At 43.7% G+C, this 142291-nt stretch overlaps 7 protein-coding genes, 2 long non-coding RNA genes and 7 other non-coding genes across 18 annotated transcripts; 11 read left to right on the forward strand and 5 right to left on the reverse strand.

Annotated features, from left to right (window-relative positions):
* Positions 1-5831: 5831 nt before the first annotated feature.
* TRNAY-GUA (transfer RNA tyrosine (anticodon GUA)) lies at positions 5832-5921 on the reverse strand. Its single transcript is given in 2 exon segments — positions 5832-5867; positions 5885-5921. It is a non-coding gene; the product is annotated as a tRNA-Tyr (tRNA).
* A 3128-nt stretch (positions 5922-9049) lies between these two features.
* TRNAY-GUA (transfer RNA tyrosine (anticodon GUA)) lies at positions 9050-9139 on the reverse strand. Its single transcript is given in 2 exon segments — positions 9050-9085; positions 9103-9139. It is a non-coding gene; the product is annotated as a tRNA-Tyr (tRNA).
* Positions 9140-10722: 1583 nt separating this feature from the next.
* TRNAL-AAG (transfer RNA leucine (anticodon AAG)) lies at positions 10723-10804 on the forward strand. The gene has a single exon. It is a non-coding gene; the product is annotated as a tRNA-Leu (tRNA).
* A 5139-nt stretch (positions 10805-15943) lies between these two features.
* Positions 15944-16025, reverse strand: TRNAL-UAG (transfer RNA leucine (anticodon UAG)). Its single transcript has one exon. It is a non-coding gene; the product is annotated as a tRNA-Leu (tRNA).
* Positions 16026-19534: 3509 nt separating this feature from the next.
* On the reverse strand, positions 19535-29689 carry LOC123861404 (uncharacterized). Its single transcript, XR_008508079.2, has 4 exons — positions 26690-29689; positions 23811-24037; positions 23586-23691; positions 19535-20563 (listed from the first exon to the last, which is right to left on the reverse strand). It is a non-coding gene; the product is annotated as an uncharacterized LOC123861404 (long non-coding RNA).
* On the forward strand, positions 27576-27648 carry TRNAT-UGU (transfer RNA threonine (anticodon UGU)). Its single transcript has one exon. It is a non-coding gene; the product is annotated as a tRNA-Thr (tRNA).
* Positions 28823-28913, forward strand: TRNAY-GUA (transfer RNA tyrosine (anticodon GUA)). Its single transcript is given in 2 exon segments — positions 28823-28859; positions 28878-28913. It is a non-coding gene; the product is annotated as a tRNA-Tyr (tRNA).
* A 406-nt stretch (positions 29690-30095) lies between the features above and the next one.
* On the forward strand, positions 30096-30167 carry TRNAP-UGG (transfer RNA proline (anticodon UGG)). The gene has a single exon. It is a non-coding gene; the product is annotated as a tRNA-Pro (tRNA).
* Positions 30168-30219: 52 nt separating this feature from the next.
* Positions 30220-49476, forward strand: RNASE4 (ribonuclease A family member 4). Of its 2 annotated transcripts, none has more exons than XM_045900451.3 (2): positions 30220-30780; positions 48220-49476. In XM_045900451.3, exon 2 carries the CDS (start codon positions 48237-48239, stop codon positions 48678-48680), a length of 444 nt encoding a protein of 147 aa, XP_045756407.1. In that variant the 5' UTR covers positions 30220-30780; positions 48220-48236; the 3' UTR covers positions 48681-49476. The 2 variants fall into 2 exon arrangements, with proteins under 2 accessions (XP_045756407.1, XP_045756408.1); XM_045900452.3 differs by lacking the exon at positions 30220-30780 and adding an exon at positions 30791-30929.
* ANG (angiogenin) lies at positions 42465-44832 on the forward strand (the record flags this gene model as incomplete). The annotated part of the gene is made up of 1 exon (XM_045901763.3): positions 42465-44832. A coding segment is annotated over one exon (462 nt), but the record flags the coding sequence as incomplete, so codon positions are not given.
* Positions 49477-55891: 6415 nt separating the features above from the next.
* On the forward strand, positions 55892-64994 carry EDDM3B (epididymal protein 3B). The gene is made up of 5 exons (XM_064570750.1): positions 55892-56077; positions 57373-57450; positions 59418-59824; positions 64346-64476; positions 64855-64994. Exons 3-4 carry the CDS (start codon positions 59436-59438, stop codon positions 64419-64421), a joined length of 465 nt encoding a protein of 154 aa, XP_064426820.1. The 5' UTR covers positions 55892-56077; positions 57373-57450; positions 59418-59435; the 3' UTR covers positions 64422-64476; positions 64855-64994.
* Positions 64763-65820, forward strand: LOC135361596 (ribonuclease K6-like). Its single transcript, XM_064570748.1, is given in 2 exon segments — positions 64763-64858; positions 64860-65820. Coding segments are annotated over 2 exon segments (537 nt in total). The 5' UTR covers positions 64763-64777; the 3' UTR covers positions 65316-65820.
* Positions 65821-70347: 4527 nt separating this feature from the next.
* Positions 70348-71651, forward strand: LOC123841758 (ribonuclease K3-like). The gene is made up of 2 exons (XM_045871273.3): positions 70348-70477; positions 70856-71651. The coding sequence occupies exon 2, from the start codon at positions 70861-70863 to the stop codon at positions 71311-71313; it is 453 nt and encodes a 150-aa protein (XP_045727229.1). The 5' UTR covers positions 70348-70477; positions 70856-70860; the 3' UTR covers positions 71314-71651.
* A 25450-nt stretch (positions 71652-97101) lies between these two features.
* On the forward strand, positions 97102-101645 carry LOC135361597 (uncharacterized). The gene is made up of 3 exons (XR_010405107.1): positions 97102-97186; positions 97271-97401; positions 101519-101645. It is a non-coding gene; the product is annotated as an uncharacterized LOC135361597 (long non-coding RNA).
* Positions 101646-101693: 48 nt separating this feature from the next.
* LOC135361595 (ribonuclease K3-like) lies at positions 101694-102992 on the forward strand. The gene is given in 2 exon segments (XM_064570747.1): positions 101694-102030; positions 102032-102992. Coding segments are annotated over 2 exon segments (537 nt in total). The 5' UTR covers positions 101694-101949; the 3' UTR covers positions 102488-102992.
* Positions 102993-116873: 13881 nt separating this feature from the next.
* Positions 116874-120114, reverse strand: RNASE1 (ribonuclease A family member 1, pancreatic). Of its 2 annotated transcripts, none has more exons than XM_064569690.1 (2): positions 118948-120114; positions 116874-117651 (listed from the first exon to the last, which is right to left on the reverse strand). In XM_064569690.1, the coding sequence occupies exon 2, from the start codon at positions 117624-117626 to the stop codon at positions 117171-117173; it is 456 nt and encodes a 151-aa protein (XP_064425760.1). In that variant the 5' UTR covers positions 117627-117651; positions 118948-120114; the 3' UTR covers positions 116874-117170. The 2 variants fall into 2 exon arrangements, with proteins under 2 accessions (XP_064425760.1, XP_045757897.1); XM_045901941.2 differs by lacking the exon at positions 118948-120114 and adding an exon at positions 117873-118066.
* Positions 120115-142291: the final 22177 nt, after the last annotated feature.

Raw genomic sequence — 142291 nt, forward strand, 5'->3', positions numbered from 1 at the left:
GGCACAGTGAACACTTACATCACTTGTGCTCACACATCTCTGGCCAAGACTTCTCACCTGATCAGCTTAACTGCAAGGTATGGGGTGGGGGGAAGGTGTATGTGAGCCCTCACACCTCACAACCTCACCAGGGAGACTAGAAGGAAGAAAGAGGGGAGAAGAGAAGGTGCTTGAGACTAACTATTGTCATCAAAAGCCATCCTACCCACCAAGAGGGAGAAACACCTAGGAGGGAATTCATTCATCAGTTGGTGCATCTTAAATCCTACAAATGGTGTCAACAGTATTGTTACTTTGTAGATTTCTTGAAATTTTGTTTTTACACAATCGTTTCTTCATTTTCATTTCTTCTACTGAAAACTTTCAGTATAATGTTGAATAGGAGATTAGTGGACATCCTAATTTTTTTTTTTTTTTGGACATCCTAATCTTGTTTCAGTCTCAAACAGAAATCTAACACCATTTCACCATTAAATATGTTGTTGGATACAAGATATAATGAAATTTTTTTTTTGGAGATACACTTCATCAAACTAAGTAAATTGTCTTCTATTCCTAGTTTACTTATCATTTTTATCATGACAGATATTGAATTTTATTAAATGAATTTTCTGCATCTATTAAAAATAGTCATTATTTTTCTCCTTTGGTCTGTTAGTGTGGTGAAGTACATTAATTCTTCTAATGTTCAATCATTCCTACTTTTATCTAATTGCTCCAGTTCTCTTTATATATATCTCTATTTAGTGTGCTAGCTTTTTGTTTAGAATTTTTATATCCATGTTTATGAATGAAATTGGCCTATAGTAATTCTCTTATGTTCTTGTCTGCTTTTGATATACAATTCACACTGGCTTCATAATATGAGTTATTTCCTTAAATGTGGGGATTTTCTAGTTATTTCCACTCTGAATTTTTACCTCTCCCATATTTTGGCTGAGTAACGATTCTCATCTTTGTTATTTCTCCAGTGCCATCAAGTAGATGTTTTCAACTTTCAGGTTTCCTCAGCAGTAGGGTTAATTTGAATATCTTTTTAATAGAATTTTTTTTTATTTATTTATTTGAGACAGAGAGATACAGAGAGAGAGAGAGAGAGTAGGAGCAGTGGGGAGAGGCAGAGGGAGAGGGAGAAGCAGACTCCCCGCTGAGCAGGGAGCCTGATGCGGGGCTCGATCCCAGGACCTGGAGATCATGACCTGAGCCGAAGGCAGATGCTTAACAACTGAGCCACCCAGGCGCCCCTAATTTGAATATCTTACTGTGTAATTCCCAGACACTTCCTCATTTGCTTTTTACCACAGAAAACCCTGGGCTCTTTACATGGGATATGTGTCATCTCTGGTTGTTATCTTTGAAGAAATTTGGGCTTTTTTTTGTCTTCCAATAAAGCAGGTCTCTTTACTCCAAGATGTAATGATTCACTCAGACCCCTAATCTTTCTTGAGCTGATGTTAAAATGCCTTAGGCCAGTTAATAATTTCACATTAGCTGGGTGTCTGTCCTGTGCAAGGCACTGTGCAAGGTACTGATGATACTAGAAAGAATAGAGCATTGCCCCAGATTTCAAGGCGCTCACTCCTAAAGAGGATGTGGAAGTATACTATCAGTATAGTGTGATAGGTGGAAAGGCGAAAGTAATCTAAGAGTACCAAAGAGACAAAGAGGAGGAGAACCTGAGACTTGGGGAGCTAAGAAAAGATTCTGGTAAAAGATGATCCTGAAACAAGTAAGAGAGAATAGGAAAGAATTTGATGAAAGACAGGCAGAGGGATGAAAGCAGAGTGAGAACCTTGTCCTCACCTGGTGTTTACTTTTTTTTTTAAAGATTTTATTTATTTATTTGAGAGAGAGAGCACGAGCAGGGTGAGGGGCAGAGCGAGAAGCAGACTCCCTGCTGAGGAAGGAGCCTAACTCGGGGCTTGATCCCAGCACCCTGAGATCTTGATCAGAGCGCAAGGCAGACGCTTAATCCGACTGAGCCACCAGGCACCTCCACCTGGTGTTTATAAGCCAGGAAATATGGCACATTTTGACTGAGTCACAGAGTTTGGGTGCAGGTGGGAGTGGGGGGAATGGAATTAAGTTAGTTACTTCAGGGGCGCTTGGGTGGCTCTGTCAGTTAAGTGTCTGCCCTTGGTTCAGGTCATGATCCCAGGGTCCTGGAATTGAGCTCTGAGTTGGGCTCCCTGCTCAGGGGGAGCCTGCTTCTCCCTCTCCCTCCGCTGCTCCCCTTGCTTCTGTGCTCTCTTTCTCTCTCTCTCTCAAATAAGTAAATAAAACCTTTTTTAAAAAAGTTAGTTACTTCAGATGTAGCCCTTTTGGGGCCTCCAATATTTTCAGTAAAATATTAAGATGAGAGGAAGAAACACCCACCTGTAAAAAGAGCAATACTTCCCGTCTTCTGAGGCAGCATTGGCCTGCCGCTGAGGGTGGGTCATGCTACAGGACAGAGAGGCAGGAACTTGGTCGCCCTTTTTGTGACTCAGATTCTTGCCCCATTATCTGACATACTGAGGGGGACAGTGAGGCTGCAGGGATGAGAAAAGCCCTGGGAAACCAAGCTTAGGAAGAAACTGCTTGTTTTTTAGGCGTTCATTTCAGGTGTGGCGTCTCAGACCCTGTTCTTCTGCCTGGTCAAAAAAGAGATGCCTTCTGATCCTGAGTCACCATAATATTTTTCATGGCTACCAGCCTCCAGGACCGTACCTTCCCCTATCTTAGAAAGTTTTATTTATTGGAAAGTGCTCAGTGATTTTAGGTGGAGCAGGCTCTGATTTTATCTGATAGCTGACTTTTTTTTTTTTAAGTAGGCTCCTTGCCCAGGTTGGGGCTTGAACTCACAACCATGAGATCGAGTCTGACACTCTAGGACATTCTACCAATGCAGCCAGTCAGGCACCCCTCTGATATCTGATACTTAATTAAGGGAACTGTGCCACAAAATGCCCCAAGATATTTCAGTCTGTGTACAATATGGGACTTAGCAGGCAAAAGTGCACCTGAGAGGAAGATAGCCTTCATCCTCCATCATGGACAGATGCTGACGTTTTTCCACTCTCCCTTCCACCGTTACTGATTGAAAATATATCCCACTTGAGGCTGGGTCTTATGTTTCCTCATTTATGGATTTTACATGCCAATAGTCACTCTTTTACCAGTCTTGGACTACAGCCTTTTATTTATTTATTTATTTTTATTTTAATGTAGGCTCCATGCCCAACGCGGGGCTTGAACTCATAGATCAAGAGTCATACACTCTATCAGCTGAGCCAGCCAGGCACCTCAGGCTATATCCTTCTTGATTGCTGGTATTAGCCTAGTGCAGACAAAAGCTTTGGTTTCTAATTAATTCCATTATTGAAAGGTAAACATTTTTATTTGTATCCTGTTTAGAGCCATTTAGTTGACACTGGGATGGCTTGCGTTAGAGGATTATATTGATCCAGGCATCAGGAACCCAGCTAGAGGCAGTACTTGCTGAGAAAGGCTCCCCAGGTGGTAAACAGATGGTGAGGTTTGAGGAGAAAAGACAATTTCAAGAGATCTTTTTTTGGGGGAAAGGCGGGGAGTACCTGTGTGGTTCAATCAGTTAAGCATCCAACTCTTGATCTCAGGGTCCTAAGTTCAAGCCCTGCGTCCTACTTAACAAAAAAAAGGTTTTTTTTTTTTAAAGATATTAGTTTTAAGCAATCTCTATACCCAAACCAACATGAGGCTTGAATTCACAACCCTGAGATCAAGAGTGGCATTCTCAACTGACTGAGCCAGCCAGGAGCCCCTCTAGAGATCTTGAATGGAAATTTCTCAATTCCCTATTCTTGTCAAATCTAAAAAGAAGCAAACCCTTATTTTGACATAAGATTTTTCTCTCTTGCTGTCGGCAATATTTCTGCCTTTATCTGTCAGCTGACCCAAGCCAGGCAGTGACAAAAAAAAGTATGTGCAGAGAAAATGATAATGAATGGAGGTGAATGTTGAAGTACATGGGACATTATCCCTTTTTCTTCTGCTGACCATTCTGGTAGAATAATATTCAGATCAAGTGATAAAGCCATGGTATCTTCTTTATGAAGACTCAAAAGAGAAATCTTCCCCTTGCTTCTGGGGTGGGCAGCAATTAGAACTGTAGGGATATGATGAGACTGGATAAAATTTCATGCATAATTATTGATATCTTCATTTCTTGCTAGTCCTGGGGTTGTATGTATGCTCTAGTGATACCATATATGGTAACACACAAGATCAACCCTCTTCAAGTGTCTGTTTATTTTTCCTAAAACTGTTCTGCGTCCAGTGAACTCACCTGATCACAGATCTACTCTCATTTTCTAAAACTCAACTGAGTTCAGTGCACTGGCGATACCAGGAGACGTCCCACATTTTCTACTCTGACTTCCACCCCAGCCTGAATTAAAACTTCCCAAGGTTGACTTTAGTTTTAGATTTGCATGGAATGTTCTATTTACCTCTATTGCAGTTTTCAGGACATTATATTGTAATTATCTGCTTCCATCCATCTGCCCCCTACAGACACTAAACAGTTTTAGGGCAATGCCTATATTTTAATCTCTATTTCCCTGGCACAATTACAGTACCTGAGGCAGATTAGGTGTTTATAAAAAAGCCTGTGAATAAAACATACCCGAACACCAGTCCTAAGGAGTGACAGCTCTTTTGAACCAATATGACATAGGTTCTTGAGCTAAGAGGATGCAGGACTTACTATATACCCTTATTGAAGGATACCTGTCTCAGTTCATAATTCTCAGGGCACATTTCTTAGTAGACAAGGAAAAAAAAATCTAAATGTAATGGTGGAAGCATTAGCTCAGTGCATGAAGAGGTAGAATTCTAGAATGTTGAAGAGAGGCCAAAGATTCCATCCTTGATTGCAAGACCCTAATTTTTGCATATGGTGACACTCAAACCTCAGGTCTCTTTGTGGAGGAAGAGCTATACAATCCTCATGTAGATCACCTGTGTGTGCCAAATGGTGTGAACAGAGTAGGAAAGATTATTGCTCTTACAACAAGAGCCACAAGCCTCCAGAGGCAAAAAGTATGATACAAATAAAACATGTGTCTCCCAGGAGCAACAGTTGAGACACGAGACCAGCCACCTAAATAGGCCACTGACAGTTATAATCAGCCCTCTCAAACTGCATTCACAAAACTGCATTTGCATCCTATCAATGTCAGCTAAAGTGCAGTAGAGAATTGGCAATTACTTGAAAGTTCTCCAATGGCAATTCTGTACAAATACTAGGTTAAGCAGGAAAATGAGCAATTTTTGTCTCTCTAGGTCAAATATGTATACAGCATCAGAGTCAGGAAACAAAACACACAGAGACAAAGAGAACAGAGTACAACTGGAGGACGGATACAGAGTGAAAGAGTAAAGTCTTCAAGAAGGATGCCATGGTTGCCGGTGACCCCTGTGATGGCCTATATGCTTGTCTGCCTCCAGGGCTTGCCCTGGGCAGAGCCTGTTTGGCCACCTCTTTGGCAGGTATCTGTCCATTTGGGCAAACTGGTGCTGGTGGCAGAGTCCAGAGCACAAGTGGTGGGTGCATAAGACTGTAAAGTGCCCGGGATGATGCTGGAAGTGGTCTGGACGGCTCCAAAAAGCAGCAGCAAGGTGGACTGTATTGTGCAACAGGCCATGGGTCTGGTGACTGCGGGACGATGGTGCAGGTGCGTTCCCTGGGGAGCGCATACGCGTAGCTGTAGGGGTTCCGGAAAGTGTTTTCCTGGCTTCGGCCTGTGTTGCTGGCCTTTGGCACTAGCCGGCCGAGGTCTTCATGATGGCCAGCAAAAGCATCAGGCACCTCCTTCGAGCCGGAGTCGAACCAGCGACCTAAGGATGTCCACATGTGTCTAGTCTACAGTCCTCCGCTCTACCAGCTGAGCTATCGAAGGGCGCACGACGCAGGGGCTGAGTCATTGCTCTTTCTGGAAATGACGGGGCCAAGACACCCGCCCGTCCCAGGTGCACGTTGCCTCGGATTGGTCGGGAGCTCCCTTTGAAGAGAGCCAAACACACGCTGCGACCGGACGGTAGCCAGGCACCCCGGGGCGGCGATTTTCAAGACCGCTGGGCCGGGCTCTCACCTGTTGCCTCATTTCTCCTCCCCGAGGTCTTTTCTTCAGTGGGGAGGGGAGTACGGCCGACCGTCGCGGGGCCAGAAATCCGATAAGAGAGGGCGGGGAAGGGGGCGTTGGCGAAAGGGATGCGTGAGTTCGGGTGGGGCAGGGCTTGCGGAGGAAAGGAAAGGGGAACCCACCCCAGTGGGCCCCGCGTAGGTGGCCGCGAACCGCTGGACCTCAGGCTCAGGTGGAGGCCCCTCGGGGAACTCCCCCTCTCAGCGCCCTCGCCCCTGCCCCACCCTGGGTTCCGACGTGCCCGCACCCACCCCATCCCCACCCCACCACGCACCCGGCCCGGCTGCCCCCCAGGACCTCGGCTCACTTTCGGCGCGGGGACCCTTACTGGGAAGCGGTGGGAAAAGGCTCTGGGGCTGGGCGGGGAGACCACGCCCACAGCCCCGGGAGTCGCCGCCAGCCTGGCTCCCCTCCTCTCGGAGCTCCCCTCCTTGGCTCCCCTCTCTGCCCACCGACCCGGATTCCTTTGGCAGAGGCGGCTGCTCCCTGAAGTAGCTCACCGTTCTGTGGGCTTCCCGGAGGCTCACCGAAGACAAGAGGGGCAGAGATCACCGGTGAGATCCCGGGTGGACTCCTTTGCCCTGGCTCCGCGTCTTTCACAGACATTTCAGATCCCACCTGGTGTGAGCTCGCCTTTCCCAGAACACCTACCTCACCCATCCAGCGAAGGTGCCCCAGAGGCACGGCAACCCTACCCAGTGCCCTTGCCTGGAGCGAGTGTGTGGTCACTGCCTGAATGGGCGAGTCTGTGTGCGCCTGTGAGGACAGGGGGAGGGGCAGCTCCTCCTGTGAGGTACCAGGCAGGAAGGGTCAGCCTGGAAGAGGGGGGCTCACCCTCCAGTGTGCTACTCACCAGAGACCACTGCCCCCCTGGCCACACTCTCCGACTAGCTATTTATTTCCCCAAAGCTAGGTTCCCAAGGATTGAGCACCTCCACATGGCATCCAGGGGTATCCAAGAAGGCCTAAATTTCTATCTTTGTTCCCCTTCCACTGGTCTCTGCAGACGGCGACATTCAAGGCTGGCGATTCTCCGTGGCTGCAGAACAATGGGCTCCTCCTGAAGTCACTTGTGGGCCCCCAATGACACGGCCTCCTGGACCAGTGCAGACTCCACCGACTCAGGCTTAATTGGAGTTAGCAGTGGGACAGTGGGATTGCATGCTGAGACTGCAGGGGGATGGAGGGATGGGGAGCAGCTTGTCAAGAAAGGAAGACGTGTGGGGATACACACAGTCCACAGTTTGAGAGTCAGAGCCAGAACTGAAAAAGGCACTCGTGGACTCAGGGGTCAGGGGAGGGCAGGGCTTCAGAGAGCCACACTCCAATCACAGTTCCGCTGCAAGTCCTCTCTGTGATGCATCCCAACTGCCCATCAAGCCTCTGCACTGTCCTTCCACATGAGGGAAGAGTGCAAGGGCCACTGCCTGGTACTCTTCTCTGCGCCCAAACTCCCCATCCCACCGTCACTAGCCCCACACCCCCGTCACCTGGCTCTACCCCTTGGTAAAGCCCTGATCTTTTCTACTTCATGGAAGCTTAACCCATTTCTTCCCAGGTGCTTTCTGACTGGACCACCCCCATCTGCTTCTTGGGGGTGGATAAGGTGGCAAGGGGAGGTGCTGCCCATTTCGCCTTAGGTGGTCAGTGCCCAATTTAGCAAGCTGGTTGGAATCCGCAGACCAGTGGCCTGTATGAGGAGGTAAATGTGTGACAGAGGCTACCTACGCTATCAGCCCCATCCCCCACTCCCTCTACAATTCTGCTCCCTGCCTTCAGCCCCTAGGGCCCTCATTCTCAGGGCTCTCTCTGAGTTCGGTCTATGTCTGCCCTTTTGCTTTCAAACTCCCCTTCTCTCACCCTGTTTCTCTCTCTCTCTCTTTCTATCTCTCTCCATCAGAAGTAGCAGGGGAATCTGTGCAAGGTGTGTTTACCACCATGGTACCGAGGGTGAGCAGTCACTGCTCTTTTGAAGGAACTAAAACCCACCTGCAGCAAGAACTGATGTGAAGGCATGTGCAAGTTAAGTTTACGAGGGGCCACAGCCCTGTCCTCACACTGACAGCAAACCTGAGCGGGTCACTGAAGTTCTCATGGTGACCCTCAAGGTCGACTGAGTGCCCCGCTGTCTTTTGCTCCTGCCAATGTCAGCCTCCCTCAGTAGAGGAGTACAGCTGGCATTGGCTTGGAAAAGGTCAGGGTAGCAGGTCTGTCCCACAGCTGGATAAAGTAGAGTGGGAAGACAGTTTCCCGTTTCTGTAGGTCTCTCTATTTATAAGCCACTTGAGTGACTAGGAAGGAGACAGAGAGTGGGAAAGAGAGACCCGCAAGTAAGGGCACACAGACAGGCAGAGAGATAGAGACAGAGTCTGAGGTTGGGCTAGACAGAAGTGAGACAGTAACCATCCTAGGAGGAAGCTGAGAAGGGGACTGAGACAGAGATTGAGGGGGTGGGTTTTCTAGAAGGATGCCATGGTTGTCCAAGACCGCTGTGATGGTCTGTGTGCTTATCAGTCTCCAGGGCTTGCCCTGGGCAGGGCCTGTTTGGCCACCTGTTTGTTTGGGAGGGATTTGTCTGTTTAGCAAAAACGGTTGGCGGATCCCAGAGCTGGAGCACGGGGTGCACAAAAGGGGAAAGGGCATGAGATGAGGGGGCTGGCCAGGGCTGCTTGATAAGGCACGAGTAACAAGCAGGCCATGGTTTTTGTGCTGTAGGCCATGGGTCTGGTGACTGCGGGAAGATGGTGCAGGTGCGTTCCCTGGGGAGCGCATACGCGTAGCTGTAGGGGTTCCGGAAAGTGTTTTCCTGGCTTCGGCCTGTGTTGCTGGCCTTTGGCACTAGCCGGCCGAGGTCTTCATGATGGCCAGCAAAAGCATGAGGCACCTCCTTCGAGCCGGAGTCGAACCAGCGACCTAAGGATGTCCACATGTGTCTAGTCTACAGTCCTCCGCTCTACCAGCTGAGCTATCGAAGGGCGCACGACGCAGGGGCTGAGTCATTGCTCTTTCTGGAAATGACGGGGCCAAGACACCCGCCCGTCCCAGGTGCACGTTGCCTCGGATTGGTCGGGAGCTCCCTTTGAAGAGAGCCAAACACACGCTGCGACCGGACGGTAGCCAGGCACCCCGGGGCGGCGATTTTCAAGACCGCTGGGCCGGGCTCTCACCTGTTGCCTCATTTCTCCTCCCCGAGGTCTTTTCTTCAGTGGGGAGGGGAGTACGGCCGACCGTCGCGGGGCCAGAAATCCGATAAGAGAGGGCGGGGAAGGGGGCGTTGGCGAAAGGGATGCGTGAGTTCGGGTGGGGCAGGGCTTGCGGAGGAAAGGAAAGGGGAACCCACCCCAGTGGGCCCCGCGTAAGTGGCCGCGAACCGCTGGACCTCAGGCTCAGGTGGAGGCCCCTCGGGGAACGCCCCCTCTCAGCGCCCTCGCCCCTGCCCCACCCTGGGTTCCGACGTGCCCGCACCCACCCCATCCCCACCCCACCCACCCACGCACCACGCACCCGGCCCGGCTGCCCCGCAGGACCTCGGCTCACTTTCGGCGCGGGGACCCTTACTGGGAAGCGGTGGGGAAAGGCTCTGGGGCTGGGCGGGGAGACCACGCCCACAGCCCCGGGAGTCGCCGCCAGCCTGGCTCCCCTCCTCTCGGAGCTCCCCTCCTTGGCTCCATACTCAAAGTCCTAGATCGAGAAGCCCCCAGAAAACTTGAAGTTTCTTTTCATCATTCTTTTAAGGACACGGGCTACCTCCGTTTCTTCACCCCCTCCCTGAAATGAAGTTTCTCGAGCAGCAAGAGCAGTCTCAGGGGGTCGCTACTGCAACGCTGAGATGCCAACATGGAGATCTGGACGACCCCTAAAGTCCTAAAACCGTCAAATTCGAAAGGAATGAGCATCTGCTCTCTCTCTCTCGCTCTCGCTCTCGCTCTCTCTCTGAGAGCAGAAAGGAGACATCTCCAAGTGTTTTAGGAATAGAGTGTAAAACCATATAAAGGCTTCACCTTCTCTGAAGAAATAATGTAGCAAGCTGCAAGTGTGAATGAACTCTTTGATATCTCATCTGGTAAAAGGAAGGACTGTAGAGTTCCACTGGCCTCTTTAGGTTTTTGGTCAGATTCCAGTTCTAAGTAGGTGTTCACTCATTTGCAAATGCCCTAAATCTCCATTGATAAGTCATGCTCCCTCGTGGGTAGGATTTTGTGGCCTTAATGAGCTTGAATCTTCCTTTATCTTCCTAAGAAATTTGTAGCAAGACTGAGAGGAAGCCAACAGGAATAAAACATAGTCGGCACCTGCAAAAGGCCCACAGCCTTCTACTGTGCTACAAATTTCATTCACTCGGTAAAATACTTCCCTTGTAAGCCCTGGGTGGGGGATGAGCAATCCACAGCCTATAGGGGAAAAGTAAGCTTTCTCGATGAGCCCTGCTCTCTCCAAACCCTTCCTCCACTTGCTCTTAAGGTTAGGACTTCAGAACACAAATCTAAGCAATAGGGCTGAGATGTAAAGAAAGGTAGTTACTATCAGAAAAAAAAAGGCAGAGTAGCCCTCCACCCGTGGTAGCGTGGCCGAGCGGTCTAAGGCGCTGGATTAAGGCTCCAGTCTCTTCGGGGGCGTGGGTTCGAATCCCACCGCTGCCAAGCGGAACTTTTGCCAGTTGAGGAACTGAGGTCAAAAGATGACGAATAACCACTCCAATGCCTTGATAGGGTAGCGCTGGATTGGGTGTCGGGTGAGTGGATGAGTACACGAGGATGGAGGCTGAGCTTTTCAGATCAAACCGTTCAAGTGCAGAGGGCACCTGTTTTCTGGCCAGGTAGCACTCCGGAAAGCCTTGCCATTTGGCAGTGTTCTGATATAAATCTTCAAAGACCAAGTTCACCAGGAGGTTAGGGGCGAACAGAGCAGCACTCAAGTTCCCTGCTGACAAATTCTGCCTGTCTCAATGCACCCCTCAAAGCCATGGCCAGGGCCCCGGAAGGAACATCCTCTCGAGGCCTTCCTCCAAGCCCAGTGACACAACGTGCTCATTTTTCCGAGAAAGACGTCTTAGTGAGAAGTGACAGAGAAAGTCCCCCAGCTGCGCAGACGCCAGACTGGGGCTTCCAATCCCTGCAGCTACCCTCTCTCATCAGGCAGATTTCATAGTCACAGAATATTCTGCCCCTGTTTACAAGTCGCCTTTATTTGCTAGCTGACGCCATTTTTCAAGAGCATTCAGGTTCCGTCCAGTTTTTAGACCCGGCACGTCATGTCCAAAAGAATCACTATATCCCTAGAGCGGTAGTTCTTAACTCTGTCTGTTCATGAGAAGCACGTGTGGAATTTTAAAAAATTCTCACATGGAGGCTGAGCTCTAGACCAATGACACCATAATCTCCAGGGGTGGAATCCAAGCCTCGGTATTTTATAGTTTCCCAAGTGCAGCCAGCAGAGAAAATCAGTGCCTCAGGAGATTTCAACAGGCCGTTCTATTCCTTTTAAGGACATCTCACTTGTCCTGCCGGTCACGTCAGACCGGCTGGAGCCAGCGACTGTTTCTGGGGACACCTGCTGTGACACAGCCAAGAAAGGTCCTCCCCGGGTTCAATGCCTGGGTGGCAGTTGCCAAATGCCGCTTGGCTACCATTACCAGACCACAAACCACAGCACGTGGATTGCAAAGGACCACAGATTACAATGAGAAGCCACGGATAAGAATGGCTCTTCCCTGGTCCCTCTAGCTTCCTCTATTTGTCCTTCAGTCTTGTATTTTTATGCATCTCAAGATGAACGAGGGCTTCTCACTCCCTCATCTCCTCCCGCACACCTGGGGTGAGCTCTGGATTGAACGCCTTAGTTCTAGGAGCAAATACATCTCTAAATGACAGCTGAGAATGGGCTTTCCAGTACATGATTGCATGGATCTTAAATGGCTCATTTAATCCTCGGAGGCTAACTATCAATATATTCTAAAGTATTCACTTTTCCATGGCCTTTTACACAGTTTGTAGAAGAGGTGGGACAGAGAAGCCTCTCCCAATGTCACTGCGCTCTTCCCAAAGCTTCAGCCCAGGAATCTCGGAGACCGTCGGAGGCCGGGAAGCTTGGGGGAGAGGCTGGAGCCACTCTCAGAGGGATCTGCACCGACACTTGAGAGATTTTCTAGGTTAGGAGAGACTAGAGGTCATAGTGGGTATTGTGCAGGATAAATCCAAGGTGGGGGGGTGGGGGGTGGAGAGGGGCGTTGTAGCTGGGGCTGCCTCCAGACTCAGACGCGAAGGCTGCATTTTCACAGATTCTGTTCCTCTCTGGTGGGGGGAGGGGGTGCGGCGGGCGGAGCCCCGGGGCTTTATCTTAGAGTGTGATTGCCTGGGGAGGGTGAGTTGCAATTTTAGGGACAAGTATCTGTTACTTCTTCCTTCTGCCAGTTTTGTTGATTGCGGATCAACAAATGAAGGTCTCTCTTAGAAGAATACAATAAGAAGCTGTAACTCAGGAGTTAGTGCACCAGGCAGGGGCTAAAAGGTGAAATCCAGTCTCCTCCCCACCTAGTTGAACACTTCAACAAGTTGAATCCACAATATATAAAATAACAATATATCTGAATCCAGTGGTATTTATCCCAGAAAAGCAAAGCTGGTTAATATTCAAAATCAATCAATGTAATTTATTATTTCAACAGACTAAAAAGAAAAATCATATGATCTTACTAAAAAATGCAGACAAAGCATTTGACAAAGTCCACTTTCATTCCTGACACAAACTCTCAGCAAATTAGGAAAAGAAGGAAACTTCCTCAACCTGATAAACGGAAACTATGAAGAACTTCACACTTAAATGATACAAGACTGAATGTTTTCCCTGTAAGATGGGGAGGAAATGTAGACATCTGCTTTCATCACTTTGTTCAACATTGTAGTGGGGGTTCTTGCCCAATCAATAATGGAAAAAAATTGAAATAGAAGGCATCCAGGTTTAAACAAACAAGTAAATCTATTTTTTATTCCAAGAAAATGTGAATGGCTATGTAAAAATCCGACAGAATCTACAGAAAGCTATAATAAGTGAATCTAGCAAAGTTGTTGGATACAAGGTAAATATTAAAATTAATTGCATATATTACTGTTTATACTCTATCTACATATGTATAATTGTACCTAGCAATGAACAATCAGAAATTGAAAATTTAAAAAACAATTCAATTTACAACAGAATCATTAAATATGAAATACTTAGGGATAAAATAGGTCCAAGATTTGTACACACAAACACACACACACACACAAATGCTGAGATGGATGAAAGAAAACCTAAATACAAGGAAAATCATGTCACATTTGTGAATGAGAAGACTCAATATTGTTAAGATATAAATTATCCCTAAATTGATTTATAGATTCAGTGTAATTCTAATCAAAATAACAGTAAGATTTGGTTTTTATTTATTTTTTAAGACAAGTTTTTTATTTTAAAGCATATTTATTTTTAGTAATCTCTACACCTAATGTGGGGCTTGAACTCACAACCCCAATATCAAGAGTCACTTGCCTTCCAACTGAGCCAGCCAGGCACCCCTGGCTTTGTTTTGTTTTGGTTTTAGAAATTGACCAGCTGATTCCAAAAATTCACATGGAAATTCAAAGACATAGCATGCCCAAAACAACTTTTAAAAGAACAATAAAGTTGGAGGAAAGTAACTCTGCCATCAAGATGTATACAAACTACTATAATCAAGACTATAGCATTGGTGGGACACCTGGGTGGCTCAGTCACTAAGTGTCTGCCTTCGGCTCAGGTCATGATCCCAGGGTCCTGGGATCAAGCCCCGCGTCAGGCTCCCTGCTTGTCGGGAAACCCCGCTTCTCCCTGTCCTACTCCCCCTGCTTGTTTTCCCTCTCTCACTGTCAAATAAAAAAATCTTAAAAAAAAAAAAAAAACTATAGTATGGCATTAAAATATGAAAAATAGATTTATGGAACAGGAGTACAGAGATAGAACCACACATAATATTATCAATTGATGGCTGACAAAGTTTCAAAGGCAATTCAGTAGAGAAAGGTAGCCATTTTTAATTTATTTTTTATTAAGTTTTTAATTTTAATTCCAGTATAGTTAACATACAGCATTATATTAGTTTCAGGTGTACAATATAGTGATTTAACAATGCTATACATCACTGAGTGTTCATGATAAATGTACTCTTTAGAAAGGTAGTCTTTTCAACAAATAATGTTAAAAAAATAATTTTGATCCTTACTTCACACCACATAAAAAATTAACTCAAAATGGATCATAAACCCAAACCACAAAATATTTAGAATGAAATCTTTGTCACCTTGTATCAGGGAAAGATTTTTTTAGATGCAACACCACAAGCATGATCCATAAAAGAACAATGTGATTAATTGTACTTCATCAAAATTAGAAAACTTGGCCCTTCAAAAGGCACTGTTGAGGTATTGAGAAGACAAGCCACACAGTGGGACATAATAGTTGCACCCTCTGTCTTTAAGGATGATTTTGCCTCTGAGAGGACATTGATAATGTCTGGAAACATTTTTAATTGTCATAACTGGGACAATGTTACTGGTATCCTGTGGGTAAAGACCAATGATGCTACTAAATATCCTACAATACACACGATCCCCAACCCCCACAGTAAAGATTTATCCAGTCCCAAATGTCACTATTATTGAGGTTGACTAGAGTAAGAAGCCACATGGACAATCTTTAACTCTTGCCTCCTTTAGGGCACAGGCCAGTCAGGTTCCAACACCATTTACTAGAATGAGCCCGTAACTCCTTCTTGAAGTCTTGAGGAGGGGACAGTGCCTGGATTCAAATCTGTATGCAGTATGTATTCAAATCTGTATATATGTATCATAATCATGTCCAACGCACCCTTTGGGTACCAAAGACTGTACACATACATGGGGCAGGAAAGGCATTGCCCTCAAAGGCCAGAAAGTGAGAATGTTTCTTAAAGAGCCCTAATTCTGACTTCAAACCCATCCTAGGACTCTTTTTGAGCTAGGTGGGAGTCAGGGTGGTCTTCCTTGCCTGGCTAAGCCTGGTTGTTGAATCACTTCCCTGAGCTGGTGAGCAGCCACCTCCCTCAATGATTAGCTCCCTGATTAACACATCCTTGCTGTCCTGTTGGTGGACCTGGAAGGAGAGACAGAAAGGGGGGGTGGGGGTGGCGTAGTAGTGCGGTCCCCAGAGGCAAGTGGAAGGAGAAATAAGACAGAACACCCTATAGGTGACTCATTAGGGGTCCGAGAGGCAGCACCAGGGACCACAGGGACACTTTGGGCGCTGTGTGCAACTGAATTTTTTACTTCAGCTCTGAGTGGGACTGCCAAATTTTTTCAAGTTAACTCTTAGGAGCAAATGATGAGACAAAGGCTCACTTCACTCCCTGCTCCCTTCTATGCACACCCTTACCGTTTACTGCACTTTCAAAGTTATGTCAAGATTCCAAAACTCTCTCTCCTCTTTAGAGTGCCCCAGGTTAAATGCCATCCCTTTGGCAAGCAAGGCCTTATTCTCTCCCTTCCGAACAGAAGGGGGATCGAGGATCCGGAGGAGTGTGTCTTTTACGGATCTGCTTGACTTACGAGGGGCCTGTCGGTAAACTGAGTCATTCATTCACTAGTCACATTCCGTCTGTCTAGAGCCGCGTACTCAGAAAATTCAGATAATTGGATTTTGAGATTTGGTCAAAACCCGCAGGAACCTACACTTTTATTTGAAGTGAAGATGAAGGCTGTGACTACTTATGAATAGAAACAAAACCCTGGCAGCGGTGGGATTCGAACCCACGCCCCCGAAGAGACTGGAGCCTAAATCCAGCGCCTTAGACCGCTCGGCCACGCTACCAAACCCGCGGGGGAGTTTTGTCTACACTTCCTAGTTAAATCTTTCTGCTCTTTTTTTTCAGCGTTGTTTTCTGAACCTCCAACTGAGACCAAGACTGTAGATATTGCCAAAGGACCCTAAGGAAGAAATTCTTCCTCCCCCTCCCACCCCCCACCCCGGGTCTCCAACCTGCATCCGCCCAGCCGGAACAGCTCTTCTCACTCCAGAAGCTGAAGGGAAAGATCTTTAAAAACAAACTATCCGCTCCGGAAGCGAAGCTCTTGGGATCTAGAACGTAGGAGCACTCCGAAGACAGGGGGTCGCGTCAGCTTCCTCCTGGCGCCCAGTAAGCGCTCAAAAAGTATTTATTGAATGGAGGAATGAATTCCTTTGGACTCCAGATCGCTTTGGGGTGTGTGTGTGGGGGGGGGAGTGCTGGTGGTGTAAAGAAGACCAAAGCTGCAGTCTGCTCAATTTTGAGTTTGATGCTTTTCAGTTCTGAAGCCAGAGAAGAAGTCCTGGAGCCTCCAGGAAGCGTAGGACGTGAGTTAAAAGGACCGAGAAAAAAGCTTGACTCCTAGTCCCCTTTTGCTCCTTGAGACCCACCTGCAGATAGGCGGTGCCAGTCTATGCCCGCTCGCTAGTCTTGGCGGAGCAGAGTCTACAGAGGCTTCCTCCCCCAATTCTGCTTGCCGGAAGAGAAGAAGCCTGTCTCAGGGTGGGTGGATTCCTGCGGCTGGGAAGCTTTTCAGTACCTTTCTTTAGAACCTATAACTCTTCGTTTCCCAGAGAGGTCCCCTTTCCCCTGCGCAGCTGTAGCCCCGTGGCGGCTGTTATTACTGGCGACTGGGGAAGGAGTTGGCTGGAGACACCCTTACCTAGGGACAGAGCCCAGATTCTGAGCCCACACTGGGGCTCCTAGCACACAGGATTCCTGAGAACTCAGCGTGCTCCAGCTCCTCACCCTCCCCAGAAGCCCAAGCCTGCAGGCCCCGGGTGAGGAGCATACGAACAAGGCCAGAATGGAGGAGAAAAATAGATTCTCACCTCCTCTCCTCTTGATACAGGGGAGAGTAGCCACACCTCAGTTCTCCATACTTTAGCGTTTCTGTCTTAGGGCCCACCAAACTTGGGATTTCCATGCACCTTGTATGAAAAGAATTCTTGCTCTTTTTGATTGCAACCAAGTGGAGATTACAGAACGCCAATATACTGATGTGTCTCTTTTGCTAGTGTGAGACAGTAGCAGAGAAATTAATTCACAGTTACTGCCTAGACTTCAGAGAAAAACAGGTGCCTTTCTCAGCCAAAGGCTGGGGGATGTGGTTGGAGGATGTTTCAGCCAATCTGAAGGCAGAAATTGTGGCTCCCTGATGACATCCAATCACATTTGGATAAAATTATTTATTTGATAAAATTAAAGATATTTGGGGACAAATTTACACAAAGAGCTTTAAACAGGGAGGTTGTATATGTTTATGCTTTATATTTCCCTCTCTCTTACAAATATCCAGTCTCGGGCAGAGAAGAAGCACCCAGACCTGGCTTACTTTCTTAAAAATAGACAATAGTCATTGTCTATCTTAATCAATTATGCTTCCCAAGAGAAGGGAAAAATAATCCCATGATGGTGTTGGGAGGTTCTCAGGACACATGAAAGGGATTTTCCCCCAGATCTTCCTGTGTCCCTCCCTCCCTCCTCAAATATACAGAAGTCCTAATACCTCAAAATGTGAACTTATTTGCAAATAGGGTCTTTACAGAGGTAACCAAGTTCAAATGAGGTCTTTAGTGTGGGCTCTAATCCAATATGACTTGTGTCCTTAAAAAAGGATAATTTGGGGCATAGAGACAGAGATCTCTTTCTCAAACCCCATAAATTTCAACATAAAAGTGAAGGGAGAGGGATGGGAGAGCAGTGCTAACTCTGAGATGTTCTGTGGACTCTCAGAAAAAGAACTGCGATGCATTTTGAAGGGTATAGGTGTAGGCATATTGGGACCGAGGTTCCCTACTGGTGTGGAGACAAATAACTAAAGAGAGGTGGGCAGGGTTTAAAGCATAGAGCAGTGGTTCTCAAACTTTAGTGTGCACCCCAATCACCTGAGGGCTTGTTAAAGATGTTGCTGGACTCAACCTCTGGAATCTCTGATTTAGTAAATCAGGGGCCTGAGAACTTGCATTTCTAATAGGTTGTTAGGTGATGCTGATGTTACTGAACCAGGGACCATGCTTCGAGAATCACTGCCATAAAGATCATTTTTGTATTTTAGACTTCTGATAGAAGTGAGGAGAAAGAATTGAGGAAGTCAAAAGATCTGCAGACCTCTTGGGAGCAGTGCCTAGGGAAGATGTGTGCTCGATGTGACAGCAGTGGGAATAAATGAGAAGTCTTGTTTATAAGTGAGGGAGAAAAGCCTGGCAAAATAGGACATTCTCCCAATACTGAAGAATGGTAGTGGCCAGTTTACCATTCTTGGGATGCCAATAGAACTTTGACCTATGGATGCCCACCTCTAGAGATACTAGAGGTCTCAAATGAGCCACACAAAATGGATTCAAGTGGCGCTATCTTCTGAGGTCTCTGGCTATGTTTATTTGTCCTGCTGGACATGACATAATGACGCAAGTGTGCAGGAGAAACTAGGAGAAATGCTTGCAGCCTTACCCTCTCCTGGACCATTTGGAAAGCTCTGTACATGTCCAAAATAATCGCCCGAGGCCCCCCCCAGGAAACTTGCTGCTAAGAATCTTTCTCATCTGTGAAAGAAATTCAGAGACTTGAAGCCTGGGAAGCCTGAGGTCCCAGAACAATGAAAATTGCAAGATCTCAGCCCAAGAATACAGAATCTCATCCATCACTATGTGGTTTCTTTCTTGTTTGACTTTCAAGAGTAGAATATTTTGTCTTCCAATTTCAAAGACTTGACACAGACCTCTGTATGACTATTGGGGCAGAGATCCTACAACTGTGCTCAGTATTCAAAGAAAACAACCAAATTATAAATACAGTTTATATTTACAATCTATTTCACTTGATTTTCTAAGTCCAAGTATATATATATTTTTAATCATATCCACTGTATGGGCTTAGACAAGGTGGGGTCCACATCCTTGACAGTAGTATGCTGTACTTGCACTCTCCTTTGATCCTTGGACAGAGACCTAAGGGTGTCTACCAGGATGTACATCCTATCGTCCTCCACTCTATCAACTGAGCTACCAAAAGATGCATAGTAAAATTTATGGAAAATATTTTTAGGAATCTATCCAGTTTTTTTCTCACAATCACGTATTGGTTACTTACTGTGTTGATTAAATCTTTTAGGTCCTTACTGATTTTTTGGTCTACTTGTTTAACACCTACTGAGAGAGGACTGTTAAAATACCCAATGATGGGGCGCCTGGGTGGCTCAGTCGTTAAGCGTCTGCCTTCGGCTCAGGTCATGATTCCAGAGACCTGGGATCGAGCCCCGCATCGGGCTCCCTGCTCGGCCAGGAGCCTGCTTCTCCCTCTCCCACTCCCCCTGCTTGTGTTCCCTCTCTAGCTGTCTCTCTCTGTCAAATAAATAAAATAAAATCTTTAAAAAAAAAAATACCCAATGATGACTGCGAAAAAAATACAAATAAATATCCAGTGATGATTGTGTATTTTTCTATTTCTCCTCTTAGTTCTGTCAACTTCTGTTTCTTATATATCTTATTCTTACAATGCTTTTTATATTTGCTTCTTATATTTTGTGTTTATCTTATAAAACATATCTTTTTATCTTTATATCTTACAACAACCTGTGTTATTAGATACAGAGAAATTCAGGAATATTGTGGGGTTTTTAAATGGAATTTATTTGTTAGGGCAGTTTCAGGTTCATAGCAAAACTGAGTAGAAAGTACAAAGAATTCCTGTATACCTCCTGCCCCCACACATGCACAGCTTCCTCCGCTATTAACATCCCACACCAGAGTGGTGTATTTGTTACAAGAGATGAACCAACATTGACACATCATTCTTACACAAAACCATAGTTTACATTAGGGACTCTTGTGGTTTCATGTGAATTTTAGGATTGTTCATTTCTATCTCTGTAAAGAATGACATTGGGATTTTGATAGGGATTGCCTTGAATCTATAGATCACTTTGGGTAGTTTGGATATTTTAACAATTTTAATTCTTCCAATCCATGGACACCAGATGTCTATTTATCTGTGTCTTCTTTAGTTTCCTTCATTAATGTTTTATAATTTTCAGTGTATAAGTCTTTCACATCTTTACCTAAGTATATGTGTATCTATATCTATAAATAACAATTTTCCTGTAACTTAAGAGTTGGTTCTCTTTTATCACAAAGACTACTTCTATTTCCTCTTTCCTCATGGCAGTATATCAAGTATTTGAGCATGGTGATGATGTCCCTCAAGTTTTCTCTTTGGCATATCTAAGATCTTCAGTTCCATTAAACATTCTTCCTTTAATGTGCTAGCCAGCCAGCCAATCAGTCCTCTGCATTCCTGGTGGTTCACCTGGCATATGCCTGAGAGCAGTGCTTACAAAATCATCCTGATAGAAAGAAAGGTGGACAGTCGTGAGCTGTGTAAGGAGGAAGATATCAAAGTCAAAAGGACAACAGTGGGAAGTCTGAACAGAGGTGGCCAGAGAAAGCTTTTACAGAGACCAGAGTAATCTTCAGGTGACATTTAAAGGAGCTATGGAAGGCAGAATAAGTCAGCAAGAATTCCTGGGCACTGTGCAAGGGTTTATAGGGTAGGGCTTGACTTTTCAATCCTTAAAAGGTTTCCTTTAGAACACAAGCCATCAATTTTGTAGAGAGTCAGCTGAAACCCTTCCTTAGCCTATTGATGGAAACAGTGGCTCAAGGATAGCTATACAAGAAGCACTACTGTGCCCCTCCTCTGGCTGAGCTGTCTATGGATCTATGCCACATTTCCTCACTTTGTGTTTAGGATACTGCCAGGTTTGAGTCTCTTAAGAGATGGGACAGAACAGTCCTGCAAGTTTGTTGGGTCCAAAAGGGGGGCAGGGGGCACTAATGAAATGCAGAAATGAAGTCTTGGGGAGTCACTATTGTTTTTAGTGTCACAAGGTTGGATCTTACAGGTTTGAACCCTGGCCCTCTGGTGCCCAAAGTGAGAATCACGTGTAATGAGAATCCTATCATGAGCCAAAGGCCTAAACAGCCACATCCTTTGAAGGACATGCATTTTCATTGAGACCCATCCCAGGCAGTTTCTGGTAAGTCTTGTGATGTCCTTTATACACTTTAATTACTCTGATCCCCTTATTACCCAGTCTTAGTTTCCTCACACTCTGTTAAAAACATGAAATCTCTTGCTCAAATCCTGCAATTAAGCTCACCCTGTTTGGGATTGAAGGCCATTCCATCCCGGCCTAAGAAAAGCAGAGTCTTATAGAAGCTGTGAGTCCAAAAACCTCCTTTTAGCATCCCCGTAGCCTGTCCTACTTGCCAAGACCTGAGAGCATCCAGATGCAGCTCAGATCACACCCAGTGCCGCTAAGTCTAAAGAAAAGCCAAAAGATGAGTGGCACTGGTCATCCACTTAGCAGGACAGAATGAGACTTCTTTTATTTTATTTTATTTTTTTAATTTAATTTAATTTTTTTTTCAGAATGAGACTTCTTTTAGTGGAAAGTGTGTTTCCTTGGGAGTCTGAAACCATGCACTGGCTGGAGAAAGGAGGTTAGAAAGTTTTCAGAGGAAACCTGCCCTAGCAGGGCTGAATGCATATGCCATGTTAAACTGATTCTACCTAGTGTTTGGCTGAGGACATTGCCTTAGAGATTCTCACTCTCAATAGGTAACCTTATGTTTATGTTTAGGTAACTCCTCCCCTTTTCTGAATAGATACTCTGTGTGCTGGTATCTGGCACACCATTTAGTGACCACATACATATGAGAATTGACGCCTGAATTCAGATTGGTTTCCTAGAATTTACACTTACACTGGATGAGAGCTGGAAGGCCCTTGAAGATTTTTAGTGCTTGTTTACCAAGAATTCCAGGAAGAGGAAAATAAAAGATTCCATGGTATTCCAGATTTCTGTGGGTTGAAATCTCCTTTTTTTCTCTACACATGCCTCTGCATTTGTTTGCTCTCCATTTCAAATACTTATTAATGCCCTGATATGTGCTGATCACTTTGTTAGGTATGGAGACTCAGAAGTATGAATCATACAACTTTCCCCTCAAGGAGCTGAGGAATAAACTAATGCATGTGATTCTTAAAACAAAATGAACTTAGTAGTCTATAGCTAAGTGCACTAGAATCTCCTTCCCTTTTTCTTTGCTTTCTCATTTGTTCTTTCTTTGTGTCTTTTGTAGCATTTTCAAAAAGATGGACATAGGTGGGGTGCCTGGCTGGCTAGGTTGGTGGAACATGTGACTCTTGATCTCGGGGTTGGGAGTTCAAGCCCCACATCTCTGGTGTAGAGATTACTTAAAAATAAAATCTTAAAAAAAAAAAAAAAAAAAGATGGGCAAAGGAATAGATAGGAAACCACAATTTAGAAGTAGCTCTGGAAAATTAAAAAATAAAATTAAAATGTGTGCTATCTTTTGACAATCTTTCATATAAGATGAAGAAATATGGGAAGGAGAACAGAAAAATTTGACAATTTCATAAACAATTGAATATATGTTGAAGGGGTAATGTCAATCTGGATGCTTACTTCTAGGTGCCATGGGTCACCTCCATTATATCTGTCTTATTCGGTATCTTGAGAGTGGGAGTGAAGAGGAAGGAATGGTAAGGATTAAAAAAAAAAGTATCATGGGTTTCAGAGGAGAGAAGAGATGAAATCTACTCCGTAAACAGCAAAGGCATTGTGAATTTTATAAGAACATCGACATGGGTTTTCCAGGATAAGTAGTGTTTGACAGGTATGGTGAAATGAGAAATCATTCTAGTTGATGAAGCAAATGGTCACAACTGAAAAAGGTGTGAGTTCTATTTGGGGAATTATAAGTGGACTGGAACAAAGATCTGTTGGCAATTTACAGCAGTCATTTGGTAAATGTTGATCTAAATATTAGAAGTTAAAAGCAGTAAGGTAGAGAGACACATACTGAGAGTACTTTAGTGTAGTTGAGAGTCTTTAAATTGAAAACAATTTTTGCTAAAATAAAAAAGGAGGATTTCTGTGATAATCCAGGAAAATCTCATAGATTCCAAAAGTGGAACACACTGAGGCTTCTGGAGTGGGCCATAGCTAGGGACTTAGATGTGAAACTTCCTTTCTTGATATCACCCCTCCTTGTGCTTTGGCATGCTCTCCCTTGTGCTCTTTCTATGGTAATGTTTTCTCTGCTTCTCAGTTCATGTGGTGGAATATGATTGATGTTACAACTCTTACAACTCTAATTTCCTTTCTAGTAATTGTGGGCTAATTAATTTGGACCAAACTCCTTGAAGAAAAATGATAAAAATACTGGATAAGATTTTACCAAATCTTAAAAGCATCAAAGTACTAAAATGGTAGCAAGCAACTACTAGGCCAGAATCTAAGCAAAAGATGGAATCTGAGAGGTAAGGGAAGCACTGACCTTTGTAGCTCTGAAGACATTTGCTAATTACTGCAAAATTGGGCTATAGTTTTGGCGGACTCTTTGGATGGGAGAAACAAGAGGAACAGATGTCAAGATCCAGCACCTACCCAAAATGGAAAATCAAGTAAGACACTCTCCCCAAATATTAAGTCTAATATTAATTTAACATTAATATTAAAGAGCTATTCCCATAAGGCAAGGATGAACAAGAAGTAAACCTACCTCTATCTTCCCACTTCCAATAACTGTTTTGGAGCTCAGCAGAAATCAGCTGAGCTTAGCAAGGAAAACTGGAAAGAATGAGCTTTCAACTTTTCCTGAGAAGCTGTGACCACAGGTCTCCATTCTCCCTGATTTGCAGTTTGGGTTTAATGTCATCTTGAAGGCTCAGAAATGTCCGGCCAATAACTTTTTTAAGGATCCTTTTGGGTTGATAGTGCTCTAGATGCCTGGGAGAAACAAAAGATATACATATATATATGTATGTATTATAATATATATTTTTTTTCAGGAAGTCACCTTCATCTTTGCCTCAAAAATTCACTGCATATAATTTTCCCAAGACATTGAGCAGTGCACACAAAGATGACCAATTATACAAGGAGACAAAGTAACATGAGTAAGAATCAACTAGAACAATAGATAGAATAATATTGGGATTATCAGTTATACATATTAAAATGAATATAATTAATGTGTTTGAAGAAATAGAAGACAAGCTGGTGAATATCTGCAAGGAATAGGAAATTCAACAATTTGACTTAACTGTTGGTAGGATTATAAACTAGTACAGCTGTTATAGCAAACAGTATGGAGAATCCTCAAAACAAAAACAAAACAAAAAGCAAAACCAGAACTACCATAAGATCCAGCAATTCCACTTCTGGGAATACATCCAAAGGAAACAAAAACACTAACTTAAAAAAGATACCTGCATCTGCATGTTCGTGGCAGCATTATTTACAATAGCCAAGATATGAAAACAGCCTAAGTGTCCACTGACGAATGAATGGATAAAGAAGTTGTGATATATATATAATGGAATATTATTTATCCATAAAAATGAAGAAATCTTGCCATTTGGGACAACATGGATGGAACTTGAGGGCATTATGCTAAGTGGAATAAGTCAGAGAGAGAAAGACAAATACTGGATAATCTCACGTATATGTGGAATCTAAAAACAAAAACAAAAAACAAAATCATAGAAAAACAGATCAGATTTGTGATTACCAGAGGCAGGGGTTGGGGAAAGGGTATAGGAGAGAGGTTGTCAAAAGGTACAAAGTACTTGTTACAAGATAAATAACTTAAGTACATGTAATGGACAGCATGATGACTACAGTTAACATTGCTGCATGATATACATGAAAATTGTTCAAAGATTAAATCCTAAGAGTTCTCATCACAAGGGAAAACTTTTTTCTTTTGTTTTTTTGATTTCTCTTTTTATTATATCTATATGAGATAATGGATTCTAAATAAGCTTATAGCAGTGATCATTTCACAATATATGGAAGTCAAACCATTAGGCTGTACACCTTATTTTTTTAATTTTTTAAAGATTTTATTTATTCATTTGACAAAGAGAGAGAGGGAACACAAGCAGGGGGAGCAACAGGCAGAGGGAGAAGCAGGCTCCCTGCCGAGCAAAGAGCCCCATGTGGGGCTGGATCCCAGGACCCTGGGATCATGACCTGAGCCAAACGCAGATGCTTAACTGACTGAGCCATCCAGGCGCCCCTAGGCTGTGCACCTTAAACTTATATAGGGATGTATGTCAATTATATCTCAATAAAACTGGAAAAAAATGTTGGCTTCATAGTTTTGAAAAAGAATCAGAACTTCTAGAATTGAAAATTACAGTTTATAATTACATTGACTCAGTGGGTGGATTTAACAGCTGATTAAACATACCTGTAGCAAGCATTACTGGATTAAGAATATGTTATTCAGAATGCAGCATGGAGAGACAAAAAGAAAATATGGAAGAGAAGGTAAAAGAAATGAAGGGCAAGGTATGAGGGTTTAACTCCAGTTTCATAAATGGAGAAAAGAAAAATAAAGCAAAACAACACTTGAAAAGCTGACCAAGAATTTTCCAGACCTGACAAAAGATAATGATCTACGGACTTAAGAAATCCCATATCTCACCACTGAAAAAATATGGGATTTCCCTATGGTATCATTCACTCCTGTTTTATACATCTAAATTGAAATCTTCCCTGGATGACTCTAACTGGTGGAACCTAGGTCACATGCCCACTCCCAGCTGCTAGCTGGGAAAGCAAATTTTCTAGGACAGACTTACTTATAATATGTGAAATTACCAAATGTAAGGACAATATTCAAAAAATATTGGACATCCACTCATAGGACAAATGCCCGCAACAGAGTTATTCAACTCATGTTCAGGCCTCAGCAATTTTCCTTTTGTACTCTCTTCCTTCAAGAGCCCCTAACTCTTAGAGGCTCTAACTCAATGGATAATTTATGTAATTTGATCTACCCATGATTTACCAATCTTATGGACTTCCAGACACAAGAGTATTCTAGCTATTGTACAATTCCCATAAACTCCCCCAATCTCACTTCAAACCCAGCCTACCTAAATCCTTGCACTTCATCTTCTGCCCTTTCCAGGTACTCATCTCTCCTTTAGACTTTTTTTTCCTGCAAACATCATCTTGCTTTTTCAAGGCATAATATTTGAGAGTCCTCCCTGACTCTTTCATCTTTTTTATCTCTTACTTATTCTTTATTCATATCTAACTTCAGCCAAATCTGCCTTCCCTCTAGTTCCCTCATTCCTTCCTTCCTTTCCAGGTCCATAACTTGACCCTCTTGCAGCTTTATTTGAGCGTCTGCACCATGGCTAATCTCTGATGTACCTCTGACTCTGGTTTCTCTTCCCTTCAATTCATTCTGCATATCCATGCCTGGTGAGTTTCCATTTTTCAATTTTTTAAAAATTTAAATTCAATTAGCCAACATAGAGTACATAGAGTTCTGATGCCGTGTTCAATGTCCAGTTGCAATTTTTTTAAGGGTGTAACTTCATTCCAGAAATCTCTCAGTCCCCTATTAACCTGACTTCTTACCTTCCCTTATTTCCAGGAGGGCAGATATCTGCCCCAGCCGGTGTTCTGCCTCCGCTCCTTAAGCCTCGGTTTTTCTTTCAGACTCTGCTCATACATTTTCTTCTACCAGAGATCACTCGGCCCCCAAACTTGTGTCTTAACCTCTCAAGTGCAGCTCAAACCCCACCCCCACCTGAAGGACCGCCTCTGTGAAGGCTCACACCGCAAATCTGCGAAGCTTGGCACTGTCCACCAGCCGCTCACAGCAGGCACAGCTACTTTTCACTGTTCTCTTTCATAAAAACTAAAGTTCTCTTAGTCCACAAGACTATGACAGGGACTTCAAGTTAAAGACCGTATCCGATGCCTTGTTCCTAGTGCACAGCCCAGCACAGAATTGGGAGTTCAGTGTTTGCTGCATGAAGGAATGAATTAAATAACGAATTAACAAATGCTTGCTCTGGCGCAGAGACTCGAGCTGTAAGAAAGGTCCCTACACATAAGGAACTTGAAGGAAGTTGGAAGTCGGTGGCTATCCTGAGTCAAGGAGAAAATCAGTGGAAAGGCTCAGTTTCAGCGGAGAGACCCGTGGTAGTCAACTTCCTCTACGCCGCGTCTCTCCTCTTCATTTTTAGACTGCGGCCGGGGGCGGAGGGAGGGGTGAGGTGGACTCTGTGTTATAATGTGTTGGGTTAGGCAGAGTCCTGCAATCTTAAAATAGTGGTGGCTGTTATCACTGGCCCTCATATTGCGTTGTCCCTAGCAAGAGCCTGCAGACCAAATTCCAACAGTAAATAGATTGAAAAGAAGTTCGCATTTTGTCTGCTGCTTACACTTAATTCCTCTAACAAAGACCCATCATAAAAACTTTCCTTTTCAAAGAAAGAAGCAAGACGCTCGTCCGCGAGGCCCTATAGCTCAGGGGTTAGAGCACTGGTCTTGTAAACCAGGGGTCGCGAGTTCAAATCTCGCTGGGGCCTTCCACCTATTTCTTATCGTTTTAAATCCTTACTGGACAACCCCCCTTCCAGTAACCTTAACCCCCGCGGAAATTCGGTTCACGTATCGTCTCGCCGCAGTCCCGACTACCCGAGTAAACCACGCTGAGCGGATCCGCTTCCTCTCACGCGCTACTGCGCAAGTGCGGCTCTGCTGCCTGGATTGTGGCGGAGTCCATTACAAACTGCGGGAAACGCCGCCTGCCTCCGCGGACGCCCGGGTTGTGCCGACCCGCCGCGAGAGCCCTTCCCCAGGGCCGCCGGAGCCCGAGCCGGGCCGAGGGCGGTGGGGGAAGACCATGGAGTCGAGCCCAGTGCCTCGCTCCGCACAGGCTTGGAGCCCAGAACAAGCTCCACTCCCCAAAGGGGAGGAGGCCCTCGGGAGAGAGTAGGCTGTCCCGCAAGGTTTCCTGTTTCAGCCGGTTTTCGAACACTTCACTATCATCCCAGCGGGAAGACGAAAGTCGAGACTTGGGTCACTAAGTTTGTTATTGACTCAGAAGAATTGCGGCTTCCCCTTTGAAAAACCTTAAGATATTTTCTCCAGAAGTCCTTTCTCGCAGAAACATTGGGGTTACCCATGTGTGCTATATTCCACATCCTCTCCCTCCCCGAGTCTGTGGACGTACAAACGGAAGAGTTGCGGTTTGCCTGTGCGAACGAGCCTGAATTCCCAGGCGAGCACAGGAAGTGAGGAAACGCGAAGAGGCGCGAGCCAGAGCCGGGAGGCCCGCCCTCTCTGCCTGGCGCGGGGCTGCGCGAGCGGAACCGTGTGTCCCACCGCCGCACTCCCTGGCTCTTCGAGGCCGGGGTGGCGGCTCCCACTCCACACGTATCACGTTGGGAGGTCCCGCCCGGGCCGCGCGCTCCCGAAGCCAACGGCCCCCCGGACGAGCAGTGCCCTCGCCCCGGGCGGCCTCGTGATGCACGGGGTCTCGGGGTGCCTGTGAGGAGCCCACGGATTGGCCCCCCACCCCTCGGTGGAGTAGGGGAATCCAGCTCTGGAAGGGTTGTCCCCAGAACTGCGGGCGGGACTTTCTCACAAGCTGGCTTTGTGACTCTGCGATGTCCACCCGCCGGCAGAAGATCGTTTCTCACACGCCTCTATTTGTAGATGTCCTGAATGGGTGACTCTAGAGAGGTGCTTTCCGTGCCCCCTTCGATAGCTCAGCTGGTAGAGCGGAGGACTGTAGTGCGCTTCCCGTATAGTCATCCTTAGGTCGCTGGTTCGATTCCGGCTCGAAGGAGGAGCTGCAGTTTTGGGGTTTGCAGTCATCCAGGGAGCCGTTGCCCTCTTGTTTCCTCCGGGGCTCTTTGTCTTCTAGAGTCGACTTCTCCAGCCTCATTCCTGTGCCAAAGAAAACGTTTGAGCCCGCCAAGCACATGTGAACAAATGGATCCTGTTGGGCAGTTTCTTATATTGCGAGGAGGGCCAACTCTGTTAGCCAATTGGAAGAACTCGAAGTTAACCTTCCCTCAGATGTTTCTTTTGGCTTCTAGTTGATCCTCGATTGCTGCCTGAAGTCCACGGTTCGGAAACCCGAAACCTCTCGTTGATACAGAACCCGATGCATAAACGCTGTGTGCGCATGTCTGCGCCATGCGGCCCGGGGGCTCCAGTTTGCGGAAGAAATCGCCGAAACTGGGGCTCTCGTCCCGAGTGTCCGCCCCCCTCCGTACACACATCCATTACACGGCAGTTTTAGTTTATTTATCTTTTTGCAATTATTTATAGTTCTACAAAAAAGATTTTGAGACAGAACAGGAAAGGGTAACAGGATTTGACGCGAGTTGGGGTAAGACTGGGAGAAAGAATTCCAGACCGAAGAAACAAGTGAAACAAAGGTGGGGAGATGGAACACTTGATTCTCCTTCGGGGGCCTGGACAATCCGAACACACGCCAGACTGGCGCACCTCCCACCGATTCCGGCTCTCGGCATTTTGATGCCCACCCTTTCCCGCCCCTAGAATGTTAGGCTCGCGCCAGGTAGTAGCCGCCTGACACGCTTCCCGCGCGTCCAGCCTGGGGCTCAGGACCCTCCAGCCTCGCAAGCGAGGTCCGCTCGGGTCCTCGCACTTCCGCCGCCTTCCTACCAGGCCCCCGCCAGGCCCCCGCTAGGCTCGAGCTCGCGCCCAGAACCGTCCAGAGGTGCTCGGTGGAGCTCACCCACGCGGCCTGCTGTCTGGAAACTGCCCCTCCTCACCCCATCCGGCCTCTGGAGGGGTCCAGGATGTGGATCGGGGAGAATAAGCGAGGCTAGGACCCGTGTCAGGTTTCAAAAGTGAGACCTCATGAAGATGGGAGAAAGCAAAGCAAGGCAAGAAGTAAATGTCACAATGTGGAACAGAGCTCCCGGGCAGCCTGGCGGCCAACTTGCACACTGGAAAGTACTGTTCAGAGGAAACACAGGCACGCTTTTACGGCTGTGGCTCGTTGGTCTAGGGGTATGATTCTCGCTTTGGGTGCGAGAGGTCCCGGGTTCAAATCCCGGACGAGCCCTGGTTTTCGATTTTTTTTTTTTTTTCCCCCTCCTTCCTTCGAAACTATGCAAAAGTTCAATTCTGCACAAACTTTCTCGCTTTCCGACTGTTCTGCACAAGAGAGGTGCGCTGAACCAACGCGTGCCAGAGGGGGCTGATGAGCTCTGCGGGGAGAAACTGCCGGGACTCTCCGCCAGCGGACACCTCGGAGGGACCGCCTCGCTCCCGGGAGCAGGGGCTGGTGTCCCAAGGCCCGCTGTCCCTGGAGGCTATGTCCTCGCGGCCGCTGCGCGTGGGGGCTCGGATCTGCAGGCCCTCTCCTTTCCCAGACAGGGCCCGCCCGCGGCGCCCACTCCAGAGAGGCAGGTCCAGGCGGGAGGCGCCTCCCGGGAGAAACAGGGCGCGGTCCCAACCGCACAGAGGCTCCGGCGCCGCCCTCCTCGCCCGGCTGCATCCCCCGTCCGTTCGTGTACACACACGCACGGCGACCCCACCCAGGATCCAAAGCAAGATTTAAAAGGACGTCTTTGCGTCTTCCACAGCTCCCTATCATCATACAAGGGGGATTAGAAGCCGGTGAGAAAAACTTTCCACCGTCCTGCGCGTTTCTGCAGCCCTGTTCCCTGGCCGAGGTGGGTTCACGTCCTGCTCTCTCTCCTCCTCCTCCTCGTCAGTAGTTTTACCAAGAGCGTTTGGGCCCCTTCTTAGCAGAGGCAGTGTGGGGCTCCTCGGGGAGGCGTTTGCAGAACCGGGTTGGAGCCGCTGAGGAATGGGAAGAAAGGTGAGTCTTGTTCTTTTATGAGTTAGCGAAGTCTGCATTCCCACCCTGAGATTTACTTCCCGCAACTGAGCAGAGATGGCTGCGTGAAAGTCTAGTGCCTAGAATGTAGGCTCAGAGGAGGGTGCAGAATTGGCGAACGGAATGGAAGCCAGGGAAGGCCTGCATTTGCTCACACCTAAGGATTCTTTACTTGGGACACAGGTTGATCGCCAGATTTATGAAGCAGGCCTTCCTTGTCCAGTTTTTGCCAGCATAACTGCCTTTGGGGACTTGCGTTTTTGTTTTCTGGTGACTCACTTATGTCTCCTCACCCTTAACCCACCCGCAGCCAGGGTTGCAAAATTCTGGGAGACACTGCCAACAGCCTCCTTTCTAAGCTTTCTTACTAGAATGTTGGGATCCTCAACCTCTTTACTCTGAGACAGCGTGTCTTGTGGTAACACATGGGCAAAACAGAGCATCTTTATTTAGAAAGGACAGTAAAAACAGTTTCAGCATCATTCTGGGTCTAGGGAAATCTCAAATGAGGCAAGACCCTCCCTCTGTGTCCTTAAGAACCTTATAATCAAGTCATAAATGTAATCACTAGAAACTCAGGTGGCATAATTATCTGAACCCCACTGGCCAACTTCCCAGAAGCAGCCTCAAGTATTCGAGGAACTACTTAACTACACACTTACTAACTAGCTCCTGCAGAAGGACAGTTTTGTTACACATACTTTATTTTAAGCAACTCTTTTTCCCAGGTAAAATATTTTTGAAATTCATGGAAATATTTAGTAGGTTTCCTTAAACAGCAACTTTCAATGGCACCTTTAAAATTAGTTTTAATTTTCTAGAAATTGCTAGTGTGGAATATGAAAGCCGTGTGGTACACTGGAAAGCTTCTAGTCCCTGGACACCAGATGTTCTTGGGCCAGTGCAGAAACACCTCAGTTTCCTCATCTGTACAATGAGGGCTTGATAGATAGTCTCCAGGTCTTCCTCTTTCTTATTCTATGACTTCATGGGGTGGCAGGGTGTTAGTAAGATGGCACTTACAGAAAAGAAGGTACTCTAGTAATGTGGACAAGAGCTATGAAGTTTGGCAGAAAGGACAGGGAAAACCATTCCAGGAAAAGAGGAATGGCTCTGGCTATTGCTGAAAGAGCAGATGTCAGGTTACAAGCAGGCAAAGGTAAGAGATTTGTCAAGTTATTGTTGGAAGCATTTGCCCATGTGATTCAGAAATTAAAGTAGATGGCTAAGAAAGTGGACCAAAGCAGGCCAAATGAAACCCCTCATTAGGAGTTTCCGTTTAATCTGTACTTGAGCAAAGAGCAATCTTTGTTAAAGGTTATTCTCAGAAGAACACCTTGAGATATCTGGGAAAGAGAATGGGCACAAAGCTCAGAGTTTGTTGAAAAGTGAATGTGTAATTTTTGTCTTTGTTTGAAAATACACAGGCATGTAAACAAGACTTCGGCCCATTCTCCCTCAGTCATAGTGTCCCCTCTTCCTGAAGACATGATCCTTCTTTTCATTGGATCTTCATCCTCTTTTAACCATTACTTCTGTTAGTAAATTAGTTTCATGCTTGTAAACCTAAAAAAAATGTTAGAGTTAAACCAAATTTAGAGATTAGTCACTTCTCTCCATCACCTAATTTTATAATTTGTCTTAAGGACAGAATTAAACATATATACTCTGTATAAAGGGTAAAGGACACCAGCACTTGAGTCCTTAGAAGGAGAACCCTGGGCTTCCTGTGTCTTTGTGCAAGGTGTAAAGAAGAGACAAAGGAAAATTTTCAGGAAAAGGGGAATGATTTTCAAGCTGAAGCTGTCAAAACATTTAAAAGAATATATGATTGGGCTTTTTTCAATTGACAATTGCTTCACCCCTATTAAAATTACTGGGAAGAGATATATATAATTCCTTGTTGTAAGTATTTTGAAATACAAATGAGTAAGCACTTAGATGCATTGTAATGAAATAGTCAAACTTTTTTTTTCCCCAAACCTTTATTTTATGTTTCATCAAAACCTCATTGTGCCAAGCTGAAAAGAAAAGAAAAGAAAAAAAGAAAGAAAAACAATTAGAATGAAAGCAACCATTCGCCATTCACCTAGCTGGCTTTTTACCTGGTCAACTATGTGGGGGAGGTTGTGAATTCTCCCCAAGTTGTCAAGTGAAATCCTAGAGGTGAGGAAGGGACCTGGCTGTATTCAGAGGTGAAAGACTGCTCCCCAGCACCACAGCGTAAAGCTAACATCAGAGGCTGATCTGTTTGTGTGAGTTGGTGTTTGAACTGGTGTTTCAAGCCATGGGACTGTGTGTGTGTGTGTGTGTGTGTGTGTGTGTGTGTGTGTGTGTGTGTGATGTGGGAATGGAGTACCTTATCTCTGCCTTTAGGTGATTTATCAGAGAAGGATCCTGTTGATCAAGTCATCTTGATCCCCACAGACTGGGAGTTGGCAGCTTCTTCTGTAGTCTGGGATTGCTGAGGCCTTAGGGGTGTTGTATGGGCCTGGCAGTGTCCTCCCCACCAAATGACTGGCTTATAGCTCTTTAGAACTCACTTCTTCAGCATCTATTTAAAAAGTAATAAGTAATATATGATTCACTTAAAATAGGTACCACTCAAATCGTGGGTTTGCCTACAAAAGGAAAGTCAGCATTAGGACACTCTCTTAGATACCGGTAGAGGCCCCACTCAGCGAGCCCCATGTCTTGTTGATTCTCTCTGTACCTAAAGGACTTTGAACTTTGGTATTTGGCAGAACAGTTGTGTGGGCTTCAGTGACTCTGAGGCGCCAGGTACTGAGGGAGAGGCAGTTTGTGGCTGTGTGCTTGGTACTTTTCTCACTTCCTTAGACTTTTTTCCTTTTAGCTCAGAATTTGGGTGGAGATGCAGGAAAAAGGGAAGAGGACAGGGGAAAAAAGTGACGCTTAAGCAGGACTCTGCCTCACCACAGCTGAAAACCTGTGAAGTTTGCCTTTTTCAGGTTTGCCATGCTGCCCACTTTTCTCCCTCCTCAAATCCTTAGGCCATTCCAGTTACCAAAAACTATTCTTCTTTTTTTAAGATTTTATTTACTTATTTGGCGGGGGCAGGAAGGGTATGTCAGTAGGGAGGGGCAGAAGCAGACTCCCTACCAAGCAGGGAGCCTGATGTAGGGCTTGATCCCAGGACCCCTGGATCATGGCCTAAGCTAAGGCAGATGCTTAACCGACTGAGCCACTCAGGCGCCCCCTACCAAAAACTCTTCTTAAGATAGCCTCTAAAGTATAAGCACAAGCATGTGTGAATCACAGACAGCTGTTTAAGGAGCTAATCCTCCTAGGGATTTTTGCATTAGAATAGGAACCAATACCTAAGAAATGAAGGTCAGGATTTACCAGTAATACCAGAAGCAGAGTTTTCTGGGAACCTTGAAAGCCTTCCTGCTCTACCAGGGAATTAGGCCTACCTTGTTTGGTAACTGGTACCAAACCCAATTGTGTCTGTAAGTCTTAAGAGAAGCCAGGAGAGTTTGTATGGTTGGGATCTCCAAAGTGAGATCAGGTGGTACATTTCTAGAAGCAATGAGGGATAACAAGAAGAACCTGGGCCTAGGAGTCAGTCACTCTGAGATACTAAGAATGCAGAGATGAATGACACAATTATTCTTCTCTCTAAGGGTTCCATCTAATGGAGAGACAAGAAGACTAATTAATCATCAAAGGATGATGGCTAATGGACTGTTTGCCAACCTAAAGTAAAGCCAGATCCACCCCACCCATGTTGTAAGAACTCCAGACCAGCTCACATTCTTCTCTGATTATTCCTGAAGTTCCCAGAGGGTGTAAACGTATTTGCAAACTAGCCCCTTTAACCTAGACAGTGAGGCTGCCATTTACTTCTTTCTTGCTCCACCTCCCTGGGTGAGGTCTATCCCTGCCCTACAAAGGGGCCCATGCTGCTGAAAATGTCGAAAGATGCCAGCACGCAGTGTCCTCTTCCTTTTTGATAGAGCAAATGGTCTGACCTTTTGCTCTAGCTCTTGTCCAGACTTTCCTCAACTCTGTCCCAACGGGATCCTCATGTTGGGGAAGGTACTTTACTTCCCGACCTACCCCCATACCACCTCCGGTCAACCATGGGGTGAATTTCTTCACACTAACTTGCTGTGTGCTTTCTGAATCTTAGAGAGATTTAATGAAACAACCTTGATTTTTATGAAAGTTGTTACTGCAGTGCCCTCCTCGCTCTAGGCTCCAGGAGGCCGGGTCAGAGGGGATGTGAATGGAGTACACTGTAGTCCTTGGCCACCACTGCTCCATGGCCTTGGCATCTTTCTCCCTCCTCTCATCATGTCCTTCTCTGTGGATGAATCCTTTCCTGGGACATCACAGACTCTTACACAGCTAGGCTTCACTCAGGCTGACTCACCAGCTTTTCACACACAACAGGACACATCTGAAGTCTAGAGTCAATGCAGCTTTAAGCCGTCAGCTTGGGATTGCTGCTCTATGCTTGCCTCAGCGCGGTGTGTACTGGGTACAGAGAAGCCCCAAAGGAAGATGTGGGCAACTTCTACTGGGATGGGCTGGTATTGAGGAAAGCCCGTCAGACTCAGAGGAGGTGTTCCTCAAGCCAAGTCTGGAAAGATGAGTAGTTCCTCTCCCTGAAGATAAGGAGTTTGAAGTCTGACAGCACCATCCCTCTGCTGTTTGATCAGGGAGTTTCCTTCATAAGAAAAACTGACTTACGTAGCACCCACCTCACACAGTCCTGGTGACAGTCAAATATAATCATGTGTGTGAGAGATTCATAAAACCAAAGGCAATGACTATTATTATGATGATAATTATTACGATGATTTCAAGTGCAGTTATTTTATTGGCAGGCCGCCTGTCTTTATTGACACCTCAGAGACAGGCAGACTGAAAACTTGAAGGTAGATGGGATGACAACCGAGGGTTGAGGATTTTTTAAAAATAGCACTGTTGGAGATTCAGCACCAGCGGAGGTGGCTACTGAGGGTCTGTGAAACAGTTGGCATCCTGCTGCTGCCTGATATTTGAAACTATAGGATCTTTATTAAGTGATCCCAGTAAACTTGGACCCAGTTGGCTTGTTTCTGTTCAATCAACAAATCCATTTTGTGAGTAGATGCAATATCGGTGTTGCATTGATGGTGGAGATAATCAATTTTGCAACTGCGTTACAGAGAACAGAAGATTGAGTGCTCAGGATTAATCTCTTGTGAACAGGTAAGGATGAAAGGAAGGAGAAGCCCTGGAAATACGGCAAGGAGACTTCTGAGGGTTAGTGGCTGGAAGGTTGAGGTCAGGGGCAGGGTACCAAGAGCTGTCACATAATCTTCTCTAGGAATGCTTTCCTGGTTCTGTGGAATTGATGAAAGAGCCTACTTAGCATCTTTTCATGAAACCAAATTATGTGGGTAAAAACAAAGGACAGTGGGACAGCATCCTGCTGAGAGGCCACATCTTACTCTGCAGGCTTCCTCCAACAGGGTTCTTAGAGATGGCCCATAAGATCAGAAACAACATCTTCTGGATCCAGATCACCGCATGTCCTGTCATGGGCAAGAGTCGGAACCACAAACATCAGAAAAAGGCAACTGTGGGACAAAAGGCCATGTTTATCAAAGTTGGCCTCCCAGAACAAATCTCTAATTCATGTGGGTTAATGTTTGACCCAGTCATGCCCAGGGAAAAGGTGAATGACTCTCCTCGTTTATCCAAGAGCAGTGTCCTTGGTTTTTATGTGTCTGCCAGTATCAGGGATCTTTAGACCTAGTCTTCCCTCCCCGTTCATCTGATCACTATATAATCAGAACCGAGAGGGGCCTCTAGGTTCGCACAGCTGGAACCCATCTCCAGGAACAAACAGCTGGAACCCATCTTCAGTTGGAGGGAAACTTCCAGACTTTTGTAAGACTCTTCCACCTGGGTAATCTATTTCTCTATATGTTTATATGTATACTATTTCTAGACATCCATCCTTTTCAATGAAACCATTTTTTCCCTTTTAAAAACTCTTGGCCCAAGTTCATGAATTAAGAAGGAAACAAATTAGATTCTAAAGTTTAAAATGCAAACAGATTTCTTCTGGCATAGCCTAAATATGGATAAAGGGAAATTAGTAAGACTGGTAGCAAGTGGTGATTTAGGAGGGATTCCTAAATTGTGATAAAGTCCCCAAAGATCTAGGAAAAGCATCTGTTGAAGGGTTATCTGGAGCCTCTGCCCCAACATTATATGTGGCTTAACAAGGAAAGAAACAGAGAGTATACTTTTAGCTCTGTTTTCTCATAATCTTTCCTGCGAATTTCTTTCCTTAAGAAAGTTTTGGATGCTCTTTGAAAGCACAATGGAACAACACATGCCAAGATCAAAAAAGGTATACTGGCGGGTTGAAGAGAAGAAAGAAGGAAGGAGATAGAGAGAGGAATATACATTGGGTGGGAAGCTTCCAGTTTGAAGAATATTGCCCTAGAACATATAAAAGCGTGAAGGTGTATTTATGGAAGTTGTAACTGTAGTTATAATCATAAACTGTTAACTCCCTGGTGCAATTTGATGGATCTCTTGAATACAAAACATTGCCTGTGGGGAGAGAAAGAGTATATTAATTTTTGTGAAGACCAAGGGTTTGGTTTGAGACAGAAGGTGAAATTAGTTTAAAAAACAAATTGTGGGACAAATTCCACTGACAAAAATATGACAGTTATGTGCTTGGGTATAGAAGGATATGTGTGAATGAGTTTGACCACCAGATGGGAGGCTCTGCACACTTGGCCTAGGCAGATTCACTTCTGCACCCCATATAATCTCTTACTTGTTTTCTCCCAGTTCCATTTCAACCCCCATTTTGGGGAAATTTAGTATGGAATATATATATATAAGTGAGGAAGTTATGAGTGGGAGAGCAGATGTTGATACCGGTAACCCTAGTGTATACTTGCTAGGATTTGATTTCTGGATGTCTTAGGGAACTAGGATTACAATAAACCTGGGCAAACCTTAGCTGAGTTGTTAGAGAATGAATGTGCAAATTCTGCAAATGAGAAACAAAGATATCCCTTAATCTCTAAGACTGAGACATGAGGGCCTTCAACCTCCAACAAGCAACTGCTTTTTTTTTTTTTTTTAATATTTTATTTATTTGACAGAGAGAGACACAGAGAGAGAGGGAACACAAGGAGGGGGAGTGGGAGAGGGAGAAGCAGGCCCCCCGCTGAGCAGGGAGCCCGATGTGGGGCTCGATCCCAGGACCTTGGGATCATGACCTGAGCCAAAGGCAGACTCTTTTTTTTTTTTTTTAAGATTTTATTTATTTATTTGAGACAGAGAATGAGAGACAGAGAGCATGAGAGGGAGGAGGGTCAGAGGGAGAAGCAGACTCCCTGCCAAGCAGGGAGCCCAATGCGGGACTTGATCCCGGGACTCCAGGATCATGACCTGAGCCGAAGGCAGTCGCTTAACCAACTGAGCCACCCAGGCGCCCCAAAGGCAGACTCTTAATGACTGAGCCACCCAGGTGCCCCAAGCAAATGCTTTTTTAAGGATGTGAAACACCTATGTAGTGTCAGTCCAATGCCTTAACTAGAGGTGGTCTGTGGGCTTGGCTTACCTGCTGAGCCTTAAGGAATGATGCATCTCAGTTAACCTGTTAGCTATTTCTTCCAGCTGGTGCCTTTTGCCACCAACTAAACTTACACACAAACTTGTCTCTGCAATCCCATTCTAGTGGAAGAAAAGGAAAGGAAAAGAAAAGGCTCTTTTATGCTTAATGAGAACTGTGGAATTTCAGGCCTTAACAGTTAGCGACTCTCTTTTTACAGATGAACAAATTTAGGCCTGGAGAGGAAAATGAAGTCAATCATTAAAAACATAATTATTGAGGCAGGCACTGTGATTCAAGGTGACTAAGATGGGCTCTGCCCTCCTATTGATTACACACCAGTAGGAAACACTGACAAGTAAACAGGTCATTGTTTGCCCAAGACCACATAGATAATGGCTTGGAAATGGCACCCATGAAACCTGGCAACAGGTAAATCTTTATTTGATGATATCCTTGTGGACAGATCAGCTTTGTGACTTTTGTTTGCTTTGACACTTATATTTAGTAAAGTGTCCTTGATCTTAATATCTAAAGCATAGAGTGTTTGGACAGAGACTCTAGGCAGACCTGCGGGCTCACACTGCCTTCTGTGAGCAGCAGTATCCCCACAATCTGTACAATACTGGCACTTCCTACAAGGACCCACCGTCTCTTCCGTACCCTGGAATGGTTGGGAACATTCCTATACACCACTGCCACTTAGTGACTCTTTTGGGTACTACCAGCTCTGGTTTTACTTCCTGATTTTTTTTCTTTTTTTTTTAACTCTGGGACTCTGACTCTGCCAGAGAGCTGTGATTGTGTGACCTCTAAGGTCCTTTCTACCTTGAGATCCTGTGATTCTACAATTACCTTTGACTTTAGAAGGCAATTTTTGTCCATTGCTGAGCAAGAAACTTAGTTGATTTCAAATCAGTAAAACTTTGATGAGGTCTTCCAAAAAACTAAAAAAAGAAAGTACACCCAGGAGACTGAAAAGCACAATATAAACTTTTTAAAAATTTTTATTTATTTATTTCCAGAGAGAGGGAACACAAGCAGGGGGAGTGGGAGAGGGAGAAGCACGCTTCCCGCCGAGCAGGGAGCCCGATGCGGGGCTCGATTCCAGGACCCCAGGATCATGACATGAGCTGAAGGCAGACGCTTAACGACTGAGCCACCCAGGTGCCCCTCAGCTGCTATTTATATCAGTATTGTGGAATAGTCAAAAGATTTCTTAGCAGGGCACCAAATCTGTTTATAGTTATTATGAAACAGATAAGGTGGATCAATGCCAAATGTTGATGAGAAAGAGAGCTCACTTTGCTTACTCTTGTCACATGTCTTTCCATGTAACCAGCAAAACCCCAGATTCCCTTGTTTTTCTGGATTCACAGTCATACTCCCAGGGCTGTTTATTTTTTATTTTTTAAAGATTTTATTTATTTATTTGAGAGAGAGAGAATGAGAGAGAGCACATGAGAGGGGGGAGGGTCAGAGGGAGAAGCAGACTCCCTGCCGAGCAGGGACTCGATTCCGGGACTCCAGGATCATGACCTGAGCCGAAGGCAGTCGCTTAACCAACTGAGCCACACAGGCGCCCTCCCAGGGCTGTTTAGCAACACTACAGGCTTAGTGTTTTGTTATAATCTTTATTTGTTTAATTCAACACACTAGGACCTATGGCCTCTGTGAAGCCTACAAAATTATTTGATATGAAAATCATGTTTATGACTTACACACAAGAAAGCACAAAATAAAAATTAATAATTTAATGTCTATGAAAATGTACCATTTATTTTTAAATTTAGTATTCATAGGAATTATATTACATTTAAGGATAATTTGAAGGTCAAATTTTTCTCCCATTGCAAGAATTTCTCAGTATGTGTGGGGATGATTGCCAAAAAACACCCAACCCAGTTATAAATTAAATGAAGTACTCACAAACAATTTGAGAAACAGAATTATAAAAATCCTTTTTTTTTAAATTTTATTTTTGAGAGGGCGAGAGGTGGGTGGGGACAGAGGGAGAGAGAGAATCTTAAGCAGACTTCACACTTAGGGTGGAGCCGAGGCAACATGGGGGCTCAGTCTCACAACCCTGAGATCATGACCTAAGCCAAAATCAAGGGTCTGACACTTAACTCACTGAGCCACCCAGGCGTCCCATAACATCAGTTTCAAATTTACAGTGAAAATCATTTTTATTGTTGGATGTGGGGGTATTCACATATATTTGATATAATGTGTAGGACTGTGGTGAATTTCATCATTCCAATTTTAGTATATGTGCTGCCAAAGCGAGCATGGACTATGGTGGTTTTTAAAGGCTCTGAATATTCTTTACAATTTTCTCCAAAGAACTAAAGGTATAATCAGAAACTACCTGCTGCAAACACCAAGTATCTCTCAATTCTCAAATCTTCAAATTTCATAAGAAATACAATCTTAAAAGTTCATTAAAAATTGTTCTGTGTTTTGTTATAATCTATATTTGTTTAATTCTATTTTTAATTATCTATCACTGAGTTAAAATCATGTTCTGGGAAAAAGTACCATGTCTACCCCATGGGTGTGCGTTTGTGTATCTGACACACCACCCCTGGGATGTGTGAGTTCTAGAGTTTGAGATTGACAGCTCTTTTTTGAGAGATAAAGGCAGCAATCCTCTTCTTCTTTTGAGAAAAATTTGAGAAATTATTGCAGCAAATTGTAAGGTCTTTGACTTGATGAAAAGATCTAAGGAGGGGGGCCAGGCTGGCTCAGTGGCTATAGCATGTGACTCTTGATCTCAGGGTTGTAAGTTTGAGCCCCATGTGTGTCATAGTTTACTTAAAAAAAAAAAAAAAAAGCTTAAAAAAAAAAAGCCTAAGGAGTTGTTTTGGGGTTTGTTTTTGTTTTTAGCACATGGTAACATCATTTGCCTATGGTGTAACAGTCTATGTACACGTGCAGGGAAAATTCGACAATATTCTTTGAGAATAATCCAAAGTGTTTCCAATGCAAGAAGCACCTAGGAAAAAGCTTTTATTCTTTTTCCAGTCCTCTGTAAGAGTTGACCCCAGACGGACCCAAAGGATTACATGGGTTCTTCCATGTTCCTTCCTGGTCTTTCTAAATGGTACATCATAATTCCACCTTTGGCCATGAAACACTTCTTGGGGAACTAGGTCTGTCTCCCTTCACCTGAAGATCAAACTGCTCTCAAATGCTCTTCTCACAGCCAGCTAACTGACTGACTTGAGTACCTAGAATCCTGTCTTCAACAGTCCTCTGATTGACCCTTCCCTGGGCTCAGGGTTCCCTAAAAGTCCCCCTTCTTCATAGCTCTCACCTCCTATCTTACTGTCTCATCTCAGGAAATTGGAGCTCCCAACCCTTCCCCATGGATGCTACATCCTCTTTGAGGGAGGCATTTGGTGTGTCTTGATGGTCTTTGCGATCCAGGACCTAGCACAGTGGTCTGATACCTGCAGGGGCGTGTGTAAAGTTTGTTATTATAGTAATTGATAAATGAATTACAGAGTGTGGATGGATTTTGTAATGCTATGACTGACCGCAGGGTAGATAAATACTCAGCAATTCTGAGGGATAGGAAAGAATGGTTGGGGCAGGAAGTTGTGTTCAGGAAACATTTTTTTTTTCCCAAGATTTATTTATTTGTCAGAGAGAGAGAAAGAGGGAGATAGAGCATAAGCAGGGGGAGCAGCAGGCAGAGGGAGAGGGAGAAGCAGGTTCCTCGCTGAGCAGGGAGCCCGACGCAGGACCCTGGGATCATGACCTGAGCCAAAGGCAGACGCTTAACCAACTGAGCCACACAGGCGCCCCTCAGGAAACTTTTAAATAGACTTTCCAAAGAAAGGGATTGACGAAAAGTTTAGGATTAATGAGGAAGGGAAAAGAAAAGATGTAATTAGCTGACTGAAGATACCTGATTCGTGTCAGAGAGGAAAGTCCCTGGTGATGGGCCTGGGGCCCTGTTGTTGGTCTTCATGCTGGGTCCGGGTCTGACCCCACCAGCCCTGACTCAGGATGACTCCAGGTACAAACGCTTCCTGACCCAGCACTATGATGCCAAACCAAGGGGCCGGAATGCCAGATGCTGTGAAAGCATGATGGAGAGACGAGGCCTGACCACCCCCTGCAAAGACATCAACACCTTTATTCATGGCAACAAGGGCAGCATTAAGGCTATCTGTGGAAATAAGAATGGAAACCCTTATGGAGATGCTTTAAGACTAAGCAAGTCTCCTTTCCAGGTCACCACCTGCAGGCATGTAGGAGGGTCCCCTCGGCCTCCTTGCCTGTACAGAGCTACCCCAGGGTTCAGACACGTTGTTGTTGCCTGTGAACACGGCTTGCCTGTCCACTTTGATGAGTCCTTTTTCCGTCCATAACCAGAGGCCACAGCTGGCTTTGCTCTCCTTTTCTTGCATTTCCCTCCACATCCCAGAACGGCAACACTTATGGCCAGGGGCCCAGAGAATGAGCTGCCTGGATCTCTTGTTTTCCATTTTACAACACGTCTAATAAATAAAAGTGTCTCTGAAATCAGTAAGAATCAAAGTCTTCCCACTAATTATTGGCCTATTAATCTTACCCCATTTTCTCGATTCAACTGCTCCCTGAGAGGATTGGAAAGAATAGGAATGCCCTTTTCCTTATCGGTCTGTTCCTTATCAGTCAGTAAGGAGGTGGACTTTAGCTTTCTGTAAAGGTAAGGTGATTAGATTCATGTTACAGAGAGAACTAGGAAAATTCCAGGGCTCCTGGCAACTAAACAGAATTTTCAGAAGGGGCAAATAATAAGCCAATATTACTTTTACAAATATTAAACCTTGAGGAGAACCGTTTAGGACTAAATACGAACAGACTCATTCCACTTTCTCTCTTTCACACACATGTGTGTGAATGCCAAGGGGCAGCCACCTCTCGTCTTAAGCAGGAGGTAATTTTTTGATGTTGCTTTGAATGGAATGTTCCTAGGGTATTCTCATGGCTATTTTATATAAGGATCAAAAAGTGATTATTTTATTATTTACTTATTTATTCATTATTACATTATTTTTTCCTTAATCTCTTACTTTATTGACCAAGGTCTGGCTACTTTGAGATCTTAGGGAAGTCATAGAAAGATTCCAAACATTATCCCTTATACTTCTTCAACTAGATTTGGTTTTCAAGTAAACATACACTTAGGTTGACGACACTCTCTTTGTAAAATATACTAATCGATCCACCGGTTAAGTGATTAACTTCCTATTAACTTAATTCCTATCAACTGGTGCCTCAATATTTTATTTGGAAAGTAGTTAATAAGTTACAGTTACAAGTCACAGTTTTGCTATCTTGTGAATATGTAACTATTGTGGTCACAGTATTCCCAACGGTGGCCTCCCCTGCTGCCCACATTGCCCTGAAATGGGCCCAAAACCCTAGTTGCTCAATACTCAGGTTATAGACCAGTATCTAAGTGCCACCCAGGAGAGCCCGGCCTTGCTGAAAATATTCAGATTTGGGGAAGAAGTGATGGAGGAGTAGGTTTACTAGTGGACACTCAGCCCATGAATCTGTCAAAGAAACACTTTGAGTTTCTATTTCAAAATTGAAAACACTGTCTGTAGTTAGGGAGAAGAGTTTTCCAAACCTCTCTTATTAGAAAATTTGCTTGTTATAAAATCTCAAAAACCCCTTAAGGAATAAGAAAACTCCAGTTTTTGGTAGAATATTGGGACCCTTCCTCAGGTTCTCCAACCAGTACCATCTCCCTGATATGAAGTGAAGTGACTTCCATACAGATCATTGCCCCACTCAAGCTCTTGATAGAGAAGGTCAAAGGTCTGGACCGTTATTACATTGACCACACCATATTTATGAAAACTGATGTCTTCTCCAAACATCTGCTTAGAGCATTAATCATTGCATACTCTGCTCTGGTGTTAAGGCAAATGACCGTTTCCTGGGAAATCGCATGGCAGTGGGATGGGGGTGCTTCCTGTCCTGCTGATGGAGCTAACAGCTATGGAGCCAGTCCTAGTACTTTTTGCTCTGGGTATCTTCTTCTCTCACCGTCAAAAGCTATTTAGAATGAAATATCAAGTCACAGGCAGGTCATTTTATCTCGAGTGAATCATTTGAGGAATTGAAGTGCTGGTCGGCTGTACTTTATTGACTTTGCAAGGAAAAGAGAAGAAAAACCTCAAAAATGTCAAATCCTTCGAGGAATGGTGGCATTCAAGGAAGAAAATTCCATGCAACTTGGAGAGAACAAATTTCTCTAGAGACACAGCAGAAATTCTAGTAGGCTTTTTTAAAAAAAAAAGCCTTATATGGGGCACCTGGGTGGCTCAGTTGGTTAAACGTTTGCCTTTGGCTCAGGTCATCATCCCAGGGTCCTGGGAAGGATCGAGCCCCGCATTGGGCTCTCTGCTTGGCGGGGAGCCTGCTTCTCCCTCTCCCGCTCCCCCTGCTTGTGCTCGCTCTCTCGCTCCCTGTCAAATAAGTAAATAAAATCTTTTTTAAAAAGGCTTATAGTTTCTTGGGAATATAAGTACTCTACAAAATAAAGGCGAGGGGGTCCAAAATATATGCAATTTGCTGTAGTCATTCACTATTTTTATCAAATTGAAGGAAGCAAAGGAAACCAAGAAGAATGGAAATTGTGAAAAGATCATTGCCAACACTTACTAAACACTTATCAGGGGCTAGGCATTGTGATAAGCACTTTACATTGATTTTATCATTTATTCTTCATAACATCTCTAAGAGGTAGGGATTGTGATTATGCTCATTTTACTTATGAGAAAATATGCCGAGAGCTTAAGTAATTTCCCCAAGGTCACACAGTTAATGTGGCAAAGCTAGGTCTTTGGGATCACAATATCCAAATTAGTTCTTATTGAGAGTCAATCTGGTGCAGCAGAAAAAGGCTTTGGGACAAGCTCTGACCAAAAAGTATGTGTTGATGGGAGCCTGGGTGGCTCAGTTGGTTAAGCGACTGCCTTCGGCTCAGGTCATGATCCTGGAGTCCCGGGATCGAGTCCCGCATCGGGCTCCCTGCTCGGCAGGGAGTCTGCTTCTCCCTCTGACCCTCCCCCCTCTCATGTGCTCTCTCATTCTCTCTCTCTCAAATAAATAAATAAAATCTTAAAAAAAAAAAAGTATGTGTTGGGATGATTTGGGGATCATTTAATTTTCTGTTGTACCTAGAGCCTTGAGATGTACCCATTGATGTTTACCTGGGATTTCGGGTGGCAAATATTTTCCCCTGTCTTGTTAAATCAGTCAGTTGGTGTGGCTGAGGCCATGGGTTTGCTCTTGCATGAATAGTTTATGTCTTCTCTGTAGCCAGTTATTTTGCTAAGACATGATCTCAGTCACAAAGAAGCAGGATGAGAAAAAGTAGACAGAACTGTGCAAGATGAGAGGTACAAGATTAGATTTGGGGAAAACAACCTAAAGTACACCACTGTGATGAAACCATTACCCGAGGGCTAAGTGCGCCTTCGGAAGTTATATCCATTGGTGCTGGGCTGAGGAGTAAATTGAACATCATTTCTCCCTGCCCCCTTCCTCTTGCAGCTCCTTTGTTCCCTCTCTTCCTGACTCCATTTCTCATATCAGCTACAGGCACAAGCAATGACCTAGAACTTTACAACTTTCTGTGTAGAGGCAGAAGGCAGCTGTGAACCTAGGAGGTGGCATGGAAAAGAGAGATGGTTCTATTTCATTATGGTCATTACCACTAACCAAAGTGTAGGCTTAGGTGGAACAGACTGCAGGTCCCTCATCAGCCATTTCAGTCCCTTACGCATGTGATCCGGCACCATGAAGCAGCTTCTCTGAAAATGAAGGACAGTAGTACCCAGAGGTATCATCCCAGGAATTCAGCTGAGGCTGGATGTGGACTGCACGTGTAGAAATGGGCCTGTCTGACTCAAAAAGTTGCCCTGGCTACTTTGGGTTGCTCACTCCCTGTTGAATGGAGCTGATTTTTCTTTGCCCTAGTGAGGCAGCCCTGCCCCACAGCAAGAGTCAAGTAGTTCAAGGTTTGACTCCATGTCAGTCCCAGACTGACAGCTAGACGGCAGCATCTAGCTAGTTAGTGTTGGTGAGTGACCCCCACCTTTGCTCCCGCCCTATTCCACCCCTGATTGAATTCTGTTGCTAGAGACAAGCAACTCTGAGCATAAACATCGTTGGTATCTTGAATATTTAGGAAGTGGGATGGGAGAAGCAGTCAGAGGATGGTGGAAAGAGTACAGATTTTAGAGCCAGATAGACCTGGTTTCCTTTCTTTAGTCAACCAAAGCAGTGTTCTAAAATCTTTATCACAGTGCTTTTTTTGTTGTTGCTCCAGAGGTTTCTGTTTGTTTGTTTTTTAACTCTGTAAAACAAATGTTTATTCCCACCATCAAGAGAGGTCAACACAAAGATCTTGTAACCAGGGAATATGGATAATTACCAATAGCTGTGGACAAGACAGGCAGAGCATCAAGGATAGATGCATGACAGTAGACTCTATCACCAGGGCCTAGTGTTTGGGGTTGTATATAGACACAGGGGGAAAAAAAAAGACACAATCCACGTCCTTTTTTGTGGAGATTGTGCTGTTTAAATTCATTTTTCATTTTTTAAATGTTTCTTAGCTTAGTGGTCAATTCCACAAGCCTGGAAAATACCTTCACTCACTATATCCATTTCATTTCATTTGTTCACGAGCTCACTCATTTCATTTATTTATTCAGCCAATATTCACTACCTTCAAAGCACTACCTTCAAAGCACTACCTTTTCCACTTCATCACGAGGAGCGTTCTGAAAGTAACTGCTGGGTACTCTGCTTTTGTAGGGGTTCTTACAGAGGATGAACAGGATTTCCAAAATGACCTGATTTTAATACCACAGGAAGAATAGCCGCAGGAGAGGAAAGGCTAACCCCAGTATTACTCTGGCCTCTTTTCTGCACCTTCCTCAATTCCAGATGTAAGGAATGAAAATCAGTTCACAAACTTTCTCTGAAAAATCATGAGTCTATCCAAATTTTCGGGAATCAGAGTCTCTAGAGGACCAAAAACTCCAAAGATCTTTTTTTTTTAAGATTTTATTTATTTATTTGAGACAGAGAGAATGAGAGAGAGAGAGCACATGAGAGGGGGGAGGGTCAGAGGGAGGAGCAGGCTCCCTGCCAAGCAGGGAGCCCGATGCGGGACTCGATCCAGGGACTTCAGGATCATGACCTGAGCCGAAGGCAGTCACTTAACCAACTGAGCCACCCAGGCGCCCCAAAACTCCAAAGATCTTATGACCAGAGAATAACCTCAAGAGACGGTCAACTCCAGTTTCACCTAGATCTGCCTTTTCTTCCCGTTCCTTCTCTGACCACGGAGGCCAGATGCCCTGGACGGCCACACGGTCAGTGCCCGTCCTGAGTGGCTGTACTTGCTGCAGCAAGTTCTCTCCATGAAAGAGAATGGTTCTTGTTTTCAGAGAAAAGCATGTTTTGCAAACTCTTTGCTCTTGGGAAAGCAGACGGGAAAAGTTGTGAGCAGAGAAGAGTGGGGAACTGGTACAGATAAGGAGGAAAGAGGAGACTAGAGTTGAGGCAATGTCTATTTGCCGTTCCCAACACCTCTCCCCACAGTGCCCGCATCTCACCTTCCTTTCTCCTGCCCCTTGGGTTTCTGTCTAGGCATCTCCAAGGTAGTGATGGCTCTCCAGAGGACCCGTTTCCTGCTTCTGCTCTGGCTGCTGACCCTGCTGGGGCTGGGGCTGGTACAGCCCTCCTATGGCCAGGATCGCATGTATCAACGATTCCTGCGGCAGCATGTGGACCCTGAGGAGACAGGTGGCAATGACACCTACTGCAACTTGATGATGCAAAGACGGAAGATGATGGTGCGTCAGTGCAAGCGCTTCAACACCTTCATCCACGAAGACATCTGGAACATTCGTAGTATCTGCAGTACCACCAATATCCAGTGTAAGAATGGCAAGATGAACTGCCATGAGGGTGTAGTGAAGGTCACAGACTGCAGGGAGACAGGAAGTTCCAGGGCCCCCAACTGCAGATACCGGGCATCGGCAAGCACTAGGCATGTGGTCATCGCCTGTGAGGGTGACCCGCAATTGCCTGTGCACTTGGACAGATAGACACCAGCTGGCGGCCCTTATGGCCCGGTGGTTGGCCTTGAACTTACTCCTTGAATAGCAATACGTAATGCATTTGAGCTGTCCCAGGCTCTGTCTCCTCTATTTCTGGCTCTTTTTCTCTTTATAACCCATTCTGTTAAGCACATTGTATCAAAGAGAAATGGAGACATAAACTTATAATGAGTCTGGGCTTTTCTGTAGTAAACTTTTTGGCTTTCTTTTATAATACTGGTCAGTTTAGCTCTCTCAGATCCTATCCTCTGGAATTTAGTCATTATATGGATTTATACAGCATTTTAAGCATTTCAAAGTACTTTCATCTAAATCATGTCATTTTAATAGCACAGCAATTGTGCGATGTTGCTGATGTTGTTATATGTAGGAGCCCAAAGTTCAGGGACTTGTGGAAAACCATGAAATTAGTGGAAAAGCTGATACAGAAACCCAGTTGAACTGGCTCCTAATCCAGGCCTTTTTCCACTTCATCACGAGGAGCGTTCTGAAAGTAACTGCTTTTGGTTATTCCCAAAAGTCAGCTGTTAGGAGAAGCGTTAGAAATTTAGAAATACATGCTGGTAAAATGAGAGCTCGGTCTGGATAATCTGGCTCCCTTGTTGTGCTGGGGTCTAATGGCATCAAGAAATGATACAAGAGATTTACTTTCTCTCTTCCCAGACTTTTGAATCACTCTAGTAAGTCAGAATATTAGAAATGTTCTAGATCATTTAAGACTCATTCACTCCTCCTGACGGAAACATCTTTCATGTTTTACTTGTAATAAAGACCTTAAACTGCAGATATCTGAGAAGGTTGTGCTACAGTTCTTGTGGGGGGATATTTTTTTTCCTCCTACCCTCTTTTAATTCTTCAGTTTATAAGCATGCACACACCTTAATATCCTCATACATTCTGGTCAAAGACTAATGCCCACCAGATCCATGACCATGACACGGAAACCCTTGTCTCATTTACTCCAGAAGGAATGAACCCTCTCAATGCTCACACCCTTCCCTTCTCCCTTTGACTATTTTAAACAAACTGGGGAACAGAGATGTATGCAGATGCTGGCTGCTAAGGAAAGGAAGTGTGTGTGTGTGTGTGCATGTGTGTGTAAGGACTAAACTGATATCATTTGAATTCCAGCAGAGACTAAAGAAATCTTTTTTAAAATTGATTTGGTATACATATACATTGGGAAATTCTCCCTACAATCAGGCTAGTTAACAAATCTATCACCTCACATAGGGATCCCTTTGTGTGTGTGGTAAGAACACTTAAGATTTACCCTAACAAATTTCAAGTTTATAGTACTGTATTGCCACCTGTTAAGAAAAATTAACTGAGTAAATTGTTTTAAAGTAACTTTCTTTTTTTTTAAGTTTATTTATTTTTAGTAATCTGTACACCCAAGTGGGGCTCGAAACCACAACCCAAGATCAAGAGTCACACACTCCCTGACTGACCCAGCCAGGCAGCCCTTAACTGAGTAAATTTTTAAGATCTTATTGGCTTTATTCAATGATTCATGGATCAGGCAGCGTCCAATCTAGCAGAGAGAAAGGAGCTCCAAGGCAGGAGGAAACAGGAACAAGGATGTCATGCTAGGAAAAAAAGCAGGTCAGTTATTGCAAAGTTACCTTCCTTTAGGGAATGGCAGGGATCTATCAGGCAGATTAACTAGTGCTGAACAAGCAGGTCCTGACTTCTGGCAGAGCCAAAACTGTAGTTAAGTCTCAATTTGGTGATGTGGGGCTTAGCAGAAGCAACTCCTTTTTGAGTTTTAACATACTTACAGTCACTATGCTATACATCAGATCTCCAGAATTTATTCAGTTGCAAAACTGACATTTGACCAACATTTCCCCGTTTCCTCTACTTCCCAAGCCCCTAGTAACCACCACTGTACTCTGCTTCTATGAGTCTGACTATTGCAGATTCCACATATAAGTGAGATCACACAGTATTTGTCTTTCTGTGTCTGGTTTATTTCACTCAACATAGTGTCCACCGGGTCCATCCATGTTGTCAAAAGTCACAGGATTTCCTCTCAAGTCTGAATAACTAATACTAATTCCATTGTCTGTTTATACCATATCTCCTTTATCCATTCACCATCACTAACCATCAGGGAAATGCAAATCAAAGCTGCAATGAGATATCACCACACATCTGATATAGGATGGCTATCATTAAAAAAATACAATAAGCTTTTGATTGCCAAGGCATCCGTTTCAAAGACATCCATCTCAAATACACACATTCCTAGCTGTACAGCTAGATAAGGAGCGATGGCATCCCACCCACGCAATTCCCCCTTTAGCCCTGGGTGACCCTAGATAACTGACCATTTGTGTGACCCTGCTTTTCCTTTCCCATGCTTTCATTCCCACTCTTATGTTTTAAATTCACCAATAAAAAGTGAAACCTCAAAATCCTGGGCATCCCACCCTTGACTCCAATAAAGGCAGAGCCCCAAGTGTGTGCGCTCTTTCTCTACACAAGACCTCGCTGTGGGGCTCTGGGTGTGCCATGTACCTTCCAGAATATATGAGGCTTATTAGCCTCATTTTTTTCAAAGCTCCCTGAGGGTTGTTGCTGAGGTGCATCTTGCAATCATCATAAGAGCCACAAGGGTCAGCTCAGCCACAAGATTGGCTCTGGATGGGAAAATGTCTGTGGGGGCCGACCTCAAATAGTGCGGGCAATGTACATGCCTGCAGGCATCCCTAGTTGATGGCATCACTATCTAATAGCTGAGACCAACACAAGACAGTGAGGATATGCAGAAAAGAGAACCCTGGTACACTACCGGTGGGAATGTCAATTGGTGCAGCCATAATGGAAAACAGTATGGAGATTCCTCCAAAAATTAAACATAGAACTACGAGGGGATCTGGGCGGCTCAGTCAGTTAAGATCTGACTTGACGTTAAGCGTGTGCCTTGGGCTCAGGTCATGATCCCGGGGTCCTGGGATCGAGCCCGGCGTCGGGCTCCCTGCTCAGTGGGAAGCCTGCTTCTCCCTCTCCCACTCCCCCCTGCTTGTGCTCCCTCTCTCGCTGTGTCTCTATCAAATAAATAAAAATCTTAAAAAAAAAAAAAAGTCTGACTTGATTTCAGGTCAGGTCATGATCTCTCCGCTCAGTGGAGTCTGCTCAGTATTCTCTCTCTCTCTCCCCCTCATCCCCTCCCCCAAAGTAAATAAATAAATCTTGTAAAAAAAATTGAACTACCATAGGAACCAGCAATCCCACATCCGGGTGTTTATACAAAGGAAATGAAATCAAGATCTCAAAGAGATACCCACACCCCTATGTTCATTGCGGCATTGGTCACAGTCGCAAGACAAGGAAACAACCAAAAAGACCATCAACAGAAAGAAATCTTTTTTTTTTTTTTTAAGTTGTATTTATTTAAGTCGCCTCTACACCCAATGTGGGGCTCTAACTCACGACCCCGCGATCAAGAGTTGCATATTCTTCCGCTTGAGCCAGCCAGGTGCCCCCAAAAGTGAAGGAATTGTTAAATTTCAGTTGCAGGTTAGTGAAAATAAAGATGTTAGTTTTTTTCCCCTGTGAAAATTAATAAAAGGAAACCTGGCTTAGAAGGGCTGTGGGGACCAGCAGGGGGCGCTCTCATGCCCCACCACTCACACCAATTACAGATCCAACCGGAAAAGACTACTTTGCAAGGCAAACTGCTTTGCTAGCCCAGCAGGAAGATAGGCTTCCCCACCCTGCTCCTCAACAGTCCAGCCAACTGAGTTTGTCACAACCCAGCCAAAGCAAAGCTACTACACTTCCAACCCACAGTTTACTCCAGTGCACTTTCTGTTTACAACAGCCTTCCAAACTTCCTCCTTTCCTCTAGAAAAAAGGGCTCCTCTCCTTTGTTCAAGGACTTGCCTATGGTTTAGCTGTAGTTTGCTTGTCCCTGATTACAATTCTCTGCTCTTCCTGAATAAGCCCATTTTTACTGGTAAAATAACTGGTAGTTTTATTTTTTGAGGTTATCATGCCATACCAGTTCATGACTCTATAAATTCCATCCATGGAGTCCTTGGAAGCCCATGGATTCCAGGTTAAGACACCCTAAGATATTATCATCGTCTGCATGAGGAAATTGATCACTGATACGCTTTTGAGAAACAGTTGTACCAAAACACTGAAAAACTGAATAATGGTTAACAAAAGGACATAACAAGGAATTAATAGAAAGGAGTTAGAGTCAAGGAAAATGTTTAAAGAAAGGATATAATTAACAAATGATTTTAAATTTATATTCAAGGGATAATCTCTCTTTAGGAACTCAAATTAGAAGCCACACCCAAGGAACTGCTGGTAGACAGAACTCGAGGAAGCAGACCAACTAAAGAGCTCTCAGAAGCAGTGGTTAACAGACTTGCCTGGGCTGCTTTGGTAGTTGATTTCTGCAGATGTAAAGGGACATGTTCCTACCGGTCAGTTTCCGGTGCTTCCTAACTGGCTTTATTTCAGAGAAGCCTTAGAGCTTGTGGCTTAGCTCATAGCTGAATGTATGGATGTATGGATGCTTTGGGTTCACAATAATTTCTCTTCCACTTCAAAAGTAGAATATCACACTTATTTCAGAAACACTGGATTAACGGTTAAAACTGGCAGTGACTGGGGTAGAACAACCTTATGATGATATTATCAACAATTTAGATCAACATTAACACTTCATTGTTTAAAAAACTACTTTCACATGCATTGCTTTCTATGATTCTCAAAATTCCTTATTGAAGTCCTATAATATACTGTAAAATAGGATGCCTTGGAAACCTGTGGCTCTCTCTCTGAGCTTGCCCCTTCACACATCAGCCCTCCTAGCTTCTCCCTGCTGCCTCTCTCTGCATTCACTGAGTCACTACCTGATTTAGGTCTTCAGTGGATCACATGAACTTGTTAGGGAAGGCTATGGATATATGGCCAGGTGATGGCCATCTTAATTTTTCTCAGAGTCATCTTTCTTTCTTTTTTTTTTAAGATTTTATTTTATTTTATTGTCAGAGAGAGAGAGCATGTGCACATGCAGGGGGAGCAGCAGGCCGAGGGAGATGCAGGCTCCCCAGTGAGCAGGGAGCCCGATGTGGTACTTGATCCCAGGACCCGGGGACCATGACTTGAGCAGACACTTAACCAACTGAGCCACCCAGGCGTCCCTGAGAGTCAACTTTCAAGTCCTCCAAACCCAAGTGCCCAGAATTCCTGTCTTTTTACTCTCTTTCTTCACCCAAAAATACTAGAGAGTAGTTGGATTTATGGAGTGTGATCTGAGACAACCAGTAGAGGGCAAAATGGAGTCTCTCACGTCAAGTGGGACCCTGTGTCAAACAGGGGTCTGTGTCAAGCCGTGACACAGAAGTTAACGGTACTGCAGCTAGGAGATATTCCCTGGGACCAGTGTCAGCTGACACCCCAGAACTGATAAGGAGCAGAACCAGAGGGTCTACAGGGGGCTTAAGACTGATTTAGAAAGGGGAGGAATTGGCAGCCAATGTCAGACTCTTCAGACGTGACCCCTCTATGTCTGGCCACTTAAAAAGGCAACTGCCCTCGAAGGTTCTGCCCCATTGACCTCCAAAGGGAACCTTCCTTCCCTGCTGGAACATAAGAAGAAGTGAGTGCCCAGAGCTGACCCAGACTGACCAAGGCATTATCTCAACTGTGTGCCCACAGACTGATTTCGAGTTTGGTTCGTTAACTTACTACACTCTCTGTTATCTGCTTTGTTCTGTGGTTTGTCTTGTGTCCTGCTCTGTGTGCTCGTAAGAAGCCAAGTTTAATCACATGGTGAAATGTCATCGAGTTTGGAATCCTGAACCTGTTTTATAATTGTGATTTAACTTTGCTTTATGATTGACTAAAGCTGACATTGTGGAAAGACACAACTAATGTGAGCGCCTTCATAGCGTGCTCATGACACAATCCCCATTCGGTCTATCAGCATATGATTCCCTGTTATTCAAGGAATGCTTGACTTGAGCTGGGTTTTGAGGTGCACCAGAGTTTTTGTAAATCCCAATGTGTTTCTATAAATACCAATATTTCTCTATCTAATCCTGTTGACATACTTCCCATTCAAAGAGAGAATCAAGAGACTATACGCCAGGATGCATTGCTACTAATATGCTTTGAAGAGAAGTTCTGGGTATCAACGATCATTACGACTAAAAAACAGAAAAGAAAAATTTTGTTCTACCCCCTGTGAAAGGTGAAAGAAAATAAAGTCACTTGTGGGCTATCTGACTGGCTCAGTTGGTAGAGCATGTGACTCTTGATCTTTGGGTCATGAGTTTGAGCCCCACACTGGGGGTAGAGTTTACTCCAAAATAAAAATAAAGGCACTTATGTCAAGGGGCTTTAAAATGGAGCAGGGAGGTCATTAAGGAGGTGGCCCTTATGCACATCCTCACTGGGTGGAGTCATGAATTTTGAACTGGGCCAAAAAGACTGCAGAACACGTGCAACTTACTACAGTAGCTACTGGCCTTTGCATAGTGATTGCCTTAGCAACTAAATTTGTTTAAACAAATTTGGCTAAAGAAATTTAGGATGAGGATTAGTTTTCTGGCACCAACACCAATCAAAATTCTTTGTAAACAATGTATAAAAGCTTTCCCCTTTGGGGCTCCTGGGTGGATCATTCAGTTAAGGGTCTGCCTGTGGGTCCTGGGATGGAGCCCCAAGTCAGGCTCCCTACTCAGTGGTTTGTCTGCTTCTCCCTCTGCCCCTCACCTCCATTCAGACTGGCTCTCTCTCTTAAATAAATAAATAAAATCTTAAAAAAAAAAAAGCATTCCTCTTTTCTGTCCAGAAACCCCTGTTCTTTGCTCTCTAGTGGGACACTATTTGGCTTGTGTAATCAGTATGCACCAAATTACAATTCTTTTTTTTTTTTCTGCCTTAGCAATTTTAATTTAGAAATTTATCCTACAGGCTTTTGTTCATGGGTACAAACGTTGTTCACACTACTTGTAACAGCGAAAGATTAGAACATTTTAACTGCCGGGCGCCTGGGTGGCTCAGTTGGTTAAGCGACTGCCTTCGGCTCAGGTCGTGATCCTGGAGTCCAGGGATCGAGTCCCGCATCGGGCTCCCTGCTCGGCGGGGAGTCTGCTTCTCCCTCTGACCCTCCTCCCTCTCATGCTCTCTGTCTCAAATAAATAAATTTTTAAAAAAGAAAAGAAAAAAGAAAATTTTAACTGCCATTTAACAGGAGACTGGATATACAAATTATGGTTCGACTGAACACCGGTCCCACCCTGTGTACCGCTGGGGGCAGGAACTACGCTGCTGCTTTTGTGCCTCCTGAACTGGGTCATCAGCCACTTTCATCAGCTGTCCAAAGCAATAATGTTTTACAATTTGGCAACTTGGTAGGTAAAAAAAGGGCATAATCTTGTTTTAATTGTTATTTCCTTCATTGCTACTGGGGTTGACTTTTTTCATGTTTATTGCCCCTTGTACATTTTGAGTTCTGTAAAAAGTTCACAAAACATGTTTACAACATTTGTTGGTTTTTTAATTTTCACTCTGATATTGTGAATACAGACAGGAGTAAAACACTGTCATTCTAGGTGCTTTTATTAACTCTGTAATAAAAAGAGATTGAGAAAAGAAAAACAAACAAAAGTTTAAGAGCATATATCTCCCGTATATTGGAGATACCCAGAAAAACTGAAAAATGCCCCCAAATGGCTCAAGCCACCACCTTGAATACTATCTTCAACTAAGGACAAAAGAAAGATGTTGGAATGGCGGTGGGGAGGCCAATTATGGGGGGGGTTACCAGGAAAAGCCCAGCAAACAATCCTTGAGTTTTGTTAGGCATATTTAAGTCAGTGCCTTCTCCATTAATAAGAGTTTATTTCCTTTTCTTTTTTTTATTGATAACAGTTTCTTGTGATTTATAGATTCATCTTTCTCTTTCTGGTACTAAGAGGGAGACACACTTACAAATGGAAATTTCCTTTATAAATGTAAATGTTCCTTTAAAAAGGCTCACTTCCACTCTGGCTTCAGAGCTTCTCCTGTGTTTGTGGTTTCTTAAAAATCACCAGCTCAAAATCATCCTTATCCCCAAGAGGTAACACTTGGAGTGGCAAACTCTGCTACCCTTCATGACTGTCTCATAATAAGGTGGCCCAGTGAGAAACTCAACCAAGTTGGCTTAGCTAGAAGCAGCCTTTAAAGAAATGCATTGATAGGAAACACATTCAAGGATCTCACTTTATGCATAAATTGCACCTTTGACAACATACTCTCCCCTCTCGATGAAGATTCCACAGTTCACAACACCAGCGGTGGTGGTGGTGTTGTTTTTCCCACTGAAGTTCTCATTGAACAGAGCCTAGTCATCTGGGGATCTTTCCCCAGATGTTTTTCAGGAAGTGAATTTAGGAGATAGATCTCTGATTGTCCCCTGATAAATTCAGATTACCCTACTCCCATATTACTCCTCCCCAGGGCCTTATCATTCCCCTGTACCCAGAAGCGAGTCTTTGATATTGGACACCTTTGCTCCAGGCTATTCTCAGAGTGAACTTAAGTGTTCTAGATGAGAAGACACAGGAACAGGTTCACATTGGAAGGCTGTCCCCCACCCCTGCCAGCCTTCTAATCAGTTGGAGTGCTGTACCTCTCACTACCATTCCTTTCTTCACTGCTGCAGACTTCCTGGCTCTCTGCTCTTCAGATCCACATATTGATTTCCTCGACCAGTGACACCTGAGTGTTGGATCTGAACAGGGTGAGTTTGAGTTAGGGTTGGTGCTGAGGACGCTTGCCGGGAAAGGCCCAGAAACAATGGAAAGGGCCTCACTCAATTTCTAGACGGAAGAGTTAAGATAGGAAAGTGATCGAATTTGTAAGAAGCAAAGACATGAATTCAACTCAGGATTAATCCCAGTGATACAGTCTCTCCCCTCAACCCCCCACCCCCACCCCTACTCCCACTTCCTCCCCAATCTTCCCAAGCATAATGCATTGAAGCAGCTTGAATCCTGGTCTTCTATCCTGGTTAGGACCTTTGGGCCAGGTATAGCGTAGTCCAGATATGAATGTGCCTACTCTGTCTTCTGTGCCTGATAGAGCACTTGACACGGTAGAGGACGAAAAAAATTTCCTTCTATCCTTCAAGATTCTTCCAGCTAGTTTAAGACTGAAGCTGACACAAGACAGATTTAACAGGAGAAAAAAAGCAAAGTTTTGTTATGTGCACATAGAGGCCCGAGAATGAAATTGAGATCCCAAAGAATTGACCGAGGCAGACAGTTTTTATATATTTTTAACAATGAGACAATAGATTTGTGAGGAATTGATAGGACAGACAAAACAAATGTTTGGGAGTTTTAATTAGTAAGGAATTCCAAGCAGAATCTGGGCTGAGGTAGTAGATTTGTAAAAAGGAAGAAAGTTTGTTTATACAGCTTTCTTGGCTTTAAAATCCTTATCACTGGTGGGTTGCCTGGCCAGCTCAGTTAGTGGCACATGTGACTCTTGATCTCAGGGTTATGAGTTCAAGCCCCATGTTGGGCATAGAACTTACTTAAAAAATGCTAAAAAAATAAGTAAAATCCCTATCTCTGGTGATAAGAATGTCTCTTTTATTTCTTACTACAGGGAGGGTACCATTCATAGGAGAGATTCCATTTCTGCTTTTACAGGGACAGAAGAGGATCTGAGTGTCCTTGCACTGGCTGTTTTCCAAGTAGCTTCAATTCAAAATTATCAATATGCCTGGGACACCTTATGGGGTGGCCCATCCTGGGTCCCTGCAACATTCTCAGAAGTGCTTTCACTTACATATCTCATTAGATTCTCCCAGGTCTCTGAGGCAGCTATTCTTAACCCCATTTGTGGACACAGTGCTCAGAGAGTTGAGAAGAGGTTAGCGATTCCATAGGACCAGCTGTACTCCTAGTGGTGAATGAGGACGGAGAGCCGGTTTAAAGGGGAGACTTTTCCAAACAACTCCATTCCCTAATTTTGACCAGAGTAGCTCCAGAGAGGGTAGTTTCAATCTGGTACTTGACTGATGATGAGAACAATCTTTCAAAACTGGAGTTCCTATATGGTTGCATTCTGAACAACAAATCAAGATGGTTTATAATTATGATAATGAGGTAAATGGCCGCTGAGAAGTATGTGGGTGGTCAGAAGTGATAACAGGTTTCACACAGGCTTTGGGGAAGTGTTCTAAGGACATCAGGATTAGGAAAACACCGTTTTGCAGAATCATTGTAACTGTAGCCTGGGGTTTGAGGGAAAGTATCATCCAAGTCTTCACCTAACTTCCTCATTCCCTTAGAGTGTGACAACCCTTTCCACTTCACAGTCATAAAGCTTAAAATACCATTTTCTTTTAGAACCATGCTCTTCAGAGAATTGATCTGGACTGTCAAACAGAATTAGCTAGAGGATGATGGGTTCCTCAGTTTGGGTAGAAGAGAGGGCAGACAGCAGGTGTTTGAAATCCTCAAAATAAACTTCACTTATTTTTGACCATCTTGTGTTAGTCTCAGTCAGGTTCTAGCATATTTTCAGTTCTTGTAAAGTTTACTACCTAATGAGATTTATCCTCTTCAAGCCTGGGAACAAAATGGTAAAGTTGGGCCCCAGTGCCTACATTGGCAAGAAAGGAATTTTAAGGTGCAGGTCAACTCTTAAGGCAGTGTTGAGAAAATGCTTTCCTCTCTCTTCCCCGTGGACCCACAGGTGGCTCTGGTGACTGAAATGGCATCCTCTCTAAAGGGCCTCGGCCCTCTCTTGGCCCTGCTGTTTGCCCTAGGTGGGTGGCTTGTACACAGCCAGAACCTTTCCTGGAGAGAATTCATGAAACAGCACTACCTGAGCACAAGCTGGAAATTCAGCGACTACAAATGCAAGGATCTCATGAGGGAAAGAGAAGCTCCACGCGACAGGAACTATCACATCTTCATCTATACCTTTTGGCACAAAATCGAGCATATTTGCCTCAGGAAGTGGAGAGACCATTACAGAAATGTATATATATGGGCCCAGCATCCCTTCAAAATACTCAAGTGCTACCAGGAGGGCAACCAAAAGAGCTACAGAGAGCACAGCAGCTACAGCTACGTTGAATTCCACTGTGGTGCAAACGGGTATGTCGATGGCATAGAGGACATCCAGTTGTTAGACATCAAAAAATAGAAAGTCTACCCACACCCCCAGGTTCGAGTAGAGTGTCCAGCGCTTCCCAAGTGGGAGCCCCTGCCTACATCAACAGCCCTTGCTACTCCTTCCTTTGCATTTATGTGCCAACGCTTTCCAACTACTTAGAGTGATGCATCATCACATGCTTTCTTCCTATCAAAACCGCCTGCACGGTTTCTCTGCCTGGAATACCCTTGTGCCCTCATTTATCTGATTTGCTCTTACAGTTTTTTAAGATTAAGCTCATATGGCTTCTCTGTTTTACTGAACCAGGGACGTTCCTGATAGTGACTCTCCTTATACTGACCCAAGCTGAATGGTCTTCCCTTTCCTAAATAAAGTATGTCATTCCAATGTGTGTGACATTTATATATGTTACGGGTTGTATGACTGGAGGAGTGATACAGATTATGCTTGGATATGATGTGTGCAGAGTGTATGTTTAAGGTGTGTGTCATTGGACTCATTCCTTAAACATGTCTTTAAGGAAATGCATGCATTTTAGATAGGTCAAGGCATTATGTTTCTTGAGGAATAATAAATTAAGTAGAAGATAATGGCAGAACTGAGGTTATCTGATAATAATCATTTTCACTAGGCAGACATATAGAGTGGGATATGGGACTTTAAAATGTAACCTTCAAGAATGGGTCTCAAGACTTAAATTTTGTTGGAGGAAAGAGGAAGTAAATTGCAGAAGGAACTGTTGAAGACACGAGTAAGTAACGTCCATGAGAATTCTGTTTGCTAAATGAGGAAGAGAGATACAGAGAAAGATAAACCTTCACTTCATATCAGTTTTCCTCGAACAGGTATGGGGAGGAGAAATGTGAAACATTAAAGTACCTTATGTTCTTTAGCATCCCGCATTGTTGAATGACTCTAGTCTTGAAACAATTGGAGAAAAGACCAAGGTCATAACAGTTTCAGTTAGGTGGCTGCATTCCTAGTCCTAGATGTCTGGGCCCAATGAGTAGCCAAGGAATCTAGGTTGGTCATCATGTTCCAAGAGCAGCTCCTCAGCTTTGCAGTTTTCCAGTGCGCCTGGGGATGAGCAGACACTGGGGAGAGGATGACCTATAGTAACCAAACTCACAAGAGATTAGTGTTAAGCCAGGAGTTCTGTATCAATAATCAATTTGCAGATGAGGAACACTGATTGTTTCTCTCAGTTGATAAAAGCTGCTTCAAAATGTAGGGCGTGGGGCACCGGGATGGCTCAGTCGGTTAAACGCCGACTCTGGATTTCGGCTCAGGTCATGACCTCAGGGTCATGAGATCCAAGCCCACATCGAGCTCTGTGCTGAGCTTGGAGCCTGCTTGGGACTCTCCCTCTCCCTCTCCCTCTGCCACCTGCCCTATACTCTCACAAGCTATCGCTCTCTAAAACAATGAAAACAAAAACAGATAAACAAATAAAACAAAAATAAAATGTAGTGGCATATTTTGTGGTAGCGTATTCTGGTTGCTTATACTTATATTCCAGAGTGGTCTATTCTGGTCTCCCACAGTAAGTTTTCACAAATACTTCATTCTAAAAACTCTAAAAGTTCCTTTTATTAAAGGGTTAAGGGGCGCCTGGGTGGCTCAGTTGGTTAAGCGACTGCCTTTGGCTCAGGTCATGATCCTGGAGTCCCTGGATCGAGTCCCGCATCGGGCTCCCTGCTCGGCGGGGAGTCTGCTTCTCCCTCTCCCGCTCCCCCCTCTTGTGCTCTCTCTCTCTCTCAAATAAATAAAATCTTAAAAAAAAAGGGGGGGTTAAAAGATGGTGGTTGAAACCACACGGAAAGAAAATGGATCAAGCACAACTAATATAATAGTTTTGTGTTGTTGCTTGTTTTTTCCCACAGCCACTTCCCCCCATTTGGATAGCTGCATATTCATTTCCTTTCTGGAACTATGCCCCCCGCCCCCTGCTTGTGTGCAGTATTGGTGGGGTTATCCATCAGGGTTTCGAATCCGCTCTACTGAGTCAAGTGACGGTCATGAGATGCAAGCTAGGCCAACCAGATTCTTTCTTATAGGAGACCAGAATGTACTACCCGAAAAGATGGCTCTTTGGCACAAAGATGATTTTGAGCTGATTATTTTGAGAAACAGAAGACAGAGGAGAAGCTCTGAAAGCAGCCTATAAATCACCCATTTACAAATAAGGGACATTTATCATCATAGAGAAAATCTCTATCCCTAAGGGTGTTTCCCTATGTCTAGTAACAAGATAAAGATGACTCTAAATCACAAGAAACTCTTACCAGTGGAGAAGGCACAGGCTTAACTCTGCAAAACAAACTTTGTTTTCTATACTTTCCTTGCCAACTTCCTGGAGCCTGCCTTCCCCACACTCTTCTTCCTTCGTTTTAGCTGAAGATGGTCTGTTAGCCCAAGGTCTCACCACCTCTTGGAATGATCTTTCCTGATGTGAAGAACAAAGGCAAAGGAAATGTAGAAAGAACATTAAATTTCTTACAACTTGCAGCCCATTGACAAGTACTTGGGATAGGCAGAGTGACCTTCTTCTAAGAGCTCAGCTGCCTCAATGTTAATACTTTGCTAGAGGAAAAAGGTAACCTTAGCCTGATAGTACCTCAACCCCCAGGATCCTGTAAGTCTCCTTTAACATATAAAAATCTCTTTGGAAACTTCCTTTATTTCTACCTCCCCCCCCCCGCCCCCGCCAGGTTATATGTTAGCATTAATTCTCCAAGCCTATGCCCCACCGATAGACATCTGAAGGGTCTCATGACTCATGTTGTACTGGACAATAGTAAATGACCTCATCTTAACAGCAGCTAGCCCCTCAAGGTCGTAAAACCCTTGCTTCCAAATTTCTTAGAGACTTTGGCTATCCCTAAGCCAAATCCGACTTAAAAGAATAGAATCAGCCACTACTCACAACCCCAGTGCCGCTCTTTCTACCCACGGGTCCTGTCCCTGTACATTAATAAAACCACCATTTTTGCACCAAAGATGACTCAAGAATGCTGTCTTGACCATTTGCTCCTGGACCCCAACATCACCACATTTCACACCAATCCCTTCATTTCTCCCATGTATATATGACATATCCATGCTAATAAACTTCCGTTTGTTTTTCTGTCTTATGTTATAAAGGCCATAGCTGAGAAGGAAGGAGAGAAGAGAAAGATTGCTTCTTCCTCTACACTATCTTCTGAGACTGAATCTCTAATAGTGATGCAAGTAATGTGGGAAACAAAGGCAAAAGAAAAAGTTAAATTTCCTTACTTCCTACAGCCCATTGACTAGTCCTTGAAACAGGTAGAGTTGATGAGGGAGCAGAAGGCTAGCTGAGGACAGGCAGAATCTGACACCCGCCCCCCCCCCCCCATGAGATATATGTGACATTCCTCAGGCACTTCTGGCTGCCCTAAAGGAAAAACAAATAGTTAATTTACAGAGATTACAATTCTGCAAGACATGAGTCTCCCTCAGTTTACAAAAGTCTTAGCAATTTACAAGAACAAAGCGTTTCTATCAATGTCTAGTTTCTAGTAGGGGATGTAGATACAATTATATGTCCTTATAATCTGCAGCCCATTGACAGATACTTGAAGGGGGCAAAGTGTAATTTCCTCCAGGAAGTTCCCAACTATCTTACTGTCAATGCCTTACTAGAAGGAAAGACAATCTTAACAGGTAATGGCAAGGCCTCCTGTATCCTGTGAGTCTTCTTTAACACACAAAAATCCTTTTGAAACCTCCCTTTTCCATACCTCCCCCAATTTGCAAGTATATAATCAGCCATACCTCACAAACCCAGGGCAGCTTTTTCTACCCACAGGTCCCGTCCTCGTGCTTTCATAAAACCACTTTTTGCACCAAAGGTGTCTCAAGAATTCTTTCTTGGCTGTTGGTTTCAAACCTTAACATCTTTCCTATATCATCTACACTGGGAGGTGATGCACCCCAACTCCATGAAGAAAGAAGCTCCTTCACTAGGGACCCTCCCACCTTACCCTTGGTATCTCTTTATCTGGGTCTTCATCTGTCTCCTTTATCCTATCCCTTAAGGAACTGATAAACCATCAGTGTTTCCTTGAGTTCTGTGAGCACTCTAACAAAGTAGTGGAATGAAGAAAGGGTTGGGGGAAGCTCAGATTTATAGCCAGGCAGTCAGAAGCACAGGTGACAAGCTGGACTTGCAATTGGCAACTGGACCGGGGGAGTTTTGTGTGTTTGTGGTGTGTTTTCTCCTAAAGAACTGAAATAAGGGAGCTCAAAACACTAAAGCTTCAGGGAAGGAAGCACTCAACGGTTATCAGGATGTCATCATTTCCTCACACCTTCTTTGAGGAAGTTATCACTTCTTCTTTGTTCCTTTAAGTAGGGTTGCTCTTCCTGTGTCTACAGGGATCCTGGCTTTAAACGGTGAGTTGGAGAGTGTGGTCTCATCCACACTGTGCACAAGAAGTGCATCTTCCAAGCCCTAGGTTCCCTTTGCTCTTTCCTAGGGCTCGGAACCCTTCCCTGCTGCACGCAGGCTGCGCTGGCATACCTGGCAGAGGAACAGCAGACAAAAGCCTCTGAGCCTGGGACTAACCACGGCCTCTGATCTCAGCGGGAGCGCCAGCACGGAGACCTGGTAAGAGGAGAACCCCGGGGGCTGGGGAGAGTAGAGCCGTGAAGATGGCCAGAAGGTCCAGGTCACATAGATGGAGGAGAAATATTCCAGAAGGGAGGAGGGAAGAGACGAGGTTCTAGACCCATAAGTACAGGACAAAGAAAAGAATGGGATCTGCCAGTCAGAGGAAAAGTCATCTTACCTCACATTCCTCCTCCCTGGGCTTCAGGTCCTTCATAGAATATGAGACTCAAGTCAGAAAGAAGATGGTTTAAAAAAAAATTCGACGAATGTAATCTTGAAAGGAGCAATAAAGATCTATATGGATGTGAATAATAATTTTGCTCTAATGGCTTCTACTACTGTCATTCTCTCACTTTCTTTCCTCTTCCTATACAGAAGAGATGATGCTGGATCTTCTGGGACCGTTTCCTCTCATCCTGTTGCTGCTGGGATCATGGGGGCCAGTGCAACCACTTGGTGCTTGGCCTCCACACTCCACCAGGGCTCAGACGTTTGAAATATCACATATAAGATCAGGTCCTGTCCAATGCCACAAGGAAATGCCTCGTGTCAATAGTCTTAAAGGCAAATGTAAGGGTGAAAACACCTTTCTGCACGACTCCTTCCAGAGGGTGGCTGCTACCTGTCTTTTGCCCAACAGGATCTGCAGGAATGGCTGGAATAACTGCCATCAGAGTACAAATCCTATTGGCATGACTTACTGCTATCACACTGGAGGGACATATCCCAACTGCCGCTACAGTACCACTCCCCAGTACCAACTCTATACTGTTGCCTGTAACCCCCCTCAGCCAGGCGACCCTCCCTATCCTCTGGTTCCTGTGCACTTAGATTAAGACTAAGGTTTCTGTGACTTTCCCTATCACTTGGTGCAGGTTCTCTTATTCTTTTTCTTTCCTTTTGTTGATTTCCATGTTTCCCTTAGAGAAAGAAGGAGTGGGTGCCTGGGTTCCTCAGTGGGTTAAGTGTCTGCCTTCGACTGGGGTCATTGTCCCAGAGTTCTGGAATCCAGTCCCATGTCAGGTTCCCTTCTCGGTGGGGAGTTGTCTTCTTCCTCTGCTCCACACCCTGCTTGTGCTCTCTCTCATATAAATAAATAAATCTTTAAAAAAAGAAGAAAAAAGGAGGGGAGTTGGAGAATTACAGGGCCACGAGGCAATACCACAGTTGGGGACAAAAACAAACAGGATTCTTTTCTGCTTTGGAGCTTTGTGTGTTTCAATGGAAGGCAAAGGAAGAAGGCAAAGGAAGACCCAGGCCTCATATTTGAATCTTGGAACTTCTGCCAAGCTTTGTTGCATTGTGTTCACAGCAATAAAATCACTTTCTGTTGCATTGTAATGACCGTGAGTGTGTGTCTTTGGGATGCCTCTCACATCATTGCCAGCCTGGGGCCATCTTGATTGCATTTGTCAACATTCTCAGGAGAACTCTGTGGGCCCTAAGCGACTTTTGAGGTTATTCAGCAACCCAAGGCTTCTTCTGCCACTTCTGCCACCCCTGTGTCCCTGGGACTTGGAGCAAGAGTGTTCTCCATCCCTTCAAATTCTGCTCATGGCTTTTACATATTTCCCTTGAAATCACAGTCTATGTTTATTAGGAGGTGGCACAGATACCTCAAAGAGTGTCTGGAGTACTTTCACACACAGGTTCTAACTCTGACACTGGTGCATCCTACATCTTTACTATGGTTTCTGTATTTCATCAGATAATGTTTTAAATATAAGTAGTAGTAGTAGGGATAGTAATCCACTGTAGCCTTAGAGTTACTTCTCCCATGGTTTATTGGAATGCATGAAGACAAAGCATAGATGAAGAAAAAAAAAAGCACTGGGGATATTGTAAATATCTCCCTTTATGTCTGTTAATATTTACCTTATGTATTTACATCCTCCAATGTTGAATGTATAGATATTTACAATTGTTTTAAAAAAAAAAAAAGCACTGAGGTACTAAAAACATTCCTGCCTTACCTAAATACTGAAATATCACAGAAGTAATGGGGTTTTGGAAGAGGTAGAAGATTTAGAAACTGAAAGACTAGGATTAAGAATTTGGCTGGGATTAAGAATTTAGGTTCTATTTGTAGGGGAGGAAAAATAATTTTCCCTCTACCATTTTAGGTTCTTGGCTGAGAGCCCCTCAACTTCATTGTATTCCTGCTCTCTCTGCCTCTCTCTCTGTCAAATAAATAAATAAAATCTTTTTAAAAAAGGCAACTTCATAGGACAAAAACTATTTTAATTACGTACATACATACGGGAGCCCCACAAAAATATTAGACTTAAAAGCAACTAGCCAATTGAGTCTTCTGGACCATCCTGACTATGGAAAGGATAGGGGTCTAGGTCTTTAAAAGGAGGGAAGACAATTCAGAGGAAGGTGAGAGGAGGCAATGTTTGGGAAAGGAAATTTGCCCTCCCATGCAGAGGACTCTCTCAGATGAAAGTGATCCCTGTAATGGCTCACTTCCTGTTACTGGCTCCTTTCTAATGTAAATTTCCCCTACAAAGGGTAACCTCCACTCTGCTTTCAGAATTTCTTCTGGTCAGCACTTTCTCAAAATAAACAGCTTAACATTATTCTTATGCCAAAAAGGCATATTTTAGGGTGGCATATTTTGCTAATCCTGCATACCTTTCCCTTTCCTTGTCAACTACTAGATTCATAGGGCTAGCAGGCCAGTGTAAGTCAAAGTGCTTTGTAGACTGATCTGTCTTTGAGTAGCAGCCAAACATAATGCCTATCAGAAAGGCCACCTACTGAAGTAGTTACTAGTGTGTCAATTATCTGCACTGCAGAATGGATCTTTCCAAACCGAGCGAGTCCTTTCACAGGTGGGCTACTTGGACTCATCTTCCTTCATGCCACATATTTATGTCATGTCCTAGAAACAAAGACAGAAATATGAAGTTTCAGGTTTCAGGAGCCTGGATTCCAAGTGTGCTAAATACTGAAGGCCCCTCTCAGTGGGAAGACATAAGAAGGCCAGGACAACTTGGCACTTGAGAAAGTTGGTACCCAGTAGGGGAACTTATCTGGTGGGACTTGAGTCCTCCAATTTAGAGCAGCTTTCAATAGTATTCATCTTTGGGGCACCTGGATGGCTCAGTCATTAAGCGTCTGCCTTTGGCTCAGGTCATGATCCCAGGGTCCTGGGATTGAGTTCCACATCAGGCTCCCTGCTTAGCAGGGAGCCTGCTTCTCCCTCTGCCTGCTGCTCCCCATGCTTGTGTTCCTTCTCTCGCTGTCTATTTCTCTGTCAAATAAATAAATAAAAAATCTTTTTAAAAAAATAGTATTCGGGCGCCTGGGTGGCTCAGTCGGTTAAGCAACTGCCTTCGGCTCAGGTCATGATCCTGGAGTCCCGGGATCGAGTCCCGCATCGGGCTCCCTGCTCGGCAGGGAGTCTGCTTCTCCCTCTGACCCTCCTCCCGCTCATGCTCTCTGTCTCTCATTCTCTCTGTCTCAAATGAATGAATAAAATCTTAAAAAAAAAAATAGTATTCATCTTTAAGCCGTGTGGCATTTACATCCTATAGTTTCAAAGTCTTCAAGCCAAGTCTGGAGGGAGTGGACACAAGGATCTGTGTTCACGTTTAGTGTGAACCAGTGTAGGAAAGTAGCATCATCCTCAAGGAAAGGGGTCTTCAGATGGCATGCGTCAACCTGATCAGTAATCACAATGGACTTATGTACTCTCTAAACATTACTTGGACATTTCAGGAGATTCTAGGGCAAAGTAACCTAGTAAAAGGCTGAATTTCCTTTCATTAAACCACTCAATTACTCACTCTTTCTCAAGCACTACTCAATTATGGTTATTTATACATTAGGGAACTCATAGATTAAAGTAATTGTGGGAGGGAGTAAGAATGAGGATAACTTGGGGACAATCTTTTATGCTCAGAGGTGTTTGTTCTAAATTAATGGACCAGACCAAGATGGCCTCTCTCTCCGATTTGTGTTACTCCTGCGTGCAATCATGCATTGTGGGAGAGTCAAGATGACTGACTAAATCAGATATTCATTTAGGTATATCCCTAAATCAGCTTCAATGACCTGACATTCTTTATAGAATGATCCAAAGTGGCAAAGCTTAGAAGGAAACTTAGCAAATGTTCCAGCAGTTCTCAACTCTGGTTTCATATGCAGATGACTCTCTCAGAATTTCATATGAAATGCACCTGGGAGCTTAAAAAAAAAAAAATCAATGACAGGACCCCTGTGAGATAGGAGAAAATATATATTGATTTCTGCCTCTGATTCCTGGCACAGAGCTCCTGAAACCCTTGTAAATTCCTAAGTGATAAGAGCACTGGGAACATCTTTGTTCTTTGCAGCCACCTGGGTGGTCCCTGGATAGGGCTGATCACCAAAAGATGGAGCCATGATTAAAAGCTTGGCAATTTCAGCCTAACCCCCATCCTCGAGGGAGGGGAGAGGGACTGGATATGGAAGTAATAATTGATCCTGCCTGTATGAGGTAGCCTCACAAACACATTTATGATGGGGGAAACAAATACAAAAGAAAACTAAATTTCCTTACTACCTACAGCCCACTGACAAGTCCTTGACAGAGGAAGAGTGACATTCTTCTAGGAATACAGCTGCCTCGATGTTACTACTTGGCCAAGGGCAGAGGGCGATCTTAGCCTGAAACCCAGGATCCCGTAAGTCTACTATAATATACAAAAGTCATTTGGAGGGGCGCCTGGGTGGCTCAGTCTTTAAGCGTCTGCCTTCGGCTCAGGTCATGATCCCAGGGTCCTGGGATCAAGCCCTGCGTCGGGCTCCCTGCTCAGTGGGAAGCCTGCTTCTCCCCCTCCCACTCCCCCTGCTTGTGTTCCCTCTCTCGCTGTGTCTCCCTCTGTCAAATAAATAAATAAAATCTTTAAAAAATAAAAAAAAAAAGTCATTTGGAAACCCCTTTATCTCTCCCCAACAGGATACGTGTTGGCAAACATCCCCCAAACTTACGGTCCACTGATATAAATCTGAAAGGTCTCGTGATTAAAGTTTTCCTAGAGAGTAATAAATGACCTTTTCCCAAAAATAGCTGATCCCCTCAAGGTCCTGGAAACCTTCCTTCCCAATTCTTTAGAGACTTATCCTATTCCTAACCCCCTCCCAACTTGAAAGTATATAATGGGCCCTCTTCATGACCCCAGTGTATCTCTATCTGCCCTCAGGTCCTGTCCCCCTGCTTTAATAAAGCCACCTTTTTGCACCAAAGACATCTCAAGAATTCTTTCTTGGCTGTTGGCTTCGAACCCTAAAATCTTTCCAGCATCATCTACACTGGGAGGGTGATGCACCCCAACTCTACAGGTTCAGAAGCTCCTTCATTAGGGACCCTCTCAGACCTTACTCTAGCTATCTTTTTATCTGGCTGTTCATCTTTCTCCTTATCATATCCTTCCATAAACTCATAAAGCATAAGTGTTTCCTTGAGTTCTGTGAGCGGCTCTAGCAAATCATCGAATAAACAAGGGGGTGGTGGGAAGCGCAGATTTATAGCCAGGCAGTCAGAAGCACAGGTGACAAGCTGGACTTGCAATTGGCAACTGGACCGGGGGAGTCTTGTGTGTTTGTGGTGTGTTTTCTCCTAAAGAACTGAAATAAGGGAGCTCAAAACACTAAAGTGTCAGGGAAGGAAGCACTCAACGGTTATCAGGACGTCATCATTTCCTCACAACTTCTTTGAGGAAGTTATCACTTCTTCTTTGTTCCTTTAAGTAGGCTTGTTCTTCCTGTGTCTACAGGGATCCAGGCTTTAAACGGTGAGTTGGAGAGTGTGGGTCTCATCCACACTGTGCACAAGAAGTGCATCTTCCAAGCCCTAGGTTCCCTTTGCTCTTTCCAAGGGCTCGGAACCCTTCCCTGCTGCACGCAGGCTGCGCTGGCATACCTGGCAGAGGAACAGCAGACAAAAGCCTCTGAGCCTGGGACTAACCACGGCCTCTGATCTCAGCGGGAGCGCCAGCACGGAGACCTGGTAAGAGGAGAACCCCGGGGGCTGGGGAGAGTAGAGCCGTGAAGATGGCCAGAAGGTCCAGGTCACATAGATGGAGGAGAAATAGTCCAGGAGGGAAGAGGGAAGAGAAGAGGTTCTAGACCCATAAGTACAGGACAAAGAAAAGAATGGGATCTGCCAGTCAGAGGAAAAGTCATCTTACCTCACATTCCTCCTCCCTGGGCTTCAGGTCCTTCATAGAATGTGAGACTCAAGTCAGAAAGGAAATGGTTTAAAAAAAAATTCAACGAATGAAATCTTGAAAGGAGCAATAAAGATCTATATGGATGTGAATAATAATTTTGCTCTTTTAGCTTCTAATACTATCATTCTCTCATTTTCTTCCCTCTTCTTACACAGAAGAGATGATGCTGGATCTTCTGGGACCCTTTCCTCTCTTCCTGTTGCTGCTTGGATCATCGGGGCCAGGACTTGCCCCTGGTGCTTGGGCTCAACTCACTGGGTTTCAAAAGTTTATAATTCAGCATATAAGTGTAGGTCCTGTACAATGCAACAATGCAATGCATGCTGTCAATAATCTTCATCGGATCTGTAAGCCTCAAAACACCTTTCTGCATGACTCCATCCAGAACGTGTCTAATACCTGTCTTTTGCCCAACATACGCTGCAAGAATAAACGGGATAACTGCCACCGGAGTGCAAATCCTATTGGCATGACTTACTGCAATCTCACTGGAGGGACATATCCCAACTGCCGCTACAGTACCACTCCCCAGTACCAACTCTACACTGTTGCCTGTAACCCCCCTCAGCCAGGCGACCCTCCCTATCGTCTAGTTCCTGTACACTTAGACTAAGACTAAGGTTTCCATTACATTCCCTCTCACTTGGTGCAGTTTCTCTCATGATCTCTTCTGCCTTTTCTTTTTCTTTGTTGATTTCCATGGTTCCCATTGAAGAAGAAGGGGAGTGGGAGAATTAGAGTCCCAAGATGCCAGAGCAGAGTTGCGGACAAAAGTGATCAGATACTTTTCCGCTTTGGAGCTGTGTTTTGAAAGAAGGCAAAGGAAGAGGGCAAAGAAAGACCCAGGTCCCCTATTTTTAATCTTGGAAATTCTGCCAACCTTTATTGCATTGTGTTCACAGCAATAAAATCACTTTCTGTTGCATTGTAATGACCTTGAGTGTGTGTGTTTGGAATGCCTTTCATATCATTGTCAGCCTGGGGTCCTCTTGATTGCATTTGCCAACATTCTCAGGAGAACTATTGGGGCCCCAGGTGACTTTTGAGGTTATTCAACAACCCAAGGCTTCTGCCACGTCCCCCACCCCTGGGTCTTTTGGACTTTGGAGCAAGAAAGTTCGTCATCCCTTCAAACTCTGCTCAAGGCTTTTACATATTTCCCTTGAAACCATAGTCTATATTTATTTGGAGGTGGCATGGATACCTCATGGAGTATCCATAGTATTTTCATGAACAGGTTCTAACCCTGACAACCGACACATCCTACATCTTTACTACTGGATCCCGTATTTCATCAGATAATGTTTTGAATATAAGTAGTAGTAGGGATAATAATCCACTGTTGCCTTAGTCAATTCTCCCATGATCTCTTGGAATGCATGAAGAGAAAGCAGAGATCAAGAAAGAAAAAAAAAAAAAGCACTGGGGAACGAAAAACATTCTTCCCTTACCTAAATACTGAAATATCACAGAAGTAATGGTGTTTTGGAACAGATATTGGATTTAGACACTGAAGGACAGGAGTCAAGTATTTGGCTGGGATGCACCTGGGTGGCTCAGTGGGTTAAGCTGTTAAGTCTCTGCCTTGGGCTCAGGTCATGATCTCCAGGCCCTTCTAGCTCCTTGCTCATAAGGGAGCTTGTTTCTCCGTCTCCCACTGTCCCTCCTTCACCCTTGTGCTCATTCTCTCTCTCTGTCTCTCTCAAATAAATAAAATCATTAAAAAAAAAAGAATTTGGCTGGGATTAAGAATTTAGGTTCTAGGTGTAGGAGGGAAAATAATTTTCCCTTCATCATTCTAGGTTCTTGGATGAAACCCCCCTCCCAGATTAATAGGACAAATACTCTTTTAATTATGTACCTACATATGGTAGCCCCATAAAAAATGAGACTAAAAGTCAGCTAGCCATCTGAGGCTTATGGATCTCTAGTCTGCTTTCAGAATTTCTCTTGGTCTACATTTTCTCAAAATAAGAAGCTTAATATAATTCTTATGCCAAAAAGGGATATTTTGGGTCAACATATTCTGTTACCCTTTATCAGTCAATGACTGGATCCTTGTGAGATAGTAGAAAATATATATTGATTTCTCCCTCTGATTCTTGGCACAGAGCTCCTGAAACCCTTGTATATTCCTTTTTTTTTTTTTTTAAGATTTTATTTATTTATTTGACAGAGAGAGACACAGTGAGAGCAGGATCACAAGCAGGGGGAGAGGGAGCGGGAGAAACAGGCTTCCCGCGGAGCAGGGAGCCCGACGCGGGGCTCCATCCCAGGACCCTGGGATCATGACCTGAGCTGAAGGCAGACGCTTAACGACTGAGCCACCCAGGCGCCCCAACCCTTGTATGTTCCTAAGTGATAAGAGCACTGGGAACATCTTTGTTCTTGGCAGTCAACTGGGTGGTCCCTGGATGGGGGCGGATCACCAGGAAGATCCAGCCATGATTAAAAGCATGGCAATTTCAGCCTCACCCACATCCTCCACAGAGGGGAGAAGGGATGGAAATGGAGGTAATAATTGATCCTGCCTGTGTGATGTAGCCTCTATAAAAATCACAAAGTATGGGGTTCATGGAACTTCCAGGTTGGCAAACACATATGATGTGGGAAACAAAGGCGAAAGAAAAAATTAAATTTCCTTACTGCCTATAGCCCACTGACAGGTCCTTGATACAGGCAGAGTGACAGTCCTTTAGGAAGTCAGCTGCCTCAATGTTAATACATTACTAAGGCCAAAAGGCAATCTTAGCCTGATCCCCAAGATCCTGTAAGAATTCCTTTGGAAATTTCCTATATTTTTACCCAAGCACCCCCCCCCAACCCAAGTTATATGATGGCAATCATCCCCTAAGCATATGGCCCACCAATATACATCTGAAGGGTCTCATGACTAAGGTTTTACTAGACAGTAATAAATAACCTTTTCCTAACAATAGCTAGTCCCCTCAGGGTCCTGGAAACATTGCTTCCAAATTCCTTAGAGACCTACCCTATCCCTAACCCCGTCCCACTTCTCATGACCCCAGTGCAGCTCTTTCTGCCTAGGGATTCTGTCCTAGTGCTTTAATAAAATCAACTCTTTGTACCAAAGATGTCTCAAGAATTCTTTCTTAACCAGAGGCTCCAAACCCCAACTAATTCCTACATCACAAGGATTTTAAGAAAAAAAAAAAAGTTAAAGTGGATTCATGACCTTTAGGCCCTATTTCCAAAGACTGATCCTTCTCTATTTTTTCATAATGTAATTTCTCCCAGAACCTTCCAAAAAATCCCTACCCCATTTCCACCACCAAAATTATACTAACTCTATAAATACTCTTACACATATTTCCAACCTACCACAAAACTCGATTCATATCCATACTCCTGGTAGTGAGTGGGTATGTGGGGATTCAGAGAGAGAGAGAGCGCTTGCTACATTATCTTTGCTATTTGTTCTGTATTGAGAAATTTCTTATCCCATCTGCTTTTGTAAACTTTCCTCATTGTATAATTCTTAGATTTTTTAAAAAAGATTTTGTTTATTTATTTGTCAGAGAGAGACAGAGCACAAGCAGGGGGAGCAGCAGGCAGAGGGAGAAGGATGCCGGACTCGATCCAAAGACCCTGAGATCATGACCTTTTCTGAAGGCAGATGCTTAACCAATTTAGCAACCCTGGTGTCCCTCCTAGGTTTTTGTTTTGTTTTGTTTTGTTTTGTTTTAAGTGGGGCTTGAACTCAAGATCTGAGATCAAGACCTGAGCTGAGTTCAAGAGTCAGATGCTTAATTGACTATGCCACCCTGGCTCTCCTGCATTTTATAAATCTTAAATCCTTCTACTAAAATCTTGAAGCATCCTGGTTTTACCAGCTAGTAAAATGTCCTAGGTTAACCACTGGTACTGAACTCAAACTTGTCTGTGCCCCAATGCACAGGAAGCCAACGTGTGAGACACTGGTTTGAAAGCAAAGAAAGTTTTTCTTATCATTAGAAGGGCAGCCCAACAAGAAGGCAGCAGATCATTCCTAAAGTTGCTTTGCCCTGTTGAGACTAGGAACAGCTGACATATGTTTGGAGAAGGAGGTGAACACCTGAGAGGAGGGTAAGGGCTTTCTTGAAACCTTGATGGTGGTGGGGCACCTTGAAACAATCTGGAGGTATGCATTCTGCCAGACAATGAGGTGGCACTGGAGACATGAGGCATCAGGTAATTTTATGGCAAAGGTTATCATCTGTTTCCCATCAGATTCTTATCATCAATGTGCAAACAAATACCCTAAACTGGCCCTTCTCCTTCATGCCTATGGGTCTCTTTCTTACCAAACTCCAACTTGTCCATGCATCCAATGTGCAGTAAGTCAAATTCTGAGACACTGGATTTAAAGCAAAGAAAGTTTTATAGTCAAGGAGAAAGCAGGGATCATTCCTAAAGCTGCCTTGTCTGGTTGAGCTTAGGGACAACTTATATACATGAAAGGAAGATAAGGGGTTTCTTGAACTTTGTTAGGAGGTCCTTGAAACAATCTGGAGGTAAGCATTCTTGTGTAAAATGATGAGCTATGTGGGACCTGGGATCAGATATATCAAGACAGATGTTACTGTCTGGTTCTTGTTATGTTTTTACAATCAGTGGGTAAACTCAGAGTACGAGTAAAAAGGCAAAGTTAATGATTGATTGTGCCTGCGGTTTAGAGGTAAGTAAATCAGGGGCACCTGGGTGGCTCAGTCAGTTGAGCTGCAGACTCTTGCTTTCAGTTCAGGTATGATGTCATTGGTGGTGGGATGGAGCCCTAAACCAGCTACATGTTTGGTGAGGAGTCGGCCTGGGGATTCTCTCCCTATGCCCCTCCACCCAACTGTGCACTCTCTCTCTCATTCTCTCTCAAATAAATAAATAAATAAATAAATAAATCTTTCAAAGAAAAAAGAGGTACGTAAAAACATAATTAAGTAGGGAACAAAACAACATAGACCTAAGCTAATAATAGTTTTGCATATGCTTTCAAAACACGTCCAGGAAGCATGTGTCCAGCCTTGTCTTCACACACTGTTCCCTCTTTGGGATGACCTTAACATCCTCTTCACCTAACTTCTAATTAATCCTCACAATCAGCTCTGGTGTTGTGGCCTTATCTCTACCAGCTCCTCACAGTCCCCTGGCACGTCCTCCACCAAAGCCAAAAGAGCTATTTATAGTTATTAGCATACAATGTATTTATCTACTTATCTGTCAGATAAATAGTGGAAAAGCTGAGACAAAAATCCAGTTGAACTGGCTCCTAATCCAGGCCTTTTTCCACTTCATCACGAGGAGCGTTCTGAAAGTAACTGCTTTTGGTTATTCCCAAAAGTCAGCTGTTAGGAGAAGCGTTAGAAATTTGGAAATACATGCTGGCAAAATGAGAGCTCGGTCTGGATAATCTGTCTCCCTTGTTGTGCTGGGGTCTAATGGCATCAAGAAATGATACAAGAGATTTACTTTCTCTCTTCCCAGACTTTTGAATCACTCTAGTAAGTCAGAATATTAGAAATGTTCTAGATCATTTAAGACTCAGTCACTCTTCCTGACGGAAACATCTTTCATGTTTTACTTGTAATAAAGACCTTAAACTGCAGATATCTGAGAAGGTTGTGCTACAGTTCTTGTGGGGGGATATTTTTTTTCCTCCTACCCACTTTTAATTCTTCAGCTTATAAGCATGCACACACCTTAATATCCTCATACATTCTGGTCAAAGACTAATGCCCACCAGATCCATGACCACGACACGGAAACCCTTGTCTCATTTACTCCAGAGGGAATGAACCCTCTCAATGCTCACACCCTTCCCTTCTCCCTTTGACTATTTTATTTATTTATTTATTCATTCATTCATTTATTTATTTATTTATCTATCTATCTTCTTTTTATTATTAACATATAATGTATTATTTGTTTTGGGGGTATAGGTCTGTGATTCATCAGTCTTATACAATACACAGCACTCCCCACAACACATAGCCACCCCAATATCTATCACCCCACCACCCCATCCCTCCCACCCCCCTCGACTCCAGCAACCGTCAGTTTGTTTCCTGATTAAGAATCTCTTATGGTTTGTCTCCCTCTCTGGTTTCATCTTGTTTATTTTTTCTCCTTTTCCCCTCTGATCCTCTGCCTTGTTTCTCAAATTCCACATATCAGTGAGATCATATGATAATTGTCTTTCTCTGATTACCTTATTTCACTTAGCATAATACCTTCTAGTTCCAGCCACATCATTGCAATTGACAAGATTTCATTTTTGATGGCTGCATAATATTGCTGTGTGTGGGGTGTGTGTGTGTGTGTGTGTATACAAGAAGATGTGATATACATATATATACATCTTCTTTATCCATTCATCTCTCAATGGACATCTGGGCTCTCTTCATAGTTTGGTTATTGTGGACATTGCTGCTATAAACATTGGGGTGCCGGTGGACCTTCGGATTACTCTATTTGTATATTTGGGGTAAATACCCAGTAGTGCAATTGCTGGGTCATAGGGTAGCTCTATTTTCAACTTTTTGAGGAACCTCCATGCTGTTTTCCAAAATGGCTGCACCAGCTTACATTCCCACCGACAGTGTAGGAGGGTTCCCCTTTCTCCACATCCTCAGCAACATCCATCATTTCCTGACTGGTTAATTTTAGCCATTCTGCCTGGCATGAGGTAGTATCTCATTGTGGTTTTGTTTTGTATTTCCCTGATGCCAAGTGTGTTGAGCACTTTTTCATGTGTCTGTTGGCCATTTGGATGTCTTCTTTGCAGAAATGTCTCTTCATGTCTTCTGCCCGTTTATTGACTGGATTATTTGTTCCTTGGGTGTTGAGTTTGATAAGTTCCTTATAGATCTTGGATACCAGCCCTTTATCTGTAATGTCATTTGCAAATATCTTCTCCCATTCCATGGGATGCCCCTTAGTTTTGCTGACTGTTTTCTTTGCTGTGCAAAGGCTTTTTATCTTGATGAAGTCCCAAAAGTTCATTTTTTGTTTTTGTTCCCCTTGCCTTTAGAGACATGTCTTTTTTTTTTTTAAAGATTTTATTTATTTATTTGAGAGAGAGGATGAGAGGAGAGAGAGAGCACATGAGAGGGGGGAGGGTCAGAGGGAGAAGCAGGCTCCCCGCCGAGCAGGGAGCCCGATGCGGGACTCAATCCCGGGACTCCAGGATCATGACCTGAGCCGAAGGCAGTCACTTAACCAACTGAGCCACCCAGGCGCCCTAGAGACATGTCTTAAAAGAGGTCATTGTGGCCAATGTCGAAGAGGTTACTGCCTATGTTCTCCTCTAGGATGTCTCACATTTAGGTCTTTCATCCATTTTGAGTTTATCTTTGTGTATGGTGAAAGAGAATGGTGCAGGTTCATTCTTCTGCATGTGGGTGTCCAGTTTCCCAGCACCATTTATTGAAGAGACTGTCTTTTTTCCGTTGGACATTCCCTCCTGATTTGTCAAAGACTAGTTTATCATAGAGTTGAGGAAACAGGAACAAGGATGTCATGCTAGGAAAAAAAGCAGGTCAGTTATTGCAAAGTTACCTTCCTTTAGGGAATGGCAGGGATCTATCAGGCAGATTAACTAGTGCTGAACAAGCAGGTCCTGACTTCTGGCAGAGCCAAAACTGTAGTTAAGTCTCAATTTGGTGATGTGGGGCTTAGCAGAAGCAACTCCTTTTTGAGTTTTAACATACTTACAGTCACTATGCTATACATCAGATCTCCAGAATTTATTCAGTTGCAAAACTGACATTTGACCAACATTTCCCCGTTTCCTCTACTTCCCAAGCCCCTAGTAACCACCACTGTACTCTGCTTCTATGAGTCTGACTATTGCAGATTCCACATATAAGTGAGATCACACAGTATTTGTCTTTCTGTGTCTGGTTTATTTCACTCAACATAGTGTCCACCGGGTCCATCCATGTTGTCAAAAGTCACAGGATTTCCTCTCAAGTCTGAATAACTAATACTAATTCCATTGTCTGTTTATACCATATCTCCTTTATCCATTCACCATCACTAACCATCAGGGAAATGCAAATCAAAGCTGCAATGAGATATCACCACACATCTGATATAGGATGGCTATCATTAAAAAAATACAATAAGCTTTTGATTGCCAAGGCATCCGTTTCAAAGACATCCATCTCAAATACACACATTCCTAGCTGTACAGCTAGATAAGGAGCGATGGCATCCCACCCACGCAATTCCCCCTTTAGCCCTGGGTGACCCTAGATAACTGACCATTTGTGTGACCCTGCTTTTCCTTTCCCATGCTTTCATTCCCACTCTTATGTTTTAAATTCACCAATAAAAAGTGAAACCTCAAAATCCTGGGCATCCCACCCTTGACTCCAATAAAGGCAGAGCCCCAAGTGTGTGCGCTCTTTCTCTACACAAGACCTCGCTGTGGGGCTCTGGGTGTGCCATGTACCTTCCAGAATATATGAGGCTTATTAGCCTCATTTTTTTCAAAGCTCCCTGAGGGTTGTTGCTGAGGTGCATCTTGCAATCATCATAAGAGCCACAAGGGTCAGCTCAGCCACAAGATTGGCTCTGGATGGGAAAATGTCTGTGGGGGCCGACCTCAAATAGTGCGGGCAATGTACATGCCTGCAGGCATCCCTAGTTGATGGCATCACTATCTAATAGCTGAGACCAGCACAAGACAGTGAGGATATGCAGAAAAGAGAACCCTGGTACACTACCGGTGGGAATGTCAATTGGTGCAGCCATAATGGAAAACAGTATGGAGATTCCTCCAAAAATTAAACATAGAACTACGAGGGGATCTGGGCGGCTCAGTCAGTTAAGATCTGACTTGACGTTAAGCGTGTGCCTTGGGCTCAGGTCATGATCCCGGGGTCCTGGGATCGAGCCCGGCGTCGGGCTCCCTGCTCAGTGGGAAGCCTGCTTCTCCCTCTCCCACTCCCCCCTGCTTGTGCTCCCTCTCTCGCTGTGTCTCTATCAAATAAATAAAAATCTTAAAAAAAAAAAAAAGTCTGACTTGATTTCAGGTCAGGTCATGATCTCTCCGCTCAGTGGAGTCTGCTCAGTATTCTCTCTCTCTCTCCCCCTCATCCCCTCCCCCAAAGTAAATAAATAAATCTTGTAAAAAAAATTGAACTACCATAGGAACCAGCAATCCCACATCCGGGTGTTTATACAAAGGAAATGAAATCAAGATCTCAAAGAGATACCCACACCCCTATGTTCATTGCGGCATTGGTCACAGTTGCAAGACAAGGAAACAACCAAAAAGACCATCAACAGAAAGAAATCTTTTTTTTTTTTTTAAGTTGTATTTATTTAAGTCGCCTCTACACCCAATGTGGGGCTCTAACTCACGACCCCGCGATCAAGAGTTGCATATTCTTCCGCTTGAGCCAGCCAGGTGCCCCCAAAAGTGAAGGAATTGTTAAATTTCAGTTGCAGGTTAGTGAAAATAAAGATGTTAGTTTTTTTCCCCTGTGAAAATTAATAAAAGGAAACCTGGCTTAGAAGGGCTGTGGGGACCAGCAGGGGGCGCTCTCATGCCCCACCACTCACACCAATTACAGATCCAACCGGAAAAGACTACTTTGCAAGGCAAACTGCTTTGCTAGCCCAGCAGGAAGATAGGCTTCCCCACCCTGCTCCTCAACAGTCCAGCCAACTGAGTTTGTCACAACCCAGCCAAAGCAAAGCTACTACACTTCCAACCCACAGTTTACTCCAGTGCACTTTCTGTTTACAACAGCCTTCCAAACTTCCTCCTTTCCTCTAGAAAAAAGGGCTCCTCTCCTTTGTTCAAGGACTTGCCTATGGTTTAGCTGTAGTTTGCTTGTCCCTGATTACAATTCTCTGCTCTTCCTGAATAAGCCCATTTTTACTGGTAAAATAACTGGTAGTTTTATTTTTTGAGGTTATCATGCCATACCAGTTCATGACTCTATAAATTCCATCCATGGAGTCCTTGGAAGCCCATGGATTCCAGGTTAAGACACCCTAAGATATTATCATCGTCTGCATGAGGAAATTGATCACTGATACGCTTTTGAGAAACAGTTGTACCAAAACACTGAAAAACTGAATAATGGTTAACAAAAGGACATAACAAGGAATTAATAGAAAGGAGTTAGAGTCAAGGAAAATGTTTAAAGAAAGGATATAATTAACAAATGATTTTAAATTTATATTCAAGGGATAATCTCTCTTTTTTTAATCTTTTATTTATTTATTCATGAGAATCAGAGAGAGAGAGAGGCAGAGGCAGAGGGAGAAGCAGGCTCCCCACCGAGCAGGGACCCGATGCGGGGCTCGATCCCAGGACCCTGGGATCATGACCTGAGCCGAAGGCACACGCTTAACCATCTGAGCCACTCAGGCACCCCTGGGATAGTATCTCTTTAGGAACTCAAATTAGAAGCTACAACCCAAGCAGCTTCTGTTACAGAAGCTGGTAGACAGAACTCGAGGAAGCAGACCAACTAAGGAGCTCTCAGAAGCAGTGGTTAACAGACTCGCCTGGGCCACTTTGGTAGTTGATTTCTGCAGATGTAAAGGGACATGTTCCTACCGGTCAGTTTCCAGTGCTTCCTAACTGGCTTTATTTCAGAGAAGCCTTAGAGCTTGTGGCTTAGCTCATAGCTGAATGTATGGATGTATAGATGTTTTGGGTTCACAATAATTTCTCTTCCACTTCAAAAGTAGAATATCACACTTATTTCAGATACACTGGATTAACTGGTTAAAATTGGCAGTGACTGGGGTAGAGCAACCTTATGATGGTATTATCAACAATTTAGATCAACATTAACACTTTATTATTTAAAAAACTACTTTCACCTGAATTACTTCCTATGATTCTCAAAATTCCTCACTGAATTCCTATAATATACTGTAAAATAGGATGCCTTGGAAACCTGTGGCTCTCTCTCTGAGCTTGTCCCTCCACACATCAGTCCTTCTAGCTTCTCCCTGCTGCCTCTCTCTGCATTCACTGAGTCACTACCTGGTCTAGGTCTTCAGTGGATCACATGAACTTGTTAGGAAAGGCTGTGGATATATGGTCATATGATGGCCATCTTAATTTTTCTCAGAGTCATCTTTCAAGTCCTCCAAACCCAGGTGCCCAGAATTCCTGTCTTTTTTGCTCTCCTTCTTCACCCCCTAAATACCAGAGAGTAGTTGGATTTGCAGAACGCGATCTGAGACAACCCATAGAGAGCAAAATGGAGTCACTCACATCAAGTGGGACCCTATGTCAAACAGGGGACTGTGTCAAGGCATGACAAGTAACGACACAGTAGTTAAAGGTACTGCAGCTAGGAGCAATGTTAGCTGACACCCAGAACTGATAACAACCATAACCAGAGGAGGTCTACAGGGGCCGGAGACTGATTCAACGCTGAGAGCTGACCCAGACCTTATCTCAACTGTACGTCCACAGACTGAGTTCATGTTTGGTTCATTAATTTACCACACCCTTCTGTTATCTGCTTTGCTCTGTGGCTTGTCTTCTGTCCTGCTCTGTGTGCTGTGTAAGAGGCCAACTGGAATCACATGGTGAAATGTTGTTGAGTTTGGAATCCTGAACCTGCTTTATAATTATGATTTGACCTTGCTTTATGATTGAATAAAGCTGACATTGTGGAAAGACACAACTAATGTGAGCGCCTTCATAGAGTGCTCAGGACACAATCCCCATTCAGTCTATCAGCATATGATTCCCTGTTATTCAAGAATTCTTGACTTGAGCTGGGTTTTGAGGTGCACCAGAGTTTTTGTAAATCCCAATGTGTTTCTATAAATGCCAGTATTTCTCTGTTTAATCTTGATGACATATTTCCCATTCAAAGAGAGAATCAAGAGACTATATGCCAGGATGCATTGCTACTAATATGTCTTTGAAGAGAAGTTCTGGGTATAAACTGATCATTCTGACTATAAAACAGAAAAGAAAAATTTCACTCTGCCCTCTGTGAAAGGTGAAACAAAATAAAGGCACTTATGGGGTATCTGGCTGGTTCAGTTGGTAGAGCATGTGACTCTTGATCTTAGGGTCATGAGTTTGAGCCCCACATTGGGGGTAGAGTTTACTCCAAAATAAAAATAAATAAAGTCCTTATGTCAAGGGGGTTTAAGATGGAGCAGGGAGGTATTAAGGAGGTGGCCCTTATGCACACCCTCACTAGGTGGAGTCATGAATTTTGAACTGGACCCAACTAAAAGACTCTAAGGACTCTATGGAACATCTGCAACTCGCTACAGTATCTATTGGACTTTTGCATAGTGATTGCCTTATCAAGCAATTATGTTTAGCCAAGATTAGTTTTCTGGCACCAACACCAATCAAAATTCTTTGTAAACAATATATAAAAGCATTCCCTTTAGGGCGCCTGGGTGGTTTATTCAGTTAAGAGTCTGCTTTTGGATCCTGGGATGGACCCCCAAGTCGGGCTCCCTGCTCCCTGGTTTGTCTGCTTCTCCCTCTGCCCCTCTCCCCTTACTTGTGCTTGCCCACTCTTTCTCTCTCTCTGTTAAATAAATAAATAAAAGCTTAAAAAAAATTCCCCCTTTGGGTCAGAAAACCCCTGATTTTTGCTCTCTAGTGGGACATTATTTGGCTTGTTTAGTCAATTTACACCAAATTACAATTCGTGGGGCGCCTGGGTGGCTCAGTCGGTTAAACGGCTGCCTTCGGCTCAGGTCATGATCCCAGGGTCCTGGGATCGAGCCCCGCATCGGGCTTCCTGCTCAGTGGGGAGCCTGCTTCTCCCTCTCCCTCTGCCTGCCTCTCTGCCTACTTGTTCTCTCTCTCTCTCTGTCAAATAAGTAAATAAAATCTTTAAAAAAAAAATTACGATTCGTGATCTCAATTAAATGCTTCTGCTTAATTATTGCCTCCTTACAATTTTTGGTGGGTACTTTCTAGGTTCTTTTATTACCTCTGTAATAAAAAGAGATTGACAAAGGAAAAACAAAAAGAAGTTCAACAGCATATACATCTCCTATATATATGGGAAATATCCAGAAAAACTCAGTAAAACACCCCAAAATGGCTCAAGTCACCACCTTGAATACCATCTTTAGCTAAAGACAGAAGAAAGACATTGGAATGGGGCTGGGGAGGCCAATTATAGCAGGTTACCAGGAAAAGCCCAGCAAACAATGGTAGGGTTTGGGGTGCCTCGGTGGCTCAGTTAAGTGTCAGCCTAAGTCTCAGGTCATGAACCCAGAGTCCCAGGATAGAGCTCTGCATCAGGATCCCAGCTCAGAGGGGAGTCTGCTTCTCCCTCTGACCCTCCCTGCTCTCATGTTCTCATGCTCTCACTCTCTCTCTCAAACAAATAAATAACATCTTTAAAAAAAAAAAGGTAAGGTTTGTTATGCATATTTAAGTCTGTGTCTTCATTGATAAGAGGTTGTTTTTTTTTCCTTCATTGATAAGAGTTTATTGTGGACATTTCTCCAAAGAAGGCATACAAATGGCCAACAGACACATGAAAAAATGCTCCACATCACTTGGCATCAGGGAAATACAAACCTTTTTTTTTTTTTTTTGAAATACAAATCAAAACCACAATGAGGTACCACCTCACACCAGTCAGAATGGCTAAAATTAACAAGTCAGGAAACAACATTGGCCAGGATGTGGAGAAAGGGGAACCCTCTTACACTGTTGGTGGGAATGCAAGCTGGTGCAGCCACTCTGGAGAACAGTATGGAGGTTCCTCAAAAAGTTGAAAATAGAGCTACCCTGTGACCCAACAATTGCAGTACTGGGTATTTACCCCAAAGATACAAATGTAGTGATCCGAAGGGGTACGTGCACCCCAATGTTTATAGCAGCAATGTCCCCAATAGCCAAACTATGGAAAGAGCCCAGATGTCCATCGACAGATGAATGGATAAAGAAGATATTATATATATATTACAGAATACTACTCAGCCTTCAGAAAGGATGAAATCTTACCATTTACGTGGACGTTGATGGAACTGGAGGGTATTGTGCTGAGCAAAATAAGTCAATCAGAGGAAGACAATTATCAAACAGTTTCACTCATATGTGGGATATAAGATATAACACAGAGGATCATAGGGGAAGGGATGGAAAACTGAATGGGAAGAAATCAGAGAGGGACACAATGAGAGACTCTTAACTATAGGAAACAAACTGGGGGTTGCTGGAAGGAAGGTGGGGGCGGGTGGGGTAACAGGGTGTCAGGCATTAAGGAGGGCATGTGATGTGATGAGTACTGGGTGTTATTTGCAACAGATGAATTACCAAACTCTACATCTGAAACTAATGATGTGCTATATGTTGGTTAATTGAATTTAATATTAAAAAAAGAGTTTCTTGTGGTTTATAGTGTCATCTCCCTTTCTGGTACTAAGAGGGAGATACACTTACAATAAATTACCTCTTCCTAACAATAGCTAGCCCTCTGAAAGTCCTGGAATCCTTGCCTCCAAATTCCCTAGAGACTAACAGTATTTCTAACCTCCTTCCAACTTGAAAGTATATAATAGGCCACACCTCATGACCCCAGTGTAGCTCTTTCTGCCCAAGGGTCCTGTCCCAATACTTTAATAAAACCACCTTTTTACACCAAAGACGTCTCAAGAATTCTTTCTTGGTTATTGGCTCCAAACCCCAACCAATTGCTATGTCTTAAGGATTTTAAGGGAAAAAAAAGTTAAAGTGGATTCATGCCCATTAGGCCCTGGTCTCCTGAATCACCTAAAGATTCAGCTATTTTCAAAGACTGATCCTTTTCTATTTTTTCATAATGTAATTATTCCAAGATTCCTTCAAAATATCTCTACTCCATTCCTACCACCGTTTAAAAAATATTCCCCCTAGGGTACCTCAAATAGTGGTATCTCAATTTGTGGTGCTTGCAACAAAAAAAAAAATCTTTTTTTTTTTTAAGATTTTTATTTACTTATCAGAGATAGAGCGAGCGAGCGAGAGAGAGCACAAGCAGGGGGAGGAGCAGAGGGAGAGGAAGAAGCAAACTCCCCACTGAGCAGGGAGCCCGATGTAGGACTTCATCCCAGGACCCTGGGATCATGATCTGAGCTGAAGGTGGACACTTAACCGACTGAGCCACCCAGGCACCCTCACATCAGATTCTTATAATCAGTGTCCAAACAAGGGGTAGAGTGAACAAGGCAAAGTTAATGATTAATCATGCACAGGGCTAGAGAGGTGCATAAAACATAATTAAGCAGGGACCAAAACAGAATGTGAAGGTAAGTTCATAATATAACTAATTTAAGTACAGTGCTGCTTATGCTTTCAAAACAGGTCCAGGAACCAAGTGTCCTGCCTCATCATCAAAATTCAAAATTAAACAACAAAATTCAACTAGCAAATTTCAAGACCTAATTCGTTTTATTCAATGATTCATGAATGGGGCAGCATCCCACCTAACAGGTAGGAAGGAGCTCAGAGGAGCTGTAGAAGAAAGAGGGAAGGCTTTTATAGGCAGGGCTGTGGGGCAAGGAAATTTTAGCAAAAGAAAAAGGATTGTTTGAGGCAAGGTCACTTTCTTTTAGGGGAAAGAACAGGGGTGCTTATCATGCCATTGACCTCCTCTTCCTTTGGGTAATGGAAAGAGCCCATGTGGCAGATTATCTCCTTGGTGCTGACCAGAAATTTCCTGACTGATCAGTTAAGATGACATTTCCTGGAAGGTTGAAAGTGCAGTTTGGTTAGGTATGAAGCCCCAGCTTGGTGACTTGTCCTAGCAAAAATGACTCTATCTTGAGCTTGTGGTGCTCTTTGTCACATTCCTAAATTTCCATTCCAGACACAGGAGGCGCACATTCTTATTTCCCCCAGTAGTCTGATTATAGGAAAGCTGTAAGTCCAAGGCTGGAGGTCAGTTTGCCTAATGGAGGAATTCTAACCCAATTAGAAGGAAGGAGGGAATGCCACTGAGTGAATGTGTGGTTGGTAACATCCATGCTGCCTCAAGGAGATGCAGTAAAGAGCAGAGCAGCGAGACAGCCGATCTGCAGTTTTTGGGTTTGTATTTTTTTTTTTAAGATTTATTTTATTTATTTTAGAGAGAGAGGATGAGCCGGAGATGCAGAAGGAGAGGGAGGGAGAATTCCAAGCAGACTCCGCACTGAGCCCAGAGCCCCACTCAGGACTCCATCTCACAACCCTGAGATCAAGGCCTGAGCTGAACTCAAGAGTTAGTTGGTCACGGGTGGGAGGATGGGTTAGCCTGGTGGTGCGTATTGAGGAGGGCACATTCTGCATGGAGCACTGGGTGTTATGCACAAACAATGAATCATGGAACACTTCATCTAAAACTAATGATGTAGTGTATGGGGATTAACATAAGAATATAAATAAATAAATAAATAAATAAATAAATAAATAAATAAATAAATAAATAAAAAGAATTAGTTGGTCACTTAAGTGACTGTGCCACCCAGGCGTTCCAGATCTGAAGTTTTCTAACTGAATTTACCCTTCAATTATATTTCAGTACAATGATCATTTAAGAATTATAATAGAATGCAGTGGGTGCTAGTAAGTTCTGGAAAAATGAAGGCTGAAACAGTAGTTCTGTGCCTTAGAGGGGAAAGCTCAGAGGAGTGGATATCTGAGCACAGCCTGGAAAGATGGCTAAGTAACCAAGCAGACGAGGTTAGAAAGACTATTCCAGGCAAAGGAACCAACACCTGTGGAAGTGTGAAGTGTTTTGTTTTGTTTTTTTTTAAGATTTTATTTATTTATTTGACAGAGAGAGGCACAGAGAGAGAGGGAACAGAAGCAGGGGGAGTGGGAGAGGGAGAAGCAGGCTTCCCGCCGAGCAGGGAGCCCGATGTGGGGCTCGATCCCAGGACCCTGGGATCATGACCTGAGCCGAAGGCAGACGCTTAACGACTGAGCCACCCAGGTGCCCCGAAAGTGTGAAGTGTTAAACTATATTTTTTTCTAAAAGGAAAAAACATGGCTATCATGAAAGTTTATATAATAAACCCATGTAAATGAATAAACTCATGAATAAATCCCTTTTATTCAGCTCATTAACTAGTAAGGAATTCGGGAACATGGTAAAAACAATTCAAATGTGATCTTGGTTTATAGAAATTTCAATTCTCTGCTGGACAAAATTCATTTGCATTGTAGTGAAGAGGAAACATCGGCGTTATCAGCAGTTTTGGACAATTTCATTTGTATCCTGCAAGTCAAACCAAGGTATACATGTGTGTCTGTTCATCCTCCGTGGATCTGCTGAATAACCCCTGGCAACCCAATGAAAGGACACACTGTAATCTCTTTGGTCCATTTCTGAGTCTTGGACAGTTTTCCCCTCAGCAGATATGGAAAATTGACTACTTATACAGAAAAATATGTAGAGTTCCTTATGACTGGTGTGGAAAAAAGAAGGAAGTCATAAGATATAGTCCGACCTAGAAACTGGACAAAAAGAAAAAGGCATTACATGCCTGAATTAAGCAACGGGCTAAGGACTGGGGGCCATTTTGACAGCCAGGCCTGTAGCTCTGCAGAAACGATAAAACTAAACCTCCCAAAGGAACGTGGAGCTCATCAGGTAGCGTCAGTCTCTGACTCACTGTTCTGACCACTCACATGTCAGATGCCTGACACAGAAAGACCTCAGCAACCATGGAAGAGAGAGTGCTCTAAGGGGTCTGAATATGGTTGATAGTTGTTGTCATAACTCTTGTTTGGGTAAAGATACTAATGTTCTCTTATTTCGGTGACAACATTTGGCACTATTCCTTTTGCGATCAGCAAGCATATAAAAGTCTAGAGAAAGGAACAGCCCAACTAGCAGGTCTTTGACCTAATCCCCTTCCAGCCAGGCAGGAGTGTGCAGAAGACACAGGTGTTTTTAAACAGAGACCCCACAATGGACACAGCAAATGGCCTGAACTTGCTTTAGGATTGTGGGGCTGGAACAAGGGCCAAGCCAACCACCAGGGTCCATTCCCAGCACCAGGAGCTTCTGACAGAGTTCAGGACATGCTACTCCAGAATATAGCAACTTGGCAAACTGAAACTTTTAAGTTGAAGAAATTTGAGAAAGGACATGTTCAGGAAGGCCTTTCTAACCTTCTCCAGAAACAGGTCATAAAACCCTCCTGGGAGAGGGTTTCCTATACCCAGAGGAAAGGAGCAGCCGTATCTCCAAAGATGGAGAGACATCTGACAAAAGTCTTGCTCAGTTTCCCCCCATTTATTACAGTTAGCTCATACCCTTTGTTCTGTCACATCTTTCCACCACTTCCCACCCTTCATCAAACCTAGCATTCAAACACTCAGGTTTAACCACTTCTTTTGGGCTTCATTTCCTAGGGAAGACTCCCATGTCACCTTAAACCTATGTGAAATAAATGTGAATGCTTTTCTCCTGTTAATCTATTCTTTTGTTATGGGGGCCCAGCTGAGAACTTAGAAGGGTAGAAGGAATGGATACTTTTCCTCCCCTACACTTGTAAGATTTGGGATAATTTAAGAGAGATAGGGAGGAGAGGTAGACTCTCCCAACTGTGTCCTCCCAGATCTGTCTTGCACTTTCCTTGGGGTAGCAAGACAGCCCTTCACCTGCCTGAATTAAGACAAAGTGGAAACTTTGTTTCAGAAATAGATAGAAGGCCAGTCTTGAGAACTTGGGCACTGGGTGAAAATCAGTGTCAGCTAAGAAAAATGGTTCTCCACTAGGAATGGGTGTGAAATTCACGGTGGAGCTCATCAAACACAGACAAGAAAAAGACCTGGTTCCCAAAGATTCTTTTTCAAGAGGCCTGGGATCTTAGCATTCTTAAAAGTTTCTTAGGCACGGGGCCCCTGGGTGGCTCAGTCATTAAGCGTCTGCCTTCGGCTCAGGTCATGATCCCAGGGTCCTGGGATGGAGCCCTGCATCGCATCAGGTTCCCTGCTCCGCAGGAATCCTGCTTCTCCCTCTCTCACTCCCTCTGCTTGTGTTCCCTCTCTCACTATATTTCTCTCTGTCAAATAAATAAATAAAATCTTTAAAAAAAAAAAAAGTTTCTTAGGCACTTCTGATGTGAGGCCAGGGTTGGAAACTCCAGATAGGCACAGGTGTAATCTGATACTGTTTTCCTCTGGTAGTGGGCTTGGGGTGCTATCAAGTTGTGGACTGCAGAGAGAAGGGGGAGTGTGGTTATAGAATAGGATAGATGAGTGCTAGGCAAACAGATAGCTTGTTTTTTGGTTTCGTTTTTTGCCTGTTTTTTTTTATATCAATAGGATTATTTGTTCAGAGAAGTTTTAGATTTACAGAAAAATTCAATAGAAAGTATAGAAAATTCTCATATGCTTCTCCCTTCCCTGCTCTCCTACCCACACAGCCCAAAGTTTTCCTGTTATTAACATCTTGCATTAGTGTGGTAGTTTTCCTATAATTGATGAGCTAATATTGATTATTATTAAGTCCATAATTTAATTAGGATTAATTCTTTGCATTACATAGTTCTAGGGGTTTAGACATTACATAATGTCATTGTAGGAGAGGAAACCGTTTTCCTCAGCTCTCTTATGATCTCTGGCTGGGTCTGAAAATTGAACTGACGGAGATAAGTACGAGAAAAGCACACAAATTTGATTAAATTTTTACATGTACGTGGAAGCCTTTCACAAGGGAATGAAGACCTGAAGAAGTGACGATAGCAGGATGCTTTTATACCTTTTAGACAAAGAAACAGTACATTTGTGAAGAATTGACAAGATAAAGGGATTTGGTCTATGGGTTGTAGTGGTGAAGAAGTAACTAGAGAGAAAAAGGTTAGTTTTTTTAAAAATTAAAATGCAATTAACATATAGTGTATTATGAATTTCAGAGGTAGAGTTTAGTGATTCATCAGTTGCATATAACATCCACACTCATTACATCATGTGCCCTCCTTAATGCCCATCACCCAGTTACCTCATCCCCCCATCCCCCTCCCTTCCAGCAACCCTCAGGGTTTTTTTCCCCCCGTATTAAGAATCTCTTATGGTTTGTCTCCCTCTAATTTTGTCTTATTCTATTTTTCCTCTCTTCCCCTATGATCCTCTATATTTTTCCTTAAATTCCACATATGAGTGAAATCATATAATTGTCTTTCGATGACCTATTTCATTTAGCATAATACCCTCCAGTTCCATCCACATTGTTGCAAATAACATGATTTCATTCTTTTTAATGACTGAGTAATATACTATTGTGTATATATATCACCTCTTCTTTATCCATTCATCTGTCAATGGACATTGGGCTCTTTCCATATTTTGGCTATTGTGGACATTGCTGCTATAAATATTGGGGTGCAGGTGTCCCTTTGAATCACTATGTTTGTATTCTTTGGGTAAATACCTCATAGTGCAATTGTTGGGTCATAGGTAGCTCTATTTTTAACTTTTTGAGGAACCTCCATACTGTTTTCCACAGTGGCTGCACTAGTTTGCATTCCCACCAACAGTATAAGCAGTTTCTCCTTTCTCTGCATCCTCGCCAACATCTGTTATTTCTTGACTTGTTAATTTTACCCATTCTGACCAGTGTGAGGTGGAATTTCACTGTGGTTTTGATATTTATTTCTCTGATGTCAAGGAATGTAGAGCAGTTTTTCATGTGTCTGTTGCCGTTTGTATATCTTCTTTGGAGAAATGTCTGTTCATGTCTTCTGCTCAATTCTTGACTGGATTATTTGGTTTTTTGGGGTGTTGAGTTTGATAAGTTCTTTAAAGATTTTACATGCTAGCCCGTTAGCTGATAAGACATTTGCAAATATCTTCTCACATTCTGTCAGTTGTCTTTTAGTTTTGTTGACTGTTTCCTTTGCTGTGCAAAAGCTTTTTATCTTGATGAAGTCTCAAAAGTTCATTTTTGCCTTTGTTTCCCTCGCCTTTGGAGAAGTGTCTAGCAAGAAGTTTCTGCGGCCGAGGTCGAAGAGGTTGCTGGCTGTGTTCTTCACTAGGATTTTGAAGGACTCCTGTCTCACACTTAAGTCTTTCATGCATTTTGTATTTATTTTTGTGAATAGTGTAAGAATATAGTCCAGTTTCATTCTTCTACACGTGGCCATCCAATTCTCCCAACACTAATTGTTGAAAAGACTGTCTTTTCTCCATTGGATATTCTTTCCTGCTTTGCTGAAGATTAGTTGACCACAGAGCTGAGGCTCCATCTCTGGGTTTTCTCTTCTGTTCCATTGATCTATGGGTTCTTTTTTTTTTTTTTTTTTTTTTTTTTGCCAGTACCATACTGTCTTGATGATTACAACTTTGTAATATAGCTTGAAGTCCGGTATTGTGATTACCACCAGGTTTGATTTTTTTAAAAATATTGTATTTATTTATTTGAGAGAGAGAGAGAATGGGAGGGAAGAGAAGGAGAGGGAGAAGTAGACTCCCTGCTGAACAGGGAGACTGATGCAGGGCTCTATTCCAGAACTCTGGGATCATGACCTGAGCCAAAGGCAGATGCTTAACCAACTGACTCACCCATGTGCCCCTGGTTTTCTTTTTCAACATTCCGTTGGCTATTCAGGGTCTTTTCTTGTTCCATACTAATTTTAGGAATTATTTGTTCCAGCTTTGTGAAAAATTTTGGTGGTATTTTGATAGAGATTACATAGAATATGTAGATTGCTTTGGGTAACATAGATATTTTAACAATATTTGTTCTTCCAATCCATGAACATGGAATGTTTTTCCATTTCTTTATGTCTTCCTCAATTTCTTTCATAAGTGTTCTATAGTTTTCAAAGTACAGATCATTTACCTCTTTGGTTCAGTTTATTCCTAGGTATCTTATGGTTTTCTTGTGTAATTGTAAATGAGATCAATTCCTTAATTTTTCTTTCTTCTGTCTCATTGCTAGTAAATAGAAATGCAACTGACTTTTGTGCATTGATTTTATATCCTACCACTTTGCTGAATTCCTGTATGAGTTCTAGCAAATTTTGGTGCAGTTTCTTCGGGGTTTTCCACATAGAGTATCATGTCATCTGTGAAGAGTGACAATTTGACTTCTTCTTTGTTGATTTGGATGCCTTTTATTTTGTTGTTGTTGTTTTATGATTGCTGTGGCTAGGACTTCTAGTACTATGTTGAACAACAGTGGTGATAGTGGACATCCCTGCCATGTTCCTGACCTTAGTGGAAAAGCTCTCAATTTTTCTCCATTGAGAATTATATTTGCTGTGGGCTTTTCATATATGGCTTTTATGATATTGAGGTACGTTCCCTCTATCCCTACACTGTGGAGAGTTTTAATCAAGAAAGGATACTGTATTTTGTCAAATGCTTTTTCTGCATCTATTGAGAGGATCATATGGTTCTTGTCTTTTCTTTTATTAATGTGGTGTATGACATTGATTGATTTGCAGATGTTGAACCACCCTTGCAGCCAGGAATAAATCCCACTTGGTCATGGTGAATAATCCTTTTAATGTACTGTTGGGTCCTATTTGGCTTGTATTTTGGTGAGAATTTTTGTATCCGTGTTCATCAGGGATATTGGTCTGTTATTCTCCTTTAGGGTGGGGTCTTTATCTGGTTTGGGATCAAGGTAATGCTGGCCTCATAGAAGGAGTTTGGAAGTTTTCCTTCCATTTCTATTTTTTGAAACAGCTTCAGAAGAATAGGTATTAATTCTTCTTTATTTTTTAAAGATTTTTTTTATTTATTTGAGAGAGTGAGTAAATGAGACAGAGAGAGAGAGAGAGAGCACAGGAGCATGAGCTGGGGGAGGAGCAGAGTGAGAGGGAGAAGCAGGCTCCCCACCGAGCAGGGAGCCCAACATGGGGATGGTTCCCAGGACTCTGGGATCATTACCTGAGCCAAAGCCTGATGCTTAACTGACTGAGCTACCCAGGCACCCCAGTATTAATTCTTTAAATTTTTGGTAGAATTCCACTGGGAAGACTCTTGTTTGTTGGGAGAATTTTGATTACTGCTTCAATTTCTTTGCTGGTTATGGGTTGGTCCGGGGTTTCTATTTCTTCCTGTTTCAGTTTTGGTAGTTTATGTTTCTAGGAATGAATCCATTTCTTCCAGATTGCCTAATTTGTTGGCATATAGTTGTTCATAAAATGTTCTTAGAGTTGTTTGTATTTCTTTGATGATGGTTATGGTCGCTCCTCTTTCATTGATGATTTTATTAATTTGGGTCCTTTCTCTTTTCTTTTTGATAAGTCTGGCTAGGGGTTTATCAATCTTATTAATTCTTTCAAAGAACCAGCTCTTAGTTTCGTTGCTCTGTTCTACTGTTCTTTTGGTTTCTATTTCATTGATTTCTGCTCTACTCTTTATTATTTCCTCTTCTCCTGATGGATTTATGCTTTATTTGCTGTTCTTTCTCCAGCTCCTTTAGGTGTAAGATTAGATTGTGGGGGCGCCTGGGTGGCTCAGTCGTTAGGCGTCTGCCTTCGGCTTAGGTCATGATCCCAGGGTCCTGGGAACAAGCCCCGCATCGGGTTCCCTTCTCCGTGGGAGGCCTGCTTCTCCCTCTCCCACTCCCCTTGCTTGTGTTCCCTCTCTGGCTGTCTTTCTCTCTGTCAAATAAATAAAACCTTTAAAAAAAAAAAAAGGATTAGATTGTGTATTTGAGATTTTTTTTGTTTCTGGAGAAAGACTCGTATTGCTGTATACTTTCCTCTTAGGACTGCCTTTCCTGCATCTCAAAGATCCTGAACAGTTGTGCTTTCATATTAACTGGTTTCTATGAATTTTTTAAATTTTCACTGGTTTCTATGAATTTTTAAAATTTTTCTTCATTAATTTCTTTGTTGAGCCATTCATTCTTTTGTAGGATGCTCCTTAACCTCCATGTGTTTGTGTTCCTTCCAAATTTTCTCTTGTGATTGAGTTCAAGATTGAAAGCATTGTGGTCTGAAAAAATGAAAGGAGCAACCTTAATCTTTTGGTACCAGTTGAGACCTGATTAGTGAAGCAGTATGTGATCTATTCTGGAGAAGATTCCATTGTACTCAAGGAGAATGTGTATTCTGTGATTTTAAAGTGAAATGCTCTGAATATATCTGTGAAGTCCATCTGGTCCTGTGTGTCATTCAAAGCCATTGTTTCCTTGTTGATCTTCTACATAGATAATCTGTCCATTGCTGTGCCTAGGTTGTAAATTCCAATAATTATAAGATTATTGTATTATTATCGGTATGTTCTTTACATTTGTTATTAATTGGTTTATATAATTGGCTGCTCCCAAGTTAGGGGCATAAATATTTACAATTGTCAGAACTTCTTGTTGGATAGATGAAAAGGGTTAGTTTAACAAGGTTTGTTTCCAGATTCCTCTGGTACTACCTCTGGCTGGTAAGAGTTTGTCTCTGGAAAAGAATTTATTCCCTGCCTTTAGGCAAAAAAGGGAGAGCCTTTTCAGCATTTACTGATTCTTAACTACCTTTGGTGTGAAAAAAATTTTTTATGTCAAAGAGCCAAACCAGACTATGTCAGGTTTCCTTCAGCCTGAACAAGGAATATCTCCTCATTTATTTAGACTTTCTTTGATTTCTTTCATGAGAGATTTATAGTTTTCCTCATATTGATCTTGCCTATTCTTGAGTAGATTCATATGTAGATATTTCATTTTTCTTTGGTGCTAATGTAAGTTTTTTTTTTTCAGATTTAAATTGTTTATTGCTGGTATATAAGAAAGCAATTGATTTTTGTATATTAACCTTGTATCTTGCAATTTTGCTCTAAAAAGACATATTTTTATCCTATAGATAATTGAAGGCACTAAAAGCAAGAGTCTTCCACTATTCTATTTATGCTCAAGGAGTATTAATCTGGAAGTGATATGTAGAACAGATTGGAAGGAAAAGAGGCTAGAGGCAGGGACCCTGTCCATGTAAGAGGCTTTTCTGTGAGCCCTCCAGGAGACAGTAAGATTCTGAATAAGTATATTACAGCACTAATGGAAAAGTAAGAAAAGATTGAAGAAGGAAATACCCTAAATTGGCCCATCTCCTTCACACCTATGGATCTCTTTGTTACCAGACTCCAACTTGTCCATGCACCCAATGTGAAGTAAGCCGAATTCTGAGACACTGGATTTAAAGCAAGGAAAGCTTTATAGTCAAGGGGGCAACCCAAGGAGAAAGCAGGGGATCATTCCCAAAGTCGCCTTGCCCTGTTGATCTTAGGACAACTTATACACATGAAAGGAAGGTAAGGGTTTACTTGAACCTTGTTGGGAGATCCCTGAAGCAATGTGGAGGTAAGCATTCTTGTGGACAATGAGGCACTATTTGGGACCTGGGATCAGATACATCAAGACAAATGTTACTGTCTGATCCCCGTTGTTTCTACAATCAGTGGGTAAACAGGGAGTAGTAGTAAAGGCAAAATTAGTGTTTGATCATGCATGAAGTTAAGAGGTATAAAAAACAGGGATGCCTGGGTGACTCAGTCAGTTGAGCTTCTGACTCTTGGTTTCAGTTCAGGTCCTGATTTCATGGGTGGTAAGATTGAGCCCTAATCAGACTACATGCTTGGTGGGGAGTCTATCTGGGGATTCTCTCCCTTTGCCCCTCCACCCACTTGTGATCTCTCTTTCTCTTTCTCTCTTTCAATTAAATAAATAAATATTACAAAGAAAAATTAGTATATAAAACATAATTAAGTAGGGAACAACACAACTTAGACCTAAGTGTATAAGGCAATTAATACAACTATAGTTTTGCTTATGCTTTCAAAATGGGTCCAGGAACCAAGTGTCTGGCTTCCTCTTCACACAGTTCCCTCTTTCAGATGACTTTACCATCCTCTTCACCTAACTTCTTTTTTTTTTTTTAAAGATTTTATTTATTTATTTGACAGAGAGAGACAGCGAGAGCAGAAACACAAGCAGGGGGAGCGGGAGAGGGAGAAGCGGGCTTCCCACCGAGCAGGGAGCCCGATGTGGGACTCGATGTGGGACTCGATCCCAGGTCCCTGGGATCATGACCTGAGCCAAAGGCAGATGCTTAACGACTGAGCCACCCAGGCGCCCCTCTTCACCTAACTTCTAATTAATCCTCAAAATTCAGTTCAGGTGTTGTGGCCTTCTCTCTACCAGCTCCTCACAGCCCCCTGGGGTCTCCACCATAGCCAAAAGAGCTATTTACATTTGTAAATACAATGTATTTGTCTATGTATCTGACCATCTCTTTCATTAGATCATGAGCTCCTGAATCTAAGTAGCCTGGTATCTGGCCCAATTAACATACACATAAATGAATAATTCATTCAAGTCCGCTGTTGGAACTCACAACACTACCAGGTACATGACAACTATTATATCAAATTTCCATCATGTGTTTTCTCCTAAAGAATTGAAATCATAGAGCTTCAAAACACTGAAGTTTCAGATCAGGAAGGAAGCACTCAATCCGGATCAGGAAGTCATCACTTCCTCAAAACTTCTTTGAGTCACATACTATAAGTAGGTTTGCTCTTCCTGTACCTGCAGTGATACTGGCTTTAAACGGTGAGTTGGAGAGTGTGGGTCTCATCCACACTGTGCACAAGAAGTGCATCTTCCAAGCCCTAGGTTCCCTTTGCTCTTTCCAAGGGCTCGGAACCCTTCCCTGCTGCACGCAGGCTGCGCTGGCATACCTGGCAGAGGAACAGCAGACAAAAGCCTCTGAGCCTGGGACTAACCACGGCCTCTGATCTCAGCGGGAGCTCCAGCACGGAGACCTGGTAAGAGGAGAACCCCGGGGGCTGGGGAGAGTAGAGCCGTGAAGATGGCCAGAAGGTCCAGGTCACATAGATGGAGGAGAAATATTCCAGAAGGGAGGAGGGAAGAGACGAGGTTCTAGACCCATAAGTACAGGACAAAGAAAAGAATGGGATCTGCCAGTCAGAGGAAAAGTCATCTTACCTCACATTCCTCCTCCCTGGGCTTCAGGTCCTTCATAGAATGTGAGACTCAAGTCAGAAAGAAGATGGTTTAAAAAAAAATTCGACGAATGAAATCTTGAAAGGAGCAATAAAGATCTATATGGATGTGAATAATAATTTTGCTCTTATGGCTTCTACTACTGTCATTCTCTCACTTTCTTTCCTCTTCCTACACGGAAGAGATGATGCTGGATCTTCTGGGACTCTTTCCTCTCATCCTGTTGTTGCTGGGATCATGGGGGCCAGTGCATCCACTTGGTGCTTGGGCTCAACGCCCCACCAGGGCTCAATGGTTTGCAATTCAGCATATAAGTGCGGGTCCTGTCCAATGCAACAATGCAATGTCTGCTGTCAATATTTATAATCAGTGCTGTAAGCCTCAGAACAGCTTTCTGCAGGATTCCTTCCACAACGTGGCTGCTACCTGTCTTTTGCCCAACAGGATCTGTAGGAATGGCCAGAATAACTGCCACCAGAGTGCAAATACTATTAGAATGACTTACTGCTATCACACTGGAGGGACATATCCCAACTGCAGCTACACTACTACTCTCCAGAACCAGCTCTACACTGTTGCTTATACCGGTCCTCAGCCAGGTGACCCTCCCTATCCTCTGGTTCCTGTGCACTTAGATTAAGACTAAGGTTTCCATTACTTTCCCTCTCACTTGGTGTAGGTTCTCTTATGATCTCTTCTGGGTTTTTTTTTTTTTTTCCTTTATTAAATTTCCGTGGTTCCTGTAGAAGAAAGAAGGAGGGGAGTGGGAGAATTAGAGGGCCAAGATGCAATACCACAGTTGGGGACAAAAACAAACAGGATTCTTTTCTGCTTTGGATGTGTTTTGATGGAAGACAACAGGGAAGAGGGAAAAGAAAGACCCGGCCCCCTATTTTTAATCTTGGAACTTCTGCCAAGCTTTGTTGCATTGTGTTCACAGCAATAAAATCACTTTCTGTTGCATTGTAATGACCATGAGTGTGTGTCTTTGGGATGCCTCTCACATCATTGCCAGCCTGGGGCCATCTTGATTGCATTTGTCAACATTCTCAGGAGAACTCTGTGGGCCCTAAGTGACTTTTGAGGTTATTCAGCAACCCAAGGCTTCTTCTTCCACTTCCACCACCCCTGTGTCCCTGGGACTTGGAGCAAGAGTGTTCTCCATCCCTTCAAACTCTGCTCATGGCTTTTACATATTTCCCTTGAAATCACAGTCTATGTTTATTAGGAGGTGGCACAGATACCTCAAAGAGTGTCTGGAGTACTTTCACACACAGGTTCTAACTCTGACACTGGTGCATCCTACATCTTTACTATAGTTTCTGCATTTTATCAGATAATGTTTTTATTTTTGTTTTTTTGAAGATTCCACTTATTTATTTGACAGAGAGAGAGAGAACAAGATCATAAGCAGGTAGAGCAGAGGGAGAAGGAGTAGCAGGCTCCCCGCTGATCAGAGAGCCCAAAGTTGGTCTAGATTCCAGGACCCTAAGATCATGACCTGAGCAGAAGGTAGATGCTTAACCGACTGAGCTACCCAGGTGCCCCAGAAAATGTTCTAAATATAAGTAGGAGTAGAGATAATTATCCACTCTAATCTTAGAGTCAATTGTCCCATTATCTATAGGAATGAATGAAGAGAAAGCATAGATCAGAAAAAAAAAATCACTAGGGAATTAAAACATTCCTGCCTTACCTAATACTGAAATATCACAGAAGTAATGGTGTTTTGGCACAGGTAGTTGATTTAGACATTGAAGGACAGGGATTAAGAATTTGGCTGGCAGGTACCTGGATGTCTCAGTGGGTTAAACTATTAAGCCTCTGCCTTAAGCTTAGAAAATGAATTTGGGTCCTGTGTTCCAGACCAATGGAGATTCCCTGCTCAGAGGAGAACCAGCTTTTTCCTCTCCCTCTGCCCCTCTCCACCTATCCACTCCTGCATGTACTCTATCTCTGTCTCTCTCAAATAAATAAAATCTTGAAAAAATAAAAATAAAAATTTGTCTGGGATTAAGAATTTAGGTACTAGGTGTAGGAGAGGAAAAATAATTTTCCCTCTACCATTTTAGGTTCTTGGCTGAGAACCCCTCCCCCATTACAAAAAGGCAACTTCATAGGACAAAAACTATTTTATTTATTTATTTATTTTTAAAGATTTTACTTATTTATGTGACAGAGAGAGACAGCGAGAGAGGGAACACAAGCAGGGGGAGAGGGAGAGGGAGAAGCAGGCCCCCCGCCAAGCGGGGAGCTAGATGAAAAATCATTTATGAAATGATTTTTATCCTATAGATAATTGAAGACACTAAAAGCAAGAGTATTCTATTTATGCTCAAGGAGTATTAATCTGGAAGTGATATATAGAACAGATTGAAGGAAAAGAGGCTAGAGGCAGGGACCCTGTCCCTGTAGGAGACTTTTCTGTGAGCCCTCCAGGAGGCAATAAGAGTCCAAATAAATGTATGATAGCACCAATGAAAAAGTAAGAACAGATTCAAGAGGCAAATACCCTAAATTGGCCCATCTCCTTCACACCTATGGATCTCTTTGTTACCAGACTCCAACTTGTCCATGCACCCAATGTGAAGTAAGCCGAATTCTGAGACACTGGATTTAAAGCAAGGAAAGCTTTATAGTCAAGGAGGCAACCCAAGGAGAAAGCAGGGGCTCATTCCCAAAGCTGTTATGCCCTGTTGATCTTAGGGACAACTTATATACATGAAAGGAAGGTAAGGGGTTTCTTGAAACCTTGTTGGGGAGTCCTTGAAAGAATCTAGAGGTAAGCATTCTTGTGGACAATGAGGCATTATGTGAGCAATGGGATCAGATACATCAGGACAGTTGTTGCTGTTTGTTCCCCATGGGTTTCTACAATCAGTGGGTAAACAGGAAGTAGGAGTAAAAAAGCAAAGTTAATGACTGGTCATGCATGAGGTTAGTAAGTAAGTATATCAGGGACACCTGGGTGGGTCATTCTGTTGCACTTTGGACTCTTGGTTTCAGCTCAGGTCATAATCTCAGGGGTGGTGGGACTGAGACTTAATCAGGCTACATGCAGGGTGGGGACTCTACCAGGGGATTCTCTCCCTTTGCCCCAACACCCACTCCTGCTCTCTCTCTCTCTTTGTCTCTGTCAAATAAATAAATAAATCTTGCAAAGTAAAAAAGAGGTACATAAAAAATAATTAAGTAGCAAACATAATAACATAGACCAAAGTTAGTAATGCAACTAATACCACTCTAGTGTGCTTATGCTTTCAAAATGGATCCAGGAACGAATCGTCTGACTTTCTCTTCACACACATTTCCCTCTTTGGGATGACCTTACCATTCTCTTCATCTAACTTCCAATTAATCCTCAAAACTCAGTTCAGGTGTTGTGTCCTTCTCTCTACCAGCTCCTCACAGCCCCCTGGGGTCTCATCCACCACAGCCAAAAAAGCTATTTACAGTTCTTAATATACAATGTATTTGTCTATGTATCTGACCGTCTCTTTCATTAGATCATGAGCTTCTGGATCTGAGTAGCCCAGTATCTGGCCAAGGAACATACACATAAATGAGTAATTCATTCAAGTCTGCTGTTGCAACTCACAACACTATCAGGTACATGGTCAACTATTATATCAAATTTCCGTGGTGTGTTTTCTCCTAAAGAACTGAAATCTTAGAGCTTCAAAACACTAAAGCTTAAGATCAGGAAGGAAGCTCTCCACCTATATCAGGAAGTCGTCTCTTTCTCAGAACTTCTTTGAGGAAGTTATCACTTCCTTATTGTTGCTTTAAGTAGGTTTGCTCTTCCTGTACCTGCAGTGATACTGGCTTTAAACGGTGAGTTGGAGAGTGTGGGTCTCATCCACACTGTGCACAAGAAGTGCATCTTCCAAGCCCTAGGTTCCCTTTGCTCTTTCCTAGGGCTCGGAACCCTTCCCTGCTGCACGCAGGCTGCGCTGGCATACCTGGCAGAGGAACAGCAGACAAAAGCCTCTGAGCCTGGGACTAACCACGGCCTCTGATCTCAGTGGGAGCGCCAGCACGGAGACCTGGTAAGAGGAGAACCCGGGGGCTGGGGAGAGTAGAGCCGTGAAGATGGCCAGAAGGTCCAGGTCACATAGATGGAGGAGAAATATTCCAGAAGGGAGGAGGGAAGAGACGAGGTTCTAGACCCATAAGTACAGGACAAAGAAAAGAATGGGATCTGCCAGTCAGAGGAAAAGTCATCTTACCTCACATTCCTCCTCCCTGGGCTTCAGGTCCTTCACGGAATGTGAGACTCAAGTCAGAAAGAAGATGGTTTAAAAAAAAATTCGACGAATGAAATCTTGAAAGGAGCAATAAAGATCTATATGGATGTGAATAATAATTTTGCTCTTATGGCTTCTACTACTGTCATTCTCTCACTTTCTTTCCTCTTCCTATACAGAAGAGATGATGCTGGATCTTCTGGGACTCTTTCCTCTCATCCTGTTGCTGCTGGGATCATGGGGGCCAGTGCAACCACTTGGTGCTTGGCCTCCACGCCCCACCGGGGCTCAGAAGTTTGAAATATCACATATAAGATCAGGTCCTGTCCAATGCCACAAGGAAATGCCTCGTGTCAATAGTCTTAAAGGCAAATGTAAGGGTGAAAACACCTTTCTGCACGACTCCTTCCAGAGGGTGGCTGCTACCTGTCTTTTGCCCAACAGGATCTGCAGGAATGGCTGGAATAACTGCCATCAGAGTACAAATCCTATTGGCATGACTTACTGCTATCACACTGGAGGGACATATCCCAACTGCCGCTACAGTACCACTCCCCAGTACCAACTCTATACTGTTGCCTGTAACCCCCCTCAGCCAGGCGACCCTCCCTATCCTCTGGTTCCTGTGCACTTAGATTAAGACTAAGGTTTCTGTGACTTTCCCTATCACTTGGTGCAGGTTCTCTTATTCTTTTTCTTTCCTTTTGTTGATTTCCATGTTTCCCTTAGAGAAAGAAGGAGTGGGTGCCTGGGTTCCTCAGTGGGTTAAGTGTCTGCCTTCGACTGGGGTCATTGTCCCAGAGTTCTGGAATCCAGTCCCATGTCAGGTTCCCTTCTCGGTGGGGAGTTGTCTTCTTCCTCTGCTCCACACCCTGCTTGTGCTCTCTCTCATATAAATAAATAAATCTTTAAAAAAAGAAGAAAAAAGGAGGGGAGTTGGAGAATTACAGGGCCACGAGGCAATACCACAGTTGGGGACAAAAACAAACAGGATTCTTTTCTGCTTTGGAGCTTTGTGTGTTTCAATGGAAGGCAAAGGAAGAAGGCAAAGGAAGACCCAGGCCTCATATTTGAATCTTGGAACTTCTGCCAAGCTTTGTTGCATTGTGTTCACAGCAATAAAATCACTTTCTGTTGCATTGTAATGACCGTGAGTGTGTGTCTTTGGGATGCCTCTCACATCATTGCCAGCCTGGGGCCATCTTGATTGCATTTGTCAACATTCTCAGGAGAACTCTGTGGGCCCTAAGCGACTTTTGAGGTTATTCAGCAACCCAAGGCTTCTTCTGCCACTTCTGCCACCCCTGTGTCCCTGGGACTTGGAGCAAGAGTGTTCTCCATCCCTTCAAATTCTGCTCATGGCTTTTACATATTTCCCTTGAAATCACAGTCTATGTTTATTAGGAGGTGGCACAGATACCTCAAAGAGTGTCTGGAGTACTTTCACACACAGGTTCTAACTCTGACACTGGTGCATCCTACATCTTTACTATGGTTTCTGTATTTCATCAGATAATGTTTTAAATATAAGTAGTAGTAGTAGGGATAGTAATCCACTGTAGCCTTAGAGTTACTTCTCCCATGGTTTATTGGAATGCATGAAGACAAAGCATAGATGAAGGAAAAAAAAAAGCACTGGGGATATTGTAAATTTCTCCCTTTATGTCTGTTAATATTTACCTTATGTATTTACATCCTCCAATGTTGAATGTATAGATATTTACAATTGTTTAAAAAAAAAAAAAAGCACTGAGGTACTAAAAACCTTCCTGCCTTACCTAAATACTGAAATATCACAGAAGTAATGGGGTTTTCTAAGAGGTAGAAGATTTAGAAATTGAAAGACTAGGATTAAGAATTTGGCTGGGATTAAGAATTTAGGTCCTAATTGTAGGGGAGGAAAAATAATTTTCCCTCTACCATTTTAGGTTCTTGGCTGAGAGCCCCTCAACTTCATTGTATTCCTGCTCTCTCTGCCTCTCTCTCTGTCAAATAAATAAATAAAATCTTTTTTAAAAAGGCAACTTCATAGGACAAAAACTATTTTAATTACGTACATACATACGGGAACCCCACAAAAATATTAGACTTAAAAGCAACTAGCCAATTGAGTCTTATGGACCATTCTGACTATGGAAAGGATAGGGGTCTAGGTCTTTAAAAGGGGGGAAGACAATTCAGAGGAAGGTGAGAGGAGGCAATGTTTGGGAAAGGAAATTTGCCCTCCCATGCAGATGACTCTCTCAGATGAAAGTGATCCCTGTAATGGCTCACTTCCTGTTACAGCCTCCTTTCTAATGTAAATTTCCCCTACAAAAGGGTAACCTCCACTCTGCTTTCAGAATTTCTTCTGGTCAGCACTTTCTCAAAATAAACAGCTTAACATTATTCTTATGCCAAAAAGGCATATTTTAGGGTGGCATATTTTGCTAATCCTGCATACCTTTCCCTTTCCTTGTCAACTACTAGATTCATAGGGCTAGCAGGCCAGTGTAAGTCAAAGTGCTTTGTAGACTGATCTGTCTTTGAGTAGCAGCCAAACATAATGCCTATCAGAAAGGCCACCTACTGAAGTAGTTACTAGTGTGTCAATTATCTGCACTGCAGAATGGATCTTTCCAAACCGAGCGAGTCCTTTCACAGGTGGGCTACTTGGACTCATCTTCCTTCATGCCACATATTTATGTCATGTCCTAGAAACAAAGACGGAAATATGAAGTTTCAGGTTTCAGGAGCCTGGATTCCAAGTGTGCTAAATACTGAAGGCCCCTCTCAGTGGGAAGACATAAGAAGGCCAGGACAACTTGGCACTTGAGAAAGTTGGTACCCAGTAGGGGAATTTATCTGGTGGGACTTGAGTCCTCCAATTTAGAGCAGCTTTCAATAGTATTCATCTTTGGGGCACCTGGATGGCTCAGTCATTAAGCGTCTGCCTTGGCTCAGGTCATGATCCCAGATGGCATGCGTCAACCTGATCAGTAGTCACAATGGACTTATGTACTCTCTAAACATTACTTGGACATTTCAGGAGATTCTAGGACAAAGTAACCTAGTAAAAGGCTGAATTTCCTTTCATTAAACCACTCAATTACTCACTCTTTCTCAAGCACTACTCAATTATGGTTATTTATACATTAGGGAACTCATAGATTAAAGTAATTGTGGGAGGGAGTAAGAATGAGGATAACTTGGGGACAATCTTTTATGCTCAGAGGTCTTTGTTCTAAATTAATGGACCAGACCAAGTTGGCCTCTCTCTCCGATTTGTGTTACTCCTGCGTGCAATCATGCATTGTGGGAGAGTCAAGATGACTGACTAAATCAGATATTCATTTAGGTATATCCCTAAATCAGCTTCAATGACCTGACATTCTTTATAGAATGATCCAAAGTGGCAAAGCTTAGAAAGAAACTTAGCAAATGTTCCAGCAGTTCTCAACTCTGGTTTCATATGCAGATGACTCTCTCAGAATTTCATATGAAATGCACCTGGGAGCTTAAAAAAAAAAAATCAATGACAGGACCCCTGTGAGATAGGAGAAAATATATATTGATTTCTGCCTCTGATTCCTGGCACAGAGCTCCTGAAACCCTTGTAAATTCCTAAGTGATAAGAGCACTGGGAACATCTTTGTTCTTTGCAGCCACCTGGGTGGTCCCTGGATAGGGCTGATCACCAAAAGATGGAGCCATGATTAAAAGCTTGGCAATTTCAGCCTAACCCCCATCCTCGAGGGAGGGGAGAGGGACTGGATATGGAAGTAATAATTGATCCTGCCTGTATGAGGTAGCCTCACAAACACATTTATGATGGGGGAAACAAATACAAAAGAAAACTAAATTTCCTTACTACCTACAGCCCACTGACAAGTCCTTGACAGAGGAAGAGTGACATTCTTCTAGGAATACAGCTGCCTCGATGTTACTACTTGGCCAAGGGCAGAGGGCGATCTTAGCCTGAAACCCAGGATCCCGTAAGTCTACTATAATATACAAAAGTCATTTGGAGGGGCGCCTGGGTGGCTCAGTCTTTAAGCGTCTGCCTTCGGCTCAGGTCATGATCCCAGGGTCCTGGGATCAAGCCCTGCGTCGGGCTCCCTGCTCAGTGGGAAGCCTGCTTCTCCCCCTCCCACTCCCCCTGCTTGTGTTCCCTCTCTCGCTGTGTCTCCCTCTGTCAAATAAATAAATAAAATCTTTAAAAAATAAAAAAAAAAGTCATTTGGAAACCCCTTTATCTCTCCCCAACAGGATACGTGTTGGCAAACATCCCCCAAACTTACGGTCCACTGATATAAATCTGAAAGGTCTCGTGATTAAAGTTTTCCTAGAGAGTAATAAATGACCTTTTCCCAAAAATAGCTGATCCCCTCAAGGTCCTGGAAACCTTCCTTCCCAATTCTTTAGAGACTTATCCTATTCCTAACCCCCTCCCAACTTGAAAGTATATAATGGGCCCTCTTCATGACCCCAGTGTATCTCTATCTGCCCTCAGGTCCCGTCCCCCTGCTTTAATAAAGCCACCTTTTTGCACCAAAGACATCTCAAGAATTCTTTCTTGGCTGTTGGCTTCGAACCCTAAAATCTTTCCAGCATCAGCTACACTGGGAGGGTGATGCACCCCAACTCTACAGGTTCAGAAGCTCCTTCATTAGGGACCCTCTCAGACCTTACTCTAGCTATCTTTTTATCTGGCTGTTCATCTTTCTCCTTATCATATCCTTCCATAAACTCATAAAGCATAAGTGTTTCCTTGAGTTCTGTGAGCAGCTCTAGCAAATCATCGAATAAACAAGGGGGTGGTGGGAAGCTCAGATTTATAGCCAGGCAGTCAGAAGCACAGGAGACAAGTTGGACTTGGGATTGGCATCTGGACTGGGGGAGTCTTGTGGGACTGAGCCCTTATCCTGTGGGGGGGAGCTGACACTATCTCCAGGGAGGTAGTGTCAGAATTGAGTTAAATTGTAGAATATCCAGCCGGTGTGGCAGAGTAGTCTGCTGTAGGAACCTCCCCCACATACACATGTGGTGTCGGAAGTGTTGTGAGTGTGTTATCAGTATGACAGTAAAGGAGAGACACAGAAGTTGTCCCAACTCAATCCCATTAAATGAATTTTATGAACACTTAATAAACAACTAGATGAATTTATGAGGACGGGGCCTGGGCTTTATGGAATTTTTTTTTTAAAGGTCCCTGCCTGACTGTAATGGGCAGTCTGATTTAGGAACCACTGTCCACCCAGAGGTAGGACTACTGGGCAAGGAGGGATGGGAAGAGGAAGAGGGGAGGGGAAGAGAGAGACCACATATAGGTGAAATAGTTACCACAATAGCCAAACTATGCAAAGAGCCCAGATGTCCGTGGACAGGTGAATGTATAAAGAAGATGTGATATATATATACAATGGAATATTAGCCATCAAAAAAAGAAATCTTGGCATTTGCAACGATGTGGATGGAACTAGAGGGTATTATGCTAAGTGAAATAAGTCAATCAGAGAAAGACAATTATTATATGATTTCACTCATATGTGGAATTTAAGAAACAAAACAGAGGAGTATAGGGGAAAGGGGGGAAAAGAAAACAAGATGAACTCAGAGAGGGAAATAAACCATAAGAGACTCTTAACCATAGGAAACAAACTGAGGGTTGCTGGAGGAGTGGGGGGTGGGGTGATGGGATAACTAGATGATGAGCATTAAGGAGGGCAGGTGATGTGATGAACACTTGGTGTTATATACAACTGAACCCTACCTCTGAAACTAATAATACACTATATGTTAATTAATTGAATTTAAATAAAATAAATTTAAATTAAAAGAAATAAAATAAAATTTTGAGTTTTGAGATTTCTTTATGTGTTCTGGATACATATTTAAAAATCAGACATCTGACTTGCAAATATTCTCCTAGTTAGTAGCTTATCTACTCATTCTCCTGACACATCTTTTAATAAGTTCCCAATGGTGTTTATAGCTTTATTGACATAGAGCTGAAAGACAATACACTACATATATGTAAAGAATACAATCTGGTAAGTTTTGACATATGTGTATACTCATGAAACCACCACCATAATCAAGATCATAAAGGTATCCATCCTTCCCCCAAATTTTCTTCATACTACTTTAGAATCCCTCCCTCCCGATTTACTGCCCCCAACCCACCGCAACTTCATAATAAGTTTCAAAACCAAGTGAGGTAAGCCTTTCAACTTTGCTCTTTTTAAAGTTGGTTTGGGTTTTGTTTTGGTTTTTGGGTTTTTTTGCTATTCTATGGGTGCTAGGCTTGCTCAGTGGGTTGAGTATGCAACTCTTGATCTCGGGGTTGTTAGTTTAACCCCTGCCTTAGGTGTAGAGATTACTTAAAAATATTATCTTAAAAAAAGTCTTTTGGCAGTTCTAGGTTGTTTGCATTTCCATATGATTTTAGAATCAGCTTATCCTCCAGGGATTTTGATTAGAATTGAGTTGACTCTATAAATCAATTTGGGGAGAATCCACATCTTAATAATACTGAGTCTTTATACCCATGAATATAGGATGGCTCGCTTCTTTAAATTCTCTTGGCACATTTGTTGATTTTTAGTATAGAGGGGGTTCAGGATGTGCTATCCTAAACTATGGCACTTTGGCAGAATAAAAGTGAGCCTCATCAATCTGTTCCCATTCCTGGGATAGAGAGAGAAAACATGGAGCCTTCCCTTCTGACCTCACTGACACCAAGCTCCAGGGCTCCAGTCCGGGATATAGGATGGGATGAGCTGTGTCAGGGATGAGGGGATGTCATGGTGGCACACTGAGCATTGATCCAAGAAATAAAAGATGTAATTCAAGAGAACTGGGAAAATTGGTGACAGGGTGTATCAGTTTGCTAAGGCTGCTATAACAACTACCACAGACCAAGTGGCTTAAACAACAGAAATATGGGACGCTCGGTGGCTCAGTCAGTTAAGCATCTGCCTTCGGCTCAGGTCATGATCCCAGGGTGCTGGGATCAAGTCCTGCATTGGGATCCTTGCTCAACGGGGATCCTGCTTCTCCCTCTGCTTGTGCTCTCTCTCTCTCAAATAAATAAATAAAATCCTAAAAAAAAAAAAAAAAAAAAAACCAGAAATGTATTTTCTCACAATTCTGGAGGCCAGAAGTCCAAAATCATGGCTTTGGCAGGTTTGGTTTCTTCTGAGACTCTTTCTATGGCTTGAAGAAGGCTGCCCTCCTGCAGTGTCCTTACAGGGTCTTTTCTCTGTGCATGTGCACCCCTGACACATGTCCATGTGTTCCCACTTCCTCTCTTATAAACACACCAGTCACATTGGATGAGAGTCCACCCTAAGGGCCTCATTTTAACTTAATCACTTCTTTAAAAGCCATAGAGTGGACCTGCCATTCCTCAAAGCCCAAGAGAGGAAGGTAGAATTCTGGAAAAGTGAAACTATATTTCCTGTAAGAAAAAAATAGATTTTCCTCCTACTCCTGAGTGTTTTGATCAGTGAACTTTCCAGAACAGGAAATCAACAGAACCAAGGGAACTATGCACCCAACTATGCCATCCTTTCTAATCTTGTTTTCTCATCCATTTTTTCCTCCAAGTCTCTCCAGACCTACTTCCTTCATGCCATATCTATAATTCCCTCTAACTTACTTTTTTTTTAAGATTTGTTTATTTATTTTAGAGAGCAGAAAAGAGCACGTGCAAGTAGGGGGAGGGGCAGAGGGGGAGAGAGCAAGATTCCCAAGCAGGCTTTGTGCTGAGCACAGAGCCAACACAGGGCTGGATCCCAGGACCCTGAGATCATGACCTGCGCTAAAATCAAGAATAGGCTGCTTAACCAACTGAGCCACCCAGGCACCTCCCTCTACCTTCCTTCTTCTAACTTCCTCTGCTTTCACTGCCTACCCTGTCTCAACCTCAAGGCTCCCACTTAATCACTCTCTGGATGAGAGCAGATCTAGCTGGTGGGTCCAGGACTAAGAAGCGTATCATAGGTTTCTCCAGTGGTACAGAACTGCCTCTGTGGAAAGAGTGGTCAGGGGATCAAAAAGAATGAAATCTTGCCATTTGCATCGATATGGATGGAACTAGAGGGTATTATACGAAATGAGATAAGTCAGAGAAAGACAAATACCATATGATTTCACTCATATGTGGAATTTAAGGAACAAAACAGATGAACATAGGGGAAGGGAAGGAAATAAGATAAAAACAGAGAGGGAGGCAACCATAAGAGACTTAAATATAGGAAACAAACTGAGGGTTGATGGAAGGAGGTGGGTGGGGGGATGGGGTAACTGGGTGATTGGCATTAAGGAGGGCACTTGTTGTAATGAACACTGGACGTTATATGCAACTGACAATCACTAAATTCTACCCCTGAAACTAATAATATACTATATGTTAACTAAATTGAATTTAAAGAAATTTTTTAAAAAGTGGGCAAGGGAAGGAATATTTAAGGTTTGAAAGTTTGGGGAAGGGAGTTGCATGGGTTTTTTTTGATGTTCAATCACCAAAAAATTATCTTTTCTGCCTAGAATTGCTTTACACCTTTGTCAAAAAAACTTTTGATCAGGGACTCCTGGGTGGCTCAGTCAGTTAAATGTCTGCCTTTGGCTCAGGTGATGATCCCCAGGACCTGGGATCGAGTCCCACATCGGGCTCCTTGCTCAGCAGGGAGCCTGCTTCTCCCTCTGCCTACTACTCCCCCTGGTTGTGCTGGCTTGCTCTCTGTCTGACAAATAAATAAATAAATATTTGTGTGGGCCTGTTTCTGGGTTCCCGATGTTGTTCTATTGATCTGTGTGTCTATTCTTCCACCAATTCACACAAAAATATGTACACAGCTGTTTAAAGCAGCTGTCTTCATAATCACCCGAAATGGAAACAACTCAAGTGTCTTCCAGTGGGTGAGTGGACAGACAAGCTATGGAACATCCATGCAATAGAACACTACTGAGCAATAAAAAGGAATAAACTATGGATCACACAACAACTTGGATGACTTTCAAAGGCATTACATTGAGTAAAGAAGCCAGTCTTGGAAAGTTTCATACTGTGCAATTCTATTTGTACGATAGTTTGAAAAGACAGAACAATAGTGACAGAGAATAGATCAGTGGTTCCCAGGTGTCGGGAGGTGGGTAGTGTATGACTATAAAAGATTAGCACAAGGGGAAATGGGAGTGATGGAACTGTTGTGTATCCTGGTTGTGATAATGGTTGTACAATTCTGTCAGTGAGCCTCTTGCTCAAGTATAGAACCCAACAGTCATTTTTTATTGCACTTTCTTGAGGCATTGACGATGACCAGAACATTTCAACTTCCAGACCAGAAAAGCCCTGAAAGCAACAGAATGCCTGGAAAACCATCCCACACATCCCCTTCCCTACTCCAGATCATGGGCTGAACATATCCCCACCCCACCTGTGATCCTTGTCTGCTCTCTTGCAGGTACCACCCCCCCTCCCCCCGAACTTCTCCTAGAAAACTCTAGGTGTCCATCTTGCAGGAAGAGAGATCAGTTGTTAAGGCTTGAGCCTGCCACCTCCCCCAGCTGCTGGCACTGGAAACAAATCTCTCCCTTTCTCTTTTCCAAACTCTTATCTCTTGTCTTATTAGCTTCTCTTGTGATGAGTTTATCTGAGTTTGTTTGGCAATACTGTGGGCAGATCCAGCCAGGAGCTATGCTATGGATTTGTGCAGCCCCGTCGGGGTTCCTGGGATGGAGCAGTTGACCCCCGCAGGCCAAGGCTCCCTGTTCATTTCCCGAGGTAATGGCTGTGATAAATCATCTGGTAACAATTCTCTCTTTTTTTTAATTTATTTCTAATTTGTTTTTGCTTTTTTTTTTTTAAGATTTTATTTATTTATTTGACTGAGAGAGCGAGAGAGCACAAGCAGGGGGAAGAGTAGAGGGAGAGGGAGAGGCAGGCGTCCCAGCGAGCAGGGAGCCCGATGCGGGGCTCGATCCCAGGTCCCTGGGATCACGACCTGAGCCGAAGGCAGATGCCCAACCATCTGAGCCACCCAGGCGTCCCTTAATTTGTTTTTTTATTAACATATAATGTATTATTTGTTTCAGGGGTACAGGTCTGTGATTCATCAGTCTTACACAATTCACATTGCTCACCATAGCACATGCCCTCCCCAATGTCCATCACCCAGCCACCCCATCCCTCCCACACCCCTGCACTCCAGCAACCCTCAGTTTGTTTCCCAAGATTAAGAGTCGTTTATGGTTTGTCTCCCTCTCTGGTTTCACCTTGTTTCATTTTTCCCTCCCTTCCCCTATGATCCCCTGCCTTGTTTCTCAAATTCCTCATATCAGTGAGATCATATGATACTTGTCTTTCTCTGATTGACTTATTTCACTTAGCATAATACCCTCTAGTTCCATCCATGTCATTGCAAATGGCAAGATTTCATTTTTTGATAGCTGCATAATATTCCATTGTATATATATATACCACATCTTCTTTATCCATTCATCTGTTGATGGACATCTAGGCTCTTTCCATAATTTGGCTATATCTGGTAACAATTCTATATGTGTGTTAAAATTCAGAGAATCGTAGATGGAAAAGATATATTTTCCTATTCTGATCATTTTTAGAAATTAAAAAAAAAAAGAACGAAAATTTGCAGGCAAAGCATAAAAGCACACACTCAAGGAATCCACAGACTTGGTTTTCTTCATTCCATACTTGGTTTCATGCCTCAGTTTCTCCATCTTTAAGATGAAGGTCTTGGAGCCAGATCACAAATGGGCTTCCTTGCCCTGACGCTCCTTAATTTCACAGGTCTATATACATGATCACATGTGTATCTAGCCATATGCACATACAGATTTTGTCTCTATGCTACAACATACAACATTATCGGACAGCCCTCCCCTTAAATAATTGTTCAGTGGTGTTTATGGGAGGGAAGGAGGAGTTTGAGGGAGGTGGGGAAGAGAGGCTGCCAAACATGCTGGCCTGAAGCAGGGCCCAGCTCTCAACCTCTATTTTTTTTTAAAGGTTTTATTTTTAAGTAACCTCTGCACCCAGTGTGGGTCTTGAACTTACAACTCCCAAGATCAAGAGTCTCATGCTCTATGGACTGAGCCAGCCAAGCACCCCCCAACCTCTATTAGGCATGTTTCTAATGACACTCAGAAACTTCCAGGTCCCACTCTTGCGTTCTCTTGTTTGCTGCCCTAATCTTGCCTCAGCATTCGTCTCTCCCCTCTGCGGCATCGGAGCCAAACGAAAATCTCATGGGCTGTCAGGGTCCAGGAAGCCTAACAAGCCCTGGCGGAAGCGAGCTGCAGCTTTGACTCTCAGAGGCTGTCTGAAGTTGCCTGAGAAGAGACTCTTCCCTGGAAGGGGCTCCAAGTTGCCTGGATGACCCAGGGCTCGGAGGGAAGAAGTCTGAACTAAACCAGATCTCAATGAGGTGATTATTCTAGAGATGCCTTCTCACATGTAGCCAAAAACCACATGCCCCTGGCCAGCACTGCTAGGAAGAGAACGGATGCTTCTCTAGATAGTCATCAGTGTAAGAGACTTGGAAATTACCAAACCCATCCCTCTCATTTTACCGATTAAAAAACTGCTCCAAGGAGGGCTGTAGACTTGCCTTGGGACACAGGGAGCTGAGAGTGGGGCTGGGGCTAAATCAGGTGCCCTGGCCCCATTATCCACCCAGCTGAAGACTCACGGAGGGTGGAAAAGGAAGGAAAGTGATCCCGGGTAGGCAGTGTAGGCCCTGCCCAGACTTGTCTCCAGAAGAAACTAGAAAATGGCAGAGAGCGGTTATGACCTTTAAAGTACAGTCACCCTCTTCTTTAGTAGAACATGCTCAGTGATACTCTGTGCTTCAGATGAACAACTCCTTCTTCGTTGTTAACTAAGAAGACAGTAAGAGAGTGAGAAGGGAGATAAGCTTGGAGGCAGAAGGCCAAGAAGACCTCTTCTCACCCACACTTATGTAAGCCCTGAAGCAACTCAACGTATCCATGGATTTGCTGAAGGATTTGCAAAGGTATTATGCGACTTGTCCCCTAGGAAGTGACTCCTGGCAATGTTTTGAGATGCTTCCAAGTGTGCCCCTGTCTCGTCCTCAGGAGGTAGGTTTTCACTCTGTGCCTTCCTTGTAGGACCCTCCAACATGAACCATGAATCATGCAGGTGGAGGGCCATCCCACATTTATGATTGAGTCCCAAAAGCAATAGGGAAGTGATGGTGGATAGATTCAGCACCCTCTTAGTGTTCCCACTTGCTCTGTGAGGGCTGAATCAGTCTAAGAAGACAAGAGTGGGGATTGGGAGTGGCCTTTCCTTTCAGTTAGAAAGCTCAAAGTGCAAACGCTGATGAGGTAGCACTTGGAAAGAAAGAACCGGGATGATTCTCAGGTACTCTGTTCAGTGAAGGACTCCTTTAGGTGTGGAGGACTGATCTGTTTTGACGTGGGGTAGTACTGGGCTGGGGGTGCTATCGGCTTCAAGATTGAAGGAAGAATTTACCCCTGAGAGAGGCAGGAGAGGATCAGCAAGGCAGAAGACACTATGATTTTGAGGGGACACTTGCAGCTGTAGGATTAAGGAGAAGCTGGGACATGGAGATGGGCTTACCTGTCCACTGAGAATGCAGAATTCCTGAAGCTTGTTTGTTTTGAAGAATTTTCTGGAAATTAGCATTAGCCTCCTTGAAAGAATCACTGGATATGGCCATTTCTGCCTTCAAGCAGATATTCACCTTAATATGTTAGCACCTCAAATTTAAAATTAATCTGCCCAGATTAGTTTCCTGGAAGGGGTTAGTACTCCTTTCTTTGTGGGGTAGAAATAGTCTCCCCACTGAACAGACACCTCCAATTTGTTGCCAGATTATTTGAGGTGTTTCTCTCCTTGATTGTACCTGAGCCTCTCCAGGACAGGACTCTATCTTTCCTCTCTCGGTGTCCTCCTATTCAGAGCACTTTCTCTCCCCACCTGCTCCCCGGCTGTGCTGGTCTGGACCATTGTCACCACCTATCACTTTCTTCCCCAGACGGAAGCCCCCAGCAGTCCCAGGCCCAGAATGTGCAGGGAGTCAGAAGCCAGAGCTGGTGAATGTGCAGATATAAGGGCAGCAAAACCCAAGTGAGTGTTCTTAAAAGCTCCAGGAAAGTGTTCTCTTAGCACCAGCAGGAGGGAAATGAGGAGCTTTGGGTTTGGGAATAAGGGTGAGATGAACTTAAGACAAATTCTGGCTCAAGGAACCTATCGAGAAACTCCAAGTTTCCTTCTCCATCCTCACTGCTAGTGAGGAGTGAGACTCCTTCCCATCACCACAGAAATGCAGGGATGTCTGGCCCCTGTCACCCGCAGCCTTTCTCCCCTCTACAGAAGTGAAAGGTTCACTTTACTTAAGAGAAACACAGTCTCTTCCAACATTTATGAATGTCGTACATAAGGACAATGACAGAACTGGTCAGACTGGTTGGAAGTAGGGCCTTTCTCTAGTTCTAGGAACCAGATGCAACTGTAAACAGGGAGTCAAAAGAGATGATGAAGTGATGACAGAAGCTGAGTCTCAGCATTTTCAAGGGCTGTATAGAAGCGGTGCCAGACACAGAGCGCTCATAGACCCAGGGCCCTGGAAACCCGAGAGAGAGCCACCAGCGAGCTCAGGGAGAGAGCTCCACCCACAGCACTTAGGGGTGTTTTGCTTGTCTGTTAATTGTTTTTTTTTTTTTTTTTAAAGTAGGCCCCATGCCTCCAGTGGAGCCTAACTAGGGGCTGGAACTCATGACCCTGAGATCCTGAGATGGAGACCTAAGCTGAAATCAAGAGTAGGCCCCTTAACCAACTGAGCCACCCAGGTGCCCTCCTTCTCCGCTCTTAGGAAAAGGGAGACTGCAGGATTTTCTTCCTGAGTCTACTCTGGTAGCAGAAAGAACAAGGACTGGAAGCCAGGAGACCTGGGGGTCTAGTCCCAGCTGTGCTACTAATGAGCAGCAGCCATGAGCAAGTCACTTACCCTTTCTGAGTTTAAGGCTGTTCCTCTATAAAAATGGGAATTACATTAGGTCAGGGATGGCAAGTGGCACACACACCTTTACCTCCATCCTGCTTTCAACCACATCGCTTATTAGACGTTTTTCTACAGCATTCTAAGCAGATCCTTCCCATTAAAGTGGATACACAAGTCAAAATCTACTTCTTCTCCTTCAATTTAACAATCTCTACAGTCCCCTCTAGCTCCTAAATTGAAGGTTCTGACTTTCCAACTAAGAGGTGGCCATTTTTCTGATCTGGTAATCAGAATCAGCTCACTCAATAAAAGGAAATGATGGGACGCCTGGGTGGCTTAGTCGTTAAGCATCTGCCTTCGGCTCAGGTCATGATCCCAGGGTCCTGGGATGGAGTCCTGCATCTGGCTTCTTGCTCAGTGAGGAGCCTGCTTCTCCCTCTCCCTCTGCTGCTCCCCCTGCTTGTGCTCGCTCTCTCTCTGACAAATAAATAAATAAAAACCTTTAAAAAAATAAAAGGAAATGAAAATTTAGGATCATAATTTCATCCACTCCTCCTCCCCAGCCAGGCGCTGAGCAGGGTCTTCTTGAGGTTACCCTGTCCTTCCTTCTGTGCCAGAGATTTTGGTATTTGAGCTTCAACCTTTATCAGCTCACCCAGCAGGACAGTCCCAAACTGGAGCTCCCTTTTATCTCAAATAGCCCATACTTTTTTTTAAAGATTTTATTTATTTATTTGGCAGAGAGAGGGAACACAAGCAGGGGAAGTGGCAGAGGGAGAAGCAGTCTTCCCGCGGAGCAGGGAACCTGATGTGGGGCTCGATGCCAGGACCCTGAGATCATGACCTGAGCCGAAGGCAGATGCTTAACGACTGAGCCACCCAGGGGCCCCTCAAATAGCCCATACTTAACAGCTTAACATTTGGCAGCACGGAATCTCCAAGGAAAGGAATGATCTCAGGTCACTGAAAACCGAGTCAGAAGCAGAGGCATGTAATGATTCTATTCCATGCTTACCCAAGCTAACCAGATTTGCAGTTCTCACTCCCAGCAGGAAAGCAATCACACAGACAGTATCAGGACGGCGAGAGCTTCAGAAATCCAGGCGGTTGCAACTGTGTTTTATTGAAAGAAGCAGTGAAGTGGTTCACACGGGGCCCACCTCACCCTCCAAACCACGAAGGGGCAAGCCCTGGGCAGGGAAGCATGTGTTTTGGATAGGAGCTCTGGCTGGAGTTCTTTCCCTCAGAGCAAGGAAGGGAGAGGAGAGGAGCAGGTGCTACCATAGGGAGGTGGGGCATCTCGCTGCTCTGGCCTCGGGTGGAGACCTACACAGAAGCGTCAAAGTGGACTGGCACATACGGGTCCCCCTCACAGGCCACGATGATGGATTTCTCTTTCTGCAGGGTCTGATATTGGCATTTGGGGTATTTGGAGCTGTTCCTCAGGCGGCAGTCAGTGATGTGCATCCTGGAGCTGCTTTGGTGGCAGTTGGGCTGCCCATTCTTGCAGACGACGTTTCCCTGGAGGCAGACGGCCTGGACATCTGGCAGAGGCTCGTGGACAAAGGTGTTCACCGGCTTGCACCATCCATCTGTCATATTCCGGCGCTTCATCATTTGGTTGCAATAGCCAGAGCTGATGGCAGAGGTGTCCGGGTCCATGTGCTGCCGCTGGAACTTCTTGGCCCTTGATTCCTTGCCCAGAGAAGGCTGGACACAGCCCAGCACCAGCAGCACCAGGACCAGGAGGGGGAAGAGGCTGAAGAACTTCTCCTGAGCCATGGTGGTCTCACTCCTGTGGAAGAGCCTAGCCAGGAAAGGGAGAGAAGAGAAAAAGCATTGCCTTAGAAAGAACCCCAGCTCCTGCCTGTGGCCTCCCTGGCTCACAGTCTCCCTTTGGGTCAGCCAGAAAGATTTCCCTCCTCCTGCGCAATTTTCCAAGTAATGATATACTCACATACACTCTTCTCCAAGAGCATTTAGCTCCCGCTTGCTAGAGAGAGGTGATCTTTGCCTCTGGGTGCTTACCTTGACAGTGAACTAAAATCTTGCAGTCCTGTGTCTGAATACTAGAGATTTTTTTAATTTAAAATACATTTGAGGGGGTGTCTGGGTGGCTCAGTCTGTCAAGTGTCTGGCTTGGGCTCAGGTCATGATCCCAGGGTCCTGGGATAGAGCCCCGCACTGGGCTCCCTGCTCCGCGGGGAGCCTGCTTCTCCCTCTCCCACTGCTGCTCCCCCTGCTGTGCTCTCTCTCACTCTCTGTCAAATGAATAAATAAATTCTTTAAAACAATAAATAAATAAAATACATTTGAAAAATAAATACATTTATACCCAGTGCTCAAGCCGCTCATTAGAAAATCCTTTTGAATAAACCATGAGCTGAACTGCATCCCTGAAATACCACCATGACCTCCAGGATCATGACGGACAGAGGCCTGTTGTCCTCCAACACAAGGGAAACAGCCCAGTGCCTAACACTAGCATCGTAAAGGGATGCCATTGTATTTCCAAGAGAGATGCTTCCCTCTCCCCGCACCACTGGTTCCCTGCAGCCCACATGCTCCATCCCCACATTGGCCCAGCCCCAGTTTTCTCAGGTGCTAACCTCACCCACCCTGGTCCCCCCAATCCAATGCATACGAGGCTGAGGAGGTGGTGAGACTACCTCTTCAGCCACTGACCTGGGTCTCTAGCTTGGTCTCTAGGACAGAGCAGAAGGCCAGTGCCTGTGATCCCTGGATCCCTGGGGAGGGAGTCTTATACAGATGACAAAGGGGCTTGGCTTCCAAGGAAAGATAGGTGGGAGGAGGATCTTGGTTTCACTTTAGAGGGAACCAATGGCCTTGTGAGGAAGGGACATTGTAGGGAATCATCCACACCACTCTTTTTTCAGGACTGCTGGGAAGGGTGAGTCTTGGCCTAGAGGAACCGTACCAGGTGAATCTCATCTGTCTGGTGGTTCACAAGGAGCAGCAGAGAAAGCCACTACAGTGCTGATGCCTGAAGCCCAGCAAAGCCCTCATCATCTCGGGGGGGGGGGGGAGCATTTTCACCAAATATGCTTGGAGGTTTGCAAAGGACACATAAACGTGTGATCACCAGAGCAGCAGGGAAAGGGAGGTCTCCTCTCTCTCCCCAGGAGTCCTGGCGCGGCTGGAATTCCAACAGCACCTCTTCTGTGGGGAGGGGGGTGAGGCTGGAAGGCAGCGCAGATCTGGGGTCCAGTGGGACAGTGCCCAGGCAGGAAGGAGGAGGAGACATGCGACCTCGCCCAGTGCTGACCACTTCAGCTCTCCTGGGTGTGGAAGGTGGGTGTGTAGCAGTTCTTGGCCACAGCAACTGCTCCTGGAAGGTGAGAGTTGAAGGGAGGAACTAAAGCCAAACCAAACCCCCAAAGGATGTCAGGATGGCTCAGTCACTAGAGCATGGGACTCTTGATCTCACGGTTGCAGGTTTGAGCCCCATGTTGGGATTGGAACCTACTTAAAAAACAAAAAAAACACTCAAATCCCTTTTGGAGAAAAAATGGAAAACATCATATTTCTTAGCAGCAAAATTCCCTCTGTCTACCAAGAAACAGAGGCAAAACTGAAAAAGAACAAAAGCCTTTACTGGGGAGTCTCAGGATTGCTTTTTTTTTTTGGAGAACAGATTCCAGAATGCCCCGAAAAGCGTCCTCCTACACAGGAAAATCAGGGTGCTCGGGAAAAAGACGGACAGCGGGGCAAGTACCTGACCTGAATCAGGGAGGGGAAGGCACTGACAGATTAAGCCCTGCTGATTTACACTTGGATTGACTAACGTACGGGTGTCATCACACCACACGATTCCTGATCTGCATGAATTAATTACCTGTCATCAAAGGCCACACTGGCCGTTTTATGATCCAGATGCCAGGTGTTCCGTTGACTTTATATGCAACAGCTTGTAAAACAATTACTGTGTCTGGCCCAGTTCAAAGGTCTTTCTGCTCAGCTCAAAAGTTCATTAGAAGGGGAAATGGAGCTTCAAGTGGAGCCTGTCATGTCCAGAAATTTTATACGATTTTACACCTCCTCCAGAGAGACCTGTCTTTGCTGGGTGACAATTTCAATTCCTCTGGAGTGAGAATAATCACCATTCTCTCCATGCTCTGGATTTAGATTGTCTCAGTCCAAATTTTGATCTAGCATCTGAAGAGCTGGGCAAGTTATAGAACTGAATTTCTTTCCCTGTTCCTCAGTTTCCTCATCCCTGAAATGAAGGTGATGATATGTACGTCTTAGATTTATTATGAGGACAAAATAAGGTAAGATGTACAGAGGGCTTGGAGAGGTCCTTGGAAGTATGATAAATGCTATCTCTAGTGATGGCTCACATAGGGTGGTGCTGAGGTCCTCCATAAAGAATCTGTTTCATTGGGCGCCTGGGTGGCTCAGTCGGTTAAGCGACTGCCTTCGGCTCGGGTCATGATCCTGGAGTCCCTGGATCGAGTCCCTGGATCGAGTCCCGCGTCGGGCTCCCTGCTCAGCAGGGGGTCTGCTTCTCCCTCTGCCCTCTTCCCTCTCGTGCTCTCTGTCTCTCATTCTCTCTCTCTCAAATAAATAAATAAAATCTTAAAAAAAAAAAAAAGAATCTGTTTCATTGACACTGAGCCATCTCTGACTTCCTTAAAAAGTAGGAGGGAAGTAAAGGACTTCCCAGGCTTTTGTTTTGCGAAAAACCTGAACTGAAAAAGTAGGCAGTTTTGAAACCCTGGGGAGGGGAAGAAAGGAGAAGAGGAGAGAAGAGAGGGACCTTAGTGGAAAGAACAGAATTCTTTAAAGGGAAGTGTTTTTATTATGTTGTCACATGATATCCAAGAAATCTTTAGTCAAGTCAGCATGATTTGCTAATGCATATGAATTGGAAAGTGCAAGTGGGGCTGAGGAAGATGTGGTATGGTGTGAGCTTTTACTTTCATGTTCCTGTAATTTGTTCAACACCCTACCCTCCACCCAGGTTTGGTCTCTCTTAGTCCTTACATAGCACTCATATCATCTGGAGTGGCGTTGGGAGGAAAACTTTTCCTAACCACTTAGGTTCATGTCAGAAAGCCTGCAAAGTCACTGACCAAAAAAGGACAGATTAACAGGAAAATAGACAATGTTATTCCTGTGCCTGTGTTGGAGCAAAAAAGAAGTGGCTCCCTGAACAGCAAGGGATAAGGGTTTCTATATTAACTTCACAGGGGAAGAAAGGGAGGGAAAGGGGCTCTGTAGGAAATAAATGGGGTCTTGTTTTTGTGTTTTTGGGAGAGATAAACTTTTAGGGAACAAGTGGGAAGTAAGACAGTTTGTGATAATGTTTGTTTATGCAGGTGTGAGTGGTCTGTCTTCTTCCAGGCTATAAAACTCCCCCAGTGGGGATTTAGGGTAGCTTCACTCTCAGAAGAATCTGCCTTTATTCAGGTAAGAGAATCTCTGAGAGACGCCTGGGTGGCTCAATGGTTTAGGCATCCAGCTCTTGATTTCAGCTCAGGTCATGATCTCAGGGTCTTGGGATCCAGCCCAGCATCAGGCTCCTCGCTCAGCGAGGAGTCTGCTTAAGATTCTCTGTCTTCCTCCCTCTGCCCCTCCCCCTCACCTCTCAAAAATAAAATAGCCACTTAGAGTTGAGCCAGTGAAAAGTTAGTGACCTCCACACCAACCACCTTTGAAGGGATAGGTACTTGTTACCTTGCTCTCTATCTCCTGCCGACTCCTGAGGACTGCCCCTTCCCCTGGTTCATTATACCATTGACCCATCCTCTCCCCGCAACTCTCCATCTCCCCATTTCTGGGAATGTAAGTAACAAATCTTATGACTTTGCTTTTATGTACATGTCCTGAAACTGCACCCTGGGCTTTTCATTTCTCCAGAGTGGCAGCTGGAATGTTGAGGGAGTAACCTGGCCATGTGGATGTCTTGTGTCTCCTCTTCAGCAGGTCATAATCTTAATTGAATACACTAGTTCTGATTTCTCAACACACCGACCTAGAATTATTTATCCTGTCACTTAAAAATGAAGGTAAAATAAGGCATTTGCAGACAAAACAATAAAATAAAACAAAACCTAATGGAGTTTACAACCAGCAGTCCTTCATTAAAAAAAATTCTAAGCATGCATTTCAGGTGAGAGAGAAAAGCTACTCAATAGAAGTCTGAAATTCAGGAAAGAATTTTTAAAAAGGTGATGATAAACATGTGAGCAAATAAAAAAGTGTTTTGACTCTATAAAGCAATAATGTCTTATTGAATTAAGAAGTTAAAATTAAACTATACATCAGGAACATAATTTGGAAGTGATGTGAATTGCCAAGTGTTCAAGAGATGACTAAAAGGTATTGATTAGACTTTTCTACGTTTACTATGCATTTGAGAATTTCTAGGGTAAACAATGAAAAGAATGGAAACACAAGGTATGAATTCCAAACTAGCAGAGAGAATAAGTAGACTGTGGATCAGGTAGGATAGTCTAGGTTGTGCTGCAGTAACAAACAAACTCAAAATTTCAGTAGTTTAAAGTTTCTCATTTCTCCTACTTGTCTATCCTGGTCCAGCCAAGGGGCTCTGCCCACTGTAGTCACTTGGGAAAACAGGCTGACACAGGCTTCATCTTGACACACGCTGTCATAATCACAGAAGCAGAGGAAAAACAACAGGGCACTGGGATGCCCAGGTGTCTCAGTCAGTTAAGCATCCCACTCTTGATTTTGGCTCAAGTCATGATCTCTGGTCGTGAGTTCAAACCCCGAGTGGGGCTCTGGGAATGTCTGCATCATCTCTGTTGTCCTCTATGTCATGGAGACAGTTACCCAGTGTAGAATGAGTCTGTGACCCATTACTGAGAGACCTCATTTCCTATACATTAAATCACAGTTGCAGCATTTATCTTCATTACACAGATTAAAACGTGATGTCAATCTCTCAAAATTCTTCTCAAGTAGTTTGACACACATCACAGCTGTCGTTTCTTTATGCACATACAATGGGATATTCATTTCCATAAACTGCTCTTGAGAATTTGAATAGAGCCAGTAGAGTGAAGAGACCATATGTATTAGTTGCAGCTTCAAGACCCGTATGCTATGTTCAGGAAAATTTTTTCACCTCTCTGGACCTCGGTTTCATCATCTATAAAACACACAGGCTGGATGATTGGCAAAGCACTAATAAAAGAGAATTTAAATGCATAGGTACTGGAGTGTATTTGGACGGGGCTGTGGAATCAGTTCACCTTTTTAATTAGTCCTGCAACACTGACTGGCATTTTTCTGGAGGAATTCAAATGAATACACAAAAGTCCTGCATTATGATTTTAAAGATCAGTAGTATATCACTTTCTGTAATTTGTTTCTTTATCTGTAAATTAGGGATAATTAAATCCCTTACTCTAAGATGCTCTAGACTGAATGTTTGTTTCCCCACCCCCACCCCCAATTTGTATATTAAAACCTAATTCTCAATGGGATGGTATTTGGAGGTGAGGCCTTTGGGAGGTGATTAGGTCATGAGGGTGGAGCACTCATGAATGGGATTAGTGCCCTTACAAGAGAGACCACAGAGAGCTCCCTTAGCCCTCTGTCATGTGAGGTAATAGTGAGAAATTGGTTCATAGCTATGAAACCATACGTTTGCCCAGGACCATCCCTATTTATGCCCGCTTTCTTGGCATAATAAATAATAATTTCACTCTCAAAAGTGTCGCAATTCAGACAGTAAATTATATGGTTACCCTATTCAAAGCACATACTGAGCCCTAATAGAATTGTAATATTATTATTATTACCACTGTTGATACTGTTTCTTCAAGAGTCAAAAGTTCAGTTTTAATTCTGATTTAGTAGAAGTGACAGTGATTGAAGTTTCTGATTGGGAGGGAGGGATAGATGGACGATCTCTAAATTCTATCTTTATTTTTTTTAAAGATTTTATTTATTTATTTGCCATAGAGATAGAGAGTGAGCCCAATCAGGAGGAGTAGCAGGGAGAGGGAGAAGCAATTAAGTTTTTCTCTTTCCTCAGTATTTACAGTAAGTCAACATCTGTACAGAATTTGTCATTACTTAACAGTTTGTTGTTGCCACCACCGCTGTCATTTCAATGCCTACTTCTCCTACTTACTGCTGCCAATGGCTGGACGCTTAGCATGGCTCCACCAGGGAAAGCATCATTCAGATCCTCTCTGTCTAGTACCGAGGCTCATTACATCCTTCTGTCCTCTGCAAGGGGAACTCAGACTTCTCAGATGCACCACCTCCACTTTCAGGGTCACAGTGGAGAGAGATTGTTGACCTGGGATTTGACTGCTGGCCCTCAGGTTGGATCTCACATAAGTCCTTTTGGTGAGTTGATCCAAATTTCCTTTAAATGAAAGCCTACAGTCAATGTTATCTTTTCCTTTAAGAAATCTGGGCTTTCCTGGGGTACCTGGGTGGCTCAGTCGGTTAAGCCCTCGACTCTTGATTTCGGCTCATGTCACCATCTCAGGGTCATGGGATCGAGCTCCATGTTGGGCTCTGGGCTCAGTATGGAATCTGCTTGAGATTCGCTCTCCCTCTCCCTCTGCCTCTCCCCCTTCCCCTGCTCCCACTCACTCTCTTTCTCTCTAAAATAAATAAATAAAATCTTAAAAAAAAAATATCTTCGCTTTCCTTTTCCCATTTTCCTGAGGCCATGCCATCTCTATGACAAGAAATCCAAGAGCTGCTGACTCTTCAACTGGATACCTTCTATTAGGTATTTTATTTCTTCTCCTTCTGCCTCTTCACCATCATCTCGTATCCCCTTACCTCTCCCCAGCCACACCAGCCTCTTTAGGGACAGAGAAGATGCCAAGCTTTTGCCTGCCTCAGGGCCTTTACCCTTGCTGTTTTTTCTGCCTGAAATGTTCTTTTATATGACTGTCTCCTCATTCAACAGGTTTCCATTTAAATATCCCCTCATCAGAGTTCTTCCCTGACCACCCTGTCTGTGGTCCTTGTCTTAGTCTGTTCAGGATGCTACAGCAAGCTTCCATATATACTGGATGGCTTATAAACAACAAACATCTATTTCTCACAGTTTAGGGGACTGGAAAGTCCACGATCAAGGCACCAGCAGATTTGGTGTCTGCTGATAATCCACTTCTTGGTTTATAGATGGCTATCTTTCTGCTGTGTCCTCATATGGTTGCAGGGCAGGGAATTCTGGGCGATCTCTTTTATAAGGGCACTATTCCCACTCCTGAGGGCTCCACCCTCACGATCTAATCACCTCTCAAGGGCTTGACCTCCTAATACCATCATATTGGGGGTTAGGATTTCAACATTTCAAACATTCTGTCTATAGCAATTCTGTTCTTTTACTCAATTCTTCTATTAGATCACCTTATTTTTTCTTTCATAGCTCTTATTAAAATCTGCATTCTTTATTTTGTTATTTGTTTAATATTCTCTGCCTCCACTAGAATGTATGTGTCAAAAAGTAGGGGCTTTCATTTCTCATAGAACTAGAACAAACAACCCAAAATTTGTGTGAAACCACAAAAGAGCCCAAAGAGCCAAAATAATCTTGTAAAAGAAAAACAAAACTGAAAGTATACAATTTCCAGACTTCAAGTTATCTTACAAAGCTGTAGAAATCAATTTTAGTATATGTGCTGCCGAAGCAAGCACCAAAGCTGTAGAAATCAAAACAGTATGGTACTGGCACAAAAACAGATGCATAGATCCATGGAACAGAATAGAGAGCCCAGAAATAAACCCACAATTATATGGTCAATTAATCTTCACCAAAGCAGAAAAGACTATCCAAAGACAAAAAGACAGTCCCTTCAACAAATGGTTGGGAAAACTGAACAGCTGCATGCCAAAGAAAGAAACTGGACCACTTTCTTTTACCAAACACAAAAACAAACCCAAAATGGATTAAGGACCTAAATGTGAGACCTGAAACCATAAAAATCCTAGAAGAGAGCACAGGCAGTAATTTCTCTGACATCAGCCATAGCAAAATATTTCTAGATACGTCTCCTGAGACAAGGGAGTAAAACCAAAAATAAACTATTGGGATTACATCAAAAGATAAAGCTTCTGCGCAGTGAAGGAAATCAACAATAAAACTAAAGGGCAACCTACTGAATGGGAGAAGATAGTTGCAAGTAATGTATCTGATAAAGGGTTAGTGTCCAAAATAAATCAAGAACTTCTACAACTCAACACCCAAAAAACAAATAATCCATTTTAAAAATAGAAAGAAGACATGAACAGACATTTCTCCAAAGAAGATACACAGATGGCCAAGAAACACATGCAAAGATGCTTATCATCACTTGCCATCAGGGAAATGCAAATCAAAACTATAATGAGATATCACCTCACACCTGTCAGAATGGCTAAAATCAAAAACATAAGACACAACAAGTGTTGACAAGAATGTCAAGAAAAAGGAACCAGCTTGTACTGTTGGTGGGAATGCAAACTGGTGCAGCCCCTGTGGAAAACAGTCCAGAGGTTCCTCAAACACTTAAAAATAGAACTACCCTACAATCCAGTAATCTCACTACTGGGTATTTATCCAAAAACACAAATACTAATTCAAAGGGATACATGCACCTCAATGTTTATGGCAGCATTGTTTACAATAGCCAAATTATGGAAGCAGCTCAAAATCCATCATCTGATGAATGGTTGTAGAAGATGTGGTGTATAGATATACAATGGAATATTATTCAGCCACAGGGAAGAATGAAATCTTGCCATTTGCAACAACATGGATGGAACCAGAGAATATTATGCTAAGCAAATAAGTCAGTCAGAGAAACACAAATACCATATAATTTTACTCAGATGTGGAATTCAAGAAACAAAACAAATTAGCAAAGAAAAAGAGAGATAGAGAGAGAGACAAACCAAGAAACAGACTCTTAACTATAGAGAAAACACGGATTATTACCAGAAGGGAGGTGGGTGGGGGAATAGGTGAAATAGGTGATGGAGATTAAAAAGTGCACTTTTCATCATATTAAAAAAAAATGGGCCTTTGTCTGTCTTTTTCACAACTGAGTCATAATGCCTAGCACATTTCCCACATTTTCTGGCAAATAGTAGGCTTTTAAATAATAGTTGATGAGTGAACAAATGAATGATGAAAATTAGCCTCCATTAACTCCTGGGAAGTGATTTTGCAGTTAGTTTTTAGCAGATTTATGGAGTCAATGTAATCCTTGATCAGAACTTTATCAAATCTTCTGATTATACAGGATAAGAACACTTCGATGTTCTCTTATTAAACCACTTAAAAAGCAGGAACCACATCTAAATTCACACAATCATAATGCAGCCTACATGAATCTCACAATTATAAAGATTAAAATCATTCAATAATAGTTGGAAATAACAGAGGTTGTTTTCATTTACCCATGGGCCTCCTGAAGCATGGTGCCCTTAGAAGTCTTTCTCTCTTTTCCTTATATTTTTATGATCTACGCCCCACTACCACCAACACACACACATGCTTTAATGTGTTGATTCATAGGGGTGCCTGGGTGGCTCAGTTGGTTAAGCATCTACCTTGGGCTCAGGTCATGATCCCAGGGTCCTGGGATGGAGTCCTGCATCCAGCTCCCTGCTCAGTGGGATGTCTGCTTCTCCCTCTCCCTCTGCCCATCCTCCCTTCTTGTGTTCTCTCTCTCAAATAAATAAATAAAATCTTTAAGAAAAAAAATAATGTGCTGATTCATTCTTTATCCTAACAGAAGTTAGATCAGCATGCATATTCTAGGGGGAAATATCCTTATCTTTTATTAGTTCCGAAGGAAAGGAAGACACAGAAACTCCAATAGAAAAAGTGAGGATTATACACCCACTGTTCACCTAAGACTGTATCTAGGACAAGCAACTTTCCTTGGAAGAGACATGCTAAAGGAAAGAATAGGAGTGGATATCTGTGGGCAGTTCCCTTTCTTCTGATGAAAAGAAGGACCCCTCGTTCCAGTGCCTAAGAAGTTGCCTCTTCTGCCAAGTGGCTCAATTGCAGTGACCTCAGGATGCGTGGGCTACGCTGTATGGCATGGTTGCTACCTTTGTGTTTGCTAAGTTTCCCTTAGGTCTTTGTTTTTCCTTTATTATAAAGACACTTCCCAAAATGCCAAATGGATTTTCCATCCATGCTGGGCTCTGTGGGGGTTAATGTGGGAAAGAGAAAATGAGACAGGGATAAATGGAAACCTGGGGCACAGTTCACGGGCCTCAAACTTGATCTGATTAAACCTGAAAGAATTTTTCAAGGAAATGATTCTTTCCTACCTCTAATAATAAGTATGTTTAAGACTTTACTAAATTAGAATTATGTTTCAAATTATTAGGTTCTAAGGAACTGATCAACATTCTAAAATCTTATTTGTTTCACAATTTTTATGAATCAAGCTCCATTACTCAGAGAAAGCCATCCCTTCATCTTCCATGCATGTAGAGACCCATACAGCTATGGAACCTTAAGAAGAGGCTCTCTGGACCTGGAATGCTCACTGGCATCAGAGGATAGATGTACATCAAGGAAAAAAGGAATCACAAAATTTCCCATGGGTTAGCTTCCTTCTGCAACCTCATTCACAAGCTCCTCTCAGTTCAGACTACTCTCCTCATTCCAACAATCCACCTCTCAGAAGAAGCACGGAGAAGAGTGGGAATAAGCTTTCATGCTTATCCTGGAGAAGGAGGACTAGAGGAATTTCTTTTTTTTTTTTTTAAGATTTTATTTATTTATTTGAGAGAGAGAATGAGATAGAGAGAGAGAGCATGAGACAGGGGAGGGTCAGAGGGAGAAGCAGACTCCCTGCCGAGCAGGGAGCCCGATGCGGGACTCGATCCTGGGACTCCAGGATCATGACCTGAGCCGAAGGCAGTCGCTTAACCAACTGAGCCACCCAGGCGCCCTAGAGGAATTTCTTTATGTTACTTTTGTAGGCCCTTGTGCCGTCAAGGTAAATGGCATGACCTTTCCATCAGTAATTGAAAGCTTCTCTCTGACAAGGCTCCTATAACTGACTGGCACCATAAATTCTGTTCAGAACTGTGTGCCCTTCCTACTGTTCCAGTTCCCTGCCTAGTGTCACACCAAGATTACCTGATACTGAAGAGCAAACATGGGAAGATAAAGAATCCCAGTACCCAAAGGGAATCATGAAGTAAGTCAAGAGCATTTCCCAAAGTTTATCAGAAATCATGGGGCAAAGGGTTCCAGGGCCTAAACGGCTGGGGACAAAGAACAAAATAAAGTTAGATCGAATTTATAACAGAGCTTTTCATGTTCTAACACGATAGTAAATATCTTACAACCAACTACAATAAGCAGATTTTTTTTTAAACTTTCCTTCACACGTAGGAACTACTCTTTCTCCTCAACAGAGCACCCAGTTCTCCTAATGTTCCTGCTCCTCTAAGATATAAGAGGATTAGTGATCCTTAAAAGTCATTATGAGGAAAACAAAAAGGAAAAGAAATGAAAGTCCAAGGGAGAAAAGGCTTTATTCACTTTTACTTCATCTGAGTGGCCTCAGTGCTGGTTTTAATTATTCCTTTTAAAGCCTTAACCTGTAACTATCTGAATTAGCAAACTTACTTGACCCTTCGGTCTCCCTGGAGGGCACCTGGTGGAATCTTCTGTTCCCATAGTACTAATCTGCTAAGATAACAGGGCATTAGGACCTTTGAAACTCACTTTGCAGGGGAAGAAAAGAAACGCAAACCACATGGGTTGCTACGGTCCTGTTTTAACTCTCCTGGACGATTCCACTGCCTGTTTAGAGGGCTTTTGTAAAGCCTTCTGAATCACAGTAGCTATGTATTAGTGTGCAGTAGAATCCAGTATTCCAGCATGCCACCAGTTTTCAGAGGACAAATTAGGAACCTCAGATACTCACAAATGCATTTTCCAACTTCCCCTTAATCATGCCCCCACTCTTGACTGCTGGTCACACGAAACCCCCACGATGGGTCACTGAGTAATAGAAGAAGCCTGTTCTTATCAGGATATGCTGAACTGTCTAAAGAGCTGGCTCCCAAGGAGAGTGACCAGAGTCCAAAGTAAAATGCCCAGTGGATTCGGGCTGATGTCAGAATTCTAGAAGAGGCGGCCCAGTGGGAGGACAGGCACTCCTGGAGGTTTCAAACACTGCCTGGCACTATCAGTCAGGTGGGAACCGTGGTGATGTTTGCTGTGACTAGCCCGTGGAAAGAAGGCTCCTGCCAATAGCTGGAGGGTCTGGAAAACAGAAAACAGCCCTCGACAGGAGAGCACTGGTGAGAGATTGGAATCGCTACGATTCTGATCATGGCGCCAGTCCTCGGGGACAGCTAGCATTTAAAACAGGAAACCTAGAAGGATGATCACTGAGATTCAGAAGAGAAAGTAGTCCCACATATAATTAGTAGAATATTCTGATTTATGTACTTAAGGATGTTTAGCAAACTTGGTGTACGGGGTCAGATGTAAACATGTCCCGCCATCCATCCATCCAACATTTCTCACCATGGACTCTATACCAGGTAATAGGGACTCAAAGACACACCCCAGTCCCAGGGAACCTCCAGTCCTGTGGACTCAATAGATATGGCCTCCACACAAGGCCAGACCACAGGCATCAGGGGAAGAAGAGTGTCCATCACACTGGGAGGTTTCTCTTTTCATTCATACCCCCTTATATCCCCCCTCCCTCTTTCTTTCATTTACTTGACTCCTTCTCTTCCTTTCAGATGTTCCATATCCCCCAGGCCATTTCATTGCATGGCTCACTCACATTTTAGTACAGCACATGTGTGTCTCTATTCTCAACAATATGTGCTCACCTGGGACATCCTAGAGACAATTTTCTGGGCATAATCTGACTTGGATATTATTAGTGGACCTTCACACATTTTCGTACTTTTACTTAAAAAATGTTCAGATTATTGGAGAATGTCCACGGAGGAGATCCTGATTGATGTTAGAGTCTCTAGATCTCTATCTCAGAGAAATCTGGGAGCATCTGAATTCATGATCATGCACAAAGATTGAGAGCAGAAAGATGCATTCTAAGGGTGTTCGTTTTCAAAATGATTCCATATTTTCATTGAACTATCTTCCCAACTGTTAACAAAGATCTGTGTAGCACAATAACTTCTAATTTCAGGCAATAAAGTGGCTCTCGGGAATGTTGCCACTCAGTAGAAACTTCCCCAACCCCACTTTTTTGAGACTAAGGAAGAGATGCTCAATCATTAAGCAAACCAGCTCCCTTTCCAGGCTCACCTCCCCTGTAAGACACACACACACACACACACACACACACACACACACACACACCAAAAGGCCCTCTTTAAGTTTAAGTTAGGCCAGGAGAGAGCAGCTGAAGGGCACAAGGCATGGACCCCTCTACCTTTGCAGAAACTGCCACAGGTCCGTTGCAGCTGGATATCACATTGGGACTTGAGGAAAATTGGATATTACAGACTGAGGATACAATACCTTCCGGTGCTCCCTATTCTGAGTCCTGAGGTGGGAAGAGCACAGAGGCAGTGCTCAGAAATTTTTCAGTAAGAAAATGAAAGGATATATGTAAGGCAGGATATTTTGCGGAGAGCTTATTTTTCTTTCCTCTCTAGTATTTTTCTCATTCCCCTCGTTCCAAGCAGGAAGCCAGATCTTTCCCATTTCCTTGGCTCAGGGATATCTGCAGTCTTCGAAGGTTGGATGTGTTTGAGGTCAAACTTAATGTTTTTGAGAAGCCCGAATTCAGTGAAAAGAAATAGTCTCTTAGAAAGTGTGAGAATGTTGAGCTTGGAGAGAGACCTTAAGGGTAAAGTTGGAGGGGAAGAATGATCGCCAGGGAGAGGCCGCCTGGGTGAACCTAGGAAGGCTGACCCCAGGCACAGATAATCCTCACTGCCATGAAAATTCTTGTGTCCTCCAACTATTATGGGCCTCCTCCGGGCTGAGGAAGGGGAGCCAGGAACAGGTCCAGCTGGACAAGCAGCATCATGGAGCCCCGGCCACCATCATGCTGGCCATTTCCTGCACAGACCTGGAGAAAAAGGCAAGAGCCTAGGGGCTGATCTCATTGTACTCTGCAGAGGGGTGCTCTCTTCCCTATTCTTGCATTTTCTTTCTTTTTCTTTTTTTTAAAGATTTTATTTATTTATTTGACAGAGAGAGGCACAGCGAGAGAGGGAACACAAGCAGGGGGGAGTGGGAGAGGGAGAAGCAGGCTTCCCGCTGAGCAGGGAGCCCGATGTGGGGCTCAATCCCAGGACCCTGGGATCATGACCTGAGCCAAAGGCAGGAGCTTAAGAGATGCATCTCTTCTCCTTCTGTCTATCATGAAGATCTCTTAACCTAAATGCTATGCTCCAGACACTATCCCTCTCAGTCTTCATGATTTATTCCTGTTCATTCCATTGTATTCCACAATCGGAATTAGCAGCAGGATAAGTACAATTGATTTTTTTCCAGCTTGATTGAGGTATAATTGACATATAAAAACCTGCACATAATTAAAGCATATAATTTGGTAAGTTTGGACACACATATACACTCATGTTACCATCACCACAATCAAGGTAATAAACATATTTATCAGCCCTTACAAATGTTTCTTTGTTCCCTTTGTTGTTGTTGTTGTTTTGTGGTAAAAATTAACCTGAGATCTATCCTCCTAACAAATTGTTAAGTGCGCCATACCTTATTGTTGACTATATGCACTATGTTGTACAGCAAACTTCTGAATTTCCGCATCTTCTATAACTAACTTCATAGAGATTGAACAAATCTCCCCATTTCTTTCCCCCATCTACCACTCTGTTGTTTACTTCTATACATTTGACTATTTTAGATACTTCATATATGAGGAAACATGCAGGATTCTTCCTTCTGTGACTTACTTATTTCACTTATGATGTTTTAAATGTCCATCCACAGTGTCGTAAATGGTAGGATTTCCTTTCAAGGCTGAATAATATTCCCCCACATGTATATGCCGGGTTTTGTTTTGTTTTTAATCCATTCATCTGTTGATGGACATTTGGGTTGTTTCCATATCTTGGCTATTGTGAATAAATGTTGCAACGAACATGGGAGTGCAGATCTCTCTCCAGGATCTTGACTCCAATTCTTTTGGATATATACCTAGAAGTGGAATTGCTGGATCAGATGGTAATTCCATTTTTAATTTTTCGAAGAAGAACCTCAATAGTGTTTTTCACAGTGGCTGTAGCAATTTGCATTCCTACCGCCAGTGCAGAAGAGTTCTCTTTTCTTCACACCCTCACCACACTGGTTATCACTCATCTTTTTGATAAGAGCCATTCTAAGAGGTGTGAAGTTATATCTCAATATCTGAAGTGGTTTTCTTTGCTTTTCCTGGTGATTAATAATGTTGAGCATCTTTTCATATACTTGTTGGCCATTTGTCTGTCTTCTTTGGAGAGATGTCTATTCAAGTCTGTTGCCCATTTTAAAACTGGATTAGTTATTTTTTTGTTATTGAGTTCTAGTTCCTTATACATTTTGGAAATTACCCTCTTATTAGACATATGAAAAGGAAAAGTGAAATTACCTCTGTTTGCAGATGACATGATCTTTTATGCAGAAAATCCTAAAGAACACACACACACAACTGATACGACTAATAAGCAAATTCATTAGAATGCAGGATATGGGGTGCCTGGGTGGCTCAGTCAGTTAAGTGTCTGCCTTCTGCTCAGGTCATGATCCCAAAGTCCTGGGACCAAGCCCCACATCACACCCTGCATCGCATCATGCTCCCCGCTCAGTGGGGAGTCTACTTCTCCCTCTACCCTGCGGCTCAGAACTGTCATTCAATTGAACAAGAGAAAAGATCAGCTCAAAAGACTAGAGGATGATCTCAAACCTCTAAGACCCTCTAGCTTAGAGGACCAGTGAGTACACTGGAGATGCCTCTCAGCAGGCATGAGTGCCGGAGTTGCTGTCCTCAGCTGTCTCTGATAAAGTTTCTTCCCTTCATCTACCTTTGGTCTAATGGGCAATCAAGAGGCCCGGAACATAACACCCAGGAGGAAACTTTGACGGGTGCTGGATATTCTAACATATTTTGGCTTCACTCATCATATATATACATCATAATTCTCCACTGAGCATTGGAAATGAAGGAGCCTGACACTGCGTGGATGTACCGATTGTGTTCTAGACATTTGTATTAAGCCTCATAACAATGCCGTCCCTATCAGTAACTCCCTCTTCCACTTCCCTAGAGAAGATATTGACTCTTACCTGTGCTCAGAATCCAGGGTGACCTACTATCAAACTGATTATGTCAGTTTGTCAGTACAAATGTTTCTTTGTTCCCTTTGTTGTTGTTGTTGTTTTGTGGTAAAAACTAACCTGAGATCTATCCTCCTAACAAATTGTTAAGTGCGCCATACCTTATTGTTGACTATATGCACTACGTTGTACAGCAAACTTCTGATATCATAGAGAATTTTACCATTTTCCTGGTAGATAAGAAAGAGTGAGCTCCTTGTCTGAGGCTCAGTGGGGATGGCTTGTGTGGCCTCCATCTCGTACCAGCTGGGCTTACTACTGCAACTCTAACTCAGGCTACAGAATTCCGGGCGACATCACTCTCCTGTCTAGTCCATCGTCTGGGTCAGCTGGGACACAGGGCTTCTCTCTCCTCATGGCCATCCACCTTCCAGGGCTTCCCCCCCACAACCCCCACCATGAACTCGACAGCAGGGGAGCTGCTCTTTCCAGGATGCTCAGGTTTCCAAGACGGTGAAAACAGAGGCAGCAAGGCCTCGACACAGCACCTCATGCAGTGATTCCTGCCACACTCTGTCTGTCCAAGTCAGGCACAAACCCAGCCCAGAGTCACCGTTGGGGGAGGGGGGAAGACACTGCACAAGGGGGTGAATGCAGGGAAGGGTTATAGATTGGGGCCATTCTATCATGATCTCTTTGAGAGGGAACGGGCAATGCCCTAGCCAGGCCCCATTGCATGATTCACCTTTATAGTCTTAAAAATTAGTGAGGATTCCAAAAAGGGGTTTTGGGTTTATCTATTCATATATACCACATTATAAATTTAACATGGAGAAAATTTCCTAAGATTTACTCATTAACTCATTTTAAAATAACAATAGTGAATCCATCATATGACATTGATATATTTTTATGAAAAATAATTCCATTTTCCAAAACAAAAAATTAATACGAACAATGGCATTGCTTCACATTTCTGAATATTCCTTTAAGGCCTGGCTTAAAAGTAGACAGCTGGATTGTCATATCTGCTTTTCCATTCAATCTATGGCACAGTGTTGTTTTGTCGGAATTATACAAAGAAAATCCAGCCTCCCACAGATAGATAGTTATATGGGTTAGGACTTCACAGACACCTCAACAGAGTTTGGGGGACCATCAAGGTCCTTGGACCACACTTTGACAACTGCTTTACCAGAGTACCAGCAGCTTACTACATAATATTGCAAACACCCAAAGGGAAACACATATTTATGTGTATTAACGATCAATGCAGGGGGGCTAACAAAAGAGCTGAATACCAAGTGTCTCTGCTGTGGTGAAACCATTTCACTCAGGGACCGAAAAGCATCACATAGCAATTATATATATAATATATATTATATACGTGCATGTACAATCAATTAAAAGAGCAAACATAATTATGTTACTTGTGTTCACAAACACAGCTTGTGGGACGCCTGGGTGGCTCAGTCGGTTAAGCGTCTGCCTTTGGCTCAGGTCATGATCCCAGGGTTCTGAGATGGAGCCCCTCATTGTGGTCCCTGCTCAGCAGGGAGTCTGCTTCTCCCTCTCCCTCTGCCTGCCGCTCCCCCTGCTTTGTGCTCTCTCTCTCTCTCTCTGACAAATAAATAAAATCTTAAAAAATAAAATATAGAAAGAAAAATAAACACAGCTTGCACCTGGAGAACGACCGGGGTGTGAAAGGTGAGAAAACCATTGAAACGGAGACTAGTTCCATCTGTCACATTCTACAAATACATTTTATTAAGGAAACATGACTACCTCGGAAACAAAACTCTGACAAGGCAGGTATTTCAGTCTGGATGATAGGCCCTTCTTAAAGATGAGAATCAGAGGCAGCCTGAATGGGCAGAACTGACCTTAACCCTACCGCGCACCCTGCCTCCCTCTGAGAAGCAGCGCACAAGGAAGAACACTCAAGCTTGGAGGTAGACGCTCAGGATTCTGCTGCTCCCTGCTATTACCTTCCTGTCTGGGCCTCAGGACAATCTCTAACATGGGGACAATCAGACCTACTTTGTAGTCTATTGTGAGGGTTCAATGAGGCAATTTAGATAAATGGTCTTACAAATGGGAACTCTCACTTTGCTCCAGAATATGCTCCAAGTGAATGTAAAAATAAATTAGTTGTCCATCCTAGTATCTTAGTTCATCCTCCCTATATTAAAATGGCTATTATTTTAACTCTCTCCAGCATTAAAAGACCAAAGTTTAATCCAATTGATACTGACTTCTCAGATACCCATTACAGAAAATAAATAAATAAATCATAGTCATAATAAAACTAATAACTCAGTTGTGCCCAGAATGTTCACTTTTCCTAGGCTTCATTAGGTCCGGTAACAGCAAGTGCATCTGGAAGGGTTTTCTCTTGTCAACCCACAGCTCCCAGACCCCACACCCATGCAGGAACTTCAGAAACTTATCTCCAGGGAAGACCGGTAGTACACGGAGGGACTTGTGGACCGCACCTGCGCTACAGATAAATACATGGGGCTTCATGTTGTTTTGTTCCAGTATATTCGTCCTAAGTGGTTTATACTAGTAAAAGTTGGGAAACAAACAGAATGTCCTGAACACGGGATTGGTTAAAATAAGATGTGTGTCCTTACAACAGAATATTATGCAGCGCCTGCCCCCTGCTGGCGGAAAGGCGCATTTACACCCGCGGTCATTGAGGGTTGGCGAGGGCGACCAGTGCCTTTGTGGTCAAGGGCCTCAGCCTCTGGAGAGGCTATGAGAAAGGCGGCGGGCGGGGGGTCAGTGAGGGGTGCGGATTTCGGAGAGGAGACATTAGAAAGGACTGAGGTTCCCACAGATAAAGAGGGGTTGGATCACGTGAACTCGCCACATAGGGAAAGGGGGTGTCTACGCCAGGCGCCCCCCACCTCGTTAGGCCTCATGGATGGAGTGGAGATTCAGTTGAGCTAGCAAATAAGTCCGTGACCTTGACATCTCAGGAATGTTGTGTAATGGCAGTTGGGCCTTTCGTTTGGGGAGCCTTATTCAGCAATCATTTCTTGAGTACTTATGTGCTAGACACTCTTAGGGGAATGTGGGACTCATCAGAGAATATAGCAGACCAAAAAAAAAAAAAAGTAAGAAAGAAAAAGAGAGACTAAAAGTATAATAGGGCACCTGGGTGGCTCAGTCGGTTAAGCGACTGCCTTCGGCTCAGGTCATGATCCCGGGGTCCTGGGATCGGGCCCGCATCGGGCTCCCTGCTCTGCGGGGAGCCTGCTTCTCCCTCTTCCACTCCCCCTGCTTGTGTTCCCTCTCTCGCTGTGTCTCTCTCTGTCAAATAAATAAATAAAATCTTTAAAAAAATAAATAAAAATGAAAATAAAAAATAAAAGTATAATAACTGTGTAAATTATATAGACAGTTAAGGTGATAAGGTCTGTGGGAAAAATATAACAGGAAGGAGAATGGGGGAAAGCTAAGAATAGCATTTTTAAATGGGGTAGTTAAGCATCCTTGATAAGGTGATATTTAAGCAAAGGCTTAAAGGTGGTATGGTTGGTCGGTAGCCTTGCAGAATATCTGGGGGAGGGGAGGTGATTTCTTAAAGTGAGTATGCCTGTCTTTTAGGAACAGCAAAGAGACCAGACATTAGGAAGAATGAGTAAGAGGGAAGATAAACAGTAGGGGATTTGTTCTATAAGGTAAGGGTGTGGGAGGACAGATTACTTCAGAGCATAAGGACTTTTGTAAGGATTTTAATTTTTACTTAGAGTAAAATGAGGCATTAGAGGATTCTGAGCAGAGTTGTATGATCCGAGTTATATTTTGAAAGGATTTACTCGAGCTGCTCTGTGAAGTTAAGGGTAGAAGCAGGGAGTCCAGGTCCCAAACATTTATAATGATCCTGGTGGGGAGAAATGGTCTCTCAGACTAGGTGGTAGCAGTGGAGGCAGTGAGAGATGGTTGATGTTCGATGCTGGATGAGTTTTGAAGGTGAAAACAACGGACTTTATTGACAGGTTGGAAGGGGGACAAAAGAAAAAGAAAGGAATCAAGAACAACACCAAAGTTGTTGGCCTCAAAATGGAAAGGGTGACATTACCTTTGACTGAGGAGGGGAATATAAATGGAGGAGCAGTTTTAGGGGAGGAGGAGAAGAGAGGATCAGTCTTTTCATTTGGGACATGGTAAGTTTGATATGTCTATTAAACATCCACTGAAGATGTCAAGTGGACACTTGGATATATGAGTCTGAAGTTCAGGAGAGAGAGCTGGACTAGAGGTATAAATCTGGGAATTGCTGGAATATCAGTGGCACTTAAAAGCCTTGAGACTGGGTAAGATCACCAAGAGTGTGTGTAGATAGAGAAAAGGACACACTGACCCTGGGGCTCTCCCCAATCCAAGTACCAGGGAGAAGAAGAGGAACTTGCAGAGGGGGCAAGAGACCAGTCTGCAGCTTGACTATCTGCCTTGAGGGCAGCAGGACTGATCTCACGATGCTTTTCATCCTTGCTTCTCTCATAAGAAGCTGCATTCCTAGGTCAGTCTCACCAAGGAGGAGGAGTGGTCAACTGTGCCAAATGCTGCTGAGCACGGAGAATCAACTCTATTGGAGAGGGAAGGTCTTGTTTCACATTCATACCCCCGGAGGTAGAGCTGAGGAGTCTGAGGAATTGATTACCAAGTTCTTAGCCTTGGGACGTCTGGGTGGCTCAGTTGGTTAAGCGTCTGCCTTCGGCTCAGGCCATGATCCCAGTGTCCTGAGATGGAGCCCTGCATCAGGCTCCCTGCTCAGCGGGGAGTCCGCTTCTGCCTCAGCCTGCCGCTCCCCCTGCTTGTGCGCTCTCTCACACACATACATATATACATACATACATACATACATACATAAAATCTTTTTAAAAATATATTTATACAAAGTTCTTGGCCTAGAAGAAGACAGTCTTTTCCAGGAGTGAGTAGGGAGAGGATCCACATCTGAGTCGTGCTTTCTGTCTCAGAAGAGGGAACGAAGAGGCAGAGTAGGGCACCTGTGTCTCACTTCCCCTGTCTTACCAGACCTCAGACCCTCAGCACTTCACATTCTCTCCCTTTCTCCTCTCTCCTCACTCTACGAACTCTGCTGAGGAGCTCACTTAGTTATATCCTCCTTCTTCTTGCACACCCAGCCCTTGCTCCCGCCCCCTTCCTTCCCTTCATCCCACTACCTGGAGATCTCTACAGGTTGCACAAAGACCCACCTCATTTGTTAAATTGCCACATAGTCCTAATGGAATCCTCGTATCAAGGAGCCATATATTTAATTCCCAGTTCTATCAGCTAGACAAATTTTCTGTGTCAGCTAGACAAATCACCCCACCATTCTGGTCCTCAGCTGCTAAATAAAAGACTTGTAACGAAAGACCTGACAAATTCTTTCCAGCTCAGACTCTAGTTCTCTGAATCCCTGATAAAATAAAGGAGTATGGGCGCCTGGGTGGCTCAGTTGGTTAAGCGACTGCCTTCGGCTCAGGTCATGATCCTGGAGTCCCTGGATCGAGTCCCGCATCGGGCTCCCTGCTTGGCAGGGAGTCTGCTTCTCCCTCTGACCCTCCCCCCTCTCATGTGCTCTCTCTCATTCTCTCTCTCTCAAATAAATAAATAAAATCTTTAAAAAAAATAAAAAAATAAAGGAGTAGGTACGTATGTGTGTAAAGAATGTCTACAGAAAATGCAATTCACATTTCTGAATTTTTTTACTAATATAAATATGATTTTCTTAAAAGATTATACCTAAATCCAGAAGAAATAGCCTGACTACTTGAAATAAAACTTATTGTATTATACATATGCGATGGTTAATTTTATGTGTCAACTTTTTTTGAAAAGATTTTATTCATTGGACAGAGAGAGAGAGCACAAGCAGGGGGAGTGGCAGGCAGAGGGAGAAGCAGGCTCCCCAGTGAGCAGGGAGCCTGATGTGGGGCTCAATTCCAGGACCCATGGGGCTCTTGGGTTCATGGGACTAGATCCCAGGACCACAGGATCGTGACCTGAGCCAAAGGCAGACACCCAATCACTGAGCCACCCAGGCACCTTTATGTGTCAACTTGACTGGGCCACGGGGTGCCTGGATATTCGATCAAACGTTATTCTACATATTTCTGTGAGGATGGTTTGGGGTGAGATTAATATATTTTTTAAAAGTTTATTTATTTAAGCAATCCCTACACCCAACGTGGGGCTCGAACTCACAACCCCGAGATGTTCCCCTGACTGAGCCAGCCAGATGCCCTCTTTTCTTTTTTTTAACTTTGGGTGAGGTTAATATTTAAGTTGGTAAACTGAGTAAAGCAGAGCGCTCTCCCTAATTTGGGTGGACCTCATCCAATCACTTGAAAGTCTGAAAAGAACAAAATGATAGACCCTTCCCCAAATGAAAGAGAATTCTCCTGCTTGATGGCCTTCAACTGGGACATCGGCTTTTTTCTGCCTTCTGACTTGCACCGAAACATCAGCTTTTCCTGGGTCTCAAGCCTGCCTGCCTTCAGACTGGAACTACGCCATCAGCTCTCCTGTGTTTCCAGCTTGCCGCATCACCTTAAAGATCCTGGAAACTGCCAGCCTTCATAACTGCATGAACCAATTCCTTATAATAAACCTCTTATGTATATCCTATCGGCTCTGTTTCTCTGGAGAAACCTGATTAATGCAACATGTATATTTATTATTGTTGCTTTGTTATTGTTGCTTTAAGATTATCAAGAAAACATCTAAGTATTACATGGAAGGCAACATGCAAATCCCTATCCCTCAGAGCTGTTTTTCAATTGAGCAAGAGAAAAGTTCAACACAGAAGACTACAGGGTGATCTTGCACCACTGGGACTATCCAGGTGTGAAGAGTGCTAATTGGCTAATGCCCTGGAGGATACCGGTCAGTCAGTCCACAAACATCAGTGGAATAGCTCCTGTCCTTGGCTAACTCCAGTAGGGTTCGACCTCTGGTCTAATAGGAAAACAAGAGGCCTAAAACTCATTAAACCTGAGAGGGTGCTATACAGCCTAAATATCTCAACATCATTCATGATTTGTATGCCTTGTGGAGTATTGAAAATAAACCAGGAAACCACCACCTCTTTGGTACACCTGTTTCATACTGGGCAATTGGGAATAAGCCTTACAATAATGCTGTCCAGGAGGTAACACTCTCTACACCTCCTAGTGTTTTTACCTGTGCTCAGGATCTAGAGTAACCCACCATCAGACTTAGTGTATCTGTGTATCTGGAAAGAATTTTACTGTTTCCCTAGCAGAAAGGGGAGGACAAGCACTTTGAGGTCAGGATGTGGTAGGTGAATAGCAGAGCTGTGAGTCAAACTCTGAGCTGTCTTTTTATTTTTTTATTTTTTATTTTTTTTAAAGATTTTATTTGACAGAGGGAGACACAGCGAGAGAGGGAACACAAGCAGGGGGGAGCAGGAGAGGGAGAAGCAGGCTTCCTGCCGAGCAGGGAGCCCGATGCGGGGCTCGATCCCAGGACCCTGGGATCATGACCTGAGCCAAGGCAGACTCTTAAGGACTGAGCCACCCAGGCGCCCTGAGCTGTCATTTTAAAGAGCCCACACACTTTAGCAGAGAACCAAGCTTGTCCCTCTTAAGGGAAGATAGGACGCAAGTAGGAGAGAGTAGGGCATGACGCTCCATGCAGGAAAATACCCTGGCTTTGAAGGAAGAACATATCTTAACAGTTAAGGGGCCAACAATTCCCCGGAAAAGGCATCAAAGGGAAAGACCCAACCACTAAATATATGAGCAGTAATGACTATTCCTGGAAAACAACATTGTTGGGAAACAAGTTCAAATTGAGAAGCCAATTAGGGTGTAGACCCAGGTAAGCTTGTTTATCTCAGAGTTTCCCAGACGTCAGGCAACCTACACCATGGCTCCGTCCCTTCTGTATTATTAATTAACATTTCCTTTCTTATCAATTCACGTTTTCACACAGTTTGATTCTAAGCAATGATACATATGAAGCCAGAGATTTCATGTATTAGTTATTCATTCGCATTGAAATAAACACATGACAATTCATGCTTTAAATATTTATGTGTCCTGCCTTACATCAGTCATCTCACTTCCTACCAGTCATTCACCATTTCATCCTTCTACAAACAGTTTTTGTTTTGTTTTAAAGATTTTATTTATTTATTTGA

This window comes from Mirounga angustirostris, unplaced genomic scaffold, assembly GCF_029215605.1.
Source record: "Mirounga angustirostris isolate CCGP_5_RB_7025 unplaced genomic scaffold, mMirAng1.0.hap1 SCAF_9, whole genome shotgun sequence".
Taxonomy (NCBI): domain Eukaryota; kingdom Metazoa; phylum Chordata; class Mammalia; order Carnivora; family Phocidae; genus Mirounga; species Mirounga angustirostris.

Bases quoted from the DNA above. Each gene is read 5' to 3' on its own strand.
- RNASE4 (XM_045900451.3), top strand. From the start codon at position 48,237: ATGGCTCTCCAGAGGACCCGTTTCCTGCTTCTGCTCTGGCTGCTGACC.
- RNASE1 (XM_064569690.1), bottom strand. From the start codon at position 117,626: ATGGCTCAGGAGAAGTTCTTCAGCCTCTTCCCCCTCCTGGTCCTGGTG.
- EDDM3B (XM_064570750.1), top strand. From the start codon at position 59,436: ATGGCATCCTCTCTAAAGGGCCTCGGCCCTCTCTTGGCCCTGCTGTTT. The intron at 59,825-64,345 runs GTATGTCGATGG...GCTCTTTCCTAG, and splicing joins TTCCACTGTGGTGCAAACGG to GGCTCGGAACCCTTCCCTGC.
- LOC123841758 (XM_045871273.3), top strand. From the start codon at position 70,861: ATGATGCTGGATCTTCTGGGACCCTTTCCTCTCTTCCTGTTGCTGCTT.